Source organism: Mus caroli, unplaced genomic scaffold (assembly GCF_978045245.1).
Source record: "Mus caroli unplaced genomic scaffold, Mus_caroli_1 scaffold_20, whole genome shotgun sequence".
In the NCBI taxonomy this organism is placed as follows: Eukaryota; Metazoa; Chordata; class Mammalia; order Rodentia; family Muridae; genus Mus; species Mus caroli.
This window is the reverse complement of record NW_028227275.1, coordinates 28,273,811-28,383,386: the sequence shown is the minus strand read 5'-3', so window position 1 is coordinate 28,383,386 and position 109,576 is coordinate 28,273,811. Positions and strand designations below refer to the sequence as shown.

Here is a 109,576-nt window from a genome sequence, read left to right as displayed (position 1 = left end):
GTTTCCACGTGTTTGAACCCATTGAGAAACAGGACCTGCATGTAGGGCCATGCCTTGCCATGTCTCCTCCAGCTCATCCTGTTCAGCCTTCAGAGCCTGCTGTAAACCTTAATTTTCTCTAGCAATCATGTGCCCCCACACGCAAAATGTTTACTACCTACAACCTTGAAAAGCATGTAATTTTGTTCAAGTCGCTGACTTGTTCTTGCCTAGAGTTGAGTCAGGGAAACTATTTAAGGACTGTTTCTGGGTTGAATACTTTTTGGATAGAGTTTTACATATTAGCAGAAATATCAAGAAAATTACTTAGGGCTGGAAAGATGACTCAGTGGTTAAAAACACTTGCTGGTCTTGCAGAGGACCACGTTATGTTTCTAGCACCCAGATGGCAATTCACAACTGTCTGGAACTCCAGTTCCAGGGACTCTAAAGCTCTCTTCTGGCCTCTGCTGACACCAAGAACACACACACACACACACACACACACACACATATATCACAGATCATGGACCACAACAAACCATATAAGACCAAAGGATTGATATTACAGTGATCAGCTCTGAGATAACACACACTCGCTGAAAGGAAAGAACTAAAATATTAAAGTCGAATGATTGGGGAGAAGCACACAAAAAGACTTAAGATGTGGGCAGACCTGAAAGAAACAACAGAGTCGTTTCTGTGGTTCACAACAGAGGACTGCTCTGTGCCTGGGTCTGAGAGAGCAACCCTGGAATAGGGTGGGATCCACCCAGGGTGTGGCCAAAACCGACCTGCAGTCTGGCACAGAGGAAGGGGGTCAGGTGTGATAAACATACCCAGTGGTTAGCATTGTATGTCAGCTTGGCTGAACATGGGAGCCAGATTTCCCACAAACACTGGATTTGGACTTGATCTTGCCAATTAAGATATTTACGAGTGGGATTAATATTTATTCAATTTGTAGTTGTGTTTATTTTATGCATGGGTGTTTTGCCTGCATGTATGCATGTTACCACATGCATACCTGCTGCCCTCAGAGGTCGGAGGGTACCCTGGAACTGAAGTTACAGATGATTGCGAACTACCACTTGGGTCCTGGGAATTGGTCTTGGGTCCTCTGCATGAGGAGCGAGCACTCCCAACCATGGCTGGAGCCCTGTGTTAATACTTAAATCAGTACATTCGAGTAAAGCAAATGACTCTGCAGTGTAGGTGATTGGATAATCAACTGGAAGCGTCCGAGAAAGAAGCAGTTTCTGCAGAGAGGCACCGTCACCATCTATTCTCAGAATCTTTAGTAGCCTGAGCTGCAGAAATCAGACCGGGGATTCTCACATTTTCGAGAGGCAATTACTTAACAAAAATCTCCCCAGGCTGGGCGTGGTGGCTCACGCCTTTAATCCCAGCACTGGGGAGGCAGAGGCAGTCGGATTTCTGAGTTTGAGGCCAATCTGGTCTACAAAGTGAGTTCCAGGACAGCCAGGGCTATACAGAAAAACCCTGTCTCAAAAAACCATTAAGAAAAAAAAAATCTCCCCCGGCTTCTCTCTTCCTCTAGTCTTTCATGTTCTCTCCTATTCTTTCTCCTCTCCTCTCTTTACTGCCCCCAGCTTCCCCTCTTCTTTCTCCTCGCCCCTCCTCTTTTCTCTCCTTGCTTCCCTTCCAATCCCCTCTTCTCTCCCCTCTCCTCCTATTCACCTCTCCTCTCTCTCCTCCTATTAAGCAACTATCAGGGACCTTCCCTGGCCTCTCACTAATTTTCTAGTTTCTGGCCAATGTCTACCAGTTTGATCTGATAGGGACCTGGTGAGGGGCCAGCAGCCCCAGGAACAGGGGCACATCGGACAGCGTGGGCAGCTGATCTGGAGCGTTAACTCAGGATTGCCGAACAGTGAGAAGAACGTTTCCAAGACGCATTTGCGCAATACAACCCTAACCACATTAGTTACTCCCTATCTACGAACTTCTTGTCTCAATGTGAAGCAGGAATGGTCTCGCACAACTAAATCTTTCTCATTAGCCCCACCCCCGGGGGCAGGGGCCTCTTCCTCTCCTTTTCCTGTATGTTTCCATAGTAATTCCCCCAAGGTTCTGTAATTCTCTACAGAGAGGGCAAGGTATTCACAGAGCTGTGCCTCTCTACACAGTACTCCATCTTCCTGTTTTGTCCATTGCCCAGTCCATTAGCAAAATCTTGCTGATCCTCCCATACCCATGTGGCACAGCCACTGCCACATGCTTTGTGAAGTCCCTGAGGTCTATTGTTTGATGGCCCTAGAGACATCCCTGGTCCCAGCTTTTCTTTATTACTGTCCTGTGCCTTTGCTACTGCACAGAACACAAAGACTCCAGTGGTGTATACACCCACCCACTTCCCCTCTGCACCACTAGCATCCCGGAACAGAGGTGGCACGTGACCCCTGTGCTTCTCCTCAGTCCATCTCAGAGCTAAGCAAATGCGGTTGGAACATGTGACCTGAGAAACCTCATCAGATTCTCAAGGATGCAGAATTGATGCTGCTCTTTGTGGAACAGTGTGAAACAGCACTTTTCCAAGAAGCTCACTTCTAACTATACCCTCAGTTAGGAACAGCATAGATTCTTGAACAACCTAGGAAATGTACTGGGGTTTGTTTGTGGTGGTGGTGAGTACCTGGTCTCAACCTCATTCATACCAACTACCCACAACATGTCCAAATTAAGGTGGACAGTGTTCTTAAACTACCTCGGTCAGAGCAAAGAGGAATTCAGCAGGGGACAAGGCTCTGTTGTGTGGGACTCAGTGCCAGGACAAGCTGTTCCGAAGCCTTTACAATTCTGCTGCATCACCTGTCTACTGGAGACTCATGTCATGGAGCATCCTTCACGGAAGGATTACATATGACCACAGATGCTTATGTGTGTTTTGAGGAATCTAAGGGGAACATAAACATGTTTATTTAGCCCCTTTTGTAGCGTATTATATTTAGGCACCCAATGAGAAGGAAGGGGCTGTTTCCATTTACAGGTTGCAATCTATCACTGAGGGAAGGCAGGGTGGGAACCCCAGCAGGATCCTGAAACAGAAAGCGTGGATGAACATTGCTAGTTCATTCTCATGCTCATGCTTAGAACACTTTAAAACAACAAACAAACAAACAGGGTCTCACTCAGTAACCCTCACTGGCCTGGAGCTCACTATGCGGACCAGGAACTCACAGAGATCCATCGGGCTCTGCCTCATGAGTGCTGAAATTAAAGGTATGTGTCACGATGCCTCTTTTCTTCTTTTTTTAAAAACTATTTTTTAATTAATTCTTTGTGAATTTAATCCCATGTATTTTTATCATACCCACCCTGACACCTGCTTCTAACTCCTTCCAGATTTATACCTGCCTCCTTATCTCCCAAATTCCTGTTGTTGCCTCCTCCTCCTCTTCCTCCTCCTCCTTCTTTTTCTTCTTTATCTTTTTCATCTTCTTCCTCTTCCTCTTCTTTTTTCTTCCCTTCTTTTTCTTTTCTTCTCTTCTTAAATAATCAATACATTGAGCGCAATTTGTGCTGCCCATAGCCGCCCATATACTCCCAGTTGTGGGACCATTGACTGGATGGTTGACTTAACAAGAGCAACATTCTTAACTATAACTGACCCTCCTTCCTCTAGAACCCACCTGACCATAGCTTCTCAGTTATGGGTGAGTGCCAGTGACCCCTTTTTCTCATAACAGAATACTGATGGAGTACATTCTTGTTTGTGTTTCCTTCTAAGTAAAACAACGATGTTCAACTCTCAGAGTTTCCAGCATCTCCCACCCCCAAGGAAAATATATACTTCCTACCCCACATAAATGCTGAAAGATTGAGTTTCAAGCCAAAATTCTGGGCAAACTCCCAACATCCACCAAAAATGAGCCTCTCGTGGATTGCTTAGGAAAGCTGGGACCAAGAAAAGGCTTTCCAATAAGGTTACATAGGAAGGAAAAGAGACCTCCCTCAAGCATAATCTGGAAAGATTATTCACCTCTGCGCTACTTCACATCCACTTGAAACCTTGCAGGATGCTCTTTGGCAGACAGTTAGCCACTTGTGGGCAGAAGGCACAGAGCTGATACCAAACCAAACCAAACAAACAAAAAACAACTTGATAAGGTGTATCCCAACCTTCAAGGGGCCCACCAGGCACAGGGGTGCCTAGTTCCTCACAAGGAAAGATTTCCTGGGGCAGGGATGGCATACTGGTAGAAGTGGGTGGCATCTGAGGTGTGAAGATTAATGGGTAGAGGTGGGGAAGTGTTTTAGATCCTTGTGACTGAAGTTCAAGTCATCCTCAGCAGGTGGAGACCATGCCTCTGGAAGTAGCTTCATTGGGACAAGTGACCAGACAAGTGACCATTTCAGAATGTGGCTTTTGAGTCATAACATAAGAGACTTGGAGGCTTCCATGACGTTTAGTCAGGAGACTTCAGAAGGACATGTGAGAATCAGAGAGAAGACATGAGTGGTCCAGCTGTGCTTGGCACCAGTGATTCTTGGTAGAGATGATGTGATCAATCAACTCAAGAACTGAAAGAGAATTTGAGGACAGATAACTCTTTTGTGCTTTCAACTTTTCTTCTTCAACACACTGCTTAGGCTTAGTGAGACGTTACACATTAACATAGCCACACACTTTCCCCAGGACGTTCATTTCCTGGCTGCATTAGGAGATAACCTCTACCATGGTAATACTGGCTGTTTCCTTTTCTTTCTTAATTTTTTTTCTTTTGTTTTTTTGAGGCAGGGTTTCTCTGTATAGCTCTGGCTGTCCTAGAACTCACTTTGTAGACCAGGCTGGCCTCGAACTCAGAAATCTGCCTGCCTCCTTCTCCTGAGTGCTAGGATTAAAGGCTGTTTCTTATAAGCAACTGAGTGGACACTTTTGCCTCTGCTAATAAGGTTGAGTGTGAAGTCTTTATCAGGGCTGCCTGAAATCATGCAATGTGAGCTCCAGTCTTAAAATGTTTGGTACTCTTTGGTCTCACAGTTTTATGGATGGGAAACTGTCCTCCGGAAATAAAATGGCTACAAAGACTCATCTTTTAAAAATTCCATCTCTGTACTGCACAGAGAGCTAAACAATTGGAAACAACCTAGCTCTCCAGAAAAAAAGAGACAAATAAGTCATGTGACCCATGAAAGCTCATAAAGAATATCTAATAATGTAGGGAAATGTGTTAAATCAAGGAGCAGGTCATAAAAACAGACCATTTCATTAAAATTCAAAGAGAATTCATAGAAAAAAAAAGAGCCTATGGGTTCTTTTGGTAGATGGATATTATGATAACTTTGATCTCATCTTTTGGGCTTTCTTTTTCTTTTTCTTTTTTTTTTTTTTTAAAAGACAGGGTCTTTCTAGATGTTCCTGGCTGTCTTGAAACTCACAATGTAGACCAGTCGTGCCTTAAAGTCACATTGATCTGCCTGCCTCTACCTCCCAAGTGCTAGGCTCAAAATAATACACCACTATGCCTGGCTGATGGCCTTTCTTGTATTTGATAAATCTTCTACAGTGAAGATGAACAGGTAAAATGGAATAGCAAATAAATGAGTTTTGAAAAAAAATAGTATTCTTGGGAGGTGAGGGGAGATGGTATTTGAAAATGCACTTTATGCAAGAGTGGTAAAATACAGTTCAGAACCATTCTTAGGGACATGGGGTGAGCCTGGCTTCAGGATTAGCACAGGTAAACGCTAGGCTCCTTCACAACTCGAAGGCATCAAACCTCATTATCTGTCCTTTTGGGTGAGCACATAGCACCAGGCACAGAATGTGTCTGATTACCCATCACAGGACAAATGATTCTCCATCCCATGCCTGTCTCTCCTGAAGCAAAAGAAGGGCTTCTCATGCATGGTCCGTCTCACATCTTTTTTTTTTTTTAATCTATTTTTCTTTTTATTCAATAATTCATTGCTAGGAACTTAAAATTACAGATGTAATTTCTTTCTTTTTTTTTGTTTTTTTTTTGTTTTTTGTTTTTTTTTAATTTTTAATATTTTTATTACATATTTTCCTCAATTACATTTCCAATGCTATCCCAAAAGTCCCCCATAGCGCCCCCCACTTCCCTACCGACCCATTCCCATTCTTTTGGCCCTGGCATTCCCCTATATTGGGGCATATAAAGTTTGCAAGTCCAATGGGCCTCTCTTTCCAGTGATGGCTGACTAGGCCATCTTTCAATACATATGCAGCTAGAGACAAGAGCTCCGGGGTTCTGGTTAGTACATTATGTTGTTCCAACCATAGGGTTGCAGATCCCTTTAGCTCCTTGGGTACTTTCTCTAGCTTCTCCATTGGGAGCCCTGTGATACATCCAATAGCTGACTGTGAACATCCACTCCTGTGTTTGCTAGGCCCTGGCATCGTCTCACAAGAGACAGCTATATTTGGGTCCTTTCAGCAAAATCTTGCTAGTGTATGCAATGGTGTCAGCGTTTAGAAGCTGCTTATGGGATGGATCCCTGGATACGGCAGTCTCTAAATGGTCCATCCTTTCATCACAGCTACGAACTTTGTCTCTGTAACTTCTTCCCTGGGTGTTTTGTTCCCAATTCTAAGAAGGGACACAGTGTCCACACTTTGGTCTTCATTCTTCTTGAGTTTCATGTGTTTAGCAAATCTTATATCTTGGGTATCCTAAGTTTTGGGCTAATATCCACTTATCAGTGAATACATATTGTGTGAGTTCTTTTGTGATTGTGTTACTTCACTCAAGATGATGCCCTCCAGGTCCATCCATTTGGCTAGGAATTTCATAAATTCATTCTTTTTAATAGCTGAGTAGTCGGTTAGCAAGAACTTTATTGAGGATTTTTGCATCAATATTCATAAGGGATATTGGTCTGAAGTTTTCTATCTTTGTTGGGTCTTTTTGTGGTTTAGGTATCAGAGTAATTGTGGCTTCATAGAATGAGTTGGGTAGAGTACCTTCTGTTTCTATTTTGTGGAATAGTTTGTGAAGAACTGGGATTAGATCTTCTTTGAAGGTCTGATAGAACTCTGCACTAAACCCATCTGGTCCTGGGCTTTTTTTAGTTGGGAGACTATTAATGACTGCTTCTATTTCTTTGGGGGATATAGGGCTGTTTAGATCATTAACCTGATCTTGATTCAACTTTGGTACCTGGTATCTGTCTAGGAACTTCTCCATTTCATCCAGGTTCTCCAGTTTTGTTGAGTATAGCCTTTGGTAGAAGGATCTGATGGTGTTTTGGATGTCTTCAGGATCTGTTGTTATGTCTCCTTTTTCATTTCTGATTTTGTTAATTAGGATGCTTTCCCTGTGCCCTCTAGTGAGTCTGGCTAAGGGTTTATCTATCTTGTTGATTTTCTCAAAGAACCAGCTCCTTGATTGGTTGATTCTTTGAATAGTTTTTCTTGTTTCCACTTGGTTGATTTCGCCCCTGAGTTTGATTATTTCCTGCCATCTACTCCTCTTGGGTGAATTTGCTTCCTTTTGTTCTAGTGCTTTTAGGTATGTTGTCAAGCTGCTAATGTGTGCTCTCTCTAGTTTCCTTTTGGAGGCACTCAGAGCTATGAGTTTTCCTCTTAGAAATGCTTTCATTGCGTCCCATAAGTTTGGGTATGTTGTGGCTTCATTTTCATTGAACTCTAAAAAGTCCTTAATTTCTTTCTTTATTCCTTCCTTGACCAAGGTATCATTGAGAAGAGTGTTGTTCAGTTTCCACGTGACGGTTGGCTTTCTATTATTTATTTTGTTATTGAAGATCAGCCTTAGGCCATGGTGATCTGATAGGATGCATGGGACAATTTCAATATTTTTGTATCTGTTGAGGCCTGTTTTGTGACCAATTATGTGGTCAATTTTGGAGAAGGTACCATGAGGTGCTGAGAAGAAGGTATATCCTTTTGTTTTAGGATAGAATGTTCTGTAGATATCTGCCAGATCCATTTGATTCATAACTTCTGTTAGTTTCACTGTGTCCCTGTTTAGTTTCTGTTTCCACGATCTGTCCATTGGTGAAAGTGGTGTGTTGAAGTCTCCCACTATTATTGTATGAGGTGCAATGTGTGCTTTGAGATTTACTAAAGTTTCTTTAATGAATGTGGCTGCCTTTGTATTTGGAGCATAGATATTCAGGATTGATAGTTCCTCTTGGAGGATTTTACCTTTGATGAGTATGAAGTGTCCCTCCCTGTCTTTTTTAATGACTTTGGGTTGGAAGTCAATCTTATCAGATATTAGAATGGCTACTCCAGCTTGTTTCTTCATACCATTTGCTTGGAAAATTGTTTTCCAGCCTTTCATTCTGAGGTAGTGTCTATCTTTTTCTCTGAGATGAGTTTCCTGTAAGCAGCAAAATGTTGGGTCTTGTTTGTGTAGCCAGTTTGTTAGTCTATGTCTTTTTATCGGGGAGTTGAGTCCATTGATATTAAGAGATATTAAGGAAAAGTAATTGTTGTTTCCTGTTATTTTTGTTGTTAAAGTTGGCATTCTGTTCTTGTGGCTGTCTTCTTTTAGGTTTGTTGAGGGATTACCTTCTTGTTGTTTCTAGGGCGTGGTTCCTGTCCTTGTATTGGTTTTTTTCTGTTATTATCCTTTGAAGGGCTGGATTCGTGGAGAGATAATGTGTGAATTTGGTTTTGTCGTGGAATACTTTGGTTTCTCCATCTATGTTAATTGAGAGTTTGGCTGGGTATAGTAGCCTGGGCTGGAATTTGTGTTCTTTTAGTGTCTGTATAACATCCGTCCAGGATCTTCTGGCTTTCATAGTCTCTGGTGAAAAATCTGGTGTAATTCTGATAGGCTTGCCTTTATATGTTACTTGGCCTTTTTCTCTTACTGCTTTTAGTATTCTATCTTTATTTAGAGCATTTGTTGTTCTGATTATTATGTGTCGGGAGGTATTTCTTTTCTGGTCCAGTCTATTTGGAGTTCTGTAGGCTTCTTGTATGTTCATGGGCATCTCTTTCTTTAGATTTGGGAAGTTTTCTTCTATAATTTTGTTGAAGATGTTTGCTGGTCCTTTGAGTTGAAAATCTTCATTCTCATCCACTCCTATTATCCGTAGGTTTGGTCTTCTCATTGTGTCCTGTATTTCTTGGATGTTTTGAGTTAGGATCTTTTTGCATTTTATATTTTCCTTGATTGTTGTGCCGATGTTCTCTATGGAATCTTCTGCACCTGAGATTCTCTCTTCCATCTCTTGTATTCTGTTGCTGATGCTCGTATCTATGGTTCCAGATTTCTTTCCTAGGGTTTCTATCTCCAGTGTTGCCTCATTTTGGGTTTTCTTTATTGTGTCTACTTCCCTTTTTAGGTCTAGTATGGTTTTGTTCATTTCCATCATCTGTTTGGATGTGTTTTCCTGTTTTTCATTAAGGACTTCTACCTGTTTGATTGTGTTATCCTGTTTTTCTTTAAGGATTTGTAACTCTTTAGCAGTGTTCTCCTGCAATTCTTTAAGGGATTTTTGTGCTTCCTCTTTAATGTCTTCTACCTGTTTAGCAGTGTTCTCCTGTATTTCTTTAAGTGTGTTATTAAAGTCCTTCTTGAAGTCCTCTACCATCATCAGGAGATATGCTTTTAGATCCGTGTCTAGCTTTTCCGGTGTGTTGGGGTGCCCTGGACTGGGCGAAGTGGGAGTGCTGGGTTCTGATAATGGTGAGTGGTCTTGGTTTCTGTTAGTAAGATTATTACATTTACCTTTCGCCATCTGGTAATCTCTGGGGTTAGTTGTTGTCGTTGTCACTGTTTAAAGATTGGAGCAGAAGCTGTGTTCCACTCACCAGCAGTCTCAAAATCCTGTGGCGGGGGTCGTGGGTAGCTGGCGGGTGTCAGCCGACCCTGCGCTCTAGCTACCACGGTGCTGGTCCGGCTGGATGAGGCCTGTGGCCCTACTCAGGCCGGTTTCTGCTTCCCTAACTAATGCAGTCTCAGGTCCCGCGCGCAATTGGATTGGAGCAGAAGCTGTGTTCCACTCACCAGAAGTCTTAAGATCCTGTGGCGGGTGTTGTGGGTAGCTGGCGAGTGTCAGCCGACCCTGCGCCCTAGCTACCCCGGTGCTTTTCTGATCGGAAGAGGCTTGTGGCCCTACGTAGGCCGGATTTCTGCCTCCCCAACCAAAGCAGTCTCAGGTCCCGCGTGATTGGACTGGAGCAGAAGCTGTGTTCCACTCACCAGCAGTCTCAAAATCCTGTGGCGGGGGTCGTGGGTAGCTGGCGGGTGTCAGCCGACCCTGCGCTCTAGCTACCACGGTGCTGATCCGGCCGGATGAGGCCTGTGGCCCTACTCAGGCCGGTTTCTGCTTCCCTAACTAATGCAGTCTCAGGTCTGGCGCGCAATTGGTTTGGAGCAGAAGTTGTGTTCCACTCACCAGAAGTCTTAAGATCCTGTGGCGGGTGTTGTGGGTAGCTGGCGAGTGTCAGCTGACCCTGCGCCCTAGCTACCCCGGTGCTTTTCTGACTGGAAGAGACCCGTCTCACATCTTCTCTGTTTGTTGGGAACATTTTAGTTCTGAGTGACAAATAAAGGTGAGAAATAAGCATCCAGTAAGGGAATTCTTTAAAAGAATATTGCTAAGCTTATTGGGCAAAAGATGGGAATTAGTATAAGCCCTTGCCTTTCGGGAGAAGCAGACTTATAATTCACTTGATTCCACTCACGCCACATTTTTTTCATTTATGCTGGCCACTTTGTCTAGTTACAAAAGCCCGGAGGCCACACCTTCCTGGATTCAGCCTCCACTGAGAGGGATCAGGGATTGTCCCCTTAACAATGGTTCCACAAAGTCCCAGGATTTCTTTTTTCTCAGCTTCCATGTATCGCGTGGGATTTAGGATGTGCCAGCTACCTGCCCTGCTCCTGAGGCTGTCGATGATTACAGGGGACGGCCTCAGGTTCAAAGCTAGCCTTTCTGGGGAGAAACAACCTGAAGCAAGGGTAGGAATACCAATGCTTTTCTAAAGGAGGATCAGGCCATGCCATTAGGAAAGAGGACACGGATTCTATAGAGGAAAAAATGGCAGCCAAGCCTCCCAATGCAGCCCCGGCACCTTGCATATGTGTGTGCCTTCCGCTGATAAGAACCTGTTGAAGGAAGGACGGACCAAAGCAAACCACTACCTTTTCTCCCTGCAGAGACTTAAATCTCATGCAGTTATGAGAAGCAAACTCATGTTACCTCCCTCCACATCTCCTCTCTCTGTCTGTCTCTCTGTTTGTGTGTCTCTTTGTCTCTGCTCCACCCTCTTTCCCTTGCTCTCTTCTGACAGGATCTTACCATCTAGGCCAGGCTAGACTCAAACTCACAGTACTCCTGCCTCAGCCTCTCCAATACTAGGATTATAGACATGAGTCACCATGTCCTAAATACTCACAGAAATTTGACATGTTTGGGGAATCACTTTTCCTTCTCCTACAAGGGGAAATGCTTACATATTCATTTTCTGTGTCCCATGAGAATGTGTGCTGGATTGACACAAGTGAGCCCAGCCACTGGGCCTCCCTGTTCTGACATGCTGTCATTAGCAGAGTTATGTTTGGTCTTTGAAAGGTGACTGTATTTTTCTGTGTTTGGTATGTGAAGCTATCCAAATGAACCTTTTACTTAATTGTAAAACCCTTTGGCCAGAAAAGGCCAGAGCAGCAGGAATTCCATTACACACCTCTCTGCTGGTGAGATAAGATACATGGTGTGGGTTTTTCTTTTCTTTTCTTTTCTTTTCTTTTTTATAATTTTCCCTAGAGTTGTATTTTATATTATGTTTTTGTTTTACGAATTTGATATGAGCACACATAAAACTTTAAACAGTATAAAAGAGTATTTCTTCTTTATGGAGCAACAGCTGCCAGTCGTATTTTGTGTATCTTTGTAGAGATCTGCAAAGCAAATATAAACTCAAGGATATTTGCTTATCACTACAACCTCCTTCCGCTGTCTGTCTTTCATGTGTCTTGCTTTTTTTTCCCCCACCTGGCAGCATGTCCCAGCATCTGTCCAGTATTAGAACAGATATTCTATTATGAAGATGTACCATAATTGCCTTAACCACTTTTCTAACAACAAATAGTTAACTGATACAGTCTTAGTGGGGTGTGTGGGTGGGTGTATATGCGTGCGCACGAGTGCATACACGCATGTGGGCACCCAGACCTGTGTGCACATGTATACCATGACATAAGTTTGGAGGTTAGATGGAATTGGTTTGCTCCTTCAATCATTATGTAGGCTCTAGGGGTAGAACTTAGGTCCCCACGCTTGTGAGTCAGACACCTTTACTCATTAAGCCAACCCTCTGTCCTGGCACAGTCTCTTACTCTTATGCCAATAAGGCTTTTCTGCTTCAGCCAATGCAAAGTGCTCTCCCCCTTGTTGAAATTCTTCAACGAGGAGCTTCCCAATGAGCAAGCCACACCAATGGCCACCTTGTGTTCCCAGTGAAGCTCCAAATGCCCGGGTCTTCCTGGCTGATGGTGCCTGCATCCTCCTACTCTTTCTGCTCCAGAAGACAGTAAGGAAGATGATGCTATATTCTTGCCTCTCACCCTTGCTACTGCTGAAAGTAGACTCTGAAGCTCTGGTGGAGTTTGGTTTAAATGAACTCTTTTCCCAGCCACCAGCTGACCTCTGGCCTGACTATCAGGCTCTGTGTACCGAGTGCTAGGCTAGGTGGAGCAGATCTGGGAAGGCTTCCAAAACAGTGGCTGTGGGCGAGGCCAACACAGGAGCCAGCAAGCAGAGTTGGGTACTAGATGCTGCCCATGGGGCACTCTGCTCTTCTCTCAGAAGAGAAATCTTGGAGGTTACCACCTCAGTCAACAAAGCAGTTTAGATTTGGGTGCTTGGGCATAGCAAGCACATGTTGAGAAGCCTTTGACGAGGATTTACAGGACACATAAATAGTTATGTATCTCACAGAGGAGAACTGACATGTGCACACCTAACTTGCAAGAATTCTACATGAGTGCTTAAAACAAAAGAGGAAGAATTAAAGTGTTATGAGCTTGCCCTACGAGTCACTGGATGAGCCTGGGATGAACAGCAGATACAGCCAAATGTGAGAGCAACCTCCCTTGTGGAGTGAAACCTTCAGCAAGACTGGAAAAGTGATGGCAAAGGTCTGACTGCCTAAAATTTATTTCTGCCAGAGGTATGAGAGTGTTCACAGAAGAAGGCAATGGGGATAATGAACAAGACACCAGGCAGGGGTGCGGCATTGAAGGAAACTGTGTTTAGCATTGTCTGCATCAAACTCCACACTTGGAATGTACTTGCCTTCAAACTTGAAGAATTTTCAAGGTTACAATTGACAATACATGAATTCCGCCCTTAGAAACCACCTTTACCATGATCCCCATTACACCTGAACTCCTCTCTATCTTACCAGAGCTTGCCTGACGCTCACAGCGGTAAAGTGAATGCCAAGATTCATAAGCTGCAAATCAACAGCCAGTGTGGAGTTCAAAGCTATGAAGTTGGCACAGCCTCAGTGCTTAACCAACTCACTTCATGGCTTCCTCATTCACAGCCCTGCCACCTATATATCTAGGAGCATGAGATAGGACTGGGTGGCTGATGGACATCTTTAACCAAGACTCTGGTATGTCCCAGAACTTTCAGAGATCAAGGCCACCCATATTGGTAGATTAATATTTAGTGGTTTTCAAAGGCCCTGAGCTCCACAATTTCCTTAATTGTTTCTCTCCTCTTTAGTCTAGATCTTTCACCTGATATTCTGTGAATGACCCTCATCCTGAGTTATAGCCCTGAAATAAAGCCCCAAAGGCTCAGTGGTATCTTGAATATATAACCCGTCTTAGATCTAAGACCAATCCATCTGCAATGAACTTTGAATTCCTGGAGTCTTTATTGAAGTCATGAACTCTGAAAACTAAGATGTTAATAATGCCAAGATCACATGCTTTATAAACCCCGTTTATCATTTCCTGGAGGTTGTAAACTGTGGTGAGGTATGGGTGGCATCGCTACAGCTTTTCCCACAAGAGGAAAACTTGAAACAGGTAAGAAATAGTGACAGAAAGCTCTCCCAAGAATCAGTACCAATGGCCAATGAGCACACAAAAAGATACTTAACATCAATAATCAGGAAGGGGAAAAAAAATCAAAGGAAAAAAAAAAACAAGATACCACGTCACAATCACTGGGAGATTCATAATATTTTTAAGGCCAACAGTGATGAGTACGACCGCAGAGAACTGGAATCTTCCTACACTGGCTGATGGGGTCATCAACTTGTTCAACATCCTTGAGAAACAGCTTGGCAGTCCTTTACATGGTTAGACACAGATGGTTTGCTCCCCCAGTGGTCTGTCTCTCAGGAAACATACTTCAGGTGTGAGAGAATGCCTGTGGTTGGATGTCTAGGAAAACATAAATCATCAAAGACTTCAAAACTGACCTGTTTTGCACAGTTGCCTAAGCTCCTCCTTCGCTTATACAGAATTACCTTTCCACAAATGATTGTAAGCTGGTGATCATTTTATTCTGCTTAAAATGTTTAAAATGGACTGCCTGTACAGAGGCTGGCCCAAAGCCACGACGAGCATGAACTGAGGAGCCGGACTCTGCATTTAAATCTTGGGGTGTCCTTTGCTCAGTTCCTTCACCTCTCTGTACCTCATTCTCCTCCTTCCTAAAGTGGAAGTGCAACACAGCCTGCAGAGTGCTTAAACCCACTAAGAAATACAAAGCACTCATAACCCCCAGGGCTCTGCCGCTAGCTTCATTGCCTGAATTTGTCAACTCTGCACTAGGCCCAGAACAGCACATCCTAAGAACTCACTGTCGAGAGGTTGGGAATTTGTATCAGTAAAAGAACAGAAGCACTGGAGACTTGGTGAGCTCCTTTGGAGCTTTTTCAACATGTCACGGAGCACTGACACTTCAGGATAGACTATCTGACTGCTATAGACGCTGTGTATCTCCTTCAGTCTATAAAGTTTATTCTTACTAAACATGGGTGGAGTTTATGCTGGATTATGCTGGAAGCTTGTGGCACAAGTGTCACGGGAGTGGCCAGATATTTTCTGATTGGACTTAAGATCTGCTGCACACGGAAAAGGCCAAGAACCTGTGGCTATACATACGATGGGAAGAACCTCTTATTATTATTCTGCTAAATGGAAATGAAGTGACTCCTAATGACTTATTGTAGCCAGACCCATAGGCTAGTGTATCTCTCAGCCTTTGACAGCGAAGCATCTTTTAGTCGATGGCAGTTAACACAGACAGACCCATAACTGGTTAACTAGGAGGCTGCAGAGTGCTCGGTCCCAATTGGAATGTCCAGATCTTACTCTCCCATGCAAGACTCAGGGATTTCCACAGAAAAGGGGCTGGACAGGTTGGAAGAGCCAGAGGTCGCTCATGTGACCTCACAGTGGTTAGAATAGCTGCACAAGACCTGTGTAAACTCAAGCCAGAGAAAATCCCAGTATAGAGCAGGAAAGCTGGTAAGAAGTCCTGCCTGGAGCTGAGGGGCTATTGGTAATTGCTAGCTTCTGGGAGCCAGAGTAAGTGTTCTTTAAGTGGACCTGGTGAGTCAACGATGCTCCAGGCTAGACCTCAAATCCAAGAGTATTTGAGCAGCACAAATTACTATTTTCTTTTCAACACAGGATATAGAAGTGGGGAGGGAGGTGGGCGCAAATCACAAGATACATTGTATGAAATTCTCGATGAACTAATAAATTTATTTAAAAAACACACACAAATAACTGTGGCTCATAACCCTGAAAAACGTGAATGTGGTGATTCTTCCAGAAGAAAAAAAGAAAAAAAAGAAAAGGTCTATGTTCTCGTTCGAAGCATTTGCTATCTGGATATCCTCAGAGATCGTGCAAATAAAATTGCAAGCAATGCAGGGATGGCAGAGTGAAGATAATAACAGTCTTCTCAAGAGACAGAGGGAAGTTACTGGTTGAGCTTTTAATGGAGTGGAGGTTGTTCTTGGTCTGGTGAAGTCACTGATTTGGTGACATTATCAAAATGTCCCTAGGGATGCAGAAGGGCCATTCAGTGGTGACAGCTGAACTCAAATTGAGAGCACAGGCCCGAGTCCCAGCTGAGCCATTTGTACCTGGGCATTCCAAACTTGGGGAAAGTAACCACTCAGAACCATTTGCATTGTCTGCAAAGGGGACAAATTAGCATCCTGTTTATTTCCAGTAATATATTCAGATACTTATCTATATTAGGAAGAGTGATCTAAAACAAACAGTTATAATCTCTGTTTATGTAGGTCAGCAGCATTCCAGACATGACTTAGCTGGGCCTCCATGCCTCAAAGCTCTAAGTGTCTGGCTCAGGGAACTGATAATGCACTTTAATGACTTGGTGGTATGTGACTTTTCATCTCAGAGAATGACTAAGGGAAGATCTACAGCCAAGCTCTCTGGTGTGGCTATTGAAAAGTCTCAGGCATCACTGGTTGTAGGTACAGGCATCCGTTTCCTTCCCAGTAGATCTTGTTATATGGCAGCTCAGAACACAGCAGCCAGAGAAGGAGAGGTGGTGAGAGAGGTAGAGAGACAACTAGGAATAGTGAAGACTGGGTGACAGGGAGTCTGTCTTTTTGTGACCTAATCTTGCCATATTACCATCCTTCAAAAGCCAGCCATCAATGCAGCCCATTCCCAAGGTGACACAGCAGGAAATGAGAACAATATGCTGTCTCCTTTATTCACAACTTTGTGTCCTTTCTGATCTCTGGCACTGGTCCCAGAAAAGAGCCTCCAGGGTTAAAAGTTCCTGGAAGCAGTCGCCTCCTCACAAAAATTAAAGACAGCTGACAATGGCCTATAATGCACCATTCTTAGACTGTTCTGTGCTTGGCATGTTAAGTCAGCAACTTAACCTTCATGGCTAGAGGGTTGGTTTGTTTGTTTGTTTGTTTCAAGAAAGGTTTTGTTGGCCAGTGAGATGGCTCAGTGGATAAAGGCCAAAACTGTTTAAATTCAATCCCAGGAATTCACGTGGTAGTAGAGAATCAGCTTCTGCAAGTTGTCCTCTGACCTCCACATGCATTTGTATCCATACACACACAAAGTAAAATGGGGGGGGGGGGGAGAGAGAGGAAAGAAGGAAGGAAGGAAGGAAGGAAGGAAGGAAGGAAGGAAGGAAGGAAGGAAGGAAGGAAGGAAGGAAAGAGAAAGAAAGAAAGAAAGAAAGAAAGAAAGAAAGAAAGAAAGAAAGAAAGAAAGAAAGAAAGAAAGAAAGAGGAAGGAAGGAAGGAAGGAAGGAAGGAAGGAAGGAAGGAAGGAAGGAAGGAATCTGGAGAAATAGGTCAGTACTTAAGAATAAGTGCTGTTCTTGCAGAGGACCCCAGTTCCATTTGCAGCACCCCACATCCGCTGGTTCACAACTCCATGGTGGTCTGATACCACTGATAGCTCCTTGCACTATCAGTATGGACACACATGGAACTGACTTAAAAATAACAAAACTAGGCTGGAGGTGTGGTGCCCGCCTAACTAAAAGTCACCATAATAATAAACCCTTTATAAAAAGAAAGGAAAAAAATAATTTTATGGGATATTGCATATTAATTTAAAGACGGATCATGTTTGTAGATGTCCCATTAAAAAACTGCACAGAAAACTGAAGAAATTCTTCCCACTGTTTGAAAGCGATTGTCGTTTCTTTATTATTGTTGTTGTTGGGGGAGGGACAGAACCCAGGACTTTGCACTTGCTGAGCCAACCCTTTACAACTGAGCCATAACTCCAGTCCACAAAGAAATTGCCTGTGACCTTGATGAAGAAGTGTAGTTCTCTCAAAGCAGAAGCTGGAAGGAGGTTCACTCTAATGAGTGCAATTTGCATAAAGGTGAGTGGATAAATTGATTCGTTGACGATCAATGGTTGGGGGGGGGGGCAGGAGTAGAGTAGATTTGTGAAATCATGTTTGAATTACACCTGTCAGTCAGCTATGGGTTAAAGAATTTGTCAGAAATTAGGGAAAACCTATCAACTGCCTATGTTGCATGTACAGTAATATCTTTATCTGACAAGATTTGTATATTGGAACCTGACTGCAGGTGTCAGTTTACCCTGCTAATCCCATGCTTGACCGGGTATGACAGAGAGCTACAGGCAACGATAACTGGCAAAACCTGACCATGGTGAAGACCCAAGGATTTGTTGGTGCAGATGTGGGACAGAGCGCTTCCTGGGATAAGGGAAGAAAACACCAACAAAACCTTTTCCTCTACTGGTTTTTAGGTTTAAAGGGTGAGTCTTGGAGTCAGACTAGCTAGAAGAAGTTTAAAGGTTTGTTTCACCTGAACATTAGTGGAAATGTCTTTCTAGAAAATGCCAGCTTAAATGGAGAAGAAAACTGCTTGAAGAGGGAAAAGTCACTTTAGTAAGATTTATTCATGCTGATTTATTTGGATACCCATTTGGCATCATTGGTGTTGGGGTACCCTTATCTTCTTGGTGTAAAAGAGAGGAGGGGGACACATTCACAAGCAGAAATGTGTTACCTGTACAAAAGGCGATGTTCGTAGGCAACAAGGGAGAGGGCAGAGAGTTTCCTGCAAAACTAGATTGAAAGCTACTTGTTCGACAACCTGAAAAATTCTGTATTATAGAGAGTCTGCAAATTTTGAAGAAGACCCAAGCCAAATCTATTCTATACCTTAAGCTAACTTCTAACTAGCCCTGGGGCTTCCTTGCGCTGTGGTCCCTGCCAACTGTTAGGAAACAGGAAAGGGAACAGAAAGGTGGAATGTAGGTCTTCCTACAGCTTCTAAGCTTAGGTTTCTTTTGGTATGTCCCATACATAGCTTTTTAGAAGATCTAACTTACCTTTGTATTAACTCTCAGAGAGAAGGGCCATGTCCAGGCAACCACTCTCCAAAACAACCTAGCGCAAAAAAGACTTGTTATTTTTTGTTATTTTGCTAACTAATGAGGTTTAGTAGAGGAAACATACAGAGTTCTTCTCAAAATCCGTAGCCGCCTTCTACAGCAAGAGCGACAGTGGTGGTATAGGATATTTGTAATTACACAGAAATTGCTTCTATGTGAGTGTCAGAAACACACACATGTGTGAGTAGAGACACATGGCAGAGCCGGAAGCTTGTTCTTCCTAAATGCATGTAAAATTTATTATACCACCATAATTATTAACAATTTTAATCAGATGCTCTATACAATTTGAGGGGCCATGGCAGAGAGCCGGATAAAGTCATCACATATTGGTCAAGAACTGGGAAGAATCTGAAGAGCTGCAGATGGCAGAACAAAGCTTCTTCTCACTCAGGCTCTACGGTCGGTTGTGACAAAGACTTGGTATCAACTTAGTTGCTGCTGGGGATGGCACCTGCCAGCTAGAGTTATGTGTCCTGGGGAAGGCACCACAAGCCATATAGAAGAATGAAGTATTATTGAATAAAAAAACATTAGAAAAAAGTGATGTGGATCAGAGGATGAAAGTAGAATTTAGTAACAAGAAAAACCACAGAAATAAACAAGTACTTGGAGACTGAACAACATACTCTTAATAAGCATTAGAGCATTAAAGAAATCAAGAAGGGAGGGGGAAAGGCAGAGAACCAAATGAAAATGAAAACATGCACTTCTTGCTCTACAAACTCCAGGCATGCCCATGGGGAACATACAAACATATTGGAAAAACACAATATACATAAAAAAATTAATTTAGAAAAAAGTGTAAGACAGCAGATAAGTGCACTAAAGATAGAAATTATATGATCATCTCAGATACAGAGAAGGCTTTTTGACAGACATCTATATGCTTTCATTTTAAAAACCCTAAAGAAATTAGGAATAAAACATACCTCAACATAATTAAGATTATACATGACAAACATAGCCAACTTTATACCAATTGGGGGGAAATTGAAAACGTTTTTGATAAAATCAGAATTGAGACAAGGATATTTCAACTCTTTTTTTTTTTTTTTTTTTTTTTTTTTGGTTTTTCGAGACAAGGTTTCTCTGTATAGCCCTGGCTGTCCTGGAGCTCACTTTGTAGACCAGGCTGGACTCAAACTCAGAAATCCGCCTGCCTCTGCCTCCCGAGTGCTGGGATGAAAGGCGTGCGCCACCACGCCTGGCTTATTTCAACTCTTTTTTGACAGTTCAAAAAACTTTTTTTTAGTTCTTCTATCATATATTACACCCAACAGTTTCCCCTCAGCCCACGCCCCTACTTCTCTTTCTCAGGCACCACTCCCCTGATCACCACCACCCTTCTGAGGAAGTCAGGCCTCCCAGGAACATCAACCAAACATCATGTAACAAAATTAAAATAAGACCAAGCGCATGTCACTACATCAAGACTGGACAAGCAACCCACTAAGAGGAAAAGAGTCTCTCAAGTAGGCACGGGTCAGGGACAGCCTCCACTGCCACTGTGAGGATCTCCACAAGAACATTAGGCCATAACATAAGTGCAAAGGACCTAGCTCAGACAGGATCCCTCACCTCTCAAGTTCCTCTGAGTCCCAGCGAGTTGATTTTGTGGGCCATGCTCCCTGGTGTGCGATCTTCCATCCCTCTCCTCCACCTAACGTCTTGCAGTGGGACTGTGCATCTGTACCCACAGTTGTTGGAAGAAGTCTCTCTGGTCTCTTTGATGACAATCGTGCTAGGTTCCAATCTCAGCGCACTCTTCAGGCAAGAAAAAAAGTCTAGGTGAAAGGTTTTGTGCCTGGGTTGGTGTTCAATCACTCCACTTGAAGCTTTTGCTGGTTACAGAAGATGGCTGGGCCAGGCTCTGTGTCCCCCATCACTAGGAATCTTTGCGAAGGTTACTCTCCTAGATTCTGTGGCATTTCCCTTGTACTAGGTCTTCACCTGCCTCTGAAATGTCCCCAAATTCCAGCAGTTTCTCCAAATATTTCTCCCTCCCTCCCTCCCTCCCTGCCACTTGATTCCCCCTGTTCCCAACCCCACCTGTCCCCAGTCCACCCAATCTATTCTATTTCCCCTTCCCAGAAAGATCCTTGCATCTTTCCTTCAGCCCTCCTTGTTATTTAACCTCTCTGGATCTGTGAACTGTAACATGTTTGTCCTTTACTTTACAGCTAATATCCATTTATAGGTGGGTACACACTGTGTTTGTCTTTCTGGGTCTAGGTTGCCTCATCCAGTATAGTTTTTTTTTCTTTTTTTTTTTCTAGTTTCATCCATTTGCTTGCAAATTTCATGATGGCATTGCTTATTAACAGCTGAGTGTACTCCATTGTGTAGATGTACCACATTTTCTTTATCCAGTCTTCAGTTGAGGGACATCTAGGTTGTTTCCATTTTCTGGCTATTATGAATAAAGATGCTATGAACATAATTGAGCAAAGAGTCCTTGTGATGGTATGCAGCATCTTTTGGGTACTTGCCCTGAAGTGGTATAGTTGGGTCTTGACGTAGGTCAGTTTCTAATTTTCTGAGAAACCACCACACTGACTTCCAAAGAGGCTGTACAAGTTTACACGTCCACCAGCAGTGGAAGCGTGTTCCCCTTGCTCCACAGCCTCATCAGCATGAGTTGTCACTTGAGATTTTTTTTACCTTAGCCATTTTGACAGGTGGAATCTCAATGACACTTTCATTTACATTTCCCTGATAACTAAGGATGCTGAACATTTCTTTGAGTGTTTCTCAGCCATGTGAGATTCCTCTGTTGAGAATTCTCTGTTTAAATAAGTACCCCATTTTTAAAATTGGATTATTTAGTTTGTTAATGTTTAGTTTCTTGAGTTCTTGGTATATTTTGGACATCATCCCTCTGTCAGAGATGGAGTTGGTGAAGGTCTTGTTGTCCTTGGCTTTACAGAAGCTGTCCAGTTTCGTGGGGTTTCGTTCAAGTGTTGATCTTAGTGCCTGTGCTCTCGGTGTTCTGTTCAAGCAGTTGTTTCCTGTGTGATGCAATCAAGACTATTCCCCCACATTCTCTTCTATCAGTGTGTGTGGTTTTATGTTGAAGTCTTTGATCCACTTAAACTTGAGTTTTGGGCAGGGTGATAGACATCGATCTATTTGCATTCTTCTACATACAGACATCCAGTTAGACCAGAATCATTTTCAGCTCTTATTCAGTATAATACTTCAAGTCTTAGCCAGAACAGACAAAATGGAACAATAATAAATTAGATAAAAATAGGAAAAGAGGAAGTTAAGTGACCCCTATGGGCCTGTGACATGAATTTCCATACTTAAAAGACCTTACAGATTCCATAACAGAATTGTTAGCTATGAGTTAAATATTTCAAGAAGTACAAAATCAACTCAGAAAAATCAATAGTTTTTCTGTATACCAGTAATGAACTTGACAAGAATGAAATGGGGGGGGGGGATCCATTCACAAAATCCTTGAAAAGATTCCTATGAATAAACATAAACAGGAAGTAAAATATTTCTACAATGAAAATTTAAACGTGCAAAGAGCCAAGTTTGGTGGCATAAGCCTTTGATCCCAGCACTCAGAAGGCAGAGGCAAACCCCTCTGAGTTAGAAGCCAACCTGGTCTACACAGTAAGTTCCAGGACAGCCAAGGCTATGTAGAGAAACTGTCTCAAAAATATCAAAATAAACAAATATAAGACTCAGAATTCTTAAATAAACAAACAAACAAAAAGCTATGAAGAAAGAAATTGGGGAGAGTCTAGAGTGTGGAAAAATCTCCCACATTCTTGAATTAGCAGATTTAATATTGTAAAAGTGGCTACATTACAAAAAATTATCTAGAGAGGGATCAAGGGACACAGGAGCCCTGCCAGACCACTGGCACAGGTTACTTCTGGTCTGGGCCCAATCCCTGAGCAGTCCTTGGGCTCGAACTCTGCAGCCAATCTCACAACATCTAGAGGAAGGTCTACTCCCTGGTGCTCTAACATACCCAGGATCCTGGGATCCCAGGGTTCCAGGGGCTTGGTCACACCAAGATCTCAGGGTCCCAAAAGCAGCTTGACTTCCAGGAGCTCTGTCATAACCAGGATCTCAGGATCACAGGATCACAGGATCATAGAATCACAGGATCCCAGAGACAACTGAACTCAGAGGAGTTCTGACACAACCAGGATCACAGGAAGGACAGGCTCCAGTCAGATACAGGGAGAACAGGTAGCATTAGAGATAATCAGATGGCGGGAGGCAAGCATAAGAACATAAGTAACAGAAACCAGGGTTACTTGGTTTCTCTCTAGTGACTGTCTAAGGTGGGACCAGCCAGGACCACGCAGGCCACAGGAACCATGGAGCAGCTGAGACATGGTCCTTCCAGCCTCCATCTGCATCCAGGAGCTGGGGCTGTTCCACAGCCCTCTGTGCACAAGTCCTGCCAGGGGAGAGCTGGTCTCCAGGGAGTATGCTCTGACTCCTGGACTCAGAGGTGAGATCCCCATATTCTCTCCAGTGACTGTCTAAGGCTGGACCATCCAGGAACACACAGGTAGCAGGAGTAGTGGAGCAGCTGGGACAGGGTCCTTCTAGCCTCCATCTGCACCCAGGAGCTGGGGTTGTTCCACAGTCCTCTGTGCACAGGTTCTACCAGAGGAGAGCTCATCTCCCAGAAGTGCTGACACAGGCTTACAGGCCCACAAGGGAGACAAGCTCAAGCCAGAGACAGCTAAACCAACTAACACCACTGATAACCAGATGGCAAAAGGCAAGTACAAGAACATAACCAACAGAAACCAAGGCTACATGGCATCATCAGAACCCAGCTTTTCCACAACAGCAAGTCCTGGACACCCCAACACACCGGAATTTAGATTTAAAATCACATCTCATGATGCTGATCAAACACTTTAAGAAGGACATAAATAATTCCCTTAAAGAAATACAGGAGAACACAGGTAAACAGGTAGAAGCCCTTAAAGAGGAAACACAAAAAGTCCCTTACAGAATTACAGGAAAACACAACCAAACAGATGAAGGAGTTGAACAAAACCATCCAGGATCTAAAAATGGAACTAGAAGCAATAAGGAAATCACGAAGGGAGACAACTCTGGAGATAGAAAACCTAGGAAGGAAGTCAGGAGTTATAGATGCGAGCATCAGCAACAGAATACAAGAGATAGAAGAGAGAATTTCAGGTGCAGAAGATACCATAGAAAACATTGACACAACAGTCAAAGAAAATGGAAAATGCAAAAAGCCCTTAACCCCAAACATCCAGGAAATCCAGGACACAATGAGAAGACCAAACCTAAGGATAACAGGTATAGAAAAGAGTGAAGATTCCCAACTTAAAGGGCCAGTAAATATCTTTAACAAAATTACAGAAGAAAACTTCCCTAACCGAAAGAAAGAGATGCCCATGAAAATACAAGAAGCCTACAGAACTCCAAATGGACTGGACCAGGAAAGAAATTCCTCCTGACACATAATAATCAAAACACCAAATGCACTAAACGAAGAAAGAATATTAAAAGCAGTAAGGGAAAAAGGTCAAGTAACATATAAAGGTAGACCTATCAGAATTACACCAGACTTCTCAACAGAGACTATGAAAGCTAGAAGATCCTGGAAAGATTTCATACAGGCCCTAAGAGAACACAAATGCCAGTCCAGGCTACTATGCCCAACAAAACTCTCAATTACCGTAGACGGAGAAACCAAGATATTCCATGACAAAATCAAATTTACACACTATCTTTCCACAAATCCAGCCCTACAAAGGATAATAGATGGAAAACACCAACACAAGAAGGAAAACTACACCCTAGAAAAAGCAATAAAGTCATCTTTCAACAAACTGAAAAGAAGATAGCCACACAAACATAATTCCAACTCTAACAACAAAAATAACAGGAAGTCACAATCAATTTTCCTTAATATCTCTTAACATCAATGGACTCAACTCCCCAATAAAAAGACATAGACTAACAGACTGGATACGTAAATAGGACCCAGCATTTTGCTGCATACAGGAAACATACCTCAGTGACAAAGACAGATACTACCTCAGAGTAAAAGGTTGGAAAACAATTTTCCAAGCAAATGGTCCCAAGAAACAAACTGGAGTAGCCTTTATAATATCAAAGAAAATCAACTTTCAACTAAAATAGCACGCACAACTATGATTGATATGAGAAGAAACTTTGATTTAGGCAAGAGATGCATGGTTATAACAAATAAATATGTTTAAGAAGAAGCCAAGAAAGATGGGATCCACATGAACACAGTACCTGTAACATAGGCAACCTGAAGAAATGAAAACAGAATCAAATACTCCAGACTATTCACCTCAATATGTCAAATGACACCTCCACAAAATGGTGTTCAAGTGGAAAAGACATGATATCCATCTGCACTTAGGTGCAGCAGATTCTAGTCAAAGGATTCCAGGTCTCAAGTAATTTTGGAAACCTGTGTATATAATGTCCTCCAAGACTTTTGCAGTCCTGGGATGGAATGAGTCTTCAAGTTACCCGTGATTCCCAAACTAATTTGGAATATCTATTCTCTCTACCCTGGAATTGACTCAAGTAAACACATTGGAGCTTCTTTGTCGGATGTTGAAAATCTAGAGAAGAAAACCAAATAGCAACATCATATTACAATTTATAGTTATCAAATTACACCAGATTTTCAAAGTACTCATAAAGATTGCATTTGTTTCTCCTCCAACTCCTTCACCCTTTCTAAGACAATCACACACAACCAATACCCATTCTATGGTTGAATACATTAAGACTCAAAGAATTTAAGAGTGAGTTCTGAAATTCCTAACTATGGAAGAAGAGGACAAATGAGTACAACGGAGGATTGAAAGTATGACTGACTTAAAAACCAATGATACAATAGAAATAGATGTATAAAAGTTGAGGTCTTAGGCAGATCCACCTAGTACTTAAAACGAGCAGAATGCATAGAAACAAACACTTATCCAGGACTGAATGGCTATTCTGGGTCTTTTATTGTTTCATATCAAACTGAGGATTTTCTTTCTATTTATGTGAAGAATGAGATGAGGATGTTGATTGTGATTTCATTGAATCAGTAAACTGTTTTGGTAGGAAGGTCTTTCTTCACAATGTTAATTTTACCAAGCTATATGCTTGGAAGGTCTTCAAAATCTAGTATGTTTCTTAATCTCTTCCTTCACACATTTAAATTTTTCATTGTAAAGAGTTTTTTTTTACCTCTTTTGTTATGTATATTCTAAATATTTTATTTTATTTGAGAAACTGGGAAGAGGAGCGTGCCCATGATCTCTTTCTCATATGTATTAAGACTGGTAAATGTTATAAGTTAATTATCATAACACTTGCTGAAATTATTGATAATTTCTACAATTTTTCTAGTCAAATTTTGGGAACATTTGGGTATAAGATAATATAATCTTCAACTGAAAAAAAATGATTTACCCATTTGATTCAATTTTCTTTTAGCTTCCAGTGATATTCTTCACAGACCTAGAAGAAAAATCTCAAAATCCATATGAATCACAAAAGACACCAAGAAGCAGGAGTAGCTAGAGAATTCTGGAAATATCTCAATACCAATCTCAAACCACACCACCAAGCTACAGTAACACCACCAGCATAAAAACAGACAGACAGACAGACACATGGACCAGCGAACTAGAACTGGGGGAAAACATAAACCTACACAATTGCAGCCATCTGGTGTTTTTTATTTTTTATGTTTTGTTTGCTTGCTTGGGCTTTTTGTTGTTGTTTTTGGTTTTGGTTGGTTGGTTTTCTTTAATGAAAATGTTAAACACTCCATTGGGGAAAAGATAGGCTCTTCAGCAACTATACAAAGACGAAACTCAATCCCTTTCTCAGCTCATACAGAAGTCCACTCAAAGTCAGCCAAAGACCTTGAGACCTTAAGTCCTGAAGTTGCCAGAGGAAGCAGGAAGAACACCTTAAGGTGCAGGCATAAGCAAGGACTTTCTGAAAAGCACTCTCCTGCCGCAGGAAATAACCCTAAGAATTGAGTAATGGAATTGCGTGTAGTTTACAAACATCTGCACAGCAAAGGAAGAGACAACCTAGAGAGTGGGAAGAAGTCACTGAGAGCTCACCATCTAACCAAAGACTAATGTGTAGACTATCAAAGAACTCAAAAAATTAAATATGAAAAGCATTCATTAATAATTGGACCAGTGAACTGAACAGACAGTTCTCACAGGAGGAGATACAAGTGTCCAGTAAACACTTTGGGGATAAAAGTTCAACATCTTTATGTCACGAGAGTGGGACTATTTGGAAGAAGAAGGGAAGCTGAGCGGGACATGGGAAGATAGGAACAAGGTATGCACAGGCATTACTGCCATTTTCATGACATTAATTCTCCCTCTCTGTGAGCATGGGGGTGGGGGGGCTTCCTATCACCTAGTAGCTTCAGGGCTTTCCTTCACCTGTTTAACTTCTCGTTGTGGGGGTCTTTCACTTCCTCGGTTACATTTATTTTTAGGTATATATAAAGTAATAAACATGTGAAAATGTCTTAATGAAATCTATTATTTTATAGGCTGGACTACAACTTCATTTAAGAATTCTAAAAGCATCAACGTTTTAAAACCATTAATGGTGTTTTGTCTTGTTTTGTTTTGTTTTGTTTTTTAACTTTCTGCTCCCTTTCCTGCCATTCAAGCAAGAACATTCTGGTCTCAGAGAGGTAAACAGAGAAAGTAGGGTCTCCTTGTGATGGCATTGTGAATTTAAAGCTCTCTGAGGACGCAGACTAAACAAAGCACTTGGAGGGAGAGCTCCCAGCCCAATGAAAACGTTCTCCAGGTTAATTAGAGCTAAAGGACCTTGTGGGGGAATGCCAGGGTGAGAGTCAGGAATGCATGCTTTTGTGAGCACCCTCAGGAGTTTCTCTGTACACGATATGGTTGGAGAACCAGTGGCTACCCGTGTGGTTCCCAGCTGGCTGCAGAGCAGAATCATCCCAGGGTGTGGCATAGTCTATGGCACGCCCCACCCGCCCCATCTGGACAGCTGTGCATCTGGGGAGAAGGTGAAGCCCAGGCAGCAGGGTTGTTGAGGGTTTTGTTTGTTTGTTTTGAGCTTCGTAGGTAATCATAATGATCAGTATATTGTATTCCTAGGAATAAACCTCACTAATGTCAACCTTATTCAGACCCCACCCCCACCCACATCCTTCTCCCTTGTCCTCCCACTTCCTTATAGACACTCTTCAGCTCTTATGCCATGTGTATGTCTCTCCTTATGTGCTCATGTTGAAATCTAGATTCTGCATGATTCTTAGTTCCTTCCCAATAAGCCTGTTAAATTTCATGTCCTTAAAAATCCAGAGAGTAAATTACTAGGATAATAGTCAAGGCTGTCTCCCCATATATGTTATTCTCTTTTGACTTTACTTCTAGATTTACTATAAAAACAGGGTGTGGAGGAGCTACAGGGAGGGGAGAGGTGTTTAAGGTCTAATCCTTGGTCATAGTCACAGGCATCACCTGGCAACTTGCTAGAAATCCTCTCCACCTGCTGGCTAAGAGCCCTGGACAGTCAGTGGCTGGGCAGGGCGGGGGTGGGGGTGTGGGGGGCGAAGACCTGTGGTTTGCCAAGCCCTCCCTGGGACTTTACCCAGACTAACTCCTGAGAACCAATGCTTCTCTATAAGAGAAATTTATAGCCTGCTGATATTCCCACCATTTGATCTAACCAGGTACATCATTCCCTAAATGGTCATGATATACAGAAAATTACACACAAAATTTAAGGACCTGTGGGTCTTCTAAGAACTCCCCCCAATCCAGGGCAAAACTGTCTCTCTCTAAACTGTGAGTAGAGAAAGTGTCCGTAGTTTGATGAAGACAATACAGGATTCTGAAACTGGGATGATTTGAGGTTTGGTTTTCTTTTTCCCTACATTTTTTTATTAGATATTTTCTTCATTTATATTTCAAATGCTACCTCAAAAGTCCCATATCCCCTCCCCCCGCCCTGCTCCCCTACCCACTCACTCCTCCTTCTTGGCCCTGGCATTCCCCTGTACTAGGGCATATAAAGTTTGCTAGACCAAGGGGCCTCTCTTTCCAGTGATGGCCGACCAGGCCATCTTCTGCTACATATGCATCTAGAGACACGAGCTCTGGAGGTACTGGTTAGTTCAATTGTTGTTCCACCTATAGGGTTGCAGACCCCTTCAGCTCTTGGGTACTTTCTCTAGCTCCTATACTGGGGGCCCTGTGTGACATCCTATAGATGACTATAAGCATCCACTTCTGTATTTGCCAGGCACTGGCAAAGCCTCACAGGAGACAGCTATATCAGGGTCCCTTCAGCAAAATCTTGTTGGCGTATGCAATAGTGTCTGCGTTTGGTGGCTGATTATGGGATGGACCCCTGTAAGGTTTATGCAAGTTGGTGTTTCGTAATGCTGGTAACAGCTTTGACTGCTATTTATGTTTCTATTAGACCATTTTTTGTTTTGTTTTGTTGTCGCTGTTGTTGTTGGGGTTTTTTTTGGGGGGGGGGGTCGAGACAGGGTTTCTCTGTGTAGCCCTGGCTGTCCTGGAACTCACTCTGTAGAGCAGGCTGGCCTCGAACTCAGAAATCCGCCTGCCTCTGCCTCCCAAGTGCTGGGATTAAAGGCATGCACCACCACACCTGGCCTTATGAAATGGTCTCACCATATACCCCAGGCTGATCTCAAACTCAAGATCCTCCTGCTTCCCAAGTGCTATGAGTATAGGCAATAATACCTCGACTTTAAGAGACCAAGGATACCACATGACTATAGTTCTGTTTTTAATATTCAAAGACTGAGACATTATATGACAACTAAGAAACAAATTTTATAACATTTTAAGTGACTATGAGTTATTCTTCCAGAGTACCTAAAAGCATTTGAACAATGTTAATACATATGTTGAAATATATTTTTTTTCAGAAAATGTATAGGATTTATATAAGCCTTTATAATACTTACAGGAGCCTGAAAGATATAGATTACTATGAATTTTGGTTTTATATTAAAGAGAGATAAGACTCGTCATGTTGATGAAAGCCCACAAACCCAGCACTTATGAGATGTGCACAGGAGGATCGGGAGTTCGAGGCCAGCCTTAGCACATAGTGAGTTTGAGGCCAGCCCTCAGGATACATGAGAGCCTGTCTCAAATGACACTCTATCTTTCCACTATTCAAGATAAATCTCTTTTTTCACACTTTGACTTTTTCAAAGGTCATGATTTTTGCCATATTTGCTCAACTTTAGTCTAAATAACATTTCCCCTTTCTTTTTTCTTCATTTCTTTAGACTATAAGTCCTAAAAAGGTCTACACTTCAGAAATTATTTAAATAAACCGATAGTTAAATAATTTAACAACTCAAGTCTAATTGAATATTTTTCAGTCATTTAAAGTCCTAAGTATAGCAATGAACTAAGTGTTCAGCCACATTGCTAAACATCTTTTCAAAGAATCAGTTTAAAGCTAAGCAATTCAGTCAGTTAGTGAGCGGACGCCATTTGTTTTCCTGACAGTTGGCAAATGCAGCTCTTGCCATTGCACTCCCTGGAACGGTGGGATTTCTGTAATGATCTGTTTGTATTTTATGCAACATGTGAACATACTAAGAAGTATACTTGCACTCCACACTGTTCATACGTAGAGGCCAGAGGACAACTTGGAGTAGTTGGTGCTATCCTTTCACTATGTGGGCTCTGGGGAATCAAACTCTGGTCGTAGGGTTTGGGAGCAAGTATCTTTGCCCACTCAACCATCTCTCTAAATTAATATAAAGACTACTTAATACCTGTGGGCTGGATTCCACCTGAGACGTGTGAGAAGAGCCTTTTGCCTGGGGTATAGATATGGCTTCCGCTGTGGGGCAGCTGTTGAGTGGCAGGGTCCCCTGTTGGTATACCACATCTAGTTTTTCTCTGTAGACTGTACTGAATCATCAGTGACAGGCTGGATTTCTTCAGAAAGAAGACTCAGGAACAGGAAATTAGGAAGTGATCATATCACCGAGCTAAAACTGTCAGTCTACGGCATGTCACCCTTACTGCAGCCTCCTTCTACTGTTGAAAACTCAGATCAAATACAAATGTCTTCAACATCTGTGGCCATTACCCTAGCTTTTAGCTCTTTGCTCTTGAGCTTCATCTGTTCCTCCAAATACCCACGCATTCCAGTTCTTCTGTCTCTGTAGCCCAGGCAGGCCTTAAACTTTCCATCCTTCAGCCTCTCAAATAGACAGAATGACAAGCCTGTGTCACTAGGCCTAAGTAGACCAGCTCTTAAGACTTTTTTCTAGAGGCTGGAGAAATAGCTCAGCAGTTAAAGCTTAAGAAGCTCAGAGCAGATCTTCCAAAGACCCAAGAAAATAATGGGTGGGCGTGGTGGTCCACCTGTACTTCTAATCTGGTGTGCAGGGATGGATTTCCCAACATGCTAGCTATCAAGACTAGCTGGATTGGTGAGTTCTAAGACTGGTTGAGAGAGCCTAATATAAAGAATAATATATATGAACAATTGTGGAGGATTCTTCACATCAACCTTGAGCCTCCATGTGCATGTGTGCACACATGCAAACATGTATATACACCATATGTACATATCATGAGAGGAAGAAAAAATATTTCCTTGGAGATACACACATACACACACACACACACACACACACAATCACACACACATTTCCTTCACTCACTGGACTTTGGATACCTTAGGATAGTTAATTCTGATCCCCGGACTTGGCAAGCATCCCACCATTCCAGTGAAGACCAGCCACACAGCTAACACACTTCGATGAGCATGAAGAGAAAACACACACACACACACATTCATGTCGCTGTCTGATTAGAACAGCATGCGCTCCCGCCCAGCCTTCTCCCTTCTCCTGTCCTGTCTTCTAAAATCAGCAGCAGCGATCTTGGTAATCTGCTGAACATACCATATGATTTCACGCACGCGTCTCTCTGCCTTTAACTTTCAAACATTTCATACCACCCACTTTGAAGAAGAGAGAACTCGTAAAGCTCTACGAGATCTTAAAGTTCCAGGTTGTGCTTAATCCTCCTCAAGGAAACTTTGACAACCAGTTCCCACTGTCCTTTGTGCTTCTGCAGAATTAGCTGTAAGCCAGACAACAGACAGATAGAGCATGAAGATACACTGCTATCTCTTGAAGGACACAAGGTGGTTGCTGCCTCTTAGACCGATTTTTAAATGTTTTGAATCTTTAAAACTATCTTTTATTAGTATTAGCTTACTTACATATGGGGTGAGGTGGGGACACTGCCCCATGAGATGGGAGGAGGGCATGGATTCCCTGGAGCTGGAGTCACAGGAGTCCACCTGACATGGGCACTGGGAACTAAACGCCACCCTTCTTGAACAGCAGCAAGCACTCTTAGGTGCAGATCCACCTTTCCAGGTCCAAATGCTCTTAATTATAAGTTCCAGTTTACAAGACTCCAAGCTGGAAATTATTATACATATCTAATGGGGGTTGGTCTGTAAATTCCCATCAGAAGACCCCACACCATGATAGAAGCCCATAGCCCTGCATCAAAATATTTTGGACACGTATATGCTTTAAGTCAAAGTAAAACAATTAAGGCATGCCTTTATCATTTTTTTACTGGTTCCAAACATGCACTAGTTGAAATGGCCAGATTAAAGAGGATCTATTTCTCGCCTTGCCGTTGCCTGTATCTGGGAAGCCCGTTCAGAAACTACAGGGCAGGACTTCTCAATGAATGGAATGCTACATATGTAAGGAGTTTCAACAATTCAGTTTTTTTTTTCTTCAAACACTTACGAATTACAACCACTAGGGGGCAAGGCAGTTGAATTCCTTAGTCCTGACCATGCATGGGTGGTGCCTCCTTGGTAGATCCTTGATTAAAATATGTTGAGCACTTCTAAAATATGTTGGGGAACCTGTGACATAAACACTCACCAACGCTGGGTTTCCCCTGATGGTTTCAATAAGTTGGCTGATTCCAACTTCTCTAAACAATAAAAGGCTCAACCTTTTTAGGTTTACTCAAGCCTCACCAACTTCTAGAAGGAGAAGAAAGTGGGCAAAATTGGGCCCTCATGTGAATGTTGTGGGTGGCATGGAGGATTGTAAATCAGTACCGCATGGTTCATGGTAATGAACACAGTCTTGGGGAGAGGGTTAGCACGGGAGCTGTGAGGAACAAGATCATCTATGGGCTCAGGCTGTCCTTAAACGTTTAGTTCCTCAAAAAAAAAAAAAAAAAAAAAAAAAAAAACATAAAGTTTGGTTCCTGGTTTACTTTACTTTGCCATCTTCCCATGCAGAAGGGACACTAGTAAGTTACTCTTCGGATGTAAAGAAAATTGGGCGTCTTTTAGAAGTAAATTAGGTGTGGAAGATTCATCCCATGCCTAAACTTCTCCAGCTCTTTCACAGAAAGGGGGGAGGGGGGTGGTTGAAGAAGCAGACCTTTAAGGTCTTCTCCGGTCCTTTGAGGGCGCGCTGCTCTACAGGTCCGTTTGTGTCCTCAGACAGGAAGACAGGGTGCAGGGAAACTGCTCCCAAAGGTGCTGGCCGACGAAGCTTCTCTCTGGCTTACTCATCCCTGATACCCGGGTCTTTCCAGAGAGTGGCATCCTATAAAACCTAAAAGCCATAATCCTCCTTAACTGGTATGGTTTCCTCCTCTGGGCCCACCCCAATGGCAGAAGTGCTGCGGTAGGGAAATGTTTGAGATAAATGGCAACGCTTTCTGCTCTCCCACTGCCCATCCTCTGGGTCTGGCCCAGCCAACTTCAGCTTTTGGTGGCATGTCCTCTGATCCGCCTGTGATGTTATTTGTGGGCCGGAAAGGACCACGACTACAATGTCAGGAGCTTGGGACAGTTAATTGAAAAAACTTAAGGTTTTCCTCCTTCTTGCTGTAATGATGTTGGGGGTCGGTGTCACACTTTGCACTAACAAGCCAGGTTTGAATCCCCCTCACTTGGAATATAATCTGGTGAAGCCCCAAATATCTCGATGACCTCATTTGCTAAATGAGAGAGAGAAAACAAAACAAAACAAAACAACTTGCTGCCTGAAGCCAGGCCACGATGGTAGCACGCGAGGAATAAAGCAGGGTTCCCTGGGATGCAGCGTGAATATCCCTAAAGGTTTAAGTTACAGCCTGGGCTCTGGTGCTCTGAGGTCCACATCAGCAAGCCCGGTGGCCTCAAATGCGCTCTCCCTTAACTCGGTACACTCTAGGGTCCGAGAGATTCTTGTCGGATGTGAAATGTGGTGAGAGATAAGGGGTGCTCCGGTGGCCGAGGGCAGAACGTGTGTCAGTCAGGCTTGTCCTGGACCTGAGCTGGCGGAGCGCCGGCGGGGAACCCCGCCCTGGCGGCTGCCGGGTCCCCGGGGCTGGGCGCTGCTGGCGGAGCCGACGGGGCGGAGAGGAGCGCGGCGGGAGGAGGAGTAGGAGAAGGGGGCCGGTCAAGGGAAGTGCGACGTGTCTGAGGAGCCTTTTTATACCTCCTTCCCTGGAGCCGGGCAGCCACCGCCGCCATCCACGTCTCTGCGCCCTGGACCCGGGCTCTGTCACAGCCGCAGCATGTCGGGGATCAAGAAGCAGAAGACGGTAGGCTGCCAGCCGCCCGCCTGGTCCTTCCCTCCTCCCCTCCCTCCCTGCCGACCCGCACTGGGTCCCGCCCTCCCCGGGAGGCTCCCGCGCGGGACTCGGAGCCGAGAGGGAAGACACGGGTGCCCCGGGACGTGCAGGGACGTGGAACTGAGTCTGTGTCCCCCTCTCTGGGCCACCCTCGGAGAGCCTCTCGCTGTGCGGTGCCACTGGGAACCTCCGATCCTTAGGGGTCCTGCCCGCCTGAGCCTTCTCAAGTTTGCGAAGTGGGTCCTAACCCGAAACTAGGACCCGATAGGAAAGTCCCTTCTCCCTCCAGTCTTCCCACTGCCCGCCCTGTCCCAGAACCTCCGCGCGCACAGAGTGGGTGGTGGGCTGAGCTGACTGCTTCTGCCAGTGGTGTTTCTGTCGCTGGCCACACGTCAGCGACAGCCACCAGGGTTCTTCAAACCTTGGGACCTTTCTTGGAGTGGACTTTAATGATTTCATAGAACTGCAAGGAAATTTCATTTCCATAGAGGTAGATTTTGACCTGTAGCTTGGTTCTCTCCCTGTTGGCATGGGGTGAGGGTGAAGGGGCGGTGGGGGGTGGGAGGGAGTGGCATCACTTAATAAGTGGAGAGTTTAAAGAGGCAATCTCCTTTTAATGGGAAAGATGAGGGTATATTAAAGTATCTTTCCTCATAACAACCCTGGCTCTTACAAAATTTATATTCTTAAAAATGCCCAACTATATTCCAAGAAAAGTGGCAGAAAATGAGTAATAATAGACACTGCGTCAGGAGGAGCCTTACAGAGAGCATTTGAGTCCCCTCAGATGTGGTCTACAAGGCATAATTAAAATCCCACCCAGCTAACCGGCTGCTGAACACGGGCCTCTAACCACCACAGTGCATGCCTCAAAGGATTGTGGGGGGGTGAGTAAATGGGCAGTCCTCTCAAATAATTAAACATCGACTTGGAACATAGTAGGTGTTCTATAAATGGTTATTATTCCTATATGCTACTCATTAGTGTACTTTCAAGCATATTGTGCTGGTGAGGGATGAAGAAGAAGCCGAAAGGGGGGGAAAGCGGGGGAGTCATGCAGGGAACTGGAGGTGTGACGATCGGAAAATATGGGTCATCTGCGTCTTTGGTGGGAGCATCACACTGGACCAGCGGGCGAGTCCAGGAAGAAGGTGGCATCACTATGGGGTGGGACAGCAGTTGGAATTTAGCTGCCGCTGACAGGGTGATTTCAAAGTAGAGGGAATCTCAGTCGTGTCTGGTGAATTTTATGGACTATCACCTGCATTCCGATTCCTTATGATCAAGTCCTATGAGTGGTGTTTCCTGCTGGAACGTCATCTTTTAATTTTAGTCCCACCTCCTCACTTGCATCAAGAACTTCCAGTTCTGTGAATTATCTGTCAGCAAGTGGACTCTCTCTCCTTCTCCTGCCTCCAGTTAGAAAGAGTCAGTAGATGTACAGGGCCGAGGGCAGGGTCTTAAAGGTCCCTGCTGGGAGGCTGCACCATCACCAGTGAGGAAAATGATCACCAGCGTTTGGATTTTGTGTTTACACACTGGGAAATTTTTAACTGATTTTTCTGTTATTGTTATTGTTGTTGCCTTCCTACTCCTCTTCCTCTTCCTCCTCCTCTTCATTCTCCTTTCTCCTCCCCCTCCCCCCTTCCTTCTTTTTCTGGGGCAGTGATCAACTAATACCCTACAAAGCTAACTGAAAGCAGAATTTCCAAACATTTCCTTAGCCTAAAAATTATTTTCCAACAACCATCTCAAGCTCCCAAAGAGCCAAGGACTGGCTGTTAGTTCTCTAACAGACTGGCTTTGGGTGCATGCGACATCTCTCAGACTGTCAGTATTAACTCAAACTGGGCTTTGACACTTACAGAACAGAGCAGACCTCACCACACATGTGGCCTCTGGACTCAATCAGTTACTTAAGAAGTGTGTCTTAACCAACCTGTATCCCCCCCCCCCCCCGAGCTCCCAGGGACTAAACCACTAACCGAAGTGTAAACATGGAGAGACCCATGGCTCCAGCTGCATATGTAGCAGAGGATGGCCTAGTAAGTCATCAATGGGAGGAGAGGAGGCCCTTGGTCCTGTGAAGGCTCAATGTGTAGGGGAATGCCAGAACCAGGAAGCAGGAGTGGGTGAGTTAGTGAGCACGTGGAAGGGAGATAGGATAGGGGGTTTTCGGAGGGGAAACCAGGAAAGGGATAACATTTGAAATGTAAATAAAGAAAATACCTAATTTTAAAATAAAAAAAGTGAGTCTTGCCCATCTCAGAAGGCAGCCTAGGTAAGGGCTTTCTTCACAGGCTTGAAGAGACTGACTGTTGCTATGTTGCTATGCTGCTTTCTGCCTGGTTAACTCACCTAGCAGTCACTGCTTCAGATGCTGTGGGCCCCTGCTGTGCCCAGTGGTGGTGAGTGTGAAACCCAGGCTGGAAGACATGGGCTGATGACTAGGAAGACTGTAACCAGTCACCCAAATAGTGAGTTAGCAAATTGTTGTCAACCACAATTTTTTTCTCTCTCTCAAGGTTTTGCCTATTTACTGGGTGAATACAGCCTTTCACATCACACCATTCTAGGACCAGTAAATCATAAAGTCTAAATGAAAGACTGCACCAGAATGATTCATCAGCTCTAGCGGGGGAAAGAATGTTCTTTTAATAAAGAGAGGTACTACACACTTCTGTGTTAGCCATCTTTGCCATGGAGACCAAAGAAACAGCTGCTGGTCACATCTCTCTTCAACCCCTGACTTCACTCTCATCCTGGCTCACCTGCAGCCTCATCCCCTGTATACAGATACCTAGAAAAAGAAAGGCAGGCTGTCTGAAAGAAAGGAAGGCCAAGTCAGGGCTTCTTTTCCTGCACTATTTCCTGGGTTAGCATTTTGAAGACCCACAGATTATGTCCTGATGTTCTGGAGACAGCCAACTTAAAAGCTATGACTGAGAGAGTTTGATCATTTCTGAAGGATGAAGTAAGTCGGTGTTGGGGATGCGTGGGAGGGGTCCTGAAGCTCCGACGGCTCCCTGTGGCTACAGCAATCTTCTACATTTTCATTAGTCCAAAATTTCTGCCCAGTGGTACTTCACTTTCTTGGAAGAAGCTGCCTTTTAAACCACTGCCTAAGTCAAGACATGAATTAGTGGATGTAGCATCTCTTAATGGTGGGGGAAAGCCAGCCCATGCTAGAGCTGAGCACTCAAATGCAGGGCTTCCCTCTCTTAGCCCACCGCACCTTTCACCTTGGAAAATAACTGAACCTCATCCAGGTGACTGGAAGTGCTGGCCGAGCACAATTTAACTTCAGGTCCGTTGAGCAGGTAAAACGAATTCTCACGCTCTTCTGCACCTGCCTCAGGAAGTGTCCTTCTCGCTTACTGTCTTCTCATGTGTAAAATGGGATAAGCGTGACTTAATCATCCTTAACATTTGAGACTCCCTCTTATTGTGTAGTCCAGGCCGGTCTCAAGCTCACAGTCTTCTTGCCTCTGCTTCCTGAATACTGGAATTACAGGCTCAAGCCACCTCCGTGGCTGACTCTGATTTTTATTATGATTACACCGGACTGTTGTGTTTGGCATAAGTAAGAAGAAAGCATGGGTTCCCGGGGTGGTGGTAGTGGGGAGGGTGTGGAGTAAATGGCAATTGACAGAATGTTTAATAAGAGAAAACAAACACAGAATTGTGGAAGCGACAGTTTGAATATTCACCAGGAAAGCATGAGTAGAAGATACGGGTTAATAATTAGTACAAACACACTTCAGTATCCTGAATGGTGTAGTGCTGATATTTCTGCTAGCACTGTGGTGAACGCAGGCTGTTCCTGAGTAACTAAATATTGGTCTAACTTTCCTCCGCCCTTCCTACGCCTTTGACTCTTTCCAGATGAACCTTAAAAATCAATGTTTTCCAGTTCATGCTATGATCCCCAATAACAGGCCACCTGTTTGGACCTTCACAAAGGTAGAGATATTTACCCTTTAGGTAACATCCTTGAGTACGAACCAGCTTTGTCTTTCATCACCTTCCTGCTAACATGCATGGCTCTGTGGTTTTCTTCAGGAGTAATTAGGCTTAGCTCCGCCAGGGAACCTTCCGGGAATAAGATTCTGAGGAAGGAACCAGTAATATCAACTTTAGTCCTAAGAGACTTCTGTTTATTTCAAAATCTGCCACTAAATGGTAACGGGTATTCATTAGGCTTTGTGTTTGGAAATCTTGGGAGAACTCAGAAAATAAAGGAAAATTAAGCTCCAATCCGATGGCAGGTCAGCAGACTTTTACTGTGACACTGCAACAGCATATGTGTTCAGCACACGCAACATTGCCCGGCACAGAGCAAGTGACCAAGACATGTAAAATGAATGACTGAACTCAGAATTACAAGAACTCAAAAACGTGTGGTTTTAATAGATTCCATACTTGACACTTTTTGTTCTTATATGTGTGTTTGCTTGTTCTTATATGTGTGTTTGCTTATTTTTGATCAGGGATTTCTCATTACTGCCTCCTAAGAAATAGTTACAGCTATGTTGCGACTGAGTGGCCTTTTTCAGGAAGGACTCGCTTTTGGGTCTGGTTGCACTCCTCGTTTGGCCTCATTAAGCCATAACCTCATTTTTTTTTTAAAAAAAAAAATACCATCCAAGTGGTATGAATTTGAGTTTAAACCTAAGACCCTCCTTGTGGATACAGTGCTTAAAGCAGTTCCATCCACCCTCACTCACCTTTCCTACACCACAGTTACTGTCCTCAGAGGGCCAGAAGGTGGGCTTGCTCTGGCCCACCCTAGTTTTCAGGACACAGCTATTAGAAGCCCTGGGTACCAAGAGAAAAAGGGTCTTGTGTGTGCCCTATGCTTTGATTTCCCTTCTACTTCTACTAACGAGGCTGCTGCAATCAGTTCAAATATATTCCTGTCGGCACACATGCCCCATAAGGATAAACATGTTCCCCCCCACCCCCATTTGCTCTTTGGGGTCCCACTTTGTTCTAGATTTCAGCCTGGTATTTTCTTTCCATATCAAGCATTTTAAGTGATTATCAGGGAAGGCTAAGACATCACTGCAGGAGACATGGGCCCCTTGTCTTTTCTCAATTCCTATTAGCACTAACATGCCCAGTCCTATCTGTATCTGACCATGCCTGTGTCCGTCTTAAAACAAACAAACAAAATGTTGCATTTTTATTTCTGTGTCTACGTGTTGTTTCTGTGTGAATATATGCCACACGTATGTGCAGTGCAGAGGAGGGTGTCAGAGGCCCTGGAACTGGTGTTACAGGGAGTTGTGAGCTGCACACTGTAAGTGTTGGGAACCAAACCCCTCTGTAAGAGCGGCATGTGCTCCTAACCAATGGACCATCTCCTCAGCAGCCCTGAGTCATTTTTAAAGGGGGCAGAGTCCATGAACAAGAGAACTTGAATCAGATGAGTCATCAGAAATAGGAAATTAAATTCTCTTTCCTCTACAACGATGGGGTGGGGGTTGTTCACATGGCCTTAGTGGCCTTAATCCTTGCAGCAGTGCTTTCCCCACGTACCCTCTGGCTGTCATCAGAGAGCGGTCCCTACAGGTTCAACAACCTCCTCCCTGAGCCTGTAACGTAGTCGTTGCATTGTTCTGGTGTAGCCCTGGGACTCTGGGGAAAACAGGTGGAGCTGGATAAGTCCCTTGACCTTTCCACGCTGTGCTCAGGAGTGTGTGTGGCAATTCCTGCTCCACTGTGACCTTGCTGGGACTTTGAGGCGTCCTGGGAACTGCTGAGGTTCACCTAGGACTCTTCCCTCTGAGATCATAAACACAACTCCCTTGCCCCTCATCCCGTAGCTTGATGGAGAGCATCCCAACTACACTCCTTCCCTGGTTCACCCTGGCCTCTAAGCTCCTCTTGTCTCCCTCCTAATAAAGATTAAACAAAACCTTCCCAGAAGGCAGACGGGTTTGTTGTAGGCATAGGATTAGTGACAAATCGGTTCTTCGTTGACATCCCTGCTTTGTAATAATTATTTTCCCCCAAGGTAGGATAAATAGGTAGCCAATATACAATATAAAAGTTTCTTCTCTCTCTCTCTCTCTCTCTCTCTCTCTCTCTCTCTCTGTCTCTCTCTCTCTCCGTGTGTCTCTCTCTCTCTGTCTCTCTCTCTCTGTGTGTCTCTCTCTGTCTCTCTCTCTCTGTCTCTCTCTCTGTGTGTCTCTCTCTGTGTGTCTCTCTCTGTGTCTCTCTGTCTCTCTCTCTCTGTCTCTCTGTCTCTGTCTCTCTGTCTCTCTCTCTGTCTCTCTCTCTCTGTCTCTCTCTCTCTGTCTCTGTCTCTCTCTCTCTGTCTCTCTGTCTCTCTCTCTCTCTCCTCTCTCTCTCTCTCTCTCTCTCTCTCTCTCTCTCTCTCTCTCTCTCCCTCTCTCTCTCTCTCTCTCTCTCTCTCTCTCTCTCTCTCTCTCTCTCTCCATCTCCCTGACAGTACCTGGTAGGGGAAGAATGCTTTGTTTGGCTGTGGCAACTTTTCCTGTGCTTGTGAATTTACTTGCTGAACAATGGTCAGTATTGTGAAAGTGACTACAGTTTAAACATAGCAAACTCAATCCGTCTAGTACAAATATTAATGTTGGTAATAAAAATATATAAGCCTGTGGTCTGCTGTAAAATGTTCCTAAAACAATTATCTCAATGTACTCGGTAAAACTCTGCTTTGTGCGTGAGGTTCATTTCTATGCTGGATTAACATTGGCTTTAACTAACTCGCTAATAGACCTGCTTTACATATCTCATTATTAAAATCTTGTACTTTCAATCCCAGCCCTCGGGAGGCAGATCTCTGTGAGCTCCAGCCCAGCCAGATCTACACAGAGAAACTCTGTCTCAAAACACAAAATGTTTTTGTCAACTAAGCAACTACATTGAGCACAATAACATGACAGTGACTTTCGAGCACAGTAACATGACAATGACTTTCTTTAACCTGATCTAATAGATTCTCTTTTAATTATTTCCAGACTTACTGATTTTAAACATGATTTTGCGCACACACACACACACCACCACCACCACCACTACCATCACCCCCGCCTTATTTACACTCTGCTTCAATCACGGTCAATATATGGACAATTTATACCTTCCCAGTTTCCAAAAGGACTAGCAACTTACAGCCTTAGTGATGGGGCTGGAAGAGGAAGAGGCCGAGCTAGGAGTATGCGCCTCTTTTTAAGAGGACCCAAGTTCAGTTTCCAACACCCATATCAAGTGGCTCCCTCCCGCTCCATGATACGCAGTGCTTTCTTCTGCTCCGTGGACAACCATGCTCATAGAAAACATGCATGTCAAATCAAAATCTTTTTTTTTATAAAGAGAAAAAGACATTGGTGGTTTCCTTCATTTTCATATTTTACCTAGCATTTAAAATCCTGAACAGGCTTTTACGTTCCTTGTTGGAGATTCCTTGCTGGGTATGTGGCCCCTCCTCACCTCCCAAGGTCTTTTTGCTGTCCCTTTGAAGTTCCTGTCAAGGTTCTCTTTTATATATTTGTCTGTCGAGTATGCAAACACGCATTGAATGAAAGCCAGGAACCCTGTTTGCCACAATTGCATCTACTGAAGCCCTATCTTCCTTGTTTATAGATTTTAGTCCATTTCAAATGGTCTAAGTCTATTTTAAACACAGCGTTTAGTTTTTTCTAAATGATGTGCCTGTACCCTACACACCTACAACCTTTATGTTGTTTAAGCCTTCTGTCCCATAAGTCTTGCCATGGCCTTGAACCAAAAGCAATAAAATTTCCAACTGACTCTCCTTATATACTTAACCCTTTTTCCTACAAAGTGAACTCTTACACTTGTGATATTGAGGATTGAATCCAGTGCTTTGTGCAGGCTAAGAAAACAGAAACTCACCAACTGTCTTTTCTCACTTTTTGAGCGAGAGTCTTACTAATCTGTTAGGCTGTCCTTCTAAAAAAAAAAAAATCTTAAGTTATCTATACTCTAAAAGTGTGTGTGTGCACGCGCCCGTGCGCACACGTATGAGTGTGTGTGCTTTCAAAGAACAGTAACATTGAAGAAAATGAAGAGCCTACCTCTCTAATGCCTTGTATGTATTACAACAGAGTTGATGCATAGCAACTGAAAGTTTTGTTAGGCCCAGGAGCCAGCCTCCTGGTTGGTAACTTGGCAACACCACTGTTAAACTGTATGCTGATGACACAGCATATATCTTGCACTTGTCTCTTATCATATGTCCTTTGAAAAAGGCCCTACCCTTTCCCTGCTACTTTGTCTTGACTTCTAGTCACCAAGAAATGTTTTCCATAAATAAGATAAATATTCCCTCCTAGTTAATCAGTGAGTGAGTCACAGCACACTCTCATCTCAAGGTTAGCACTGTATTCTAATATTCTGCAGATAGAAATACTTACCAAAGAGCAGTATTTGAAAGATGTCATTTGGCAATTCCGAAGTATTCTAGCCAGTTAAACCCTCTCAAGCAATACATGGCTTTTACTTTATTTTTTAACCAAAAGAAAGATATTAGAGCTAGTGGTGAAATTCAGTTGCTGGAGTGTTTACCAAGCATTTGCAAGCCCCGGGTTAGACCCCAGTGGATGCTGCATAAACTGGATTTGGTGCTTAGAAGCTTGCAATCACAGCTCTAAATTCAAGGTCAACCCTCAGCTACCAGGTGAGGTCAGCCTGGGATACAGGGATCCTGTCAGAGAGGGAAGAAGGGGATGAGGGCAGAGGGTGCCAGAGAATTGTCTCATGGGCAGTGCAGATCAAATCATACTGGGCAAAAGCTGGACCGTGTTCAGTTACCCACTAAAGCCTTCGTTCCCTCTTTATCTGTTAATCCATCCGACGATGGTGTTTATCAAGATGGTGAAGCATCAGGAAGTTGGTTTCAGTGGTCACAAGGCCCCAGGGTAAATCTGCTTAGCTCACCAAGTCCCCAGAGAATATTTTCCCCCTCATTTACTTCACTAATTACAGCTCTCAGCCCATTGGGTCCCTATTACCACAGTGTTTTGAGCAGTTACTCAAAAAAATAAGGAAAAAAATCATATTCACCCCTTAGTTTAAATGAGCCAGGCAAATAAAACCCAGATAGTCAAACCCTCACCTGGCCCCAATTCTGGGTCATCCTACACAGGAGCTCATTAAGTCCTTCCAGGTCACCAAGGACTGTGTGCACAGCAGTCTGCAGCGAGCTTACTCAGCTGAGGTGAGTCTTTAGAGAGGCACTCACAGAAGCAGCAGAAAGCTTGCTAGCTCTCCACAGTTAAGCTGTTGATTTCACAGAGGGAGCAAGGCTTATTGCCAAGGGGCAAACCCAGTTGGCTCAGGTAACTCCTGATATATTACCACCTCATTTGTACAATATTTTGGCAGCCATCTATCTGTAATATCTCAAGACAATAATAATGAATTCAAATTAGAGGCATTCCTCAGCACTTTTTTTTTTAAAGAGTAAGTGGCATAAGTGAGTGGTTAGATTCTGTTCCCGCTATCAGACACATCCTTCCGCAGGATGACAGCAGTGAATATATTTTCCTCACGTGGGCAGTAGTTTGTATGGCTTAGCCTAGCTACCTTGCCAGTGTTAGTGAGTTTACACAGACTGGTTTGTTCCCATGGGAGCTGGCAATATGTGACCCAAGTTGTAAGCATAATTTGTATACGGTAAAAGAAAACTAGAAACTAGACCACCAATAGATTTTTTTGATTTTTTTTTCAAAGTAAGAAATTGACCCAACTAGAATGTGAGGCTTAAGCGTGTGAGCCACCAGATCTCTTTCCATTTCATTGTAAATCAACAAAGAGTGAGTAGAACCCAGGGGTTTATAAAAGGCCTCTCATGTCATGTTTGGAAGAAAAACTGGGGAGGCAGGGATCCATTTTCTTCTAGCATAACACAGGCAAGTCAATCTCAGATCAGCATTGCAAGGCTGGGGGCTAAGAATGTTCCATTCCTAGAAGCCTGCTGTGGAAGAGCACCGAGTCCATGTTTGTTGTACAGGAGGACAATGGCTGGGTCTATTGCATGGAGGAAAAGTGGAGTTTTCACTTGGGAAGAGCTGCACTATTTAAACTAAAAGGAGAGTGATCACTGAGTAACCAGCAGCTCTCTCTTTCCATGACTTCACAGTGGAAATGTGGCCACACACACACAAAGACACACATGCACAAAGACACACGTGCACACATGCACATACACACAGAGAAACACGAAGACACACACACATGCACACACACACACATGCACCTACATGGACACACACAGACACACACACACACACAGACACACAGAGAGAGACACACACACACATGCACATACACACAGAGAGAGACACGCAGACACACACACACACACATCTGTATCCTTACATACTTCCCTCGGTGTTGAAATAAAGTGTTGTGAACATCCCTGGTGTGATTAATTCTCCTTGAGAACATAAACTCCCTGAGGATTCAGAAGGGTACACCGTAACTCTGATGGGGTTCAGTAAATAGAAAAGGGGAATAGATTTATTGAGGACCTTTCAAGAAATTGCCCAGATCTTCCTCCAGGTACTCTGTGAAGGAGTTGGCTTTGCAGCTCATTTGCCCTGTTTTCAACCAGCCCACCCACTCCCAGTTAATAGGATAGATATAAAAGATGTAGCTGTGAGAAAGGAGACGATGTGGCTATTAAAACACACGTTTGAAGGTGCAGATTAGTGATGTGAGAAAATGTAAAAGATGGAGTCACACTGAAAATTATTTTCCTTGAGGGCTATTTAGCAAGTTGTAGAAACTTTAGAAGATGTGGATTTTAGCAAATGTTATTAATAGGCAATCAATATTAGTGTGGATAAGGCCCTGTGGCGTGGTTTAGTAACAGTAGTCCTTGACTCAAACCCAACATTACACCTTAGTAGTACAAGGCCTTATTGTTCTTGTGAATGAATGCTCATACTCAAGAGAAAGTGTCCTTAGAAATAACTACTGCAACTTACATGAAACTCTAGACCTGGCCTTGTTCATTATGTAAGTGCTTCACAGTTGAGCATTCATGAGGTACAAGATTCCAGAGGCCAACAAGCTCTGAGCCTGTTCTGGGATGTGCGAGAGGTTACACTGGCATTTCCCTGGCTCCACAGAGAATTTTAATCTGGCGTGCTTCAAGGAGCCCATGTCATATACACAGCCTGATTCTCAGACCTGATTGAAAAATCAAACCAAACCAAAAACCTTAATTAAATATACAGAGGTAACCCAGCACAGCCTACAGTGGGATACCAGCAGGGTGAGCTGTGGGGGACAACCAGGATCCCTATTAAACTCCAACTGTGTCAGGAAGCACAATTTGATGTGTGCACTGTATGTGACACTGTAACTGTCACCTTGAGTTAGAGCAGGGTCCCTCTGGATGTTTGTGATTCCTCATTTCTTCACACTTGCCTAGGCTATATTCATGCAATTTACTAACTGTCCCAGCAACAGTAAAGGGCTCACTGTAAGCGTCTCCCATCACAGATGAAGACACTGACATATAAAAAGATGAAGCAAATTGTCACCCAATAGATGGTGGACGAAACGCCAAGCCTTCACTTCCTCTCAGAGCAGAGAGAGAAGCTACAGCTATCTGAACAACATTCAGAAAGAAGGGTTCTACAAGTTCATTGTGAACTGGGCCATGAAATGCGTTCATTTTCTTGGAAGACCTAGGTTTACAAATTGTTATAAACACGTGATTGATTCGACTCCCCCAGTTACACATATTTTTATACAGATCAAATCCAGTCCCTTGCTTCTTTCAGTAACCCAAGTAATTGTCTCTCTATCTTTAGGTTTAAGGAAAAGTTGAAAAGGGGGGATTTCCTACCCAATTCATGGTATATGAAACATGTAAGAAATTCACATTTCAGAGCCCATAAATAAACCTCATCAGAGCACGAGATGCTCACGTGACAATAACCACAGCTAGTCTCCCAACAGTTTGTCACAGAATCCCTGATTTCTACAAAGCTGATGTATGCATTTGGAGCCCTTAAGAAAAGTTTGGGCCGGGCGTGATGGCGCACGCCTTTAGTCCCAGCACTCAGGAGGCAGAGGCAGGTGGATTTCTGAGTTCGAGGCCAGCCTGGTCTACAAAGTGAGCTCCAGGACAGCCAGGGCTATACAGAGAAACCCTGTCTCGAAAAACAAAAACAAACAAACAAAAAAAAAAAAAAAAGAAAAAGAAAAGTTTGCCACTTCCTGCTGTGGGCTGTTGGGGTGTTCCGGGTTCAGTTCCACAGGCCATTAGCTCTCAGCTAGAGGTATCTGCATTTGGAGAGCTGAGAGCTGACCTGTGTTTCACCAGTGTGCTGAATGGCTTGCTATTTTGCTATTGGTTTTTGGTTTTGTTTTTGTTTTAATAATATATAGTGTTTTAAAATTTTTTGTGAGACGTTTTCCTGTTTCTTACTAAAATTGCTAAGCTTCATTATTTACAATATTCCCTTTGCAAAGATCTGTGGGATTCTTTTTTCTTTTTAAGTACATTTATATTTAACTTGGGGGGAGGGGTGTGTAGTGCTTTGCCATGGGGGGAGGTCAGAAGACAACTTGTGGGAGTTAGTTCATGCCTTCCTCTGTGTATCCTGGGACTTGAACTCAAGTCATTAGGCTTGGTAGCAGACACCTTTGCCCACCGAGCCACTTGACAAATGCACTTTATAAATCAGTCTTTCTATAAAGATCCATAGAAGTTTCTGCCTTAATGCAGAGGTTCATATTTTCCTGAATTCTGTGACTATTCAGGTTTTCGATTTTAGACGAATGCCCAACTGCTGCCCAGAACTGAAGGTGCGACTTACTTCATGTTTTGTGTTTGTGAGCTTTAATCTTCATTTTTATGTTCCTGGCTTACTTTCTCTTTTCTTTTCTCTTCTAATTTATGAACTTTCATCGTACATTTTATGGGAACTATGCAGACCACTAAAAGTATGCAAAAATGAATTATAAATACATTTGAATCTTAATTCAAATAATAAATGTATTTGAATCTTCTTCGAGGCAGAGCTCTGCCGAGGCTTCTGTTGCTGTCCTGTGTCTAAGAGCTCTTTGCTTTCTGTGTTTTATCTGGGCCTTCCGCAGGTACATCCATCTGCAGGATCTGAGCCCAGTGGGTGAAGTTACTGAGCCCTGAGGGTTTTCTGGCTGAGTCTTAGGGGCCTTTCAAGAGGGCTCATGACACAGGTCAGAGGTTCCTCACTAGGTTCCAGAGAGTTCGAAGTTGCAAACATAAAAGGGGACAACAGATTTTATACCTATAATTGAAATTTAGCCCATTACAAGCAGAGACAGTAAACTATAGCAGTGTTACTGGTATTTATAACCATGTTGCCAATAGAAAACATGGGTGTTTTCACATCACACACACACACACACACACACACACACATGGTTGCAGATACTACAGAGTATCTGAGCTCTTTATCACTACAGGGTAAAGATTGTTGCTAAGCTCTCTACAGACAGCTACGTCTTGTCAATTCATGATAGATAAGTATATTTATTATTAGGACATACCTTAAATGCTTTGACAATTGTAATTCAGTTTTTGTTTGTTGCCATCCTTTTTGTTCTATGCACGTAGAAACACTTTTTCCTAAGAAGGGGGTCCTAGGCTGACGATTTTCTTTTTTTTTTTTTTTTGCTATGTATTTCATTGAGGCAAGGGCTTATTATCTTCTATGCTAGCTTCAAACTAATCAGATTCTCCTGCCTCGGCGCCCTCCCCTTCCAAATACTAGATTACACACATATGCCACCAGTCCCAATTCCCAAAGAGATTCCTGATTCAAAAAAGGAGTGAGAAATATTCATGCCAACATGTGGGCACGCACATACTTTATACATAGTTTCAGGGGTTCACAGAACTTCCTGACGAGGCCAGCCTCTCGGGACAGCATTTTAATAACATTTGCTCTATTGATGGTAGGTCACAAGAGAAAGCGTTTTATTTACTTTTTTAAAAATTACTTTATTTTACGTGTATGGATGCGTTGACTGCAGAGCATGTCTGTGTACCACATGCATGGTGGCAGAGGCCAGAAGAGGGCATTAGAGCCCCTGGAACTGGTGTTACAGATAGCTATGAGCTATCATGTGGGTGCTGGAAATCAAAACGGGGTCCTCTGGAAGAGCAGTCAGTGCTCTTAACCACTGGGCCATCTCTCCAGGCCCTCATTCACTTTTTTTAAGCCTTCATTCACATGATTCCCCTACGGGAACTGACTTGCTCCGCCCTCATAGTGTCGCTGCTGCTGCTGCTGCTGGTACTCAATTTAGGATTACCCCTTTAATCCAGTCCCCTTGGCCTGTATCCTGTGACGCTCAGTATTTTCCAATGAAAGCTAAACATCCATCCTTTCACAACTGGATTACAGTTTGTATTAAAAGTATTTCTGTTTTGGATTTTCCAATATGCTATGCATCTATTTTTTACCTTTGCAATTGGTAAGAGTTACAAACACTGGCACAGGTCAGTCACCTAATGCCTTTCATGTCATTCTGTGCCTGTATTCATTCAGCCAAGTATATTTATTATTTATGTACAAAGAAGCCAAGGTTTATCTGGCAATATAATTGCACATGGTTATGTGTTGTAGACTTGAGATTAGAAATTCCATCTACCTGATGGGTTTTGCACTTCCTTCTATCTGTTCACTATGCTGGTTATCTGATTGAGTCTCTTGCTTTATTGAGACCTGGCTGAAAGCACAGAGATTAGTTCCGGTGTTTCTCAGTTCTACCAAGCCTGGGTCCCATTCCAGGAGCATCTGACGGAACTGGTCTCTGTTGGGGCAAAGCAAGAGTCTTTGATAGCCGATGAGGAGGTTCCTCAGTCTGGCCTGGTTTTACTTCTCATAGAGAAGGGAGGTTCTGTGACATGCCAGGGCCTGGCTAGGTGGTAGCCAATAGCTTTTCTGTGCTGCGGAATTTCTTCTTTTTCCCTTCCCAGATCTCCTGGGTCATTCACCAGCTCTGCATTCCCCACATTCCTCATAGCAGATGTAAAACTAAACACCCAGCTGGGATTATTCCCAAGCTGGCTCTTCTTGTCCTGTCTTACTGCGACGGAAGTTGTCCTTTCTATATCAGCTGTCCTTGAATCTTTCTCTGTAAAATTTTCTCTGTTCTGCTGTGACAATTAGAAGTAACTTAAGTATGCAACTGGGACCATTTATAATGGAACGTGCAGGATCTCACTATTGACCTGTCAGTGTTAGGGTGAGAATAAATCTGGAAGAATTCTCCTAGCACATCTGGCAGATTTAAATGCTAATGACTGCACTGGAAGAATCAATCTTCTAGAGGCAAGCTTGTCTTTCTTCTAAGTTAGTTTAATACTGCCCTTTCTAAGGGAAAAAATATGTAAGTACCACAAGGGCAGATATATAACTCACTTATGCCTAATACCTGTCATCTAAAATTACTTACAGTGAATAAAATTAACTTATAATCCTCATATCTTCTCAACCAAATTAATAGGCACCTGGCATTACTTTAACTGATCGTGGTTGTTAACTTTATCTTATGAGGTGTAAAAATCAACATTACCTTATATAGCTGTGACCTTCAAAACGGTTGCTGACCCTCAGTGCACAAGTAAAAACAAAAGGCGGGTATTTAGTATAGGTCTTTAGGCTTACCCGGATTAGAAATTTCAAGTTTATAACAATTATTGTATTTTTGTGTGTGTGTGTAAGAGACACAATGCAGGTCAGAAGAGGTGCCGTGGCTTGGAGCTGGAGCCACAGGTTGTAATCTGCCACCCAAGGTCAGAGCTGGGCGTTGAGCTCAGGTCCTCTGGAAAAACAGCAAGCGTTTCTAACCACTGTGCCATCTCTCCAGCCCCTTGTATCAATTCCCAATGCTGAGTTCTGCTCTCGATGATTACTTGCATGTGGGGGTGACCAGCAGCCTCCCTTTACCTTCTTCCTCTCCTATTATTTTGAAATGAATTTACACTCTTTTGAAAAAACAAAAGCGTACGTGAAATGTAAAAATCTATGCTTTCTCTTTTGTTTTCCTATATAAGTCTCTGAATGTAAAATGGATGTCAGGATACTTTGGGACCAGATGTGAGAGATGAAATGGCTGGGTGTGCAGGAACTGGGGCAGTTATAAAGGAAAGGCAATTCCTTGCCAAATCCCTTTACAACTCTGTCTAGAAAGAAGCAGAACTGATAGCCTCCCCTGGGAAGCTGTCTCCTCCGGGTCATCTACCTTGTTATAAGCAATACAATTCCACATTTTTGTACAGTAGAAGTTCCTTTGTGGAGCTTTTACTGGAAGGCTGAACAGACAGCTCAGTGGTAGAGACTCTCACCTACCGTGTGCCTTGGTTCAATCTTCAGCAAGTACAAGAAAAAGAAAGTTAGCCCTGGAGGATTATCTGCTGTCTTTATAGGGTAATTGCACCCATTATATAATGTTAATATGGTATGTGTGCATGTGGATTGGACTTTGATCCATGCTATATCTACGTCCATAGGTCAGTGGCAACCAAAAGATGAAGGTTAAAAAACATCCATGTAGCTGGGAAAATCACTTTGTTTTGAAGATATGCTTAGCCCCGTAAATAAAGATAAGCATTTTAAGAAGTGATTTAAAAATGAAGTTTGAGGCCGGGCGTGGTGGCGCACGCCTTTAGTCCCAGCACTCAGGAAGCAGAGGCAGGCGGATTTCTCAGTTTGAGGCCAGCCTGGTCTACAAAGTGAGTTCCAGGACAGCCAGGGCTACACAGAGAAACCCTGTCTCAACAAAACAAAACAAACAAAAAAAAAATTTGATATGAGAAGACACAAACAATAACAACAAAAAGTACTAAAAAAAAAAAAAGTAACACAAAAGTGAAGGAAGAAAATGGGTCTATTATAGTCTTAGAGTGGCTGTGGCATACACTCAGATGTCGGGATGTGTTTTTAATGTGTAGCTGTTTGAGAAGTCGGTGTGATATAACTCAGCACAAGAGCTCTTGCTGCCAAGCCTCACAATGTGAGTTTTATGCCTGGGACAGACATTTTGAATGAGGAATACGAACTCCCACAAACTGTGCTCTGGCACTCATAAAAATAGGTGAATGAAATAAAGGTGTTTTAAATATTAAAAATTTAAAACAAAAATCAAAAGATAGGTGACCTGAGAAGTAATATGCAGCTCATAGAAGACACAGGCTGTTTTCCAAAATATCAAGCGCCCTTATAAGTCAGCGCTGCCTAAAGTATGCAAACTAATGCATAAAGTGCTGGAAAAATGCAAATAACAAAGAGTGATGTCACACACCCACTCAAGACTTGAAGGAGGGGCGGTCACTGCCAATTTTCGGGGAGCCTGGACCACACTGCACAATCCCATCTCAAAAGCAAATAAACAACCATATGTACATTTAAAAGAAAGAAAGAAAGAAAGAAAGAAAGAAAGAAAGAAAGAAAGAAAGAAAGAAAGAAAGAAAGAAAGAAAGAAAGGAGGTGGGAGGGAGGGAGGGAGGGAGGGAGGGAGGGAGGGAGGGAGGAAGGGAGGAAGGGAGGAAGGGAGGAAGGAAGGAAGGAAGAAAGGAAGAAAGGAAGAAAGGAAGGAAGGAAGGAAGGAAGGAAGGAAGGAAGGAAGGAAGGAAGGAAGGAAGGAAGAAAGAAAGAAAGAAAGAAAGAAAGAAAGAAAGAAAGAAAGAAAGAAAGAAAGAAAGAAAGAAAACCAAAGCTTTAGAAAATAAGTATATGAAAAATGTCCAGCCTTATCTATTATAAGAAATGACGCTAAAAGTAAGAGATTTGGTTTTTGTTTCTCAGTGGGCAAAGGTCAAAGCTTTTGTCTGCATGTTCTTTTTTTTTTTATAGTCAGAATTATCTTTATTGACTTTATTATAGTTTTTTGTTTGTCTGCATGTTCTATAGGAGAGGCTATGAGAGGGAACATCTGGATGCACTCCTAGCAGAGCTCTGTATCAACACAGCCATCACAGAGATTTGGCAAAGCCTGTCAAAATCTAAATTTGTGTGTGTGTGTGTGTGTGTGTGTGTGTGTGTGTGTGTGTTCTTTAAGCTAGCAATCCTAGCACGCTCAGTTTTTTGTTTGTTTGTTTGTTTTAACTAGAGATCTCACAAGTAAGTTGCCTACAGTTGCCATTGTTTGATGACGTAGGCACAGGACATCTCTGACATCATATGATGGCAAAACGTTGGGAACACGGTAAACTTCAATGACTAGTACAATGGTACTGTATACTATGCTGCTGTGAACTGACTAAAGATGATGCAGTGGGATTTTATGCCAATGCTGGAGGCTCTCCAGGCACTCTGATTAGGAAAATGTAAAATGAAACCTATTGTCAAGTAACATTTTAGACAAAAAAAAAAAATAGATTTATAAATCCAAAGATAAGGCTGAAACTAATTGTGTTTTTACTTCCAGCAGAGTGTGCTGTGTGTAGATTTACTCTTCAAGAAAAATGAAAAATATGCAGAGAAAGTAAACCGGCACATGTAAAATACTTTTACGTATAATGTAAAATGTAAGGGTACTGGAAAGACCAAAACAAAGATGATGTATGCAGTCAGGAATGTTGAGAGCCCTCAGGATTTTCTTTGAAAATTTTGTTTTTACATGTATAATAATACAGGCTGACTACCCTCCCCTGAGCATCTAGCTTCTTCCCACCTCAGTCAATCCCGACTGGCTACCTGTCCCTTTCGTAGACTTAACGGCTTTCGGGTTTGTTGTGTGGCCCATTTAGAGCAACCAGGGCTGCTTCTGAGAGCACTGGATTAGGAGTGTTCATTGGAGGCTGATGGGGTCTCCAGTGGGTATGTAACTGAAGACATAAATTCTCTTTTTTTCCCCTCAGCCGATAGGTAGCAATTAGTTTAGCGAGGATAAGGCAGGAAAGCTGAGATTTTTCCCCTTTTATGATGAACTTGCTGTAGTCTCACGGATGGATCAGAAACACAGGACTTTGGGGCTCATGGCCTGGCAAACATTCTGATCACCTGCACACGTGCCTGTTCTTCCTTCCCAGTCTCCCTAGAGGCAACGTGAGCATAAGGTTCACATGCCTGCATAAATCCATGCCTGCATAAACACTTAACTCATCTCAAGAAAGAAGCCACAAATACAACCTCAGCCTGAAACTGGACCTGGGAAAGACAGAATAAGCAGCCGTTAGTCCCCATTCACAAGATGTGCAGGGAGGGACACAATGTGCTTGTGAGAGTCGTTTCTCCATTTCTTATTTGTGGATGATAGGTACGTTCACATAGAGAGTTCTGGAAACGTAGACGAGGCTAAGGGCTAAAAGTGACTCTTTGTGCTTTAAGGCTCTTAGCTGAGTAGTATGGGGTATGTATTGATTTGTCATTGGTTAGATTATTAGCCCTGGATCTTGCATCTCTAACTCAGCTGAGATCAAAGGTCACCGTGATCACAAACTGTATTTTCCTATCTGGCCCACTATTGTAAAGGCAAGTTATTGATCAACTGAGATGAGGAATGTAAATGAATTTGAACGGCCCTTCTTGGTACTAACAGTTAACTGCAGCTGTCAGCATGTCACCTTAGCACTCCCCAGAGGGGCTTAGTGAAACTCCCAGGTTTGTATTGGCGGGCGTTCTTTTCTTTCTCACTGGAGTGGGTCTCTCATGGCTGCTCTCTAACTCAGTGTCACACTGAATCCCATTTGAAGTCTGAGCTGAACACTGAAAGTGAAGGTTCAGCCTTGGGTTGGGCACCTGGCTAACGAAGCCTGTGGTAGAAACAGGCTTTCATTCATCAGTGGAATACAGTGGGTTTCTGTTTCACAGTTTGGGGTGGGCCAATAGTACCGGTGGTGGGTCTACTAAAAGATGAATTGGCACCCTTGTTAGGAAGGTGTTAAGTCCCTCCTGGGTCACCTTGAGATGCCCTATTTTTGTAGCACCAATGACCCATATTTTATGACTTTTTCTTTCAAGGTAATATATATGAATAAAATATGTAAACTTAAAAGTATACTGCTCAGGAGATTTTCATGAGGCGAGCATGCTTGTATAACCAGCACCCAGGTGAGAAAACAGAGTACTTCTTACCTCCCTACTGCCTTCCTCCTGATCAACAGGGCTGCTTTGAAGCCTCTCAAACAGAACTCAGCTTTGCAGACTCTCCTGTGTATGTCTCCCTTTGCTTCATATTATACCTATGCAAGTATGCATAGGTATTGCTTGTGGGTGGTCAGACTCTGTTCATTCCTATTACTGGCTCTCGGCTGGACTGATTTTGCCCCCTATCAACTGGGATGGAGATGCTGATGTTTGGATTTTATAGTCTTCACAACTGAGCTAGGGAAGAGGTTAATTCTAACCATCCTACAACACAAGCAAGAATTGACAGGCACAAGACACAACCACTACTTAGCTGCAGACACAAGTCAGTAGAGTCTTCCATGACGTGAAGTGCATGTGTTTCTACCTGTGTTATTTCTCAGAGCCTGGCTTGTGTACTCATGAGCACTGTGAAATCCAGACATGGCTTTGAAATTCCTGAATGCATGCTTACACAGAAATTAAAGAGACTACCAAGTAACCAGGCACCGTAGTGCACACCTATGATCTTGGGAGGCACAGACAGAATATCACCAGACTGAGGCTAGCATGGGTCATATAATGAGATCTCTATCTCCAAATCAGAAGGCTTTCCAGTGAGAGAGGTTGTAATGGCAAAGACAAGCGCCAGGGTGAAAATGAACTGTTGTGTGTCATCTCAGTCCTAGTCAACACTTTTGAGGTTTTGGATGCTTTACAAGCATTTTGATGAGCTTCTAAACAAGCTGGTCTCACAAGCTTTTCCTCAAAGAATGAAAAAGCCTCTCCCACCCACACGCATATGCCCATATGTGTGGTGTGTTCATGTTTGTGTGTGTATATACATGTGCACATGTACATGTGGAGGCCAGAAGGAAGACCGCTCTCTCACTGAACCTAGAGATCACTGGTTTGGCTAGACTGGCTGGTCAGCAAGCCCTAAGGATTCTCTTGACTCTGACTCCCCAGCGTGTGCCACCATGCCTGAATATTTTTATATGAATGCTAAAAAATAAACTTGAATCTTCATGTTTGCACAGCAAAGACTTCACCAACTAAGACATTTCTCCAGCCCCTAAGTCACCACTCATATGTGCTGTAAGTTTGTATACTTGCTCATGTATGGACATGTGGGCTTACATGCATGTGAAAGCCAGAGTTCAACATCTAATATCTTCCACAGTTGATCTCCACCTTAGTTGCCAGGGATCTAAGCTTGGGTCCTTGTGTCTGTGCAACAAGTGGTTTACCAGTCTTGTCGCACACGCCTGTTATGCTAGCACTGCTGAAGAGGTAACATGATAACAAATTTGAGGCTAACCTGGGCTACACAGTGAATTCAAGAAAGGCTAGTACCATATAGCATGATGGTATAAAAAAACAAAAAACAAAAAAAAAACAAGTTCATTCTGGGAGGATTTCCCACCTCAAATCCATTGGAATTATTTAAGTTTTAGGATTAAGTCCTTAAGATCATTTTAGACAACAAATATGAAATATGACATTTAAAAATGTTTCAAAAAAGAAAAAAATGCTCACCACAAACAAGCATGAAAAAGTGCAGAAAACTCCCACCTCTGGTGTCAAGCCATCTGCTTCAAGTAAAGATGTAGACAGTGTGGATTTTAGAAGTGGGGGCAGTGACATTTCTCTACGTCCTTCCCTGTGGGTAGATAGCAGAAACTATCATAAGAAAAAGTGTGTAGAGCTGGGCGTGATGGCGCACGCCCTTAATCTCAGCACTCAGGAGGCAAAGGCAGGGGAATTTCTGAGTTTCAGGCCAGCCTGGTCTACAAAGTGAGTTCCAGAACAGGCAGGGCTATACAGAGAAACTCTGTCTCCAAAAACAAAAACAAAACAAAAAAAAAGAAAAAAGAAAAGAAAAGAAAGAGTGTAGGAAATCGTCAGCAGTATGGGACATTCTGAAGTAGAGATGAACATGTGAAGGAGAACCATCTGGAAGTCTAGCCTCTCCACTCAGGATGGAGAGCAACGAGAGCTTGAAGCCCCCAGGTATCATCTGTGCTTTTCCTGTTAGGGTCTGAGAATGGGGCTGAATGTTTCAAGGTGTGTAGCTGCTCATATGTGACCTAACCCCACATGGGCCTCCAAGTATGCTTTCAGAAACTATGGTCTCACTGTAAGTGCCAGGGACTATGTCTTGGCTCACCAGGCTTCTGCCACCAGCCTAGGAGTAGTAGTGTACAGTCAGGGTGCTTTGCAGTAGAGAGCTAAGCGGCTGCTCCACGTGCCTGCAGAATTGTGGTTGAAACTGTTTTGTCTTCGAGGATTTGAGAAGTTTTAAACCCAGGGTGTCATTACCAGCTATTTTAAGCTTCTTCAGTTGCAATGGCTTTTGTCTATGATGTGCCAGTGGGGGAGAATAACGGTGAGCTGTAGCCTGCACAACCATAGTGTAAGACAATGTTAAAAACTGGAGTTGCTCAGTTGTTTAATTGTGTGTGATCAGTGAAGACTGAAGCCAGAGTACTGGGTTAATCCTGTTTGAGTGTGTTGTTGTTGCTCTCATTAATACTCTAGTGTTCACCCCGAGGAGCCGGATTTGTGTCTGGATTTAGAGGAGTGTGGCTGTAAAAAGTTTCCTATTGCCTCTATGTCTGAGAGCAGTAATGCAATGTGTCCATTAGGTTGTTAGACAGTTGGACAGACCATGCTGGCATTGCAGTTGTAGCCTCAATGATAAGCCACATTTTTCAGGTTAGAGTCAAGCCTCCTAAGACTGCCCCAGAATCTCAAGGGAGTACTTGTCACGTACCCGTGGCAGGTCTCGTTCACAGTCTAATACAGTCAGATACTCGGTGTGTCTGCCATGGTTTGAACTCTGTGGATTATTTGCTTAGGCTGTTCATGAGGTATAGATGAATGGAATCTTACAGTATATGATCTGTGACTATCTTATTGTAGTGACATATTTGTAAGATCTGTCCTTAACAGATGTGTCCTTTGGTTACTGTCACTGCTGTGTAGGATTCCATTGCATAGTCATCATGGTTTATCTCCGTGGTTTTTTGTTGATTGACAGTTGGGTGCTTGCTGTTTCCATCATTTCTGCTTGTTTCTTTGTTTTGATTTGTGTGGTTGGTTTTGCGTATTTCACCAAGTCTCACTCTGTCAATCACACTGGCATCAAACTCAAAGCAATCCTTCTGCCTCAGCTTCCTGGGTGTTAAGATTAGAGGCATGAACTAAAAGGATTCAAGTATGAGGTTTTGGTAGCTCAATGAAGAGAGAAATCCAGCTCCCACAAACTCATATCTAACCTTGGGTCTTAGTTAGGGTTTACTGCTGTGAACAGACACCATGACCAAGGCACTTCTTATAAGGACATTTGATTCAGGCTGGCTTATAGGTTCAAAGGTTTAGTCCATTATCAAGGCAGAAACATGATAGCATCCAAGAAGGCGTAGTGCAGAAGGAGCTGAGAATTCTATGTCTTCATCCGAAGGCTGCTAGCAGAATACTGGCTTCCAGGCAGCTAGGATAAGGGTCTTAAAGCCCACACCCACAGTGACACACCTACTCCAACAGGGTCACACCTTCTAAAAGGAACGAGCATATACAAACCATCACAGTTGTCACTAAAGCCTTGTCCTGGAGTCATGTTTTCTGCTTAAGGAAGGGTTCCCGAGTGGCTCCATTTGTTTAACCAATATTTCTGAATCCCCAGAAATCCTTTGCAGACTCAGGCAGGGTTTCCCATTTTCAAAGCATAGCTGAAAGTTGAACTGGCAGGAGACGAGCATGTCTTTAGGCCATGGCATCTTTGCTCTTTCTGTTTGGTTCCATCTTTACCACGGGAGAATGAAGAAACCTAAGGACATTTTGTCTTGTTTCAGTTTGTTCTCTTGATTTAGGAATCTCCTCGACCCATGTGGCACCTTCATTTTTAATGTTTTTAGGAAAAGAAATGCCAAGTTCATATTTTGTTTTGTTTTGCTTTGTCTATAAAATCTTCAGAAAAGCATGGGTTGTTGGGGTTTTTTTCTCTGTGTTTTGTCATCTGGAGACACTCAGATGGGGATGTCAAGAAGTCTCTGGGATGTAAGCGAAGAGCTGTGAACATGTCACCATCTGTCCATTCACCATATGATATGAGGTTGTCTGTTCTTGTGTCTTTCCTTGGGCATTTCAGGAAGTTTTTTAATTCTGCCAATGTCTTGTTGGCTTGGTATAATGACAAGAATTCATGGGGCACTGCCTCTGCCTGTCAGGAGCCCACACCTTATCCCATCAAAACTACATGCTGGGTAGGCACCCAGAGGACATCATGGTCCTTATTTCCTGAGCTAGAAAATAAGGAATAATTTATTCCTTTATAGATTCCAGTATAGATTTAAAAAAATTAATAACAGGGTGATTAGGTATACATGTGTAGGTATGTTTTAGTTATTGTTTTTCTCCAAGCAGTTTATTAAAGTGTGCAGGCTGACCTCCGTAGATCATTGTCCTTTCCTTCCACACTAGAATTTGTGAGTTGTGCCATCCAGAAGAGGAATGGCAGGGTTCCAAAAAAAAAAAAAAAAAAAAAAAGGAGTCCTTGCTCATTGGTGGATAGAGGGGGAGGGTGCTGCAGTAGAAAGTCCGAATTCAGTGTTCTGGAGTGTGAGGTTACCTTCTCTTCCCCATTCCCATTCACACCCAACTCACAGACCTTCACAGACTCTGCAGCCCGTTCATTCACCCCCAGGCCAGCAAAGCCAGTTTGTAAATAATTCCAAGGCCATGTGTAGAAGCCGGGTACTCTCAACATCAGATATCATATCTTGGAGGAAGTTACCTAAACCCTGAAGAATTATCATGTCTGCAAATTTCAAAATGGACCATAAAAGAGTAAGTAAGCCCTTGAAATCTGGCAACTTTATCCAGGTGTCTGATGTTTTGCTGTTACGGTCTCAACAGTTTGTGTTGAGGACTTCCTGCTGGTATAGTAGAAAGCTTCAGAAGTGGCCTTATTGGTTGTGTGTCTGGGCTGCCTTCTGACGCTCCAAATTATTACAATTCTTAGTAAATAGCTGGTGCTTAATAATTTTTATTTTTTAATTTTAAAGGAATAAAGGAGCTTAAAAATAAAATATGATTCTATAACCAAGGTATAAAACACAAAGTTATATATACGAAAAGGTAATGTTGTAACTGGTGGTATATTTAGGGTTGTAACTGGTTAGCTTACTTAATAAACAAGATCATGTAAGTAAAGAAAAAACAGGTCATTCCTACTTCAGTAAGAAGTGAATAGCCAGGATTAAATAATAGTAGTCTTATCACAATTAATTTATATTCCTCTCTGAAGTTTAAATTTTGTTTAATATTATTTATTTGATATAACACACTAATTTTTACAGCAGCTTAATTGAAATATAATTATTATACAAATATTTGATACTAGATGAGTTTGGACATATATAAATCACCTTTATCAGGTTTTTAGCCAAAAACTGCATTCAAATCTACAACTAAACACAAGTCATAAACTGTATTCAAATCTACACAGAGGTTCATGTCCTGGATTCTGTCCCCAGCATCCACATGTGAGCTTACAACTGTCTGTAACTCCAGTTCTAGGTCTTCTGACACTTTCTTCTGGCCTGTGTGTTGCGGGAAATATTAAAAAATGACCGGCTCGCCCCAGCTGCCTGGTTGGCCATGTACTGGCAGGCAATGGCCGACCTGTTTTATTTCGTGGAGAATCTCTGGCCTTGAACTCCCAAAACATTCCACCCAGCTCACTAAGTTTCTACCAGCCCCAGGCTTCAACTCTCCCTCCCCCCACCCCTGCCTCCCCACGACCTTTGAGGTACACATTAGGTGCAAACCCACTCTTTGCTACTGTACCTTTGAACCCAGACGAGCCACCACATGAAGGAAAACACAACACAAACTAAGTTCAGGAACAATGCTAACTCAATCTCTGGGCGCAACAACTGAAACCTAATCTTGTAGCCTTATTAAAATCTGATTCCTCCAGTGGTGAATCCTTGTGGATCCTCCATGATAATGGGAAACTCTAGCAGTTACATCTTATCCTTATGTTGTCCCCATTCCAAAAAGGAACTCACTCTCTCCTGCCTTTTTCCTTCCTCCGTCCAACCCGGAAGTCCCTCCTACTTGCCCAGTGATTGGCTTCTTTATTCATTAGGGGATTGGTTCACAAGAACAGCACCAGGCCCATCCACAACACACAGACACCAGGCATATACATGGTACACTTATATATAGACAGACAAAACACTCATACACAAAAAATAAAAGTAAATATATCTCTAAAAATAGAATATTTATTTTTGAGAATTTTATATATGTAAACAATGACCATATCTACCCCTCACCTCTCCCTCCAACTCCTCCCATATTACCCCAACATACCCCCTCCCAACTCATAAATTTTATTTGTGTGTATGTGTACGTAAGTATACATGCGTGTATGTGTGTGTGTTTGTGTGTGTATGTGTGTGTGTGTCTGTGTATGGAAGGTGCACATCTGTGCACATATGGAAGCCAGCAGGGAGTAGTGGATTCTTGGGAGCCACAGTTACGGGTGTTTGCTGGACGCCTGCCTTGTTAGAGGATGCTGGGATCAGAATTCTAGGTCTCATTATTATACAGCAAGTACCTTCCACTGCTGAGACCTCTCTCCAGCCTTCTATATTGGGTAAACCAGAAGTACTACTGTATTTCAGGCACATGGATTCAAAGGCAGACAGGTGTGTCAGGAAACAACTACTTGTGACCTACGTTTGGGCATATTAGCCAGTGTTTCCTAGCACTGTGCTTGCCTGAACACTGAAACTCTCTGAGATGCTTCAGACTCTGCCTCTCAGCAGCTGAGCTACAATGTCTTAGGGAGGGCCCTAGGAATCTGTATTTTCCACAAGGAGAAATTAGCTAAGGTGGAGAAATGAACTGTCAAATGGGGTCAAACAAACCCCTGTGAGGTTAGAAGAGGTCATGGTGCAGTGTGTCTGGGGGTAGAGGGCAGGTAGCTGAAACTTGGCTGTGTTGTGGGAGCCACAATGAGTGGGGGAAGAGGAGGATAGTCCAAGCAAGGAGAACTTGGTACGGCCAAGGTTCCAAAAGGAATATCTTGTTCTAGAAAGAACAAGTTCGTGTGACTGTCAATAGAAGGGGCTAGCATGGTGCCATATACCCATAATCCCATCACTGGGAAGCTGAAGCAGGATCAGTCCCAGTCTGAGGTAAGCCTAGGTTGCTTCAACAACAAACAAATGGGGAAGGGCAAAGGAGAGAGGCTGGAAGCTTTGGCTTCTGTCTCAACATGAAATCTATGGGCATTGCTCTGAAAGCCACGTGGTCCATTGTAGAATTTGAAGAAGAGGAAATCTCTTAAATTGCCAATAAGTGGACTAGAGAGAGAGAGAGAGAGAGAGAGACACGCAAAATCCAGTTTGAAAGGTGTCAGGAATGGCTGGCTAACAAGAGCAGGATGACTTGAGAATAATTGGCCCACTTTGGTGATAAGAGTTAGAGATAAGCTGGTAGCTTGTAAAAAAGAGAGTTGAGTGTGTCAGGATGACTCCTCTATGATAAGCAGCCGTTTGAGAACCCGAGAGACTCAAAGACAAGAGGATGAATTCCATCTTCATTGTGCTGTTTCCGTGGCTGGAGAGAGCCACAAATACTAGGCATTTAGGTATCTAAAGATACAGATTTGGGGTTTCTAGCACCCTGGGGGTAGGCAAAGTCTGGGGAACATGTGAGATCACTGAGTGCCCACTGGAAGTTCTGCGGAAACCAGGACGGAGAGAGCCCTGCTATAGAAGAGGTTGGGTGTCTTATCAACAACAGAAATCAAATTAGATCTGCACTAAGGAGCCCTTTCTGGGATCCGGAAACTTGGAATCCACAGGCAGGATTAGGTAGTGACAGGTAAGAGAAAGGTGGAAGTGACAGCAGGTGCCCCACAGGTCTGACCTTTTAACACAGAGGCCTTAATAACAGTCCAGTCCCGGATACTGTGGTGATTAGGGAACACCCTGCATTTGAACTACCAGAACTGGAGGTAGCTTTTTAAGCATTAGTGAAAGCCTTTCAAAGCCTAGCCTGAGGAGATGTAACATGGATGCAGATGGGATCCGTGTGCTGTGAAGATAGAAACTGAGTAATGTCCCTACCCATCCCTCCTTGAGGAAAATCATGTATAATCTGAGGTACTGGGAACAACCTTGTGGTTTCTGCTGGGTCGTGCCACTGCTACTGATTTGTGTATGGCATTTGCTATTGGACTGGACTGCTGGTATCCTGATGACGAAGAATAGAATCACCCCAAGGAACTACTACTAAACAGGTCCACAATCCCCTTTTTTCTATTAACTGTCTTATTCTTCTACCTGGGTCCGGTGCCTAGAAGGAAGGTTGAAACACTTAAGAACCCTAAGTAAAGAACACTTTGAAAAAAATCTAAGCCTACATCCCACAAATATCAGAGACTGGGAGACGATAAATTCTATTGGCTCAGTGGTTCTCACCCTTCTAATTGCAGTTTAATATAGTTCCTCATGTTGTGCTGACCCCAACCATAAAATTATTTTCGTTGCTACTTCATGACTTTAAATTTGCTACTGTTATGAATCCTAATGGGGTAGTTGGCCCAGACGGTTGGGGACCACGGCAAGGACAGGCATTCCTGACGGAATGAGCATGGGAGATTAGATGTTTGTTGCTCAGTTCAGTAAGACCAACAGGATCACGTGCACACTAGAGTTAAAGGTGAAGTTGATTCAGCGGAGGACCTTGGGGCTTAATGTACAGCTTTAGCTTTAGTGCCCGAGGGTGCCGAACCTGTTCCTTCCTGCAGAACTCTGCACAAAAGGCCAGACTGGGTAGTCCCCCAGCTAGGGTCAGGGTGGCAGTTCCATAGTCCCGCCTCTTCCGGCTGCTGTCCAGTATGTCTCCAGAGTACAGACTTCTCACGGATATCTCTAACGACACACACACTCCAGAGAGGAGGGAAGCATCCGGATTTTCCTCTGCAGGATTTTCCCCTCGTGGACACGTATTTTTCAGAGCTTGGGGGACAAAAAGAAATACCGTAAAAAGCCATGCACAAGGTTTTCAGATCTTAGGTTTTAAAGATGCTCCACTTAAGACACAGCTGTGTTGTCACTTTTGTTAAACCTAAAGTGTTCAAATTATCATCCATCCTATGTCAGCGTCTGCTTTCTTATTGGACTTCCAAAAGTTCAATCATCTCCACTGTCAGAGTATTTCGTCTTTAAATCAACATCTTGCTCTTGGTGTAACGATTCACTGAAGCCCCTGATGATAGGAACTGGTAAGCAGGATTCCTCTGGTCTTCTGACAGAAATTATAATTTGAATCCACCCTAAAACTTCCCATTCGATCACAATTTTTGCTTAATAAATTCTAGATTTGGACCATTTCTATATTGTGCAAACACTTTTTTGGGCAATGGTTTTAATTTGATTTTTAAGTAAGCTGTCAGCTCTTCTGTCTCAGTGGTCAGCATTGGTATTTTGTCCCTGGACACCTAATGTAGCTTTGTTTCTCCCAACTCAAAAGTATTTTAACACGATTCCGGGAATATGCTAAGCATGGTAAATAATGCTGTCTCTGAAGTGTTCCCTGAAGGTCCAGTTGTCAAATGTCTGTTCTATGGCTGTGGCTCTATAAGAAGGTGGAAGATGTGGGTTGGAAGCAGTTAGGTCATTCAGAGGGGTGACTAAGGGGGTCCTGGGATCTTGGTCCCTTCTCTCTGCTTCCTGAACATCATAAAATGAACAAACCTAGTTGTTCTGTTCTTTTATCGATATGGTCTGATGCCACAACCACAAATTACTGTGGAGGACAAACCCTAAAATTGTGTGCCCAAGTAAATCCTGATAAGACACATTTCGGGAATGTATCACACACCAGAAAGCTGAGAGACATAATGAGCGAATACACTTTCTTGTGAAAACTGTACCCATGAGCTCAGATTGAACATGGCCCTTTGTCAACTTCCTTTATGTTTGGGCTCTTTATTCACGATCATTTAGAACCATATTTTCTCCTATTTAAACTCCTTACACACACATGCACTGTTTTAAAATTAGTGACTTGACGGGTGTTATAGCTCACAGATTTAAATCCCAGAACTCAGAAGGCAGAGGCAGGCAGATCTCTTTGAGTTCGAGGACAGCCTGGTCTACCAAGTGAGTTCCAGGACAGCCAGTGCTACCCAGAGAAACCCTGTCTGGAAAACAAACAAAAAACAAAAACAAAACTTAGTGACTCTTCTTAACTTGAAACTTCTCTGTCCCCCAGTAACTACAAGATTCAGTAGACTGTTGAGTATCCAGTGTGTGGTAACTATACCAAGGTGGGCTTTGTGCTCAGCTGCTACCAAACACGACTACATAGTTAGCATGCATTGGGTGAAGTCCCCAAGGGTAACTACAGCAGACAAAGACCCTGAAGGTAAAGGTGACTAGCTTACTAAGGAGAATTTGTAAAGTGAGGCTTCCACCTGTGGTAGCTGTTCAGAAGGTGCTAGGCCTTTATTAGGGAAAGTCTCTTTTTTCTTAAGGAAGCAATTGAAGACTTGACACTCAAGGTGAAATGCTTGGTAGCCTCCCAGCTCCTCGCCAAGCTTGTTAGAGGGACTCAGTTCAGGGAACGGGCTCCTAAGGCGTCAGGTTTATCAGCTGTGGGTTTGCTTAGCGATTGCTTTGGGTCGGCTGTTGCTCTTCTGGTTGTAATTTACCTCAGAACGTGCTTTGCCCTGCATATCAGGAATCCCTGAAAACACCATATTTTCTGGTTATAAAATATCTCTATATTTTTTTAAAAAATATTACTTCCAAATTTAGTGCTGAAAATTCAGAATATAGAAATAAGAGGGAAGACAATTGCCAGCCTTCCTAAACCTCAAGATGGTTCATTCCTACCAGCATTTCGCTGTTGATTTCCCAGACTCGTTGTTCTCTGTAGCCTTATACATATGTTTAAAAAGTGAATGTAAAAGAGCTGGGGAGACGACTCAGTGGTTAAGAGCCCTTACTGCTCTTTCGGAGGACCCAAATTCAGTTTCTAGCACCCATATCAGGTGCTTACAATCCCCTGTAACTCCAGCTCCAGGGGATCCAGCACCCTCCTTTGGCCTTCATGGGCACCCACACACAGGTGTGCATATATACACCTAGACACAAATACATAAAAATAACTTTAAAAGTGAGATTAAAACTAACTTTCTCTGCAACCCGTTTCCCATTTGAGCCTATGGCAGGATGCAGTTTCAGGTGGGAACGCACTGACGTCATCATCCAGAGGCACTGTCATCGCGTTAATTCACAAGCCTATCTGTGGTTCCTAACTTCAAGACTTAAATAACGTTGCTATGAGTAGTTTTGGGTAAGAATCGCGATTTCCGCATTGTAACTGTAGAGATTCTTTAAAGCCAGGGTACAGCAGAGAAAAGTCAGAGGGACATGTCCATGGTCTCAGGAAATTTCTCGTAGTTTTACTTCCTCCCATGGACCAGCAAGGGAGCAGCAAACGCGTGGTGAAACACCTGTGCCGGTCAAGTTCACAAGCCAGTGGGTGTTTTCCAGGGATGCTGTGGCTTTGTTTGTACTGTGCAGGGTGAGCTGGGGTCAAAGGAGAACTCGGATGCACTCCCTGTTTTTACATGTTAGGAAACTTAGCGCGCTGCACTGTCTATGGGTGTCTCATTCCAGGGGCGCCCTCCCTTTTATGAGACACCTGTGAGGGTAAGCTTGGCTCTGGGACTGCCCCACCCCCGCCGTAAACACGTTCAAGTCTCTCCCCCAGGTTTATTCTCTTCTGATCACAAAATGTCAAGGCTGAGGCTCTCTGCCATGATCCAGGGCTCCTCACCCTGAGTTCAGAAGTTTCTCTGCTCTCCCTTTTCTGCACCACCAATGGGAGGAAGGGGAGTGTCCGTGGAGGGACACTGACGCATAGGTTGTGTGGTGTGACCTGCATTCTGAAGAGCTCATGAAGTTGACCCTGGGCAAAGGCCTCCCCTCCTCTCTGGTAACAAAGTGCCACTCCAAGAGCACCCAAAGAAGGGCAGTACATTGGGCAAAACGAGGTGACTTTAAACTGGGTAAACTAGGATGGGTCAGCTTGGAGTGCTTCCTGGGTAAGCTTCTGTAATTAGACCTGCAAGAGCAGCGACACCCTGGTCGTCTGTGTGAAATTCATGATTCCGTGTAAGGTGTCGTCCTATCTCCTGTCTGATGTGATCAAGAGCCCTACTGCCCCAGACCTGCCCCAGAGAGAACCCACACCCCCCAGAATCTCCTAAATCTGCATGGTTTTAGACTATCATCATCTCCCCGTGATTTTCACCAAATCTAACAGCCAAACCCATGTTGAGGTTTTCTCTGTTACTTTATTTAAATAATGATCTTAGTTAAATATTTCATCAACGACAGGAGGGAAGCATCTCGTTATTCAGGAGAGTGATTGGAAGTTCCGGGTAGTTAATAACTCGCTGTGGGTCACAGCCCAAGGAGACTCTGACGTGGCTTCCAGTCCAGGTTTGCTTTCTAGTTCCAACTTTTTTGCTTGTTGAAGGGAAACTTTCTTGGCAGGGACTTTTTTTTTTGGAAGAGTTTTCTTTAAACAGCAGCTCCCTTCGTGTGTGTGTGTGTGTGCGTGTGTGTGCGTGCGTGTGTGTATGGTGTGTTTTACAAAACTGTAGAGAGGATCTTTTTCCGGCCAAAGATTTTCTTTCCAAAGCTCGGAACACTACATGCTCTTCATAGAATTGCAAAGTTTCCAGTGTGGAAGGAGACTTTTTAGCCACCCTACCCCTCTGCAGTTCAAATATCATCAAAATATCTACTCTATTTTATTGATTTGCCTTTGCAAAACACCAAGATTGATTTTGAAGTAAGCAAAATGTTTTATGGAACCAAAAGAACTCAGTACCTGGTCACTGGGAAGTATTTTTGCTTAGCTTTGCTATAGTGAGAAAAAAAAAATGTTCAAAAGTCATGACTAAACCACAGCTATAAGAGCTGAGAGATGGCTCTGTGGTTAAGAGTACTGGCTGCTCTTGCAGAGACTCTGGGTTCAGTTCCCAACACCTACATAAATGAAAGGGCTCACAACCTTTAATTTCAGTTCCAGGGAATCTAGCACCCTCTTCTGGTCTTCCAGGAAAGTACATGTATGTGGTGCCAATACAGACAAGTATGCACACATGTACATAAAGGAGAATGTCTTTAATTCTCCTTTTTAAAAGCCAAGTATGTGATGGTGGCACATATCTGTAATCCCAGCTACTTGGGAGGGGAATAACAAGCTCTAAGCCATGTCGGACTGCACAGCAAGCTTCAAAGCCACTTTCAAAAGGGCTGGCAATATCAGCGGAATTGGAGGGTACTTACCCAGCATGTGTGATGCCCTTGGTTCAAGCTCTACCACTGTTAGTTAAATAAATGAACAAACAGAGTAAATGAGTAACTATCTGGCTTTAGATGAGAGGCCTCTGAAGATGGCATCAGTAGTGTGTCAGAATAGCCACATAAGATTAACAGAACGTGAGCTGATTCTGGATTTCTGCCCATGTGCTGAGAAAAAATAGCCAGAAAAAGACAGAATGAACTTTGGGGGGGCTCATTACCCAGATGGCCAGGACACTGTAGTCGAATGTCCTGTGGTTAGAAGCTAAGTCCTCTCCTATAAACACATTAGCATCCAGAAAGGGGGTCCTCTGTCTGAAATCTTACATGGTTTTTGTTTCTTTGCCTTTTAAAACACGCAGCTGATAAATTTTACCTACGGTGCCTTCAGTGAGGAAAACATAAAGACTTACCAAGCCTTTCTCAGCACAGGAGCACTGCAGTCACCCAGAGCAGCTGCTGTTCTAACGTGGCTGGTTTGTTTTCCCCATTCTGTGACTTCCTATTAATGGAATCACACAGACGTCATTTCTATAAGACTTCCTGGGGTTGGCATAAGGTCAGTCATTCCATTCACATTGAACATATCAGCCATCTATTCATTTTGGGATCTGAGTAGTGTTCCACTTTGTAGCCCTTCTGCTATTTGACTTGGGTTTTCATCAGGGGTATGTTTATTATTATTATTATTATTAATTATTGATGGCAATCATTCCCAGTGTGTGCTTCTCTCCTTAGGGAAGTAGAGATACTTCAATTTGTTGTTGTTCATCTTTCTACCCAAATTGATGTCAAGGATTCTGCTGGCTTAGTGCCTAGGATTGTCTGAGCACAGAGTGGGGGCTGAAAGTCAATGAAGGAGCTCAGGAATGGTCTTCCAGTCCTGAGAATTTAGACGTAGTAATCTCAGTTTAGTGACATAGCAAAGACAGAGGAAGGAGGTGCGAACGCTGTCCTTCGATTATAGAGTGACTGGGTCTCCCTCTCGTGCAACCCTGTCTGGCCCATAGTGTGCTAGGACTGTACCTACTCCTTCCGGGCTCTGACTAGATTTGTCTGATGAGACCTTAGAACATCCACTTTGGAAGATGTAGGTAGCTAACCTGGCTGACACCCCCTCTCTCTCCCTGGGTCTTAGCCGCCATTTTGCCCACCTCAGACACCACTGCTATGCTTGTTCCTGTCAACTGCCCCTATAGAGGCAGACTCTGCCACATTATCAGGCCTGTGCCCCACCATTGCCATCATTTCAGGGGTCTTGAGGAAGCTCCTCCTTCCCTCTACTCTCTGAAGTGAATGCTTACAATCCAATGACTGCAGTCTCTTGTGCTGGGGTCTGCATTGAATACCAGCCAGCAGCACTCACCTTTGGTCAGCTTCTTGGTCTTGACAGAACCTATTCACTTCATTATCCCATGTCAACTCCCAGACAGCTCTACCTATAGCCCTTTTGGGCTTTTTAGTTTCTAAAGTGTGTAGGCATAGCGGTTTTGTGCACTGTGTAAAGGTTATCTTTGTGTTCTTCAAATGCTGATTTCTCTTCTCTCACATCTTGTTTCTATCTGACACAACGTTTTAATGCTTATACCAAGAATCTCCTGACTCAGGTTTGTGTAAACAATTGTTACCATTTATTCTCTGCCTTGCCAATAAAAGCTGATCACCCAATGGTTGGACAGAAGAGAGAACAGGGCAGAAGCTTCTGCCAGCCAAGGGGAAGGGAGAGAGAAAGACAGACAGACAGACAGACAGAGAGACACAGAGAGAGAGACAGAGAGAGACACAGAGAGAGACAGAGACAGAGAGAGAGAGAGAGAGAGACAGAGAGACAGAGAGAGAGAGTCAGATCTGCCAGTAGAATGAAGAGTTTGGCCCAAGGAGGGGGTCCAAGAAAACACCATCAGAAAAAAATCTGAAGCCTAATATGCAATATGCAAATATAATATGCAACAGTAATATGCAAATATCATGGAGTGGGGGTGGGAGGTAGCTGGATTAGTTTATGGGGTTATTATAAATTATTTAACTGCCCAATATTGGGGTACATCTTTGTACTGGCTAGTTTTGTGTCAACTTTCACCGAGAAAGGAGTTTCAGTTGAGGAAATGCCTCCATGAGATACAACTGTAAGGCATTTTCTCAATTAGTGATCAAGGGGGAAAGGCCCCTTGTAGGTGGTGCCATCTCTGGGCTGGTAGTCTTGGGTTCTATAAGAGAGCAGGCTGAGCAAGCCAGGGGAAGCAAGCCAGTAAAGAACATCCCTCCATGACCTCTGCATCAGCTCCTGCTTTCTGACTTGCTTGAGTTCCAGTCCTGACTTCCTTGGTGATGAACAGCAGTATGGAAGTGTAAGCCAAATAAACCCTTTCCTCCCCAACTTGCTTCTTGGTCATGATGTTTTGTCCAGGAATAGAAATCCTAAGACAATCTTGAAATAAATCTTTGTTTCTTTGTGTGGTTACTTGCAAGGGCAAAGAAATAACAGCTGATGGATTTATTTACTATTTGCACTTATAGTAAAAAATCACTAATTTTACAAAAGGGAGACCCAGAAAAGTGGTAACTTGATCTACTCTGCATATAAATGCTGCCTGCACGTGATCTGGAGTTTCCTAGTATCCTCTGGGTCTTGTTTAAGAACATTGGTGCTCTCTCCGCTCTAAATGTATATTAAGCTCATAGAGGGGTTGGGGGTAGCTCCTGGGTAAGGTGCATGGTATGCACACTTGGGGAACAGAGCGTGGATCCCCAGCACCAACACTGAAAAACTGGATATTCTTGCCAAGGCTCAGGAAACACTGCCAAAGAGGAGGAAGGAAGAATGAAATGTGGGAGGACTGGGAGGACACATGTCTCCTCCATTACCTGCCCAGGATCAAGCCAATCAATATGGGGGAGTAGGATGGGAGGGGAGGTTCACAAGGCCCCACCCCTAACCAAGGAGCTTTGACATCTGCTAAGGAAAAAGAATCATGCTCCTTTGTGGGTGTGAATGGTCCCATACCCATGTATGTATGTATGGACAACACTAATTAAATTAATTTAATTTGGGAGGGGGGTGTGCTGGGGAAATTGAGGGGATTCGGAGGAAGGAAATGTGGGTGGATATGATATTTAATTGCGTGCGTGTACGAAATTCTCAAAGAGTAAATAAAAGAACAAAAATAAAAAGCTGGGTGTAACACCCATATCTGCAAGCGCAGGGCTAATGAGACTAAGACAGTAGAATTCAGTTTATCCTGGCTCCTGAACTCTAGGCTTAATGGGAGGCCTTAGGTTAAAAAATAAGGCAGAAAGTAAGAGAGGAAGACACTCATTATTGAACTCTATCCCTCACCCATGCATATGCCCACACACAGAGACAGAGACAGAAAAAGAGAGAGACAGGGAGACAGAGACACCAAGAGAATAGGTTTTTAGAGTTCAGAAATTACTACATCACAGACACATACGGGTAGTCCAAAGCCTGTTGACTTACCAGGTTACATTTTATCAAAGTCCACCCCAAACTGTGCTTGCCGGATCACTTATCCTTTCCTTCATTATTCATCAAGCCTTGGACCTCCCGATCAGAATTTATGACGAAGGTCTGAGAGTCTGTTCCCAGGCTAGGCTGGTGTTCTCATAACACAAATGCAGGTGTATGATGTGTGAATTGGTTCATTTCTGTTGGGGTCTTGAAACGTTACCAGGATGGCATGTTGACCTTGGGAAAGTAGAAAAGGGGCTGGAGAGATGGCTCAGCGGTTAAGAGCACTGGTTCTTCTTCCAGAGGTCCTGAGTTCAAATCCCAGCAACCATGTGGTGGCTCACAACCATCTGTAATGGGATCTGATGCCCTCTTCTGGTGTGTCTGAAGAGAACCACAATGTAAATGTGCTTACATACATAGAATAAATAACCCTTTAAAACTGTGTGTGTGTGTGTGTGTGTGTGTGTGTATACATATATATGATGTGTGTGTTAGAAAAAAAACCCAAAGTTTAGTTCTACTGAGGCAGTGGCCAGTGTGCCACTTAGAGACCAAACTCTTATCCGTGGTTGAGTAGGGAGGAACCTAGATAGTTTGCTTTCTTTCTTTTCTTTGTGAGACATTATACACTGTAGCACAGGGTGATCTGAAAGTCATTACATAGCCCAGGCTGTCCTGAAATTCCAGACAACTCTCCCACCTCTGCCTCCCAAGTACTGGAATAGCAGGTGTGAGCTACCACATCTGATTTTGACTTTATTAAGCGTTTACCATGTCACCTGGCTCCAAGGAGACAGGATGGGCCAACCAGCCCCACTAGAATTCCCCTTGCTGCAGGAGTATTAGGTTGTTCTGTGTTTAAGCCCACAGACTCTGAAGAGAACATACATGTACAGAAGCAGACATTTCCCTCTGCCTCCTATAGTAGGTACCCAATTTTAACTGCCATGGAACCAGAGCTATGAGAGCATCTAAAGAGTCTAATTTGAAGAGTCAGAAAGGAGGCTGTTCCAAAGACAGGGTTTGTCTTTAAACTAGTAAAATTAATAGCTAGTACTCCGTTTTCTTGTTCGAGACAAGGAGGTGTAGCTAGAAAAGGCCAGAGCCATAATTCTATTACTTATGTAGTAGATTGTGTTGTATGGGTCAATGGGATAATATTGTACAGTACTTCAAAATTAATTACATTGGGGAAACAAAATTTCTCCTGGCATATGTGTAGATAAATGAGTGGGGTAAAGAAAGTTCAAATACTGGGGGAGGAGGGTGGGACTTTTCCAAATATGTTTCATAGACACTGTTGTATACTGCAACTCTGCAACTTAAACTTACAACGAGTGCATGTGTTCTGTGTAAAGCATACACATTTTATTAATCAAATATTATGCTCCATCTTGTTTTGTTTTGTAGGACCAGCAAAAATCCACCAATGTGGTCTACCAGGCCCATCATGTGAGCAGGAACAAGAGAGGACAAGTGGTTGGAACCAGGGGAGGATTCCGAGGATGTACCGTGTGGCTAACAGGTATCAGCGCACACACACACACACACACACACATTTTTCAAGAAACCTTTAAAAATGGAAACCTGACATGATTTTAAGGAACTCGGTGTTCATTTGAACCTTTTTAAGAGTGGAGAGGAGAGCCATGTAGACACTGTTGGTCGTTACTCTCTTATCGGTGAGAACTAGGGTCTGACAGGCTGAGAGAGGCCACTAGCTGTCACTTACCTCTCTTTGGCAGCACGAGATGAGACAAGTGGATTGTGACACCTTTCAACTCTAAGGAGCTTCTCCTATGCACCCCTAAGCAGATTTCCTGCCACGACAAATGGGTTTTTCCTAATTTGACAGGGAACATTTGGCAGCCTGTCGGGCTACGGATGTTTAGAGCTAGCTCTCTGATGTTTTGAAGTTCTGGAGGCCTATTCCCTTAACAAAGTTAAGAGTCTGTGTGAGAAAGATTGCTAGATATCTATCTCATCTTGGCCACGGGTTGTCTTTTGACAACCTGTAGAAACAGCTTTCTATCTCTGAGATGACCGGGCAAATGTCCCTTTTTCTTGTCCTTTTTGATCCACAAGTTCCAAAACCTTAGAGATTAACAATGAACTTGCAATTAGGCCTTAAGACCCCTGATAGCCCAGGTCTGAGCCCTAACCTGATAACTGTAGTTGACATAGCCAGGATTTTAAAAAGGGAAACCAGCGTTCACTTCATAGACAGGACTTTCCAGAAAAGGGGGCAGGGCAGAAACAAAAGCATGTTATTTGTGCTTTGATCAAAGCACGTGAGCTATTGTCTGCTCACTCAGGAAAAGATCTAACCCGAGAGCAGCTAGGAAGAATGTGGCGCTGGAGGGCCTGCCTGCAGTTTCTCCTGCTTGTCTTCTGCTTGTTGCCAATGTTCACTTGCACTGTTTCTGGTTTGTGAGGTGAGGTTTCACTGTGAAGCCCAGGCCGGCCCAGGACTCACAATCGAGTGCTTTAGCCTTGCAGTGCTGGGACTAGAGGGCTGTGGTACACACCCAGGTTTGCTTGTTGGGTTTTTTTTGTTTTGTTTTCTTGCTATTCTTGACTTTTTCCTGGTGCTAGTGGTTTCCTGGTTTTATTCACAGCTGGGATTTGCATCAAAACAACTTCATCTGTCCTCTAAAGGGGAGGCCAGACAATGCACAGGGATCGAGCCCCAAGTGCCAGCGTGACAAACTTGCCTGGCAGGACGCCTGTAGCGTTCCCCTCTCCCCCTGGGAGATGGAGTTTTTATGTTCTCTATGTGCACCCTTTTGAAAAGGGAAAACTTTGAGGACGTGTAAAGAGCTTATTTCCTCTGACTTTTCTTCTCTTCACCTTTTCCAAATTTACTTTTATGCCTGCGCTTCAGAGGTTTGATGTCAGCGATGTAGACCAAAAGAAACCAATTGACTGCAGAGGCTCAGCTTTGAGAAGCCGGTCCACCCGCCTCAGCTCTATGGCTTTGCACAAGTGATTTAACCTCTCTGAGCCCAATACCCTGGTTTATAAAGAGCTAGCACATATTGGACCCTGACTCATGGGTGTTGGAGGTGGAAGTAAATGAAATACAACATCAATGCACTCAGCCCAGAGCTTGCCCCCTGCTGAGACAGCAGTACTCCAGAGTACTCCCAGAGGAGAGCCAATGCCCAGCTCCGAGGAGACTGAGGGAAGGCCTTTGTTCTCCAACAGCTGAGGCAAATGGAAGGAAATTTAATTTCATTATTCGGTTGCAAGAAGACACACCTGAGAGTCAGGGTTCCTGTTTCCATTACCTCCCAGCTGACATAAACTCTAAGAGAAATCTGTTACTAAGATCAATTCAAAAGAAACTATAGTGATTTTGTAAAAATTCTTAGAACCTTCCACGGCCATGTCTTCAGTACTCCCCCGTCAGAGTCAAGAGTTCTTGACTTTAAAATGAGACTGAAAACCTAGGGACTGTTTCTTTTCTTCTCTTTCCTCTTCATGTTTCCTTTCCCCTGAGCTCTGTCCCAGCTTTATTGTTTACCTTTCTATGAGCACATACATGCACTTGCGCTTGTTTGCATGCATGTATGTGCATGTGTGTGCAAACACACACACACACACACACACGTACATCTTCTCTCTGCTTTTCCTTTTTCCTTTTTTTCTCTTTGGTTTTCCCATTTCCACCTTGAGTTCTGTGTGGCAGACGCATTGACTCTGTTTGCACATAAAACATGAAGTGTCTTTCAGAGGGCACAGGCACCTAAGAGCTCAGAACTCCTCAGCCTCGGTCAGCGTGGTCAACCATCTCTGTGTTTTAACAGTCATTTCTGAAAACTCTCACAGCCAAAGGGCAGCAGATGGGTCTAATGTCTAGAGGGTGTTCAGTGAAATCTACAGGGAGCGGGGAGGGTGAGCTTGCTAGTCTTCCGGGTGCCACTCCCTGTCTCCTCTAAGTGCTACCAGAAGAGGTAGGTCAGCTGTCACCACAGCTTTGATTTCTCAAGAGCAGCCAGCACGTCTCATTTGTATGAACAACTTCCTAATCTTTAAGGTGTTTGCAGGCAAAACAGCACATGATCTACCACCCCAGGTCTCCCTATTGACAAACCTCGGTTGCTCAGAAACAAACAAACAAACAAACAAAAAAAAAACCTTCCAAACTATAAAACAGATGCAAGCACTCGGGCTTTGTATTCTTTCTAGATTTTAATGGTTTTCATTTAAGCCTAGAGTATTCTCTTAAGAGTTTAGCTATGTATAAAGGTACCAGGTTACCTCATGGTTTCTCATCTTTTGAGGACTTTGGTTTATTGAGAGACTAGCCCCAAACTCCTGATCATTCTGTCTCCACCTCACCCACACGGAGATTACAGGCATGCACCACCATTCCTGAGTCGGTCACTTATCATCCTAAGTCTCCCTGCCTATTCTCAACAGGTCTCTCTGGTGCTGGAAAAACAACCATAAGCTTTGCTTTGGAAGAGTACCTTGTATCTCATGCCATCCCATGTTACTCCCTGGATGGGGACAATGTCCGTCATGGCCTTAATAAGAACCTGGGATTCTCTGCCGGGGACCGAGAAGAGAATATCCGTCGGATTGCGGAGGTGGCCAGGCTCTTTGCCGACGCCGGCCTGGTTTGCATCACCAGCTTTATCTCTCCTTTTGCAAAGGTGAAAGATTTGGCCCAGGGTGGGAGCTGGTATCCTCGTGTCCTCCCTGGGCTGTGGCCCTCAGCCAGTGGAGCGGGGTGGGGATGGGGGGCGGGGGAGTGGGAGGTGGGGCAGGGGGAGGATCAGAAAGTCACCAGACTTTCACTTTCCCATCCATTCCCTCTCCTTTCTGAGTCCTCTCATTTCCTCTATTGGTTATGTAAAGAGAGTTGCCTCACTGCCAGAAGCCAGTGCCCCCCAGTTGACATGAGGCCGTTATGGGTGACAGTCACCAGGGACATGTGGTCAGAGTTGAAAGAGTTGAGCAAGAACTTCCCAGTCTGTAATTTCAATCGTTTGAACAAGAATATTTAGCTAGCCCAGACAGAGCAGTCCACTGCAAAACACGGGCTTCTATGGGCTTAGAGGGGACAGAACTGACCGGGGCATCCCTGCTCCGGTCTAAAGCAGGATATTTCTAGCAAAGCCTTGCTGTGTTAAGAGCTCAGCCCTGCTCTTAGAGGAAGTTGTGTTCGGCAGCTCCCTTCAGGCAGTGTGCCTATGAGAGGGACATCTCTGGGCTTGGTGAAAGGACTCTGTCAAGTACTCACCTCCTGGTATCCCAAGGGTATTAACTTCAAGAGTACACGGTGCTTTGCCATGAAGACTCTCATTAGGAAATTTTGTCCTAATCCATTTTTCCCTTTTAACAAAATACCAGACCTGGTGATTTATAAAGATTAGAGGTTTATTCTGCACAGGACTTTGGAGGCTGCAGAACCCAAGAACATGGTATCAGCACTTTTGTTGTCTGATAAGAACCTCATACCGCATTTTATGCAAAAAAGAGCAAGTGTCAGGCTCACTCAGGCCTGGCCCTCCCCTTCCAAGCTGTCCTTGACTCTCTTCATCCTGCTTCTACTTTCCTGGTGCTGGGTTTATGGGCATCCCCCTCCACTCTTGCTCTCTTTTTATATTTTTAAACACACGATCTTTCAGGATCGTGAGAATGCCCGAAAAATCCACGAATCAGCAGGACTCCCGTTCTTTGAGATCTTTGTAGATGCGCCTTTAAATATCTGTGAAAGCCGAGACGTAAAAGGACTCTACAAACGAGCCCGAGCAGGAGAGATTAAAGGTATGAAAGTAGCTAGCAGCACCTCTGACAGTTACTGACCCTGCCAGTCTTCTGATTCTGTCTTTAGAAATCTGTCTGAAGCTACATACTCTGTCCCGGCTGCAGAAAGCACACGCTCAGTGTGTTCAGAATGGTCATGGCCTTTTAGGATTCTCTTTGAAGGAACTGTCAACCTCAGGCAGAAGGAGTGGCATTCAGAGAAAGCAGACAGATAGATGAATTCAGATTTAGGAATGAGTCTCATGGAATTTCTCCCTTCCTTTCCTTTTGTATTCTAATCAGCAGCAGCAGGCTTGGTTTCTGCCGGGTGTCATTACTAACACAAGGCTTTCCATACTGAAAATACAGCTGTATCTTTCTTATCTACAGCAAGGAGTCAAGGATGGACTGTTCAAAGTCTTAGATACAAATCACATTTTCAGCTTAACACATGAGTGCACTCTATGTTGTGCCTCTTGGGTTGACAGCATTCTTCCACAGACAGAGTATGATTTAGATCTTGTGCTCCGCAGGGTTTACAGGCATCGACTCTGATTATGAGAAACCTGAAACTCCAGAGTGTGTGCTGAAGACCAACTTGTCTTCAGTAAGCGACTGTGTGCAACAGGTGGTGGAACTTTTGCAAGAGCAGGTAGGAGGGTGGTTCTTGCCAATGTGTGCAGTGTGCATGTACGTGTTTGTGTATGTGTGTGTGTGCGTGTGTGCATGTGTGTGTGTGTGTGTGTGTTGAAAGATAATCTGAGTTTCTTTATTCCCTTGCCAATCTCAGTAACTATTGCCAACTCCGTTTCCCACAGAACATTGTACCCCACACCACCATCAAAGGCATCCACGAACTCTTTGTGCCAGAAAACAAAGTTGATCAAGTCCGAGCTGAGGCAGAGACTCTCCCATCACTATCAATTACCAAGGTAAGAGAATACAGACTGCTCAGAGACTCAGGCTTCTTAGAATCTAACATTATAAAGTATTATACAATTTCTCTTTAAAACTCAGGACTGCATGTAGCAGTCAGTTTCCTTCTTCCTTTCACCATGTATGGGGATTGAACTCAAGTTATCAGGCTTGGTGGCAAGCACCTTCAGCCCCTGGGGCATCTCGTAGGCCCGACAATTCCTTTGACCCTAAGAAATATTGAGTAAAGGTGAGTCTATGAAGACATTCCCCACCCCCTCACCTGCAACCATATTTGCATAGGACAATTTGCATAGCTCCCCTGCACCTTCATTCCTGCTGAAATGAAATTCCAGGGATCATTTGTTAGCAATGGCTGAGAAAGTTTGTCCAGAATGTAAGTGCTTCTTAGGCAAGTGTGGAAGAATACAAAGGGGAAAAAGCACTAATCTAAAACAAGAAGAGCTTCCCGCTGTGTGTCTGCTGATTCTGTTGCGATGTATACATCCATGACACCTCAGGAAGGGGTGCTGGTCCTGGCAGGATGCTTCTATAGACACAAAGTGGTCACTGTGAAGAACATGGTTTTTTTTGTGCCGTGAAATGGCAGCCACCATAGGCAAGAATAAAACAACCAACAGGTCAAAGATAAGTCTTTGGAGAAAGTTTATAGCTACAGTCGCCTCACACCTACGGAGGTGTTCTATGCATAACCTCTTGGATAAAGCAGTCATCCTCAAATATGTCCTTAGAGACCCATATCCGAGATGCAAGGCCAAGTATGGAGTCTATGTGGTACAAGATGAGCAAGAACAAGTAGTTCTTTTAGAAGCTTCCTTTGCAGATTGCACCTGCCCCACATCAGGACAATTCCAACCTGAGGAAAGGCAGAGGCAGTCAGTTGTATTGATTTCGTTGGCTGGAAGACGTGCGATGCAAGCCCAGATACTCACCTTTCAGTCTTTCTTGTGCATAAAGATGGCCAAGTCTCTTTTGCTATTTTTTTTTTTAGTTCATTATAAATTTGGAAATTTAATGAGACAGGTTAATAGGGTACTTGGTTTTGGTAATTAGGACCTCACAAATGATTTATGAATGGAGACCTCTGACTTTGTAAAATGAACCCAAGGGCCTCTATCCTCTGGGCAGACAAGTAAGCACATCAAAGCGAGTGCTCTGAGTTCCTGCATCTGAGTGGTCTGAGGGGCAGAGAACCTCAGGACCTAATGGGTGGTTCTTTGGGTCACATGGATGACAGGAAAGGTTTCAGAGCAGTGACCTGTGTGCTGAGTTTTAAAGCAGTCCATAGAGCTTCGAGGGTGGTCAAGAAGACGAAGCATAGGGCTGAGAGATGGCTCAGTGGTTAAGAGCACCGACTGCTCTTCCAAAGGTCCTGAGTTCAAATCCCAGCAACCACATGGTGGCTCACAGCCATCTGTAATGAGGTCTGGTGCATCTGAAGACAGCTGCAGTGTACTTAGATATAATAATAAATAAATCTCAAAAAAAAAAAGGCGAAGCATAGCCTCTATCATCCTCTCAGCTGGAAGTGACTGTGTGTTTCCACCACACATTGCCTTGGAGTGTTGGTAAATTGGTCCCAATTGGGGAGCAAAAGGAGATGGGCATCCTCTGTGACTCCTAGGGCCAGAGCTTAAAGGGTTTTCATACCATGATAACAACACTGACCTTTATCTTAGAGTCTGTGGCTTGCTCAGGTCAGTCAAATGATCAGTAACTGTGTCTAATGAAAAAGGACAAGACAACCAATATGGGGGGGGGGAACCAGTGAATTTTTAATTTTCTTTCCTATTATGGGAACAGTTACAGCTGAAAGTATTTAAACAATCTCAATTTGGAGTCATGTGATCGCTCTTTTATAGGAGCATTCTAACCCTGTATACACATAGCTGGCTCCTGAATGAGAGGTTCATAGAGCATGTGGGAACACTTAGGACGCAGACATCCTTCCGTCATCCTCCTGCCAACTGAGTTAAAAAGATGGAGACCTACCCTGGGGCCTGACGGCTGAGAGAGAGCCGCCATGGACACACCCCCTTGTTTTCTGTGTTTTCCAGCTGGATCTGCAGTGGGTGCAGATTCTGAGTGAAGGCTGGGCCACTCCCCTCAAAGGCTTTATGCGGGAGAAGGAGTACTTGCAAACTCTACACTTCGACACACTACTGGACGGTAGGTTTTATGTTGTCTCTTCCTGCTTATCCCATGAGAGATACAAGTTTGCACATGGGCAGGACCACTAACCTCTGGATTGAAGACCCTAGAACAGCTGTATTGATTACTGTGTGTCCCTTCTATTACATCTGTTTCCATTTTTAGAAATTTTGTTTTTCATTCTCAAAGGATTTATTATGTAAAGCCAAGTTGCTGAGAAATGAAGGCTTTACTTGAAACCATCGCAGCTCCGAGTTCCCGTGTTCTTTGCTGGGTTTTGGTATGCAGAAGCACCATTTGGGAGCATCCATGAGTTTAGATCCCATCACAGTTTACTGACTCACAAGCACCTCCCTTCCTCCACATTGCACCCATCACAAGGTGTCATGGTCCAATCCCTGCTTTCCTTGGTGGCTGCTGATCTGTCGGCGCTCGCACCCTCACACAACAGATGAAGATGGTTTCATCCTCTGAACCCTGACAAGGGAATGTGATGATAACTTCTAGACCCCGGACTAATGACTTTAGAAAAACACTGATCTGGTCCAGGTCGGAAGCGAGTGCTATTCAGAATTCTAAGCTGTTCTCTAAGACTTTCCTTCCTGGAGTCCCCTGCAGTCCTCAGACATGGATTTTTCTATTTCAAGACCGTGGGGAAATAGCTGCCAGGTAGGGAAGAAGTTCTTTAGACTCACACTGAATGTATAATCCTGGGCAAGGCTTTAGGCCTATTAGGAAGAAAAGACCAAATCAGATGCTCAGTCTTTGAAAAGATTCTCTGGGACTGAGGCTGTTGCCTAGGGAATGGCCTAGAAGCAGAATTCTAAGACAGACTAGAGCACACCTTTATCCCTCTGCTGTAACTAAGCATGCCCCACAACTGGAAGCCTTTGTTTCCGAGATTATGTACCATCAAAAGCACACTTGATTTAAGCCTAGCTTCCTGTAACAGGCACTGTTTTGTTTGATTTTTATAAAATCTCTAGAAAATACCCACTTCTCAGAGGAGGACATTGAGCTCAGAATCAATGCTCACATTTTTTTTTTCCAGAGCTGAGGACCGAACCCAGGGCCTTGAGCTTCCTAGGCAAGCGCTCTACCACTGAGCTAAATCCCCAACCCCCAATGCTCACATTTTAAAGCTTATAAGCGATGCCCCACGACCACAGTCAGAACTCCTGTCTGGTACGCCTTCTGCACCAGGCTGCTCTCCAGGTGTCCTTTCCAATGGGCTACAGAAGTTCAGGATACCCAAAGAAGGAAATACGACATTTATCTTGATATCTTGTTTTTGACACATACTAAACACGGCTGCATAAAGGACATAATGGGTTTAGCAGCCAGCCATATCAGAGAGGCTGACTATGAATGAGAGTCCAGGCTGGAGCTGTGACCACAGGGAAAAACACATTGAGAGACGAGGATTCATTCCAAAGAGTGTCTTGTACAAGAATTGTTCCAGAAAGAAAAATGCCTGAATGGCAAATAGGGCTGCTGGGATCGGTGTGGTAAAGGGTCCTTAGCCTGAGGTCCTAGACTGTACGGAAGGAATAAAGCATCTTATGTCTTCTCTTTTGAGAAAGGTATGAAAGAAAATGTTGCTGGGTTGAGGTGGTAGCTTTCGCGAGATCCTTAAGAAAGTCTCTGACTCCAAAAGATGAAGACATAGATAATCCTTCTGGATGACTGGGGCAACAGCTCTCCACTCTCTCATATCATTTCCATTTCCATTTCCTTTCGATTCTGTTTCCCTTAAGGCCCCTAACCTGACCACTTTCCCATTACTATTAGAGTCCCCGAGCTCCAAGCCCCTCTCTCTGCTTGTTCAACCTCAGTTCTTTCCAAAACCCAAACCCAAGTGTTTGTAGGAATTCCTGGTGTGTATTTCCTGTGTCCCCACATCCAGCCCAAAACTACGTGGAACTTGCTGTGTGGATCTCTGCATTCAACAGTCATTCAGACACTGAAGTTCTCAGTGCTAGTGTCCGTGAACAGAAAAATACTCACTCCCTTTGTGTCAGCCTCAGACGAGGACTCCCTAGGAGGCTGCTTATGCTTTATATCAATACGTTCATAAGCTACATGGCTCGCTCTATGCTGAGGCTCCAGCATGGATATGTTAAAGACTATGTTCCAGGCTGGATGTTTGTGCAGTTTCCATAACCCCATGCAGGTCATTTCTGGGACTTTCTATGAGGCTCACTTTGTTCTTAAAGAAATTCTCTGTTGATTGAGTCTCTGCAACTACTCTACAACTAGAGTCCACTGCACTTACATAGTCCAGGATTCAAAGATCTACATGGCTCCCAAAGCCTCCTCGGTTTTTATGTAAATTAACTGATAAAAACAGAGGGCACAGAGGGCTCAGTGGTTAAGACCACTGACTTCCAGAGGACCCATTTCTTAGCACCCACATGGCAGCCCAAAACCATCTATAGGGAATCTGATGCCCTCTTCTGGCCTTCATGGGTACTGCACACATGTGATGCACATACCTGTAGGCACGACACTCATATACATAAGGTAGAAATTTTTTTAAAAATTAAAATAAAAAATAGAGGGCATGGGTCTATAATTCAAGCCAATTTGGAGGATGAAGGAGAAGGATCACATGTTCAAAGATAGCCTCGACAAGTTAGTGAGACCCTACCTCAAAATAAAAGAGGAAAAGAAAGCCAGGGACACAGCTGTGTGGTAGAGCCCTTTCCTAGCATTGGTGAGGTCGTGGGTTCAATTCTTTGTACTGAACAAAGATATCATGGATGAGTCTCACTCTTCGTTTAGTTTTAGCCTAGCTTGAGGTAATATAATATAATTATATAATAGTATGAGCTCTGAAGCTCTGAAACCAAACCGTTCTGGATTTATGTGTCAGTGATCAGCTGTGAACCTACCTAATAAGTCAATTCACTGACATTAGATCTCTGATCTGCATGGTGGTGATGATAATGATGGTATCCACCTCTCTGGGATATTGAATGTTTCAGGAAAATGCCCAATGCAATAGTAAAGTTCCATACATGTTAGCTATTATCAGAAATGAACCCCTGCTACAGACGGTTAAAAACCTGAAATGGCTTATCTGAAGTTGTATTGGCTTGAGTCAGCCCAGATAATGTAATTAGCTAACGACAGCTCCTTACTGAGCATGTACATAGCAGGGCTCCCCTAGCTGCTGTGGACAGGGAGGGCCTGAGAAAAGAGTAGACAGGACAGCTTCTCTGCCCACATCCAATGGCAGAAATGGATTCTTGCCACATGCCACATCTCTTTAAACCAGTGCACTCTGAATTCCCCAGGCTGTGACATCTGGGGGAGGTTACTTGAGCCCAATACACTTCCCATGCCATAGTCTCCTTGAAGCCCGTGCCCGGTGTGATGGCTTTTAAACTGAGAAACACCTAAGCTCCAGAAAGTGGCACATATATCAGACTATACATAAGAAAATACACACATACACACACACACACACACACATATGAAGGCATGGAAGGTATCATTCATATAGATATTACTTCATCTTTGGTTTTTGTTTTGTTTTGTTTTGTTTTCCTGTTTTTTGTTTTTTGGGTTTTCTTTTTTTGTTTTTCAAGACAGGGTTTCTCTGTGTAGCTCTGGCTGTCCTGGAACTCACTCTGTAGACCAGGCTGGCCTCGAACTCAGAAATCCGCCTGCCTCTGCCTCCCAAGTTCTGGGATTAAAGGTGTGTGCCACCACGCCCGGCTATTACTTCATCTTTGACAGTTCATGAAGGTTTGAGTCACCATCGATACTGAAATATTTGTGTGGCCACAGCCACACAACCACTCAGCCACACAGCCACACAGTCACACAGACACACAGACACATAACCACACAGCCATGCAAAGATACAGACACACAGAAACACACAGACACATGGCTACATCTTTCTAGTTCTAAACTGTGAATCTCTTGGTTACTTACAATCTGCAAGCAACAGATGCCAATCTCACTCTGCCTCCTAATGAAGTATTTTGTTAGTTTTAATTTTCTAAAAGGTTCCCATTTTACCCTGAATTTAAAAATACAATTCAGTCTATTTAGTACAAAACTAAAAGAAAATAGAATAATACAAAAACAAAGTTCCTGCAAAGCAACCGTGCTTGTGGTATTTATGGGTTTCTATTTCACATCAATGTCTTCTCTTATTTCCCCTCTCACTGGAAATATGGTTTCAGGGTTGTCACGGGCCCTCCTAGAAGAAATGTCCCGTGTGCTGTTGGGTGTTGGGATAAAGAGAACTCCATTATTTAAAGTCTTCATCAGCTAACTTTCCAAGGCAGGGATGCAGGTCCCCGCATATACCGCCAGTATTTACTAAGCACCCACAACTAGAGTTTGAGGTAGGTTATCCATTCAACCTGAATGAAGATGTTTTAGTCTCTATAAGGTAAAAAGTGTTACCAAGGGCGGGAATCTCACCTGAAGCTTGCATTCAAATACAGGTTCTGATGACCCCAACACTTGTGTTTACTTCCCTGGGCTATCAGGTCCTCTAAACCTCCGGCTCCTACATTCTACAGTTGTTTCTGACTATGTGTTCTCCCAAAGCCTGGTTTGGAAACCATTTAGCAGGACTGCTGAAATTAAAAGCGTGACGAACATGTGTTATAATTATTTCAAACAGATAATCCGTTGAACAATGTTTTTAGAATGCACACACACAAAAATAGTATTGGTGTCATGTGCCTGTTTTTAAAAATAGCATAAGAAGGAACTGAAAAGATGTGCGTGTTGCCTGTGTGAAGTGTCATAATAGGAATTTGTTCATTGACATTGTTACTTAAAGATTTTTGTAAAAAAAAAAAAAAAAGAAAAAAGAAAAAGAAAAAGATTTTCGTGGTGGAGTGCTGAAAAATGTCTCTTGTGTTTATATTTCTCTAGGCGTGGTTCCCAGTGGTATGTACTTCACTTTCCAAGTAGTTAAATTATTGTAATTAGATATGTCATATTAATTTTTTTTAATTATTAAGGATAATTTTTTTAAGAATCCAAATTACCAGTTGGAATTGCTCAGTTCATAATCCAACCAGTTACAGTAAAATCATACCACATTTTTCTGTTTATTCAAGTACAAACAACAGGAAATTTCTGGATCAGATGAAATTGTTTTATTTGTAGTGTTGAGTTTGGCTGACATCAGCAAACATGTTTCTAAGTTACCACTGCACACTTTGTCCCTGAGTTCTTTTGAATTTATGATCGTCTAATGAGTTCTGGTTCCCTCTAAGTTCCAGAAATTTGAAATTAAAATTTTCTATCACACTTACAAAACCTTTTTAGACAGTGAAGAAATCCATTTTAGATTTCATTTAAAGTAAATGTATCCGGTTGGACTATGTACGATCGTTCCTTGTTTGTTTGCAAGTCTGATTATGCATGGACTTAATTGCAAGCTATAGTAATTGATGGTTACAGAACTAAAAATATACCCTCACCGGGACTATAAATTTCCACATTGTATCAGAATGAGGTAAAATTCCAAATATATCATTTGTCTCAGAGATCATTTTTATCATCTTTTTTCCTTTAAAAGGCCAAATTATGCAATAAAGATTAATTTTATTTTTTTGGAAAGAAAATGTCTAAGCAGCCAATAAGTAGATCTACGATGCTGAAGAGAAAAGACCTGACAATTGTTTAAAGCAAAAGAAAAATAATCCAATTAGACAGGAAATTATCTGTTGGGTTTCCTATGGTTAAAACAACAATACTCTTCCAAAAACAAGATTAAAACATAATGGACCAGTCAAGGGAACTCTCAACAGAGCTGAAACACATGAAGGGAACGGCCAAAGGCTCAAGGAATGTCTGAAGCCACAGAGGATGCTCAGCTAGCTCAGCTGTAGCATAGGCTTATGTGTAAAAACAAACCGGAGAGCCTGGAGAGATGGCTCAGTGGTTAAGTGCATTTGTAGCTCTTGCAAAGGACCGGGACTTGGTTCCTAGCAACCACGTGGCAGCTCCCAACCATTTCTAACTCCAGTTCCAGGGAAGCTGACTCCCTCCTCTGGCCTCCTTGAGCACTGTACATACATGGTATGCAGGCAAAACACCCAGGCACATAAAATTTTAAGTGTCTTGTCTTGTTTTGTTTTCTAAGTAGAAAAGACGCTGTAGACAAGATTTTGTGGTTAAGAGCATGTTCTGCTCTTACAGAGGATGGGAGTTGGATTCCCAGAGCCCATGTTGGCCATCTCACAACCATCTGTAACTCTAGCTCCAGGGGAATCCAATGAATGCCTCCGACTACCATGAACATGAACACTCACCTGCCCTTACCACACACAGATACATATAATTTAAAAATAAGTCTTTTAAAACAATGTAGAGAAAAGGCTGGGACTGTAATTAAGGTAGACCGCTTGCCTCCTGTGTATGAAGCCCTGAGTTCAATCCCCACCAATGTCACAAACAAACAAATATACATACAAACATACATACATACATACATACATACATACATACATACATACAAAAAGCCAAGAGCAGAGGAAGAAGCTAGAGAACCACATTAGGCACGTCCACGCCCACACAGCTTTGCAGTCCTTGGCATATAGGAGCAGTTGGTATTATTACTTAGCAAGAGTCCTGTCCATGTGAGACCACAGGTAAGTCTTTTATCTCAAAAAGAGGGAGAGTTCCCCATCACTGTGGGTGTTCACTAAGCCCAGTCTGCAGCTGAAAAACAACGTGTCCTTGGGACATCAGTGTTGCTGGCGTGCTGCAGGCACGGCTAGGCTTCCTGATAGCCCTTTGACCTTTGCTTTGCAGTTTGCTTTCCCTCCGTCTAGTCAAGCCTGTATAATCAGAACGGAGCATGGTGGCCTCTCTCAGTGGTGTCCTCAGTATGCAACCTACAGAGAGCATGATTTCTCCTTAGGACTGGAGCATCCCTGAATGTGTCACCCTTTGTTAGCTCCCCCTTTCCTGGTAGTCTTGGTTGTGGTTCTATTAATACTTTACAGCTGGGTTTCCCCAGCAACCTGGGGAGCTACACTCTGCTACCTCGTTCTTTTATCAAGAAAGCCCCACTTTGAGTTTGGTGTTCGCTGCAAAGGGGCTGGGTGCTCCTGCTTCCAGTGGTCTTTGGAAGAAAGTCACTTAGACAACAAAATCTTCCTGCGCGGTATCTAATCTGCAGTCTGTAAAGGTATTGACTGTATACCACAGGCTTTTATGACAGACTTGAGTCTGAGCTGCTGGCAGCTGCCGTTGGTACCTGGGACGTTCTTTTAGGTCTTACTAACTTGAGAGAGTTGGGGAGGACAAAGTGATATCCCTGCAACTGGGCTTCATAGCTGCCAAGGAGTTTTATGTCCCACATGAGAACAACACAGACCTTTACCTGTCAGAAGCATTCTAAAGTATTTGACATCTGGAGACTTCATTGACTCACATTATCTCGCACCCACAAATAAGACAAGTGTATTCTCTATCCCGGGAGGATGTCCTCTTTGTTCGTCCCTCCCATTGGCTTCCAAACCCTGATCTCACTCCGGGTCTTTCATGTTACACATCAAACCAAGGCCCTTATTTTTTTATCTGTACGTACAGCCGAGAGAGACAGTCAAGTTAGAACGTTAAGCATGCAAGCAAAAGGGAGACAAAAGGAAACAGTCTTATAATTTTCACACTAAAAAATCATCATTAAGAAATGAGAGCCAGTTTTTTAAGTTTCAAACCAGAAAGCAATTACATCTTTTTAACCATTTTATCTAAAAATTCTTCAAAATGTTCATACTTCTTAGAGGGTCTGGGAGTGGAGTTTGAGATAGTCTCAGCCTAGGCTAGGCTCAAACTCACTATTATAGTGCAGGATGCTCTGAAGTCCTGATAATCTATCCTATCTCTACCCCCAATGCTGGGCTTACAAGCAGGCATGGTTACTACACATGGCTACTGTTCATATTAAAACAACACAACAAATCCTTCGCTGGACCTAGTGGTACAGGCCTGTGTTCCCAGTACTTAAGATCTATCAGCAGTTCAAGGTCATCCTAGCCTATTAGTTCTAGGGCAGCCTGGGCTACAAGAAACTCTTTTTCAAAATCAAAACAAAAACAACTAAATAAGCTCCACAATTTTTAAAGCCTCTTATTCACTCACATGACACATAAAAATTGTTTAAGTTGGAACCTCATTGATGCCCTGCTTGCCTAGCATGTGAAAGGCCTTATAGATTTAACAATCTACAGCTCCACTAAAACAAACAAACAAACAAACGTACACACAGAAACACACACACATATATATACACACATATGCAAATATACACATACATGTACACATATATACACACACATTTGCATACATACATACATACATACATACACAAACACACCACATATGCACACACATACACACACCCCTCATAAGGAAACTTGAGACACCTCTAGGATGTCTATAGTGAGAAACCTCTTTGAATTTGTATTTTTTTAAACTTATTTTAAATGATTTGTCTATGTGTGAGCATATGCACATGAGTCCAGCAGCCCACAGACGCCAGAAGCACCTGATTATCTGGAGCTGGAGATATAAGCATGCCGAGCTGCCTGCTAGGGTCCTCTGCAAGAGCAGGATGTGTCCTTAATAGTTGAACCATGTCTGCAGCACCCTACTTTTTTAGTTTGTTTGTTTGTTTTGAGAAAGGGTAACTAATACTATATTTTACATTAGATAGATAGATAGATAGATAGATAGATAGATAGATACAGACATAGACATAGACATAGACATAGACATAGACATAGACATAGACATAGACATAGACATAGACATAGACATAGACATAGACATAGACATCAGTGCTCTCCAGAGAAACAACCAAGAGAGAGAAAGAGGGGGAGGAGGAGGGAAGAGGTGGAAGGATGGGGAGGAAGAAGGAAAGGGTGAGAGTGTGTGCCTGTGCATGCATGTTTTCATTGGCTCATGTGATTATGAAGCCTAACGGGTTTAAAATCTGAAAGGCCAGGGAGAGGTGCAATTTCAGTGCAAGGCTATTCTGCTACCTGAATCGCCTCTTCTGGGGAAATGGGTCTTTTTTTCAATCCTTTCACTGATTGGATGAGACCCACTGACTTAAATGTCAATGTCATCTAAAAGTAAAATCCACACAAACAACTGGGAATATTTGCTCAAATGTCTGGCTACCATGGCCCAGCCACATCGGCACAGAAAGTTAACTGCCAGTTCTTCCGTCTGGTGTTTGCAAAGCTGTTGACATGTTATGAAGATGTAGCTTCTGAGTTATATGCAGAGGAATTAGAGCAGCTAGCTTCCTCTACATTTCTGTTAAAGTGAGAAACTCAGCAGAGGTAAGAAGGTCTTGCTTGCTAGAGAAAGTACACACTTAGGAAAGTTCAGTAAGTGGCTTTGTACCATTTTTCACTTTCATGTTCTTTTTAAAAGATTTCTTTATTTTTATTATACATGTATGGGTGTTTTGCCTGCTTGTATGTCAGTGCACAGGACTGCAATGCCTTAGAGATGCCAAAAGGGGACACCTGACCCTCATGAAATGGAGTTACAACTGGTTGTGAGCTATTGTGTAGGTGCTGGGAACCAAATCTGTTTCCTCTGCAAGAACGGCAAGTGCTCCTAACCATGGAACAGCTCTCCAAGCCCTACAGCCATGGCTTTTTTGAGTGATGGTTTTTACTGTAGCTGAACTAGCAAGACTGTTATCCCCAGAGAAGTGAGCTTAATAATCCCTTAACAACATTTGAAGATAGAGCTTCATCTGGACTAGAGTAGCCATCAAGGGGCTGCTTGTCCAGGGTGTGAACTCAGATTTTGTTCCCCTTTCTTTTCAGTTCAGTTATGTCGGCAACGCCAAACACTGACACAGCTTCATTTCCGAGAACAAGAAGAGCTTTCGGTTTGGCCAGTCTTTTGTTTTGTTTCATTAGTTTTTTACAGACTAAGCTTTGGGCTGGAGAGATGACTCAGTGGTATAAGAGTATTAGCTCTTCTTCCGGAGGACCCAAGTTCAGTTCTGAGCATCCATGTTAGGAGGCTCACATCTGTCTATAACTCTAGCTCTGGGGGACCTGAAACCCTCTTCTAGTCTCTGGGTGCACCTATATGCATAATACATATGTGTGTGCATGCGCACATGTGCACACACACACTCCTAAATAAATAAATAATCTTAACAACAACAAAAGACTTCACTCTTGATAGTGCAGTAAGATTAGCGCCAAAGTTTTAAAAGGCAATCTAGGCAAGTTATCTCCATCTTGTCCTCAAAGCTAGGTCACTTACTGAGGCAATTTACATCAGGAATTGGTCAAGACACTCCTACCAGTCCTAAAGAAACCAGAGCAGCCTGTCTCTGTTGGCCTTGGGTCAGAAGAGGCTTGGAAGGAGGACTGTGCACATCTTAGCCATCCCTGAAGAATGCCTCACGTGGAATATGACACTCATGCCTTATGGGGGGTCTTTCTGCAGATGGAGTCATCAACATGAGCATTCCCATTGTATTGCCCGTTTCTGCGGATGACAAGGCCCGGCTCGAAGGGTGCAGCAAATTTGCCCTGGTGTACGAAGGTCGGAGGGTCGCTCTATTACAGGACCCTGAATTCTATGAACATAGGAAAGAGGAGCGTTGTTCTCGTGTGTGGGGAACAGCCACTGCAAAGCACCCCCATATCAAAGTAAGTACAAAACCTTTGCAAGGACTTAAAAAAAAAAACCACTTTTGTGTCTGTAGGTTTCGGGTAGGGAGGTACACTTGTATTTATAGGTGTATTATTGCATGTGTGTCAGAGGTCAGAGGACAACCTTGGGTATCATTTCTTAGGGTATGTGCCTTCAACCTTCGGTTTGAGACAGGGTCTCTTACAGGCCTGGTGCTTTGCCAGACAGGCTTGACTAACCCACCAGGGAGCTTTCTAGCATCTTCTTGTCACTTCCTCTCACCTCTCCATCACTGAGACCACGTGCATGGCTTTTGACATGCATTCTAGGGGATCAGAACTCAGGTCCTCATACTTACGAGGCAAATACTTGACTAACTGAACCATCATTCCAAGTAGAAATTCTGTGTTTGTTACTTATGTGTACATATGTAATATATGTTCATGTGTATGCACATGTGCATGAGCGTGTATATGCCTGTACGAATGCACGTGGAGGCCAGAGAACAACGTAGGGTATTGTCCTCAACTGCTCCCTACCAGATGGTTTGAGTCAGTGGCTCTCACTGAACCCAGAGCTCCCCAGTTTGGTTAAGCTAGCTGGCCAGCAAACTCCAGGATGTGACCCTCTCGGCCTCTCAGGGCCTGGAGGACGACCATGTGTCTCTGCACCCAGATTTTTACATGCATTCTGGCAATCTAAACTCAGGTCCTTCCTCATGTCATGTTTATGTAGCAAGACCTTTATTGCCTAAGCCATCTCCCCAAATTCATGGTTGAGTAAAGAAGTGTTGTGGTGGTTTTGTTTGGTTTGGTTTTGTGTCCTGAAGCCAGGTATGATGGTAAAACCCATAAAGCCCAACACTACAGCTCAAGAGGCAAGAGCAGCAGTTAGCAGTTAAATAGCTAGTTTGCTAGTTTAAGGCTACAGAAGACTACATCCAAAAGCAACACAAGCCCCATCCCCACCCCCTGAAAGTGCATAAGGACCACACATAAAGAACCCAAGCAACCCCTGAAAAGAACTCAGAGCTCATGTCCTGTGGCCAGCGAACGGGAGTCAATGACATCTTTCAATAAACACAGACCAGTACACATGGTGGCTAAGTTCCAAGAAGATGCTACATCGTCATCAGGGGCTGTTCATCTGACCAGGGTGAATGCTCCTCCCTAAAGCCAGATCAGATTCCTCAGCGGACTTCTAATGGCAGCAGCTGGTGACACAGTGGTAGTGAGGAGCTAGCAAGGGGGTCACTGGATAGAGGCCACTTCCTGTACAGCTTTGTGAAACTGAATGCAAACCCATTCTTTATCAGAGACCCAGGCATCCGGGTGGAAGTGAAGAGAGATACTACTAATCTAATTTGACTTCTTCGCTTCCCCAGCTTGGTTAGCTTTCAAGCTCATGGGTAACACCAATGAGCAGTCAAGCCCCAGAGGGCTCCCAAGGACCTTGTGATAGACAAAGCACACTGTCCTTCATTTGTCTTCTTGCAAAATGATGAGGCCAAAATATATTGAAAAGCATTTCCAGCCCTATGACCTTGAAGAAAAATTACATTTATTTTTCGGTTGTGAAATGTTACAAGATAGGAAAGACATGCTCAAGGCCCAGTGAGCAGCCCCTGGAGCCTCCTTACTCTGAACAGAAAAAGCTCAAAGAGCAAAGGAAGCAGCTCTTCCACTTACTGGACACAACCCTCAGCCTTCAAGATAAACCTCTCCGCATGCACAGACAGGTCAGAGTCATCTGAGACGTTCTCCCTCTGAGTCTGGCAGAAGATCTTTGAGATAGCTGCTCCAGGAATATGACATTCGGGCCTTCAATTACATTTCTGACCATTTCTTTTATGATTGTAATCACAAAGGTTTGGGACTGTATCTTTCTTCAGTGGCCTGAAGAATAACGGCCTATCATTATCTCTGCTCAAAGATTTCTCCTCTTTAGGTTTAACCCACATGACCTACACCCAAGACATAAAGCTAACCTCAGAGAATGCTTACGGGGAATTTGAGTGGCTTTTTTTTCCATCTTGTCTTGTAATATATATCAGCTGTTACAGTCAGTTTCTTAGAAGCCAAGGAGATTGGTGGTGTGCCCTGTGTCTTTGACAGTATTGTCAGTGACTCTACACTACTGGTCATTAGAGGAGCTAATGATAAAAAACAGGTCACAGATAACCAGAGAGAAAGCATTCACCCCACACCCATTACACTGGGGTTGCCTAAAGGCACATTTGGCAAGGAAACAGCACATGAGTTTTACTGGGTAGAAGAATTCTTATTTAACACACTTAACTCATCCTAATACTTTAACATAGTTTTTTTTTTTTTTTTAAACACAAAATCTCTTAATGGAACTGTGGCCCTCGTGCTTTCAAATGGCACTGGGAATGTTGGCAGAGAATTGTCAGTTAGCCAGGCAATGACCTGCCTCTGTTCCACAGCTCCCTGACTATGGTTACTCCTGAGCTGTCTTAGAGTTCTACTGCTGTAAAGAACTTCATGACCATGGCAGTTCTTATAAAGAAAAGCATTTCACTGGGGCTGGCTTATAGTTTCAGAGGTTTAGATTACTGTAGTCATGGTGGGGAGAATGGCAACGTGCCGGCAGACATGGTGCTGGAGAAGCTGAGAATTCTACATCCAGATCTGCGGGTAGCAAGGAGAGAGACATTGGGCCTGGCTTGAGCTTTTGAAACTCCAAAGCCTACCCCAATGACATACTTCCTCCAACAAGGTCACACCTCATAATCCCTGTTAAGTAGCACTACTCCTTAATGACCAAACACTCAAATATATAAATTTTGATAGGGACCATTCCCAATCAAACCATCACATGCCCCTTCTACTCAAGGAGTCTCAGAGTCATAAAGTACAGAACCAAACGGCATAATTTCAGGGTCACTGTGAGGAACAGCTAGAATGTATGGAAGTAATACTTAGAGGAAACCCATGATCATGGTGTTCTGTTTTACCAACCAATAATTTTTCTCACAGTTCTCTAGTTAAGTAAATAAAAATGATCGCTCTTGTTTTAAAGACATAGAAATCAGGAGAGCAAAGTACGTCTTCCCAATGAAAGGCAGGAGCAGAGGTTTTTGTCCATATGAAGACCAGATGGACAGCAAGTTCAATCGAATCACTAAAGAATTGTGCAGATTATGCCAGTCATAATGGCTCATACTTTGATTCCAGCACCAGAGAGGCTACAGCATCATGAGGAGCCCATCATGGGCCATATCACCAGACCCTATCTTAAATAACCCAGATGAGGTCTCCCAGATTCTGGCTTGATTGGCTTGGGGTCAGGTTGGTCCTGGGGAGTTTGAAGCTGACCATGATTTGCATATGCTATGAGTATTGAGAAAGCCTTGGTTACAAAACGATTGAGAGCTTTATCTAGATGTGTCTTGGAAGTGCTTCAGACTCAGCATGTCAACCTCTCCCTAGCCTCATTCTTCCTCAAGTCTCCTACCTGGAAGCTCCATATGTATCCATTTAACCTGTAAACAAAACCGACACGCCATTGTGACTTGTTCTTTCCCTTTCCTATTCAATTATCAAGTTCTGGCAACTCTTGCAAGTATTACTCAAATATATTAATTCACTCCTGTTCCAGTTTGGGCCAGATTTCACATCCATTGTTTCCTGTTTATGTGTCCCTAATCCACTGTCTATTCTTTGGCCAGCGTAAACAGTTCAACCTTTATTTGGGATCCCTTTCACAAAGATTTACCTGTGGGTGCCTGTAGCAGCAGCACCCACACACTACTTCTCTAGACACTCCAGAGCTGGTCATTACATCATGCTAGTTCCTTCCACTCCCACAGCATCATCTTATTCCCTCTTTTCTGAAGTCAGTCCTACCTTGACTCCTAGGTACGACTCAGTGGCCTAATACCTATAGCAGGCAATACTGAGGGTGGTGCTAAAATATCAGCCTGGGGACCACTGATGAGAGCCAGTGGATGTGGTAGAAAAGAAAGCTTGGTTTTCTCAAGTTCCATATTTAGGTCCTGACTTTGGTACAATAGCTGCATGCACCTTGACTCTACCACCTCATTTCTGCAAAGTGGCCTTCTTATCTGAAAGCAAAGATGTTAAACTTGCAAGATCTTCAAGCCCCACTAATATTGCCAAGTGTCTCAACTCACCAGCTTCCAGTAATGACACAGAGACTTATATTTATTTATGAATGCTTAGGTCTTGTAGCTTGGGCTCTTCTCAATTAGTTCATATAACTTAATTAACCCATTTATTTTAATCCATGTTCTGTGACTCGAGCCATTACCTTTCCTGCCGTCCTACCTTCTGTTCCTTCCTCTATGTTTGACTTGTCCCATGCCTGATTCGTTCCCAGAGTTTCTATCTCTGCCCAGGTGTGCCACCGTTCCTCTCCTGCCCTACTATAGGCCATCAGCTCTTTATGAAACTAATTAGAAGTGATAGAGAAGGCAGGTGATGCTTCATGAAAATGACAGTACCAAAGTCCAGACAGTACTCAGCTCTGCTGGTACAGAAATCAATGTTTGAAATACTGAAAAGACAACCTTTACACCGTGCACAGGATTATTCCAACACTTGAAGCCTTCGTCAGATGGCTTGGAAAGGAGTAGGTAATTCTTAGCTATACTCACGTTCCAGACCCTCCTTCCCGGGAGCAGGACACAGTTCTAGGGATGGCCAGAGCAACTTACACACACGGCTACCTTGAGAGTTGTTCCCCCACTCCAGAGATAACAGGAGACAGTTTCAGCATCAATCTTCGCAAACATGCTTTACACTGGGTGGTGATCAAAGTCACTCTTGGGTTCATCAAGACAGCAGCCTATTGTAGGGTTGACCCTTAGAATCACAAGACCCTATCTTAAATAACCCAGACGAGGTCTCCCAGATTCTGGCTTGATTGTTACGGAACTCCTTGGCATTTGGGTCAACTTTTTCAAAGTTTTCTTTAAGCAGTGAGGACAAAACCATGTATAGTATTTGTATTTGAAAATATCAGTATACAATGTTTGCCTGAGGGTAGAGATTAAAAAGGAGGCCATGAAAACAGAGCCAAACCCATTGCACCATTACCTCCAGGGTTTCTCAAACTCAGCACCATGTCCTTTTGTTGTTATTGTGAAGGCTATTTGTACCAGGTCTGGAGGAGTTTTCTGTTCTTTTTAGATATGTGATAACTTCGTAGCCCAGGCTGTATTCAAACTCCAATCTCCTGCCTTGGCCCCGTGAGTGCTGGTGTTATAGGCATGAGCCACTACATCCAGGTTGTAACAATGGCCCCTGGTGATGTAATATGATTTGGAACAGTCATCCTGTAGAGAGATTATTTTCCCCCTATTTTTTAGTTCAAGGAAACTTTTCAGTTCATGGTACTCCCAGCTTTCTACTTTTGTTTTTGTAGTATGTGCTTTGGGTGCTATATTCAAAAAGTCACTGCCAACGCCAATGTCACAAAGCTTTGTTCCCTTTATTTTCTTAAGCATTTTCTAATTGTAATCCATCCTAACTTTTGTGCATGGGATACACTTCTTCCTTTTGTGTCTCGTCTCCTCAACATTTGTTCAACAGTCTGTCTTTCCCCCAGAGTTATCTTAGCATCCTTGCCAGAGATCTTTGAGAAGACGGGGTTTCAGCAATTCGTCTTTCTTGGACTGTATACATGGATTTTTTGTTCCACTTTGTTGCTCAATGGATTCTCTTCTATTTAATTGGGTATAAACGAAGGAGGCTGCATCTGGGGTTAAATGTCCATGGAAATTATGCTAAACAATAATGACCTGGTAGGAAAACAGTACAAAACTTATCCTGAAGGTTTCTGTTTGGGAGTTCTATTGAGAATAATATAAAATATATTGGATGGTGTTAGGGATGTGCCAGCAGAGGTTCTCAAAGCATGGTCCACAGAACTCTAGCAATACTCAAGACTTAGCAGAAAACTCCCAAGTGCAGAACCAGGTATCAGTGTTATGTTTTTTCCCAGTGTTGCTATTGGCATGGCTGGTACAAAGCAATAAAAGGCAAACTGCTGGTGCCTCATCCGGTTATCACAATTGTACTAAGAAACCACTAGCTTCACTGGAAGTCATTCTTTATGATGCTGAAAAAAAAAATGGGGCTGGAGAGATGGCTTAGTGATTAAGAGCACTGATTGCTCTTCCGAAGGTCCTGAGTTCAAATCCCAGCAACCCAACGGGGAAAAAAAAAAAAAAGCTAAAGAAGGGAAAAGTGGTCAACCTCATATTGCCCGGCGGTGGTGGCACACGCCTTTAATCCCAACACTTGGGAGGCAGAGGCAGGTGGATTTCTGAGTTCGAGGCCAGCCTGGTCTACAAAATGAGTTCTAGGACAGCCAGGGCTACACAGAGAAACCCTGTCTTGAAAAAACCAAAAAAAAAAAAAAAAAAGACCCATGATTCCATATTGTTGATTTTTTTTCCCCATAACTTATTCCAGAGAAGTGCAAAAAACACTTCTACAGACACCAAAACTGGTGTAAGGAAGAGCTCTTGTCAAGTTGTTTGAGCATTGGGAAAAACAGCTATGCCTCCCTAACACACACACACACACACACACACACACACACGAGTAATTTGTAGCTTACAAAACAGTAATAACAATCAAGGAAGACACCAGGTGCTGGCTTCTGAACTTTCCATGCACACACGCATATGACACACAAAAGTGCATGTACTTGCAAAAAGGAAATTTGCTTAAAAGCTTAACACAGTAGTAAATGCCTATGATATTATCCCTCAGAAAGCTCAAGCAAGAGGATACTAAGTTGGGGACAAGCCTGGGCTTCAAAGTAAGATCCTATCAAAACGGGGTGTGGGGGTGGGGGATGGGAGGAGCTAGTATATAATTATAGTATCAAAGACTATCCATGATCACATAAAAAGGCTCTTCAAATCCTCTTCCTCTTCCTTCAAATCCTCTTCTAGCTATGTTCCTGCAGTTGGATTTTCTTCTGACACATCAGTCAAAACTCACTGGCTCGGATTAAATGCAGTAGCTGTGAAAATCTGTCTTCAGTTAAGTCATACTTAAGCAGAGTAGAAAATAGTAAAAGTAACGCCAGCCTTCCTATTTGGGGGGAGTGAGAAGAGGATTTAGTTTTAACAAGAACAGATTCATTACTACTTTCTTTTTTTTTTTTTTTAAATGAAGAACACAAGTATTTTTATTCCGTTAATTTAACAGTGCAAAAAAGCCGGGCGTGGTGGCGCACACCTTTAATCCCAGCACTCGGGAGGCAGAGGCAGGCGGATTTCTGAGTTCGAGGCCAGCCTGGTCTACAAAGTGAGTTCCAGGACAGCCAGGGCTATACAGAGAAACCCTGTCTCGAAAAACCAAAAAAAAAAAAAAAAAAAAAAACAGTGCAAAAATGTATGTGTTGACTTGACTGATACATGTAACTTTTTTCTCAGATCCTCAACTCTGGGTGAATCTAGAGGAATGACTGTGATCATCACATGGCGTAGACTGTTATCATTTCCAAAGTTTATTCCAATCCATTTGTTCTTTTATACCCCAAATTATCTTCACTGTGTTGTCGGATGAGATAAATCCACACGAAAACCAAGGTGCCCAAGGACAGCCCAACTTTCACCCAGTTAGATTTGGCATTGACTGGCTCCCAGATGCAGAACTTTGACCATGTTAAAGAGCAGCTCAGCAGGCAGGCGGGGGCCAACAGCTGTGAAAACAAGCCCAGTACCACAGTACTAGTGACGATGCCATCTTGCCCTGCCTCATTACAACTTTAAAATGACGTTTCTCAGCTTGAATTTCCAATATGTTAGCTGATGATATAATCCATATAAACAAAAACTTTGGGAGACAGTCTGCAACTTTTGTGTTGTGTGAATTCGCTGCTGGAACTCACCCAGGTCTTGTCCATGCCACCTCCCTAGCAATTTTTGTGAAGACCACAGGAAGTTAAAGAAATTACAACTTTATATGCCCCAGTACAGGGGAACCCCAGGGCCAAAAAGGGGGAGTGGGTGGGTAGGGGATTGGGAGGGTGGGGATGGGGGACTTTTGGGATAGCATTGAAAATGTAAACGAGGAAAATACCTAATAAAAAAATAAATTATAAAAAAAAAGAAAGAAATTACAAATTCAATAAATACTATTTGAAATGGTGCAGAACAGTAACTCAAGATGGGTCAAAAAGAAGCCCAGGAGGGCTGGGGAGAAGGCTCAGCCAGAGTAGAGCTTGCTGCACAAGCAAGAGGACCCATGATTAATCCCCACAGAACCCATGTAAAATATCCAAGTCCAACGGCCAGGAAGGTTGAAGACAGGCAGTGATTCCACTGACAGAGGTAAAAGCAGGCAGATCCTGCGGCTCACTGGCCAGTCTGTCTAGCCAAATTTGCAAACTACATGTTCAGTGAGAAACCCTGTCTCAAAAAATAATGTGGGGCTGGTTAGATGGTTCACCAGCGGTTAAGAGCACTGACTGCTCTTCCAAAGGTCCAGAGTTCAAATCCTAGCAACCACATGGTGGCTCACAACCATCTATAATGAAATCTGATGCCCTCTTCTGGAGTGTCTGAAGACAGCTACAGTGTACACACATATAATAAATAAATAAATCTTTTTTAAAAAAATAAAATAAAATAAATAAATAATAATGTGAAGGGCTACTGAAGAAGTTTCCCAAGTCTGTGCCTCCACACATACAGGCACTTGCCTACACAAATATGCACGCACGAGCAGACAGATACACACACACACTCTCGAGCAGACAGATACACACACACACTCTCTTCAAATAAAATTTAAAAATCAGTATAGTTACCATTAACTTTAGTGATTTTCCTTCTAGATGGTGATGGAAAGTGGGGACTGGCTTGTTGGTGGAGACCTACAGGTGCTAGAGAGAATAAGGTGGGACGATGGGCTGGACCAATATCGCCTTACGCCTCTGGAGCTCAAACAGAAGTGTAAAGACATGAATGCTGGTACGTATTCAGGTTCTAGAGCATTTGTCAATATGCCTTAGCACTCTAGTTTAAAAAAAAAAAGTGTATTGGGAATTGGATTTTTTTCTTTTACCCCCATCTAGGGGCTGGCATTGAATTCATTATATAGCCAATGGTAACCTTGAACTCTCTTTCTCTCTCTCTTTTTAATTAAGATTTACTTTTACATATGTGAGTACACTGTAGCTGTACAGATGGTTGTGAGCCTTCATGTGGTTATTGGAGACTGAATTTTTAGGACCTCTGCTCGCTCCAGTCAACCCTGCTCACTCTGGTCGGCACCACTCACTCAGTCCCTGCTTACGCTGGCACAAAGATTCATTTATTATACATAAGGACACTGTAGCTGACTTCAGACACACCAGAAGAGGGCATCAGATCTCATTGTGGACAGTTGTGAGCCACCATGTGGTTGCTGGGATTTGAACTTGGGACCTTCAAGAAGAGCAGTCAGCGCTCTTACTTGCTGAGCCATCTCGCCAGCCCAACCTTGAACTCTTGATCCAACTTCTGCTTCCAAATGCTGGCATTATAGGCCTGTACCACCACACCTAGCTGAATTATATATATGAATAAAGACAGTCAGGTTTGCTGTCCATAGATTATACTGCTGCCAAGGGCCATATTAATGTGAGTGGCCTGCGCTGCCACCTGAGACCATGTGGATGCCCATGGTTTGTGTTGCAATCTGAAATCATGTTGATATCTGTGGGCCATGCTGCTGCCAAAAGCCCTGGTGATGTGTGGTCCAGGTTGCCTCCAAGGGCCTTGTCTGGGTCCATGGTCCTAATGCAGCTAGGGCCCATGTTGTGGTCTATGCTGTGCCAGAAACCATGTAGATGCCCATGATCCAGGCTCCAGCCGACTGTAAGGAGCAAGGAAACTCATTTGCAGGGATGTTGATGACCGCAGGTGCACAGTTGACAAAGAGGGTAGGCTTCTGTGACAACGTCTACCCCCACCCCAATCCTCACTCTCACACCCCCCAAAAGTAGTAGCCTAAGCAGGACGCCATTGAAGAGAACTCTTAAAGTGTGATAGGGATGCTGAGTTGCAGGTCTCCACAATTGATGGCTTCTGGCAGGGGTGTGGAGGTGATCGACTCGGTTCTATTTAAGGGCAGGCCACTGAGAGTTTGGCCATATTCCAAAGAATATACAGGCAACACAAATTGGACCTGCTTGGCTTTTTTTAATGTTTTATTTTTTTGAGAGGAAAGGTCACGAGGAGAGTGGACATGGGGAGGACTAGGAAATGAGTGTGATGGGGGGTGTATGATGTGAAATGTCCAAAGAAACAGGAAAAATATTATGTTGAAAAAAAAGAAGTATCTTACTTTTAATTAGATGGGGGGGGAGGGGCATGTATATGTGTGCCTGTGGAGTCAGATCCCCCAGAGCCGGAGTTGTAGGCATTTTGTGAGCTGTCTGACATGGGTGCTGGGAATCAAACTTGGGTCCTCCAAAAGAGTAACACCATTCTTAATCTTGGAGCCATCTCTCCAAGTGATGAGATCTGTTGGCTTGTCTGGATCACAGTTGTGCTACACTCACATGCTAGAACACTATGCAGCAGTTTAAAATACGCAAGTGCAGAATAATTCCTACAGTGTATCTGTCGAGTGCAAAAGCATTTGCAGAATATATATACATATATGTATATATATATATATATATATATATATATATACACACACACACACACACACACACATAGCACGGGCAACGTTGGAAAACAAGAAAATTGAAAAAAAAAGTACTTAACCCACTTCTATCTATAGAAGCACAAAGGACTCTGGGAGCACCAGACTGCCAGTGACACCTCTTGGGGTGGAGGGTAGGGGGTGGAACAAGAAAGAAACCCTCTTCACATTTCATTCTGTAATGATAGGAAGCAATGATTTTCATTTTTCATTTTGGGCTTTTTTATATTTCCTAAGTTTCCTACAATGGAAATATATTAATTAGATTTTAGAACTAGACAAAAAAAAAAATAGACTTCATGAGTCCATCCTGAGTGTCATTGTTTTCAGGATTTAAGAAGGTGTGGTTTTCATCTGTAGACTGTCGTCTCCATGCACATTTCTGTGGGCTCTATATATGTGGGCTCATAAAGGTACAAGGGGGCAGGTGAATGCTAAAGTCCAGGGTTTCAGAAAAAGTGTAGACAGCACCTGTTTTAATTCCTGAGTCCTATTTTCTCCTGGGTGGCTTCCTGCCTCTGCATCCTGTCCTGTCCAAGCAATTAAGTTAACAACCCAGGCATAGTCTCCCATTATCAACAGCTAGAAGACTGAATCCTCCCATCTGTTCTTACAGACAAGCAAGATTGTTAACTTTGAACCTTGGCTCCTCCTTTCTAGATGCCGTGTTTGCATTCCAGCTGCGCAATCCTGTCCACAACGGCCATGCCCTCCTGATGCAGGACACCCGCCGCAGGCTCCTGGAGAGGGGTTACAAGCACCCAGTCCTCCTGCTCCACCCTCTTGGGGGCTGGACCAAGGACGATGACGTACCTCTGGAATGGAGGATGAAACAGCATGCAGCTGTACTGGAGGAAAGGGTCCTGGATCCCAAGTCAACTATTGTTGCCATCTTTCCATCTCCTATGTTATACGCTGGTCCCACAGAGGTGAGCAATTCCCTGAGCTGGGCCAAACATTAAGAACACCAGCTAAAGCTTATTAGAAGGGTAAATACATTCTGGGAATCAATTCTTAATGAGAAGACTCTACTTTGCCCAACCCAGCTTAACTTTTTCTAATGTGTATTTGTAAAGATGTTAGAAGCATCAAGTCCAACATAAACATATTGCTTGGAGAATACGGAGGTTGGCACGTGATTGAGATAGGTAGATAGCACAGCTCACCTGAGTCAGTCATTGGGCAAGTCGTATCTGTGCTACCTTTCTGTTGATGTGATAAAACACCATGGCCCACGTAACCTGAGTCTATGTGGGCTTATGGTGCCAGGGTGGTAAGTCTGTCACAGCAGGGAAGCCGGGCAGCAAGTGGCAGGTTTGAGGGCAGGAGAAGGAAACTGAGAGCTGACATCCCTTACCATGAGCAGGAATCAAAACTGAGAGCAAACTGGAAGTAGATGAAACTTTTTAAACTCAAAAGCTCACCCCTAGTGACATATTTCTGTCAGCAAGATTGTACCACCTACACTGCAGCACCAACTTGGAACCAAGTGTTTAAATGTCTGAGACTAAGCGCCACCGTTCTCATTCGCCATCACGAAACTAACAATTTATTAGGTCCAATTGCTCTCTATGGCTCACCATGACCCAGGAATTGCTTAGAAGGTAATTCAGTAATTAGTTCACTGTTGGCAGTCAGGTGATGACTTAGAATCTGTAATTCACAGAGTCCTTTGTAACAGTAAGTATTCTTAATTGCTTGCTTTATTAAGAAAGACTCTTATAGCTCATGACTTTAAAACTCCAGTTTTAGCTGGGTGTGGTGGCGCACGCCTTTAATCCCAGCACTCGGGAGGCAGAGGCAGGCGGATTTCTGAGTTCGAGGCCAGCCTGGTCTACAAAGTGAGTTCCAGGACAGCCAGGCTATACAGAGAAACCCTGTCTCGAAAAACCAAAAAAAAAAATACTCCAGTTTTATCCAATATAACCCAGCTTGAATAGTGCTAGAGGCTTAGACTCACGGACTTCCTCACTACTTTTAAATGACCTGCCCCTTTCAATCACTTCAAAAGCAAAATTAAAAGAATTGGCGTAAAGAGGAACCTCTGGCCATCATGTCCCCTATGTGATATTTTCCAGGTCCAGTGGCATTGCAGGTGCCGGATGATTGCAGGAGCCAATTTCTACATTGTGGGTAGGGATCCCGCAGGAATGCCCCATCCTGAGACAAAGAAAGACCTATATGAACCCACCCACGGGGGCAAGGTCTTGAGTATGGCCCCTGGTCTTACCTCTGTGGAAATCATTCCGTTCCGAGTGGCTGCCTACAATAAAATTAAAAAGGCCATGGACTTTTATGATCCAGCAAGGTAGGTTTCTGGAGGGAAAAAAAAATTAATTGACATGACAACTGTCCTGAGGGAAAACTTTGACCCTCTGGAAAAGTCTCCAGTCTACAGGCTTCCAATGGGAAAGACACTCTTGAGTTATAGACCTGCTCTTGCAAATGCTGTGTCCCCTGACATTGTTGGCAGAGTCCTCTGCATGTAGGTGTTGGTCTGTAAACATTTCTCTTTGGTCCGATGGATATAGCTTACTAGCAGAATACTTGCCTAGCATGTGCACAGCACTGGGTTTGATCTCCAGGAACCCCACAGAAAGTTCTTGAGCTGGGCATAGTGCTACATGCCGACAGTCATGGCACAAGGGAGCGAGAGGCAGGCTGGTCATCTTTGGCTATATCAAGCTTTAGGCCAGGCTAGGCTATATGAAACTCCATAGATCTGCCTTATGTAGACACCTAACACTAAGTGAAAGGACATGGGGAGAGACACTTTTCAATGAGCACTTACGGCACATGTCTGCTCCATACCAAGTTCACACAAGTTAGCCTCTGGCCTCAAGATATAAAAGAGCACGTGTACAAGAACCATTGTGTAGACACCTACTTTTATCCCTCCTTTGTTCCACAAGATTCAGAGCTAAAGCCTGAGACAACTGCCCATTTTGAAACATTTGGCTGTTTACAGAAAAAAGAAAAAAAATGCAAAAAAAAAATCAGCAATGTAGCCCCAGGGATCTTTAAAGAGCTGCTACTTCCCTCTGCTGAACTCTCTGTTGCTGTACTGACAGGCACGAGGAGTTTGACTTCATCTCAGGAACTCGCATGAGGAAGCTCGCCCGGGAAGGAGAAGATCCCCCAGATGGCTTCATGGCCCCGAAAGCGTGGAAAGTGTTGACAGATTACTACAGGTCTCTGGAGAAGACCAACTAGGTGCTCCTGGCTCTGGCTTCTTTCTCAAGTGCTCTCTGACGATTATTTTTTTTCTATTTTTGTGATTTAGCTGCTCTGTATTCAGTTGCTTCTCGGTGACTTTTTAAAGCTAGTATTTTTGCAATGAAGTAAAAGGCTGTACCCATAATTTAAAACCAAGTTCATTATGTCTATGAAGCTCACACTGGAGACTGAGTCTTAGGTGAAAGCAATATCGTTGTACGTTCCAGAATGAAAGCACTCTCACTGTACTTCATCTCAGCCGGTATGTCTCAGATTTCTTAAAAATGTGACTGTGTGGCTAGCTGCCTAGCCCAGAACAGAATCGTACTTTCCAGCTTACTTGTGCCAGCCTGGAATCTCAATGTCACTTACCAAAAGAAAACACACACACACACACACTGTCGCTTTGAAGGAAATGTGTTTTACATCAGGACTCTTACTTCATGACTACACATACCCTCACGGCCCAATGGACGAGCTGAAGATGCAACTGGAAGAAAAATATGTGTGAAGATGTGAATTAAGTCTTAAGGAACAATGTAATTTATGTCTGCCATGAAAATGTCATCATCCAATAGCGAGAGACGCTCTAACGGCCTTCTATGAATAGTTACTCTAGTTTGGCTGGTACTTTTCAAAAGCATGGTATGCTTGGATCAAAACAATTTTTCCCCCACAGACTAAACCACCAGGATATATTGTAGACTACTTTCCCCACACTTTGCGGTGGCCATAGTTATTATAGAAGCACCTAAGTGATCGCTGTAATCAAAACCAATCCACATATTAATGAGAAGCTAAAACTTGATTTAAAATATAAAATCCAAACATCATCCTAGTGAAGATATATACACATAAGTTTTGAGAGCTGCTGAACATGTAATATACAAAGTTGACATTAGTGAATACTGCCGACACTGAAAGACTGCCCAGCCCACCATCCTCCTAAGCTAGGGCCCTGCCTACCCTAGACAACACAGGGACAGGTTCCGATTTCCTGAAGCTACTTAGTGAAGCTCTCCTTGAGGATGCTAAAAAGCAACCACCTTGGAGACCGACGGTTTAGGGTATCCCAAACTCTTGATGTTGTAAGTTTCCAGAATGAACCTGGTATGAGATGTCCTTTGATGGTTTATTTGCTAAGAGGGAATTTTGGTTATTGTATGCATGGTTCATTGTTGCCAAGGAATACATAAGAGAAAAAGCATCTTTATATACAGGTTTCTTTGGAAGAGACCACAGACTGAAAAGAGAAACTGATTTTTTTTTTCATACTGCCACGTTTTTTTAAATGCTAGGAAAAGCGCTATGGAGAGTAAGTTATATACTGTGACCACAGCAAAGTGAGTCTTCAACTGTGCGGTGCCTGTGCTCACTTACGTCAGAGCTATTTATTCACTGCCGCCTTTAAAGCTATGTATTCACTGAAAACATGACAGGGTTGTAGTGCCTTAGCAAATGAAGTTGTGATTTTAAGACAGTAAAGTGCCTTTCTGCTGTAGCACACAGTATAACTGTTCCAGTGTCCCGCTGATACTTGTTCTTATTCAATAAATCTCTCAAAAGACCACGCTGACTGGTGCTTTTCGTTACTGCCTCAGTGGCCATGTCAGGGGGTCATAGCAATGTCTAACTGGAGAGCAGTATCAACTCTCTTCTAGGCGCCCTTATTCACAGCATTTTCACACATGACTTTCAGATGTAAATGACTCATAGTCTTAGCTGGACACCTGCTTCTCCGAGGTGACTGGGTTACTTATGAAATTCTGCCCAGAATTTCACTGCAAGACAATCTAAGGTGATGAAGCCAAAGCCCTTGCTCTTATAGGTATAGATCTTATCTGCAGACCCTCCTTAGCAGCCAGTATTCTGTGTGCCTAAGGCAGTACATTTCCACTCTCATCCTGGGGGAAGATGGGCCATTAGGCACAAAGCTCTTGCTTCTTCCTGAGTGCCTGATGTACTTCTAATGGCATCATGCAAGCTTTTTTGCTACTTCACCACAAATATTAGTAGTGTAATAGCCAACTCAAAGCTATCACTTGGTCAGCAGGTAGACTGTTCGCCTAGCATGCACAAAGGCCTTGGTTTGATTCACAGCACTGTATAAATCAGACACAGTGGCACATACTTGTTTATTCCAGCATTGGGAGGTAGAGGCAGGCATATTAGAAGTACAATGTTTCCTAGGCTATGGAGTTTGAAACTAACCTGGGCTGCGTAAGATCCAGTCTTCAAAAAAATAAAAGGATAAATTAAAAAAAAAATTGAGTGAATGGTATCATTTGTAGTTCCTTTGTTTTCTCCTCAGATCATAGTTGGTGACTCCTATTATCAATTAGTAGGGCACAGGAGTCTAAGAAATGTCTATGTACAGGTGTCACTCTTAAGGAAGTGCAAACAAATCCTGGAAAGACATACATAAATCAGTCAGTCAGACCTTACATCAGTGTACTGGCAGGTGTTATGTGTCAACTTGACACAGCTGGGGTTATCACAGAGAAAGGAGCTTCAGTTGAGGAAATGCCTCCATGAGATCCAGCTGCAAGGCATTTTCTCAATTAGTGATCAAGGGGGAAAGGCCCCTTGTGGGTGGTGCCATCTCTGGGCTGGTAGTCTTGGGTTCTATAAGAGAGCAGGCTGAGCAAGCCAGGAATAGCCAGCCAGTAAGGAACATCCCTCCATGGCCTCTGCATCAGCTCCCGCTTTCTGACCTGCTTGAGTTCCAGTCCTGACTTCCTTTGGTGATGAACAGCAGTACGGAAGTGTAAGCAGAATAAACCCTTTCCTCCCCAACTTGCTTCTTGGTCATCATGTTTGTGTAGGAATAGAAACCCTGACTAAGGCCATCACTGTTTATCAGGCCCCAATAATTCTTTCTAACTAATCTGTCCTGCAAGAAACCAATCTTGGTTCCTCAAGAACAGCAAGTTTGCATTTCCCCTTCCCCATTTCCCACTTTTCTATTAGGCATCTGAGTCTAGCAAGCATTTCTATTCTACATAGATGTCCTTCCAGGGAAGAAACCAGTGATCTAACAGACGAGCTAGTTATTCTTGTGCCTAAAGGTTTAAGGGGACGATGCAGCTTTTGAATGACTCAAATGTCCATTGTCTACTAATAGGCAGTTAGAGACCATCTGTATAGAGATGCTGATCTTTCCCAACCCTGGCATCAACACAGTTCCTTGGGGAATACTTTTACTGGGTCGCGCACACACACAGAACAGTTACCAAACGAAGATGACATTCAAACAGTTCACTATATGCATTCCAAAGTTATTTTACTTAAATTAGTAAAAATAAATGGGCTACTTGTGAGATTTGAACATTTTAGCCAGGTTCTAGAGGTTAAAAAAAAAAAAACCTATTTTATTATAAGGCTAGCAAATCAGAGTGGGGAAAACAAAAACAAAAAACCCAAAAGAAAACGAGCCAACCCTCTTCCTTCATTTGGAGAGAAGCCGTTCAGAGGTAAGCTTGGCCTTACCTTGGCAGTATTAGTGCAGAGTAGCCTAGTATGAATGGAGTAAGGATCTGTGTGCATCTGCCAGGGATATTTTGCAAAGATGAGGGTAATTCAGGAGATATTGAAGACAACAGTGTATTTATTGGGACAAACTGCAACTGGAAACACACCTACAAAAATAGACTGCTAGGCTATAATCCTGCTACTTTAGATTTTGTCAAGAACATGCCAGGAGAGGGTCTAGATGCCCTGTATGTTCTCAAGATGACTGGATTTCACCTTTCAGAATTAAAAACAAATGAAAGCGACAAACATCTGAAGGTGGAACCCAAACTCCTCCCAGCTCAAACAAACAAGATGGAAAAGCTGGTGTAGGGGTGAGTAGGGGGCTCAGCCAAGCCAGCCAGCTTGTTCAGTTAAAGACACCGCACGGGTCCAGTGCAACTGGGACTGGAACAGGCAACGATCTGCCCTTTACTCTTGTCAGAGGAAAGGTCTTGCACTCACTGGAAACAAAAACCTGTGTTTTGTTTCACTTTCCACAGCTCTCTTGTATCAGCCAGCTAGTATAAAAACATTAAGTTATTTTACCTAGGCAGAGTTGGCCATAGTAAATAGCACTCCAAGGGAAAGAACCTAACAGGATCCCACACACCAGTCCTTGGAAGTCTGTCCACAGGAATGGCTCCCTTCTCATTCTCTGCATGCCCAGTGGCTTATCTGTGGTTCACAATCAGCAGGCTAACTGCCACTCTAGTTTGTCCAACACTCTCCCCATAAGTTTTTAGAATGAATTTACCAGTCTCCTTTTGTTCTTAGTCTCAATGTCTCCAACAGACCCCTTTACTCAATGCGATCTATTTTAATAATCCAAGGAGTTCTCAGAACAACAGGCAAAGTTCCTGAAGGCCAATGAAGGAATAATAGAAGGCCTTGAGCAATCTTTGCTAAAAATAAAACCCATATGGAGCGCAATATTTAGAAGATCGGTTCCTTCGGCTCCCCCTCTGAGGCCAGGTGTTCCACCTGCTTCAAATAAATTATTTTCTAGATTATCTACAGTTGGTTGCTGCCAACAGAATCCTAGTTGGGTAGTCTTTCTAAGGTTCACTATGGCCTAGATGTGCCCGTGAAGCAATCTGTAGAGTATCTGATTTCTGAAATCTAATGCATCTTTAAAACAA

General features: G+C 43.4%; 1 protein-coding gene and 1 pseudogene across 3 annotated transcripts; one reads left to right on the top strand and one right to left on the bottom strand.

The window, feature by feature from the left end:
* The first annotated feature begins 34,338 nt into the window (after positions 1 to 34,338).
* Papss2 (3'-phosphoadenosine 5'-phosphosulfate synthase 2) lies at positions 34,339 to 106,492 on the top strand. Of its 3 annotated transcripts, none has more exons than XM_021151270.3 (13): positions 34,339 to 34,516; positions 72,913 to 73,027; positions 75,928 to 76,163; positions 77,142 to 77,280; positions 77,793 to 77,911; positions 78,078 to 78,191; positions 80,253 to 80,364; positions 85,252 to 85,266; positions 90,820 to 91,025; positions 99,850 to 99,985; positions 102,369 to 102,637; positions 103,787 to 104,016; positions 104,780 to 106,492. In XM_021151270.3, exons 1-13 carry the CDS (start codon positions 34,490 to 34,492, stop codon positions 104,919 to 104,921), a joined length of 1,860 nt encoding a protein of 619 aa, XP_021006929.1. In that variant the 5' UTR covers positions 34,339 to 34,489; the 3' UTR covers positions 104,922 to 106,492. The 3 variants fall into 3 exon arrangements, with proteins under 3 accessions (XP_021006929.1, XP_021006928.1, XP_029328158.1); XM_021151269.3 differs by lacking the exon at positions 34,339 to 34,516 and adding an exon at positions 59,240 to 59,469; XM_029472298.2 differs by lacking the exons at positions 34,339 to 34,516; positions 85,252 to 85,266 and adding an exon at positions 59,240 to 59,469.
* Positions 98,518 to 98,916, bottom strand: LOC147000147 (NADH dehydrogenase [ubiquinone] 1 subunit C1, mitochondrial pseudogene; annotated as a pseudogene).
* Positions 106,493 to 109,576: the final 3,084 nt, after the last annotated feature.

Bases quoted from the DNA above. Each gene is read 5' to 3' on its own strand.
- Papss2 (XM_021151269.3), top strand. From the start codon at position 59,437: ATGTCTGCAAATTTCAAAATGGACCATAAAAGA. The intron at 99,986-102,368 runs GTACGTATTCAG...CCTCCTTTCTAG, and splicing joins GTGTAAAGACATGAATGCTG to ATGCCGTGTTTGCATTCCAG. The intron at 102,638-103,786 runs GTGAGCAATTCC...GATATTTTCCAG, and splicing joins TATACGCTGGTCCCACAGAG to GTCCAGTGGCATTGCAGGTG.